Here is a 115,000-nt window from a genome sequence, read left to right on the forward strand (position 1 = left end):
CTACTACTACTAACTACTAACTAACTAACTAACTAACTAACTAACTAACTAACTAACTACCTACTAACTAACTACTAACTAAACTAACTAACTAACTACTAACTAACTAACTAACTAACTAACTAACTAACTAACTACTAACTAACTAACTAACTAAACTAACTAACTAACTAACTAACTAACTAAACTAACTACTAACTAACTAACTAACTAAACTAACTAACTACTAACTAACTACTAACTAACTACTAACTAACTACTACTAACTAACTACTAACTAACTAACTAACTACTAACTAACGAACTAACTAACTAACTAACTAACTAACTAACTAACTAACTAACTAACTAACTACTAACTAACTAACTAACTAACTAACTAACTAACTAACTAACTACTAACTAACTAACTAAACTAACTAACTAACTAACTAACTAACTAACTAACTAACTAACTACTAACTAACTAACTAACTAACTACTAACTAACTAACTAACTAACTAACTAACTAACTAACTCACTACAGTTTTCTTATAAACAAATTTCTGAAATAAAAAACGCCAAAATTCCTTCAAAATGATAAATCTGTCTTATCTGGCAGCTATGAAAACAACTACGCCGACCAACATTAACCATCTTTGACGGCTGTGGTTAATAAACATTGGGGCGGCTCGGCTTCGAAACTAAAGTAGGCTGGTTAAATTTACAAGAATCGTTTTCAAAATGTAATTTTTGTCAGATTTTTCTTATTATTATGATAATATATTTAAAAGTAAATAATGCAATAAATAGATAAATTAAATCGAAAAATATATTTAAAAAAATTTAAGTGATTAAACCCGTATAAAATATATATTGACAATTAAGTTTAAAAATATTAATTTTTATACATATATTTTTTATTTTTAGGTTTTCTAACAAAAATTTGCAGTTAAAAATGTAAGTACATATGTATAATATTTAAAAAAAAAATATTTTCTAGTTGTTTTTTTTTTTCTTATGAATAAGGAGATTTTATTATGGAAAAATTTCTGCTCTAGGTACTATTTTTCTAGAAAATTCGCCGATTTTCTTTACTTTCGATATGTCTTTAAAAATATTGATCACATTTTTGAGTTTGTTAGGGCAATCTACTTTTTTCTGGAAAATGTTGTATATTCGATTGTTCGAAAATCGACTTTTTAGCCCCAAGTTTTTAATATCACAAAAAAATTAGTTATTATGCGGCTGCAGAGCAATACAAAGTAATGTTATGTTACTAACATAACATTTTAATGCAATAACATTAAGTTTTAACAGTTTTAGAAGCTCTGCTTGCTTAACTTCCGCCTCTTGAGCGGAAGTTACATTTAGCTTCCGCTTTATTAGCGGAAGTTATAGTTAACAGTAAGTAATTCTAAACTGTTTTCATTACAGTTTTAGAGCCATTCATTTAAATAAATGTAAACATTAACAGTTTTAGAAGGCTTTAAGGAAAAAATGTAAACATTAACAGTTTGAAAAGCATTACATTATAAAACTGTAAATATTGACAGTTTGAGAGCATTTGCTTTAGTTTGCAAAGTTTTTTCATTACAAATGGCGGTATGTGCTAAGAAAAATAATTGTATTTGAAGAAAAAGTGGAAAAATTAAGTTATAAATTAAAAAATTAAGTGATTAAGGAAAAAATTTTATAAACTAATAACAAAGTTATAAAAAAATATATTTAGTTTGTTATTTTTAAAAAGATTTATGGGTTTTTGCAGCAAAGCTTTCAGAGCAAGTGTTGACACTTTACAAATAAGTTAAAAAAAAGTTGAAATAAAAGTTTAATTATTAAAAAAATTAGTGATAAATGAAAAAATATTTATGAGCAACAAGTTTTTGGAGTATTTTAAAAAAAATAATTGTAAAATTTTAAGGAAACTAATAAGCAAAGTAAAGTATTAGCCAGGCCTTCTAAATTTTTTACAAAAAATTTAATAAATGATTAAATAATAAACAATTTTGTAATAATAAAGTTAATCATGTAATAATTAATATCTTGAAAGTATTTCGTAAATAAATAACTTTTAAATACATTAAATCCGGACGCAATGTATGAACAAAGAAATGATTTGCTCTCCGGCCAAAGAATCTTGGAATTGTGTAATTAGAATATAAAGTTTTGGTGGAAATTATTAACAATTTGGTGATAATTCTATAAAAACAAGTTGTGTAAGTAATTTATTTTTAAAAAGTACTAATACAATGGCACGTTTTAGCCCGGGCTAATAGGTATATCGCATAAATCTTTAAATAAAAGTTAAAAAGTAAAAAAATAACTACAACCTATGGCAACAAATAAAGTTAATTGTGTAAATATGTAACAATAAAGTTATCTCAACTTTTTCAAACACGTTAAAAATGAATGAATATCTATTGAATTGAATAAAGGAAGCAAAAGATTTGACCCGACCGGAGCATTTTGGAAAGTGCAAACTTTTTGCTAAAGAAAAGTGTTTTGCCACGACTGCTTTTCATTAAGCCAAATGCTTTAAATTTTCTTTAAATAACTTTTATTTACAAAAATCTCCATAAATTATCATTTCTACGCATTATGAGGCTTAGCATAAGCGGGAAAATTGAGTTTTAAACCATCTTTAGCCTCAAAGAAAGTATACGACAACGTAATAGTGTCCACATTTTCCAGTTTAGGATCTTTAACATACTCGGGATCAATATAAAAGAAAACCGGCATGTCCACCTAATAGACAACAACAAAACAAACATTAAACAAGGTAAGTCTTTTTTAATAAATTTCTTGAACAAACCTCTTCATGGGGATTTAATTGTTGCTCCTCAAAACAAAAACATTGTATTTTATTAAAATAAGCTCCGGCCTCAAAAGGTATAACATTATAGGTACTAATACCTATTACAGGTAGATCTGTAGGATTTTTAGCGGTATAAAAAGCCAAAGCAGTCTCGCCGGGAGCCACTTTTATTTCATATTGTTGGGGTTTAAAATTCCAACGCATAGAGGCTGCTAAATCAGCATTAAATCTAACTCTAATAATGCGATCCTCCACCTTTAACATACTTTCCACCTTCTCGGCATCATGACCTTGACTAGTAGTGCCACCATAACTATAGGCCTGGGAAGTTATGAAAAATCAAATAAATTTATAGTAAAATTACTTTTATAACAAAAAATTGATCTTACCTGACAAAACATTCTATATAAAGGTACGGCAGCATAACTTAAACCCACTATTAATACTCCTCCGGCGGTTACATAGTACAAAGTAGATCTTAAATTTTCTTTTGTGCCGACTCCGTAAAAGGATTACCTCGCGGTGGTTGTGTTGAGTACAATTTTGGTTGTTTTAAAGTTTTCAAAGACCTTAAACCGGTTGCGGCCAATTGTCTATAGAACTTAAACATTTTCTAACAAATTTATTTAGTAATTTTTTCTTAATATTTATACAAAAAAAACCATGGAGTTTTGTAACTTTCTTTCGTACGAGGAAAAAAACAACAATGTTTATATTTTTTGCCCAACAGCTGATCAGCTGTGCGGTTAAATTGAGGTTAGAACAGCTGAAGCAAAACAGATATGTTATATTTGTATGGCAGCAAGGGCTCTCAAACTGTAAATATTTGTTTTAGAAAAATTTTCAAACTTTAAGTCATAAAGGGTTGCCAAGAAACGCAGGAAAAGTGTAAACAAAAGCTGTAATTGCAGTTGCATACGATTTTTAGGGTGTTTCAGGTGTTTTAATAAAATATTATTGTAATTTCAAAGAAGATAAAATTAAATTATTTAACAAATAAAAGAAATTAATAGAATAAATAAGAGTAATTTTGAAATAATACAAAAAATGAACTAAAAACGTAAAATAATATTTTTTTTAACAAATTGACAAACTTTTGGTAATAACAACACCATTTCCCATGAAGATATAAAATAATATTTTGTAAAAAGTGTCAATTATAAAAAAATTATTGAAATAATACAAAAAGTGACTTCCTTTTATAAAAAAGTGTTTTGCCGTGAACATTTTCTATAGAAAATCGATTTGCCGTGATTTTTTCTTTAAAAATGTATTGACGTGATTCCTTTCTTTAGAAAGATGTGTATTGTCCTTAATTTTCCTTTAAGAACGTGATTGGCGTGACACAATTCTATAAAAATATCTTGCCGCGACTTTTTTCTATGAAAACTGTCTTGTTATGATCCTTTCTTATAGAAAATTATCTTACCGTGAATCTATTTTAAGGAAAATTTTCTTGTCGAAACTTTTTTCTGCTAAAAAGTGTCTTGCCATGATTCTCTTTTAAGGAAAAATATCTTGCCGTGACTATTTTCTATGGATAAGTGTCTTGCCGTGACTATTTTCTATGGAGAGGTTTTTTACATTGATTCTTTTCTATAGAAAAGTGTTTTGACGCTATTTTGCAGAGGATAAGAGTCTTGCCGCGACTCTTATCTATGGAAAGTGTTTATCGTTACTATTTTCTATGAAAAAGTCTCTTCTTTTGACTCTTTTCTTTGAAAAAGTGTCTTCTCGTGGCCGTGACTACTTTATATGAACAAGTTTCTTGCCGTGACTCTTTTCCATGGAAAAGCGTTTAACATAACTATTTTCTATGAAAAATTATCTTTCCGTGACTCTTTTATGAAAAAGTGTCTTCTTGTGACTCTTTTGTATGAAGAAGTGTCTTGCCGTGACCCTTTTCTCTGAAAATGTGTCTCGTCGTGACTCTTTTCTATAAAAAAGAGTCTTCTCGTGACTCTTTTCTATGAAAAAGTATCTCGCCGTGACTATATTCTATGGTAAAGCCTCTTGCCGCGTCACATTTCTAAAAAAAAAAATTGTTTGCCGTGACTATTTTCTATATAAAATGTCACGTTATGGCTATTTGCTATAGAATAGTGCTCTGCCATGTCACTTTGTGTTGCATTGACTCTCTTCTATAAGAAAATGTCAGGAAAAGTATCCTGCTGGGAGTTTTTTCTCGAAAAAACGTATTTATCGTGACCTTTTTCTGTAGAAAATTTCTTTTCTTCACAACTTTCTATAGAGAAATGCTCTGACAATACTATTTTCTATAGGGAAGTGCTCTGTCATCCCTCATTTCTTTGGAAAATGTCATCCCTCTTTTCTAAAGAAAAGTGTTTTGCCTTGGAAGAGTCCATGAAAAACTTTTTCTATGGAAAAGTGGCTTTTCTATAGAAAAGTGTCTAGATGTAACACTTTTCCGATGAAATATCTATAATTTAGACCACTGTAGAAACTTAATTTGATAAAAAATAAAAGAAAAAAATTAAAAATTTAAAAAAAAAATGGATGACAATGGTGATGATTTCGATAGTTTTTTCAATACCAAAAAAACTAAATCTTCAACTCAAACAAAAACCTCTAAAATCTCCTCCGATCCCATGGAAGATCTTTTTGGATTAACAGAAAAAACATCGAACCAGAGAAAACCTACAGCCAGCTCAAAAGCCATACGCGAAGAACCCGAAGACGATGATGATGATTTAGGATTCGATCCTAAAAAACCTAAAGCTTTAACAAAATCACAAAATTTATTTGATGATATATTAGCGCCTTTAGAAACAAAAAGACCACAAACTTCGGCAGGACCAAGTACCAGCAACAAACCCTCAATTTCGAGACAATCTACTGAAACCACTACAGATACCTCAAATATTTTTCAAGCACAAGCAGCAAGACCAAAAACATCTCAGGGACGAAGAACTTCTAATATGTCGGCAACACAAAATCCTGATCCTTTAGGTTTATTCACTAAAGAAAAAGAAACTTCTAAACCTTCTTCGAGAATATCATCGCCGAAGACACAAAAAAGAAGCAACACAGCTGATTGGTTGGGTTTGGCTAAGGATCCGGAAATAGAAACTGTCAAAGTGGAACCTAGAGCAGAGACACCTAAAACCAGCAAGTTACAGAAGGCTTCTTCTAAAGAAACAACTGAAATTTTAAAACTGCCGGAACCCACTGATAACCAGGAGGATTTTCAAACTGAGGTACAGCCAGAGGATCATGAAGAAATTAAACAAATGCCTCCCCAAACCCAAGACCACTTAATGTTAGATTCCACCAGCCAAAATATCATGTTAATGAATACTTTAAATCTGGAAGCTAAACAAAGTTTTTCGGCCTTAAAATATCAAGAGCAGCAGTTAATAATGGCCTCTCAAATGAAGCAACAGGAAAGAGTTTTAATGGATATGCAGCACAAACAGGACTCTCTATTGCAACAACAGGAACGACAATTTCAGGCTCTTTTCCAGCAACAAATGCAAAGACATCAGCAATTAGAGGATTTAATTAAACACCAACAGCAGCGTATTAATTCACACATACAACTTTTGATGAGCCAACCTCCCATGACACAATCTATGGAAGACTTTGAATTATTGGATAATAAACCTGTTCACGCTAGAAAAACTTATAGAGAAGATGAAGAGGAAAATGAAACAGAAACTACTCGCAGAGATTTGGAAAAAGAAAAACAAATGTCCTTTGATTTTATTCAACTTGAGTCGGACAATAAACGTTTGGAATTGGAAAATCTGAGATTGGAAGAGTTAATAGCCAATACAAAAAGCAACTATGAAAGAGAAATTGAGCTGCTGGAGAGATCTTACAAGTAAGTAGAACATTAGATCATTAACAAAATCTTTAGAGGAAACTATTAATAGAAGAGTATAGTTTTCTATAGAAGAGTGTCTAGACAAGAGACTTTTCTATAGAGGAGTGTTTAAAGGATGCACTTTTCTATAGTGAAGTGTACAGGAGAAACTTTTATATAGAAAAGTGTCTAGAGAAGACAATTTTCTATAGAAGGCATTCTAGAGAAGAGACGTTTCTATATAAGACTGTCAAGAAAATATACTTTACTATAGAATAGTATTATGAGCATTCTTCTATAGAAAAGTGTACAGAAAATACACTTTTCTATAAAATAGTCATCAGAAAAGAATACTTTTCTATAAAAGATTGTCTAGAGATGACACTTTTCTATAGAAAAGTGTCAGGTAAAGTCACTTGATTACAGAAGAGTATCAAGAGAAGACATTTTTCTATAAAGAGTGTCTACAGAAAACATTTTACTATAGAATAGTGTCAAGAGAAGACACTTTACTATAGAAGAGTGTCCAGAAAACACATTAATTTATAGAATAGTGTACAGAAATTGCCATTTCCTATAGAAAAGTGTCTAGAAAAGACTGTTGAAGATTGTCCAGGAAATACACTTTTCTATATGAATATAAGCGCTTAGAAAAGACACTTTTCTACTGAAGGGTGTCCAGAAAATATAATTTTGTATAGAATAGTATATAGTAGACGCTTTTCTATAGAAGAGTTTCTGGAGAAGTTACATATCTATTGAAGAGTGTCTGGAGAAGACACGCTTGTTTAGAAGAGAGTCCAGAGTCAACACTCAATGTATTATTCACCTTCTCCTTGTTGTCTTAATTTCCCTAGAAAACAAATTGAAGTCCTGGAGCAGCATCTTTCCAGTGTGGAGAAACGTTTGAAATCCGAATTAGAAGAAGTGCAAACTTATTTTCAAACCAAAATCGATGTGCTCGAACAAGAGAAAATCACACTCAAGAAAAATTACGAAGAAGAACTCTCCAATCTAAAACAAGATCATGAAGATGATCTACGCAAATTGCGTAAAAATCAGGAAGAAGATTTAGAAATGCTTAAAGAAGAACACAGACGCATGTTGGACAACATAAGACAAGCGAAAATGTTGGAATTCGCCGCTGTACAAGAAAATGGCTCTTACCTTGATTGTCTCAAAGTAGCTTCCAGTAATCTCAGTGATTTAACCGGAGGTCTTAATGAGCTCAAAGAAAATATGCAAAACAAAATGGAAATATTACAACTGGAACGTGAGAAAGCTTTAGAACAGCGTGAAAAGAAAATAGAGGATAGTGAGAGAAGACTTAAAATTACAGAAGAATCTAATGATTTAGAGAAACAAAGACTCATGGATTTGGTTAGTACTTTGGAATTGCAAATGTCTAAAATTTCTAAAGATTCTGCCGAAGAAAATTGGCAACTAAGACAAAAACTTGCCAGTATAGATGCCGAGAAAATGGCTTTCAATAAAGAGAAAGAATTTTTCCGCGAACAAATGCTTAGAGATGAGGAGAGAATTAAAGACTTAAAAGAACAGCAATTACTGGAGACCCAAAAACTGCAAGTACAGTTACAAGAGGAAAGAGCTCAACTTCAGGTGGAGAAATCTAAATTTGAATTGGAAAAACGTTTGCAAAGCAATACCGATGTGCAAAAGGAACGTATGGAAGTAGAGGCGGCCATGCAGGTGACTCAAGATGCTGCCCGTAAAGCCGATTTGGAAAGAGAGCGTTTTTATAAAATGCAAAGACAACTGGAGCAACAAAAACGTGATCTCAGTGATAAAGAACATGCTCTTAATGTCAGAGAAGAGGAGTTGCATCAAGAGCTCTTATCCTATCGCATGGCAGAGAGAGTGGCTCAAGAGTCTCAACAAAAAGCCAAAATGGCTGAACAATTCTACCAGAACAAACTGCAGTTGCTACAGCAGAGATCTAATGAAATTGCGGAAAAAGAAACAAATTTATCACAAGAACGTTTACTGCTCGCTCAAGATCGTATTGCTCTGCATGCTTTGAAAACTAAACTCTCACAACAACCTAAATGTTCTCTTTGTCAGTTGTCACAAAAGAATCAAGAGATTACACAATCTTTACAGGGTTCTACGCCTAATTTACCTAACGTTCCTAAGGAATTTACTTTGGCAAATGCTACTCCCCGAGATAATTATGATTTTTTGCATCAGACAAATGTAGTTGAACGTTTGTTGGACGCAAATATTGCAGATTCTTTAAGGAAAATGCAGACCACTTCAAATTTCGGTTTAGAATGGGAAAATCTTTTGGATGATGATCACAAAAAGATGGTACAAAATGATGATTATCAAATTTCGTGCGGAGCTAATGTGCCCAAGACAGAATTGTAACGGGAAACAGTATTATTTAACATTTTGTAATACATTTTTTTTAAATAAAATATGAATTAAATCCAAATTAGTTTGTTTTTTTTTTAAAAGGAATCAGACATAAGTAATTGTTATCAAGACAGGGCTCTTAAAAAAAGTGTCAAGCCACTGTTCTTTAGGGAAGCGTTTTGTCTATACATTGCTCTATAGAAAGATGTCTTGTGTAGAGCCTAAACATCCTTCTCTAGATGTGAGTCTTGTCTAAACAGCCTCCTCTAGGTATGAGTCTTGCCTAGACACCGTTCTTTAGAATAGTTTCATGTATAGACTCCATTTTCAGGAAAACTGTCTTGTCTAGACACTGTTTTCTAGAAAACTATATTCTCTTGACAATGTTCTCCAGGAAAGTATATTGTCTAGGCATTGTTCTTTATAAAAGGGTTTTGTCTATAAACTGCTCTGTAGAAATATATCTTGTGTGGATCGTAAACACTATTCTCTAGGTATGTGTCTTGTCCCGTCTCCTCTAGAAATAAGTCTTTTTTCTAGAACACTGCCTTGTCTAGACACTGTTCTCTAGGAAATTATCTTCTCTAGACAATCTTCTCTATAAAAGGGTCTAGTTTAGCAACTGTTCTCTAGAAAACTGTTCTATAGAGGGATGCCTTGTCTAGAATATAAACCGTTCTTTAGATTTAAGTCTTATCTATAAGTCCGTTTTCTATGAAAGTCTCTAGAAAAATACTTGTTCTCTACCTACGTTTGGGTTAAGTGCGGATTTAGCAGGAAGACTGAGTGGTCATTTGGACCATAGTTTGTCTTTAGGATGTCTTTTAGCGTGCCTTGTTACTTGGGAAATTCACGATTTAACTGGGAAGTCCATTCGTTACTTCTAAGACATTTGATAAGATTTCTTAGTGTCCCATCCTTGAGAAAGTTAAGATCAGGAAACAGGCTGCGATATTGTCTAGCGGGTAAATCACAGTCCATTTCCGTGATGGACTGGATAAGAACATTGATTATAGTCGACCATTAAGATATGTGATTTTTAAGTCGCCCATTCTTTGATCGTTTTTGACGCCTCAGCAGGGGAATATGAAAGTGTTATGTCCCAGGACGATGCGTTAGTTGGGCATTCATTGGCATTTTTCGTTTCTCTCAAGGCCTTCTTGAATCCTAATTAATTTGACAGAATGTCGTGTAAGTTGGAATTGGCAGTGATTGCAATTGAGTAAGAATTTTGACCTTATAACAAACGATGTGTGATCGTTAAGAGATGCAAAACTGTCTATATATGTATATGTTAATGGTCAACATATCGCATCAGCCGTTTCTCGAAGATAGTTTTCGTATTGTCCATTTTGGGACTGAAAGTGAAAGTAATTGAGAAATCATTTTGAACTTATTTGGTATGAGACGGGATTCTTAAGCGGTGCAACACTGAGTACGTAAACGTTGATGGTCAACGTCTTGAAATGTAGTTCTCGGATGTTTCTAGCGGCCGCATCGATGGATCAGCCTGAAAAAGAGTGCAGACATTAGGTAATCTGCTGTAGTTCAAGATGTTAAGCTCATGGGAGAAAACTCCCGAGCTAGTACCTGAAACTGAAGTTTAACCGTCCATGTAAACTGTCGTTTCCAGGGACAGTGTTTATAGTCCAGTTTTATCTTGTTGGCATTCCGATTCAAAAGGTCCTATAACTTGGTGTGTTGAAATTGGTCTTCTTCCTTTTTTCTCTACCTTTAATTTAAGTTAATTTAAAATAAAGTTTTTCTTTTTCTTTCATTTAGAAGTTTTTCCAATTTCCCTCAAGTCCTTTACAACCCTTATTTGCCGCACAACTTCTAAATGTCCTTTTAAATACTTTATTTATATTCTAATACCAACAAAAAAAGAAACAAACACAAACCTGAAATAGAAAATTGATGTATTACTCACTTTGTTATGCATAAATTTTATGGATTACAATCCAAAAAGAAGCCTGTTATGGAAAAAGTTTTCTCAAAACAGGAAAATATGATTGATAAGCCAAACCACATTTCTGTATATAAAATTTCTATTGAAACTACTATATTTAAAAACCGATTAAGCCTTATGCAGCGAGGGAAATACTGGGTGGAAAATTATTAAAAAAACACAATAGATTATTGATTTTATGATAATTGCAAAATAATGAAAATAACAGATGAGAAAATGATGAGAACAAGAAAATATAGGAATATTGAAAAATTAATTTAAAACTGGGTGTTACACCCGTATGATGAATGGATTTTTATAGAAAGGGAACATGTGCAGCTAGGAGTTTTTAATTAATTTTCAAGGATTTGTATAAATTTAAAGACATAGGGGCCCTAATGACTTTAGATTTCTTTTAACTTTTTAGCTTTATGTACAGTTATTTCCCTTTCCTCAAAAGGTTCTGTTTTATTTCCCTCTTGTTTTCTTTTTTTGAGGTTACCCATTGTTATTTTAATTTAAAGTCATTATTATTTACCTTTCCCCTTCCCGCGATTTGTTCTTAAAATCTCAAAAAACAATTAACCGCCAAACAAATAATGGTTTTAAATACAAATTAAAATAAATAATTAAAAAAATTAATTCAAAGAAATGCGACAAAATTTTATTTAATTTTGTTGCCTTGTTGACTTTTTCTTGTGTTTAATATGTATGTTGCCGTTCGTTTTCCTAAGAACCTAGTGTAAACAGTGTGTTGGCAGTTGTTACAATAAAACCGGCAGCAGCAGTCAGCTTCTGTTAATGTTTGAAAATTTCTTACTGCTGATTATTTTGTTAGTTTTGGTTGGGTTGTATGCCCAACTTATTGAGAGAGTTACATGCAAGATAAATATTTATTTAGATTTTGTTATGACAGGAACTGAAATTAGTATGTTTCTTGAATTTTCCGAATAAAATTGTAATAATAGAAAATTTACTTGGAAATTAAAAAATTAAATTAAATAATGTTTACTAAAACCATCCTGGATTATGTAAAGAAAAGGCCAAAAGAAACTGGTTGAAGATTAAAATATTAGGAATAGAAATAGTAAGGAAGATTCCACTTATTTATTACGTTCAGCAATATGAACGTTTCTAGTTTTGTATTTATTATTAGTTGATCGCTATTGTCTCATGATTGGTTAAAAATATAACTCGCGAACTTTGCTTGTGAGAAGGTTGTTCAGTGGAGAGAAGTTTCAAGTCTCTCAAATTGTTTCCTATGTACTTTTGTTGTCGAACAGAGGTCTCTTAAAAGTTGATCTCTTACATCCTTAACATTTAGGACTCGTCCCAACAACAAAATTACAATGGTAAAACCCGAAGTTGTATGTTTGGGGTAAAAAGGACTCTACTCACGAAAATATCTCTTCGATTCTTTTTGCTTACGATACAGTTTTTATATGAAGACATAGTTTTACATCTCTTGAAGTGTAGACGTTTGATGTCTAGAAGAGGTCTCTTTGAGCCAAAAGATTATATCTTATATATTTTTCTCTTACTAATCTTTTCTCAACACAAAATCCATCTAGTAAACCCGAAATTTCTTCAAACCAACCGCGTACTTTCGGTTGGTAGAGGTAGTATAGAAATAGGTCCAAATCAGAAGTACAGCTTTATATAACGGGATTCATCATAGGTGGCGTATATTTTTAACGTAGTTTTTTCTTTGTTGGAGTCACTACTCCATGAAGATTGTTGTCAAACTCAACAAAATCTTGTGAAACCACTTAAGCAGCAATGTCGTAACGATGGAGAGCAACATATTCATATAAATGCTGGAAAATTTGTAATGATCTTCATTTGATAGGGTCCAAAATGAGCCTGCTGAAATCCGATTAAAACATTGCTGAGAACCCGTATCGCATGCAACTGATTCATTTGAAGGGAGCTTAGTCGAAAGACTCCCATATTTGAAGGCGTATTATTCCATCATGACAAAGGTCGATCACATATTTTAATATCTGTTAAAAACTATTTAGAAAGAAGTGTTTAGGAAGTTTTGTTTTACCCTTAGGTCCAGAATTTATCACAGAAAAATCTTTCTGGGATACGCTTCACATTAGAATAGGATATACGAAATTTTCTTAATTCATTATTGGCCTCAAAAGATTGCCGCGGAATTCATATGTGGGAAAGTGGGGACAAGGTTGCGTGTGTTTCTTGTACACCCAATAATAAAATTTTTTTCCTCGATATGTTACAGATTATGTTACAAGGTCTCAAACTTGCAGCATTGGTCGTCTTATATATAACACCACGATTTTGATTTGTAGGAAGTATGGGTAAAACCTATACTATATCAAAAAAAGGACTTTGAAAAGAATGAGAAAAGATCTGAAAAGTTTGTTATTAATAAGAACTTCAAACTTTCTAGAATCCCCTAACCAGAATTCTTCTGGCACGTTTTTCATTTGTTGAGATCTGGTTATATGAAGGTTCTGGAGAAATCCTGGAATATTCATAGAATATTCAAGTCTATAATTTTGATCTTCCGTACGAAAGCCTTTAACTTTTAAAATAAGTTTGTATTTTATTAAGGGAATTATTAAGTTCATGGTCTTCGTGCTTAAAACTTTGTCCAAGCTTTAAAAGGTGAGTTTTGTAATTCCCAATCAGTTTAAAGAAATTCCAAACAAAATGCCGCAATTGCAAATGTCTTTGTGTGTATATGTTCAACTTTTTTCCTTTGTTCATATTTGTATGGTGTATATGTAAAACAGACGAATATTCCAAATGTGGGCTATACGAATGCTTCTAATAGAAAAGGGTTTTAATGGTTTGTCTGTTTATTATTATGTCGTATTTACTTAATGATTTCCTCAACCACAATACTCTTAATGAAAATGAAAAGTTATTTGTTGATATAGTAAAGTAATCCAAAAACTTTAACAAATATTATTTTTAATGTTTCATTATATACATAACTATTGTTTACTATAAATACGTGAAATCCTAATGTATGAGAGGGGAGAGCAGGGGTAGATAATAAAAGACATTAATAGAAAAACGTAAGTACACTTAAAGTACAAAAGGGGTACAGTAAGGAAGAAGACATTCCAAAAAGCCTACAAGGTAATGTTGAACAGGATCATAATGTAAAATATGTTTAAATATTAGTTGGATCTATGCTGCTCTAAAGCATCTAGTGAAGAGTTTGAAGAACCAATTGAAATATGTATAAAATCTTGTTAATGTTAAAGGATGAGTAAGTGTTTCGGACACTTGTTACTCACAGTCAGTCGAAATCTTGATTCATTTTAATGTATACAATGTCTAGTATATCTTTTTATGTTACCAAAGCTTCAACAAGCCCAAAACTACTCACTATTCTTTCTCCTGCAGTAAACATAATCCCAAAATTCATAAGAAACTAACCTTAAGTAAATAATCAATTTGGTTTTCAGGATTTCATAATCCTCAAAATGAATAAAAACAAAATATAAGTAACAAAACAAAGAGACCAGATGAAAAAACAATAAAAATAATAATAAAGAAAAGGCAACATTTTAATGAATGAGTATGGGGAATAAAGGAGGAAAAAAATCAAGGAAACAACAATAAAACAAACATTAAAACACTACACAGGTGTAAAACTAATGTTTATACATATAAGTTTGCTGCTACTGACTGATGCTGTAAACAAATAGTGAGTGAGAAGGATTCAAATCAAAAAAAGGATATGTATACACATATATAGATTAAAATGAATATACCCTAACGGTAGCTGAAAAAATGGGAACAAAGAACCCATATGAATTAAATCCCTTTAAAAAGAACATTTTTTTCGGCTTTCAGAAGGTGTAAGAAAGAAATGTGTGGGAAGTATGGGATTTAAAATTTTTTGTTATGCACAATTTTATTTAAATATTTTGGAATATTTTTTGTTGTTGTTTCAGTTTGTATAGATTTGTGTATATGAATGTGTGTTTGATTATTTGGTTTTTGCTTTTATTTAATTTTCCTGGTAATCCCTTGTCAGAAACATTGTCGTTTGACACCTTGTCAATTGTTTAGATTAAATCCATCATCAACAAGTAAGAATAAAAAGATTTTCACAGGATTATTACAAATTTAATTAAAATATAACAAATATATCTATGAATGTTGTTAAGGATTAAAAGGAAGAAAGAGTGCCAGTAGTTATTAAAACTAACTACTACGTAATAAAAATTAATATAAAGAAAGAATAGAGGAATTATATAGACCAATTTTTTTATTTTTTAATTTTTATACTAGCGAAACTTGTAGTCCTCATTAAACTAAGTACCTTTATTTAAATTTATTTATAAACAATTTGCTTTAACATCTATTTTAAGTTTAGTTTTAATTCTAAGCTATTTATTATAGTTGTTTTTTTCGTAACAATAAGTTTTTACCTCATATCTCTACTTTTTTAACTCTTTACTGTGTTACCCTTGAGTTTACTTCAGTTTTCCTTGTGTATATGTGTTTTTTTTTTGTCATTTAACAGAAAAACTTTCTTTTACCAGTGCATTTACACCTTATAATAAATCAACTTACAATAAATTTTTAGTGCTTTATTTTAAACAAAAACATCATACAAAGTTATGAATATTTAATAATACAAAATAAAATTATATAAACAGGAACAAGCAGAAATGAAAGTTTTCTATAAACAAAACCGAATATGATATGCCCTACATCACCAGCACCACAATGGTGCAGTAAAATGAAATAAAAAGAAAAAAGTAATGAAAGATTTCAATACATAATAGCTGAGTATATTTGTAAAAGAATAAACACTATTTGTTAGGACGATTTACAAAACAAGATTATTTGCTGGGCTCAGAAGTGTCTGTCTGTATGTTTATGGTTCATTCATTTAAACAAATTTGACAACTAAACCATATACGATTGTTGTTTTCTTTGTTTCTAAAGAAAGTTTGCTCAAAAAAGTTGTCATCCTATACGCTTGAGTTAATGCTGACCATGTTAGGTTAGTCCTATATAGAATACTCTGTAGCATGACCTTTATGTTGATGGCTGAAAGATAGTTTCAGCAGAAATTTGTGCACTGTTAAGTCAACTTAAAAGCTTTAAGACATTAACTTCGAGAGTCCACAGTCACTCCTCTGCGGGGTATATGTTGTCTCGACAAGAACACTGAACTTATCCCGAAATATAGATTTCACTATGCATCAGTCTTTTAACCAACATTCTCTCACATAGCCATCCGAAACTCTGCCCTTTGGGCTCCCTGGTTTGACCCTAGGTCAAATTCCAAGGAAAGCCTGAATATCTGCCCTGTGGGCTACCGGTTCCAATGGTAGCAGATTATATGGCTCCCTGGTTAGACCCAAGGTCAAATTCCAAGGAAAGGTCGAGGAAACATTTGTCACCACTTGTTTATAATCCCGATAGACTAAAGGTACTAGTAGCACATCTTTTCCCTCAGATTGCCATCACACCAAGATGATGGCAGATTATCAAGGTATCATGCCCTTGAAGGAGGTCTAATAAGACTATCTTGGCTATGGCCTAATTTTCTTTTTGCATTGAGAGAATGATTCTGTTGAGAAGAATTCAAGTCCATTGATTGCGTTCAAGTATATTGCCCCTCTTTTTGATATTTAATTGATGAAAAACTTGTCTGAGATATTGCTCATGATATCTGAACAGAGTATTGATATAGGTCTACGTTTTTTGCAAGACTATCGAGTGACAACGTGCTCTATGGCTATACTAGCCAGCCTAGATTATATGCCATCTTACTCTCAATGAAGAACTCTAGTTGGCCTTCATAAGTAGGGCCAGATCTTCAATTTTGCTGTAGATAGTCTATGTAGATCTATTGTACGGTTCAAACTTTATATGAGTGTGTATTTGTGTTTTTGTTAGCATTTGAATATTTTAAATAAAACAACTTAATTTATAACAAAAGTTTTACCTGAGAACAATCTATCTCATTTTCATTTATTATACGACAATTTTTATTTAAACTTAAACACACACACACTCTCTCATACATCCTTGAGTAAGTAGAAAATTTAACACATATACATATGGAAAAACTATTGCATAACATTGATAACACTTCTGGTTTGTCTAAAAGTCCTTATTTTATCTCACCCTTTGGGCTTGCTATTCCACCCCTTTTGTTTCTAGCATAAGTTGTAGACCAAGTTTATATTGTAAGGAGTGTATAATATTTACACAATCTTTATATTACACCAAAAAATTATTACAAAAAAAAAAGAAAAATTTACTTAAATAAAAATTTGTGCCAGACATTATTTAACATGTGTAGGAATAAGAAAAAGTTATGATTTTTCAAGTTATAACACTGAACATTTGGTGGGCTGGAGAATAGGGGACATGTTTTCCACTAGGTTTGAAAGAGTAAGGTGTGCTCAAATATTAAGCCTGCTACTTGTTTATATACTTCAGAATTTCAAGTTAAATATTACTTTTAGTTTTGTATTTTAGTGTTGAAATTTCTCACATAAATCATAAGTTCCTTCTTCAGGCTGTTGGTAGTCTTGTCATTGGTATTACTGGCAGGGGTTGTGTTTTGTATAAGGCTTTTGAAAAGCTTAAGATTCTTTTTTTATTTTTTAGACACTTTAAAGCTTTTTTGGAGGCGAAGATTTTGTTATAAAAGATTTTTTAATTTAAATAAAAATATTTTTACTTAAATTTAGTTCAGCTTGTCAATTCTTATGTTTTTCATAATCTTTTATTAATGCATAATAAAACTAATAACAATGGAAAACATTAACAATGTAATTTTCTACTCAATTGACAAAAATAGCCCTTCACGCCAGCAAATATAAAAAACGTTTCCTTTTAAAAAAAAATTTCAAAAATTGACAAGTTAAAAACCTGTCAACAGCACCACTAAACATTAATCAAATTTAACGCTTAAATGTTTTTACAGTTTTAAACATTATTGTTGAAAAAAATTAAACAATAAATAATACCAAGAACAAAAAATTAAAATCACAATATCTCTCGTCCCTATATAACAGTATTTTCCCCAATTGCGGCGGGAGGAAGCCAAGGGCTTTAATTTGCCAAAAACAGATTTATTTATTTTCATATAGTTTTTTGTTTACCAGAGACGAAAAATATTGTAAGTGTAACCAACAGATACGGGTGACGGCGATGATGATAAACAATATTAGTGACAATTGGCTTGATGAAAGGCTAAACACTCATTCAGTCAAAAAACAAAATTTTCATCAATCACTGTCACCTCGCGAAGAGTTAGACAGATGGATGGAATTAAACTTTTAAATTATTTATGGGGTGATGCTTATCTATTTAAAAATAAAACAAGTAAGAAAGTATAGTCGGGCGAGGCCGACCATATGATACCCTACACCAGTTATGAATATTAAATGTGATTTATTTTTCATAATAAAGCATTTATCTTCAATATTCCCTTGTTCCGATACATTTAAGCAATTTATGGATGAAAAACTAATTTTCTAAAAGAGGCTTTATATGGGGGCTAGGGGCAAATATGGACCAAGCCCGATAAAATTTTGTGAATATATTTATATTTACATAATATTTTATTGTGCTGAATTTCATCGCGATATTTGTGTTTATAAGTTAATTTGGGACATTCAAGTAATTTTCTGAAGGGGACTTTGTATGGGAGCTAGGGTCAAATGGGGCCCGATCTTTATGAAATTTGGCAGGGTCATCAAGACTTCTATAAAACTTAGTTGTGCCGTATATTATCGATATATCTGTATATTTAACATAATTATGAGCTCAGAAGCCCTTTTCGGGGGGTTCTGTTCTATGGGGGCTAGGTGAAATAATGGACCGATTTTAACCATTTTCAATAGGCTTCGTCCTTGGGTCAAACAAAATGTGCATGCCAAATTTCATCCAATTATCTTGAAAATTGCGACCTGTAGCTTGCGCACAAGGTTTACATGGACAGCCAGCCAGCCAGCCAGCCAGACGGACGGACGGACGGACATAGCTTAATCGACTCAGAAAACGATTCTAAGCCGATTGGTATACTTTAAGGTGGGTCTAGGACGAATATTTTTGTATGTTACAAACATCAGCACAAATCCAATATACCCTCCCCACTAAAGTGGTGTAGGGTATAAAAACAGCAACATAAATTTTATATAGATTTAAATAAAAATTTCTGTTTAATTTTAATTTATTAAACAATTAAGGAACTATAGTGCAGCAGATGGAAGTGATTACTGATCACAGTTTAGTTTCCTTTTCTCCATTTGATACTAAAACCGGTTTTAGTTTTTTTTTGAAAAATTGAAGAATTCAGATGATCGTAGGTTCTTATAGCTTTCTTGATTTAATAAAAAAACTTGACTATAGACTAGTCTATAGACTAGATTATAGACTAGACTATAGACTAGACTATAGACTAGATTATAGACTAGACTATAGACTAGACTATAGACTACACTATAGACTAGACTATAGACTATACTATAGACAAGACTGTAGACTAGACTATAGACTAGACTATAGACAAGACTATAGACTAGACTACAGACTAGACTATAGACTAGACAATAGACTAGACTATAGACTATACTATAGACTAGACTATGGAATAGACTTTAGAATAGACTATAGACTATACTATAGACTAGACTATGGAATAGACTTTAGAATAGACTATAGACTAGACTATAGACTAGACTATAGACTAGACTATAGACTAGACTATAGACTAGACTATAGACTAGACTATAGACTAGACTATAGACTAGACTATAGACTAGACTATAGACTAGACTATAGACTAGACTATAGACTAGACTATAGACTAGACTATAGACTAGACTATAGACTAGACTATAGACTAGACTATAGACGAGACTATAGACTAGATTATAGACTAGACTATAGACTAGACTATAGACTAGACTATAGACTAGACTATAGACTACACTATAGACTAGACTATAGACTAAACTATAAACTGGACTATAGACTAGACTATAGACTACACTATAGTCTATACTATAGATAAGACTATAGACTACACTATAGACTAGACTATAGACTAAACTATAAACTGGACTATAGACTAGACTATAGACAAGACTTTAGACTACACTAAAGTCTAGACTTAAGACTACACTAACGTCTAGACTATAGACTCCACTATAGTCTAGACTATAGACTACACTATAGTATAGACTGTAGACAACACTAAAGTCTAGACTGTAGACAACACTATAGTCTAGACTATAGACTACACTATAGTCTAGACTATAGACTACACTATAGTCTACACTATAGATAAGACTATAGACTAGACTATAGATTAGACTATAGATTAGACTATAGACTAGACTATAGACCAGACTATAGATTAGACTATATACTAGACTATAGACTTGACTATAGACTATAGACTAGACTTTAGACTACACTAAAGTCTAGACTTAAGACTACACTAACGTCTAGACTATAGACTACACTATAGTCTACACTATAGACTACACTATAGTCTAGACTATAGACTAGACTATAGTGTAGACTGTAGACTACACTATAGTGTAGACTGTAGACTACACTATAGTCTAGACCAGCGGTTCCCACAGATTTTTACTTCGCGGACCCCTTGAAGAACTTATTTAATTTCGAGGACCCCCATACATATTTTTTTTCCCGTACATTGAGAATATATAATATTTCAGATAGGTTTTCAATTGCATGTTTTGAAGATAGAATGACTTCTTTGTTGATATGTTAACATGATGTTTAATTTTATGATCGTGAGATCTTTCATGTTCATTTTTCTTCAAGGTAGCAAAAAGGTTTCTTTATCAAATATTGTCACATGTGCTTAAGGAGTCACGTTTCAAAAATTTGTTGCGATTGCAAAGGGTGAACTGAGTAAGTGAGTAAGTTTTCGGGAAAATAATATAAGAAAGTTGGACTTCTTCTATGTTGTTGCGGAATGCGTTATCCGCATAATATATGATTTGAACTCTTTGTTAAAGTACTGTGAATTTGGAACTTAAATTTGAATTTTAAAATACCAACGAATGATTTTACTTCATGGCTTTTGGCTACATATTTACGCGAAACGCTATGGATTTTCTGATGTTAATTTAATAATATGTATTGGTCGACAAAATCAAGTTAAAATCTGTGTATCACGTCGGATTGGAATATTTATAAAGAGATGGATAAAGAGTCACCTCTATTTTGGAAATATATAATTTTAGTCCTTTCAAACGAGAACACTTTTGCTTACAATTTGATAAACTTAAATCTGTAATAAGCTTGTCTTTGAATTGAACTTCATACTCCGGAATACCAGTTTTTTATTCATGTTTATTCATGGTTTTTTTCGTTCGTCTTCGCGGACCCCCTAGGATTTTACTACGGACCACTAGGGGTCCGCGGACCCCCATTTGGGAACCGTTGGTCTAGACTATAGTCTGGATTAGAGGCTACACTATAGTCTACACTATAGACTAGACCATAGACTTATCTGGATTTTGGCGTTAGTCAAGAACTAAGACGATTTTAGGGTTTTCATTTCAAAATAAACTTTTGGATGTAAAATTTTTTTCAGTGTAGGTCATTTATCTTTTCACTAGTGCGTATAATTTTTTTTTATTGAAACTTTAGTAAAGAAGTCAATAGTAACAAAAGTCTTTAGTTGGCAAAAATATGAGTTACATTTGTGGAGTATATTTTCATTAACATTTGGTTAAACAATGTCATAATAAAAATGCTGACGTATAGAAATATTTTTTTAATTAAAACCAGAATAGATTTATTATATAAGTTTCATATAAAGCTTAATTCTCAAGTAGTTTTTCAACATCACACTAAGCAACAGTACAATGGAAAAAACAGCAGTTTTTTATATAATATTAGGTAAGAATTAGTTTCCTTTTCCTGCGATTACAACTCACCTAAGATGGTTTTATTTTTTGCTCCCAGCTTCCTGTTTAATTTCCTTAATTGCGGCCGCTCCTAAACCTCAAACGGACAACGATGACACTAATTTCGAAGTTTTACCCAATGTTATGAATCAAAATGTTGACTATAATGCCGTGATGGGACATTTTAAGGATTTCTTTATGTATTTACCGGTTATGTTTACCACATTCCGTGAGACTATGTCGGGTTTTCCCAAATTAGCTGAGGGTTTGAGAATTTTAACTAATCCTTCATTTGATAAGATCTATGATGATGAGGATGACTGCAAGTGTAAAACAAAATCACGACTAAATAGTAATGAAATTGATAAATCGGGTAATTTGTTTAGTTAGATAGAGGATTTAAGTTTCTTTTTTCGGGAATTCTGGTCATTTGCTGTAAATATATATGATGCGTTTGTAAATAAAGATTTATTAGAATTGTTTGTTATTTTGTTAAAAAAGTTTAAAGATGTTTGTACATAAATGTTGTTAGAGATTATATGGAATGAACCATACTGTAAACTTTTCTATAGAGTGAACTACAGAGCTGTATATAGAGAGGGATATGAACTATACTATAGACTAGAATATACTTATCTTTGTATAGATAACTATAGACTAAACTGTAGACAAGGATATGGGTCCGATCGTATAGTAGGCCAGACTAGGTCCCGACTATAGTCAAGCCTGTAGACTGAACTATACACCAAACTATATAAGGCCAGAGTATAGATTAGACTATAAACGAGACTAGACTGTAGACCAGACTAATGACAGGAATATAGATTGGACTATAGACAGGACTATAGACCATAATATAATAATAAGACCATAGATTGAACTATACTACATACCAGACTATATTCTGGACTATATACTATACACCACCACTGAACTATGCACCAAACAATATAAGATCAGACTAGATTAGATTAGAGACTAGACTGGACTATAGACTAGACTATAGACTAGATTATAGACCAGACTGGACTATAATCTGGACTTTAGACCAGACTGTACTATAGAGCAGACTATAGACTGTATTATAGAACAGGCTATAGATTGTATTTTAGACAAAACTATAGACTACACTACAGACCAGACTATAGACTGTGCCAGAATATAGGCTGGATTATACACCTGTATAATCTGGATTGTACACTGTAGCTTGGTATATAATCCAGCCTATATTGATAGATAGGACCATAGACTGGAGTACAGACTAAAATAAAAGAGACTATAGACAAAACTATAGACTAAACTATAGAGCAGACTATCAGTAGGTTGTTATATTGGACTATAGACCAGACTATAGTATGTACTATAACCAGGCTACAGTATGGATTATATACCAGACTATAGACTGGATTATAGACTAGGCTATAAACCAAATTATAAACTGTACTATAGATCAGACCATAAACTGTACTATGGATCAGATTTTAGACTAGACTGTAAATAGGACCACAGACTGGACTATATACCAGAATAGAATAGACTGTAGACCAAACCTTAGATTGGAGTATAGACCACACTTTAGAATGGACTATAGGCCGGATTTAAGACTTGATTATGGTCCGCTATAGTCTAGATTACAAATCATTTAAATTTACTTTCTATATGAAACAAAAACAACATTTCTTGTTAATTGAATAATGTTGCTTTTGACAATCTATTCTTTTGATTTGAAAATCTCAATTTTATGTTAATTTTCTTTTGAAATCCTTTCAAAATTGTCTGCAATTTAGTTAACATTTTTTTTTTTTTTTTGCTAAAAACCCAGAAAACCAAATAAAAGCTACAAAATCAAAATCATTTAATTATTGTTTTAAAATAAATGTTGCAAAGTTTTTGCTGTTGTTGATTTTGTTGCAGCAGTTGTGTGTTGTCCACACAAAAACAACATCATGTCGTTTATCTTAACAAATTCATCTCCTAAATCGTGCTTTAAACACAAAACTTAAGCTTTCAATTTTATTTGTAACGAAAACTACTGCAGCAACTACTAGTAGTAGTAGTAGTTTTGGTTTTAGTTTTTTGTGCTTTATATTTTAGCAGTTTTGTTGTTGTTGCTGTTCATTTAAAAGATAAGCGTCTTTTTTAACTAAAATGTCTCTGGTATGGATTTTAGTTGTCGTCGTCGTTTCGTGTATATTTTTTCTGTGTTGCAACTCCCACTGAGTGTAGCATTAAGGTTAAGTTTTATCCATTTAGTTTATATTGTGTCAGGATTTTCATTTCAAGTAGGTTTTTTTTCTTGGTTTGAAGTAGAAAATCGACTGGAGTTTTATTTAGTTTATTATGATGATGTGTCTTAAAGTTTTATCTTCGGTTTTTTTTTTTGGTGGTTGGTTTCATAGAGCGTGTGTGTCTGTCTGTCTTTTGGATATGATTTAGTTTATTTTTCATTTCGTGTCATTTATCAATTCATTTTGATCTCTGGCACCTTTTTCTGTGTATGTAGTTGTAACTTTTTTTGGGTTTAACCTGTAAGATTTTGTATGTTTTTTTTTATACACTGAACAGGAACATGTTAAGAGAATCATGATTTAAAGGAAAGGAAAAACATATTGATTTGTAGAATAGTTAAGGTGTTTAACACAAAACGACACAAAATGACACAAAATTTTTATATTTAGAAGAAACCAGAGGTATACCAAATTCAGAAATTTCAAGAAGTCTTTAAGATAAGCTAATGAAATCCTAGATTAATAATCTATATTAGCATAACATGTCTAGTCTATTGTTACCCTATAGTTTAGTCTATAGTCTAGTCTATAGTGTAGTCTATAGACTAGTCTATAGTATAGTCTATATCTAGTCTATAGTCTAGTCTATAGTTTAGTCTATAGTCTAGTCTATAGTCTAGTCTAAAGCCTAGTCTATAGTATAGTCTATATTCTAGTCTATAGTCTAGTCTATAGTTTAGGCTATAGTCTAGTCTATAGTCTAGTCTAAAACCTAGTCTATAGTCTCGTCTATAGTCTAGTCTATAATCTAGTCTATAGTCTAATTTATAGTCTAGACTATAGTCTATTCTATAATTTAGTCTATAGTCTAGTCTATAGTCTAGTCCATAGACGCCCATAGTCTGGTCCATAGTCTAGTCTATAATCTATTCTATAGTCTAGTCTATAGTCTAGTCTATAGTCTAGTCTATAGTCTAGTCTATAGTCTAGTCTATAGTCTAGTCTATAGTCTAGTCTATAGCCTAGTCTATAGTCTAGTCTATAGTCTAGTCTATAGTCTAGTCTATAGTCTAGTCTATAGTCTAGTCTATAGTCTAGTCTATAGTATAGTCTATAGTCTAGTCTATAGTCTAGTCTATAGTCTAGTCTATAGTCTAGTCTATAGTCTAGTCTATAGTCTAGTGTATAGTCTAGTCTATAGTCTGGTCTATAGTCTGGTCTATAGTCTGTCTTTAGTGAAGTCTATATAGTTTATTCTATAGTCTAGTCTTTAGTTTTGCTTTCTGGAGATTTTTTTAAAATTTATTAAACTTTGTCCCCCCTTTATCAACAATTTAAACAATTTGTTTTTTTATTATTTTTTTATACTTTATTGAAACTTTCTTGTATTCATGTTGGTTGTCATTACATGTCATTTCATTTCATTTTGCATTTGTTTGTTTGGTTTTTTGTTTTTATTTATTAAATAATTTTTTATTTGTTATAAATATTTATTTGATTTTTTTTTGTTTTTTGCATTTTTGTCACCGTTAAATGGTTTAATTTAAAGGTTTTTGTTTTGTTGTTTGTTTTGTTTATTCATTAATTTATTATTATTATTTAAATATTTATATTATTGTTTTATTGTATTGCTATTTTTTTGTATTTTTTTATATAATTTTTTTTATTTCTTACTTTTTTTCACAATAAAAATGGTGTAAAATATGTTTATTAATGTGTGTGTTAATTTGTTTGTTGTCTGTGCAATTGTTGCTTAATTTATTATGTTTATTATTAATTTGTTGTTTGTTGTAATTTTCAATTTTCATTTAAAATTTTTCTTTTGTGTTAAATAGCTGTAGAGTTTTACTTTTGATTTAGGGTTTTTATTTGTTTTTGTGGAAATAAATAAATATTTTCTTTAAATCTTTTACTTAAATTTTACTTTTTTTTGGTTTTTCTTTAAAGTTAATTTGTTTTGTTTTTTTATATTTATTGGTTTATTTAATAAAAAATATTTTTTTTTTATAATAAAAAGATTTGAAATCATATAGTTAAAAACATAATTCACAAAAATACAATTCACAACTAACTTACGTTCACACTTGCTTCGGTTTTAACTTCTGTTTAATCCTTTCTTTTTTTATTATAAACATTTCGTTTTTAGTTTTTTTAATACTAATGTTTAAATTTGTGTTTTTTTTGTGGTATTTCGCTAATTTTTAAAAATTTTATTTTCGCCAAAATATATTTTAAAAAAATTATTTAAAAATATCGTATACATTGTTGTGTGTGGGGCAAGAAAAATTTAAATTAATTGAATATTTCCTTTTTTAAAAATTTTAATAAAATTAAAAACAAATTTTGAAGAGTTATTCAGACTCTATGGTCAGACCATACACCAGACCATAGACCAGACCGTAGAACAGACCAGACCATAGATCAGGCCATGTACCAGACCATAGATCAGACCATAGATCAGACCATAGACCATACCAAAGACCAGACCATAGACCAGATCATAGACCAGACCATAGACTAGACCATAGATCAGACCATAGAACAGACCATAGACCAGACCATAGACCAGACCATAGATTAGACCATAGATCAGACCATAGATCAGACCATAGATCAGACCATAGACCAGACCAAAGACCAGACCATAGACCAGATCATAGACCAGACCATAGACTAGACCATATAGCAGATCATAGTCCAGACTATAGACCAGACTAAAGACGAGATCATAGATCAGACCATAGACCAGACAAAAACAAATTTTGAAGAGTTATTCAGACTCTATGGTCAGACCATACACCAGACCATAGACCAGACCGTAGAACAGACCAGACCATAGATCAGGCCATGTACCAGACCATAGATCAGACCATAGACCATACCAAAGACCAGACCATAGACCAGATCATAGACCAGACCATAGACTAGACCATAGATCAGACCATAGAACAGACCATAGACCAGACCATAGACCAGACCATAGATTAGACCATAGATCAGACCATAGATCAGACCATAGATCAGACCATAGACCAGACCAAAGACCAGACCATAGACCAGATCATAGACCAGACCATAGACTAGACCATAGATCAGACCATAGATCAGACCATAGACCAGACCAAAGACGAAACCATAGACCAGACCAAAGACGAGATCATAGATCAGACCATAGACCAGACCATATAGCAGATCATAGTCCAGACTATAGACCAGACTAAAGACGAGATCATAGATCAGACCATAGACCAGACAAAAGACTAGACCATAGGCCATATCATAGACCTGACCATATACCAGACCATAGACCAGGCAATAGGCCAGGCCATAGACTAGACCATAGACCAAACCTTAGAGTATATCATAAAATAAACTAGATCATAGACCTAGCTTTGACATAAATTCTTATTAAAATTTCCTCTCAAAAAATTTTGTTTTCAATTTTAATAAAATTATAATTTTCTTTTTAATTTTTTGTTGCAATTTTCCTTTTCTCTTCTTTTTTTTTGTAAATATTTCCTTCTTTACCAAATTTTAAATTTCAATTCAAATATTTTTTCCCAATTTACTAACACATTTCTTTTAAGACCAACAAATTCTACTTTAATTTGCTTTTACTTTTGGTTTCACTTTCTGTTTTTTTTTTTGTAATATTAATCTTAAAACTTAATATTTATATAAACATTTATAAATTTATTTTCTTATATAATTATTTTTTTTTTAGAAAAAAAAGTTGTTTGTCTTTTCAAATTACGTATATTCGTTACAAATTTTCTTTTCAAGCTTTTTTGTTTATAGAAAAAAAAGGATTTTAAGCTTTTTTCTGTTTATGTTTTATCTATATTAATAAAATATTATTTATATTAAATATAATACATACATTAAGCCTAAGGTACACTGAGAAAAGAAAAATTTTTGTTTATAATTTATAAATACAACTAAAAATTAATTAACAATTAAGTTAATTTATTTTTATTTAGGGACGTAAGTAGAAAAAGAAATTTAGGGTTTTTTAGGATTTTCATCATATTTGTGTAATAGCTGGGCTTATAATACAGATTTTTTAGGATTAGGTTTTCTTTGTCTAGTTAATAATTTAGCTATAAAGTTGAGAATTGTTTTTGCCTTATCAATGTGGTTTTTAAAAGGAGCACAGCTCTTTGAGTTTTGGGATTTTTTTCGGTTTTAATTTTTTTCTATATTTTTAACAATTTTCAACTTTATAACTAATTTATTAAAATTTTTAATTTGCTAAATGATTAATTAAAGAAAATTAATGAAATTATTATAAAATGAAATTAAATACAATTTTGAAATGTAAAATGGACCATAGAGCAGATCAGATCATAGTCCAGACAATAGATAAGACCAGACAATAGACAAGACCATAGACAAGAACAAAGACCAGATCAAAGATCAGACCATAGACCAGACCATAGATCAGACCATAGACCAGATAATAGACCAGACAGTAGACCAGACAATAGACTAGAGCATAGATCAGACTATAGACCAAACTATAGACCTGACAATAGACCAAATCAAAGACTAGACCATAGACAAGACTATAGACTAGGTCATAAATCAGACCATAGATCTGCCATAGACCAAACCATAGATTAGACCATAGAGCAAATCAAGGACTCGACCATAGACAAGTCTATTAAGCAGACCAGACTATAGATCAGACCACATACAATAGATCAGACAATAGACTAGATAATAGATCAAATTATAGACTAGACCATAGACCAGACCATATACCAGACTAAAGACTAGACAATAGACCAGACCTTAGACCAGACCATAGACCAGACCATAGACCAGACCATAGACCAGACCATAGACCAGACCATAGACCAGACCATAGACCAGACCATAGACCAGACCATAGACCAGACCATAGACCAGACCATAGTCCAGACCATAGACCAGACCATAGACCAGACCATAGACCAGACCCTAGACCAGACCATAGACCAGACCATAGACCAGACCAAGACCATAGACCAGACCATAGACCAGACCATAGACCAGACCATAGACCAGACCATAGACCAGATCATAGACCACACCATAGACCAGACCATAAACCAGATCAAAGATCAGACCATAGATCAGACAATAGACCAGGCCATAGACCAAACCATAGACCAGACATTAGAACAGGCCATAGACCAAACCATAGACCAGACATTAAACCAGACTAGACCATAGACAAGACTATAGACCAAGCCATAGAGCAGATCAGAGACCGAACTATAGATCATACCATATACAAGACCATAGACTAGACCATAGACTAGACCAAAGACCAGACTGTCGACTAGAACAAACCATAGGTCAAGCCACAGACTAGACCATAAATAAGGCCATAGCTCCAACAATAGACTAGACTATGGATCAGATTTTATACTGGACCACAGATAAGATAATACACAGATAAAAATAAAACAGACCTTATCAGTACTATAGACTCAAGACTTGACTATAGACTATAAAAATAAAACAGACCCTATCAGACTATTAATCGGGCTATATGTTGGATTAAATACTAGTCTACACAACAGACTGCAAATTTAGCTATAGACAGTCAAATATCAGACTATAAACTAGGACATAGATTGGATCACAGATGAGATCATAGATCATTATAGACTAGGCCATAGGCTTTATTATAGACTGAAATCATAGAACATAGTATTATATATGGAAGAGATCATAGGACGAATCTTAAGACAGATCATAGGCTTAACTAAAGGTTAGGCCATATATTAGACCATAGACTAGATCATACAGCGGACCATAGTCTTGAATACTGACTTGATTATAGAGTTGGTCATAAACTAGATGTAAAATCTGATTGGTTCATTGATGAGATCATAGACTAGGATATAGGCTAGAGCATAGAACGAAATACAGTCCATAGTATTCTATGTCAATGAATATAGATTATAGATCTCATTATAGACTAGAAATTAGGCTTTATACTTTATCTTAAGACAGATCAGATAGTCTAGGCCATAGATTATATCATAGTAGTATCATTGACTAAAATATTGAATTGATTATAGAGTTGGTCTTGAACTAGATCATCGATATGACTATATAGGAGATCATATACATTTTATACTATGGATAAGACTATAAATTAGGACATTAATTAACTCTAATAAGCGACAATATATGAGCTCAGGATATATACCAGACTATAAACTATAGATTATGATCCTGAGCAAAATCTAACACCAAACTAAGTCATAGACTAATTAGCACATAGAGTTGGTTATGAACTAGAACTTCGATCTGACTATATACGAGATCATATACATTTTATATTATGGATCAGACCATAAATTAGTCCATTATTTAGCTTTAATAAGTGATCATATAAGTATGAGCTCAGGCTATACACCAGACTATAAACTATAGGTTACGATCCTGAGCAAAATCTATCACCAAACTAAGTCATAGACTAATTAGCACATAGAGTCGGTCATGAACTAGATCTAGATTCTAGAACAATCATTGACTAGAATATTGATTATAGAGTTGGTCATGAACTAGATCTTCGATCTGACTATATACGAGATCATATACATTTTATATTATGGATCGGACTATAAATTAGGTCATTAACTAGTTCTAGCAAGTGATCATAGATTGTGATCCTGAGCAAAATATATCTTCAAACTAGACTAATTAGCACATAGAACTAAAGTATATTTTAGATCTTAGGCCAGATTCTAGTCTGATCTAAAGTAGATAACATGACAGATCGCAGACTAGTCAAAAGATCGGAACATAAATTAAATTTGAAAATTAAAATTTAACTTAAAATTTTAAAAATATAGAAAAAAAACTAAAAAAAGAATTTTCTAAAAAACTTAAAGAAATAATAAAAAACTCAAAATATTTTTAATGTTTTTTTTTTTTAATAAAAAAAATCAAAAATTTATTGCAATTTTTTGTTTTTCGTTTTTAGGATTATAAATTCATGGTTGATTTTAAAATATTTTTATGTTTTTCGTATTACTATAGCAATTAATAAGGATTTTGTTTTAGGTATATAAGTTATATTTATAAATATTTTTTTTCTATATATTAATTATAATTAAATACTAAATTTATAAAACTTTATACAGATTTTGTTTATAGTTAATATATATTTTGTTTTGTTAATTTTTTTTTTCTTACTTTTTGTAACATTTTACTTTTGTTATATGAAAGTTTTAGTTTTTGTTTAAAAAAATTGGCTTTTTTTCAATTAAAATTCTATAAAAGAATGTTTTATTTTTTTGTTTTTATTATAAAATAAGTTGAGCTTAAATGCTGTTATTTTGCAGTTAAATTTCTTTAAAATTGTTTATTAAACCAATTTTTTTTGTTTTAATTTAAAAATGCATTTCAAGACTTTTTGGATTTAATACAGTTTTTTTATGTTTACTTTTTTTTTAAATATTAAATTAAATATTTACAAGTTTTAGGGTTAATGCTAGAGTTTTTTTTTAATATTAAAATTAAATTATTATGTATTTTTTTTATGTTATGGCTAAATTCTGTTTTTTTGTTTTTATTTTTAAAAATATGAAATATTTTACAAATGTTGTTGTTATTACTGATATTTTATTCGATTTGTTTTTCTTTATTAATTTGCGGTTTTTTTACATTATGGCTTGGCTTTTGGCAGTGGCAGTATATGGTTTCCTGTTTTCTTTCTGTTCCTTAAACATTTACTCCCATTTTCTGTGTTTTATGTTTATTTTAACACTGTTTCCATTTTGTAGTTTATATATTTTTTTTGTAAGATTTTCTTATTTTGTTATTTATAAAGTCAGTCTATTTAAGAAAATTATTAAAAATTATTATAAAAATTAACACAAAAAAGTAGTTTAGCTTTGTAGTTTATTTTAAATAAACTTTTTTTTCTTTTTTAATTATTATAGATATTGTGCTTTTCGTTTTATGTTCTTTATATCTTTTCAGTAGTTTTTCTTAAATTTTATTATGGAAAAATGTGGACTAGATTTTTATTTTATATATATTTTTTTTATGTTTTTAATATATTATTAGTTAAATAGCTTTGTTTTCTATAGTATTTAAATGAAAAAGAATGAAAAATAATAATTAAAAATTACTTTACTAGATTTTTAATATGGCCGCTGTTTCAAAATTCCTGTTATTTTTTTGTTTTTATTTAAATTTTTAAGGAGTTAAGAAAACAGCAAGAAATTGTTTTTGTTTTTTTTTTTTACATAAGTCATTACCTCAAATATTTATAGGCAAAAGTAAAAGAGTTCTTGGTCTCACTAAGGTTCTCTTTCTCAATTTCACTCTAAGAGTAGAGTTTAAATGAAAAAAACTATTAAAAACTTTTTAAAACTTCTAAAATATATAAAAAATTTAACCCTTAAACGAACCCTAGTTTAATCTCTATTCCCCCCTTTATTTCCTTGCAAAAGTGGGAAATAAACTCTTTACAATTGACTAAAACTACTTGTGGATACCCAATGATTTGTATCAGGTCGTACCATTAACTATATAGGACCATAATCACTTAATGCCTGACCCGGATGCTGGGCACCAGGCCCGCCCGGCAGTGAAACTACTACTGAAACAGCGCGTGAGTCTACCATAGAACCGGGGGCCACTTGATTGCCACCATTACCCCCACCACCGCCACCACCTCCATTACCATAAACATTACCAGGAGTATTCATGCCACCATTACCGCCACCACCACTAACACCACCGCCGCCACCATGCATTATACTGCCAGGAGGAGCCCCAACACCGTGCATACCACTGCCGCCAACCGTACTATTGCCTGCTGTGCTCATGAGAGTACCATGACCACCTAGCACACTGCCACCGCCAATTGTACTGCCGCCGCCGCCACCACCGCCCATCGTTGAAGCTCCGCCTGACTCTCCATGTCATACATGACTGGCAGCAGGCTGTTTCAAAACATGATGATGCAAATGGTGGTGGCTAGTGGAAGCCACCGAAGCTCCTCCCGCTTGGGTATAGGGGGTAGCCAGTAGAGATCCGGCAGCGGAACCTACCGGCATGCCCATGCCAGAGCCGGCATATGGATGTGGTATGGGTGGCCTTTGTTTGATGAGCGCCTGATTGGCCCCGGTACGATCGGGCTGGCCAAAGAGACGTCGCCAAAAGCGGCGCCAACTTTCTAAAGTTTTACCCGACCATATCCATACGCCGGATGTTATGCCCACCGCCAAAGCCATAAAGTATTTTAACATTAAAACTGAATACAACGGTTTTTTGCCGGGACCCTTGATTTGAGCACAAGGACAGGCCAAGGCTTTGATCCAATCCTCGAAATAGGCCGCCTCGTAAAGATAACAGCCAATGACTATGGTAGCCGGGACGGTATATAGCACCGAGAAGATGCCTATGCGTATCATTAGCTTTTCCAGTTTGTCCGCCTTAACGCCAGCACCCACGCCGCCTTGTTGCTTAATTACCGAACGTATGCGGAAGAGGGAGACAAAACCGGCCATTAGGAAGGTAGTGCCTATGACCAGGTACACAAACAAAGGAGCCAAAACAAAAGTTTTCAAATGGTCAGGGTTCAAATTGCCCACATAGCAAATGCCCAATATGGGATCACCATCTACGGCAGAGAGTAGTAGAACAGCTACAGATTGTACAGTGGGTATCAGCCAGGCTGCCAAATGGAAATATTGTGAATGTTTGGTGATGGCCTCATTGCCCCATTTCAAACCAGCCGCCAAAAACCAGGTGAACGATAAGATAACCCACCATATCGAAGAAGCCATGCCAAAGAAATAAGTCATCAGGAAAACCAAGGTACAAGAATGTGGTCCCGTTGAACTTTCCTTCAGCAAACGACCATCACAGGCAATTTCCTCATTTTGCAAGAAATTCTTGGATAAATAACCCACAGCCACCATAAAATAACAGGCTGACAGGAAAACGATAGGCCTCTCGGGATACTTAAACCTTTCGGTGTCGATGATGAACGTGGTGAGTGTCATTAGAGTGCTGCAAAAGCATAGGCCCGACCACAGTGTTATCCATATGCCGGCGAATTCCTTTTCTTCGTTTGTGAAGAACGGGCCCTTGCACGGTATTGCGCAATTTTGAACGCCGGCGATTCTTGACACAGTCGAGTTCATGTACCATGGATAGTGCAGTGGCGGCTGCATCAGTTGAGCTTCCTTCCCCAGGAGTATGAGAGGTGGGCGACACGAGCATGTGCATTCCTTTGCGTTTGTTTTTTCTCCTAGGGAGCTTTGGCAGTTTTTTGAATTCTTGCCTTTACATTTTTGGGAGCCAGATGATGAACCCGAACCGGATTGTTTGCGTTTACCGCCACCTGAGGATGAGCCACTGCCAGAAGAATCACCACGGCCGGAGCCACTGCCACCACTGGAGGAGGAACCGCCAGACGAAGAAGAATCGGTATAAGAAGGTTGTTCCATACAGAGATTATCGGGATCACCGTGGAAGGGTAAATTTTCACAAGCCATTCTTTCGGGCCACTCAAAACTATACTGCTGCATAATGGGTGCGCAGCCAGCTCGAGCTCTTTCACATACCGAACGGCAGACGGGTAAAGGTTTGTGATAATCTTCCAAGCAAATGGGAGTATACATGGAGCATAAGAAGAATTTAAGATCAGGTGAGCATTTTATTTCCACCAAAGGCCAAAATTGATGCACTTCCAAACCAGCTTCATCTTGTGTTTCATGATTCATTTCATTGGGAAATGAGGTCATGTTATAGCCTATGCCACGACACATGGGTATCGTAATTTCTTCACATCTTGAGTTGGGATCTTTGGGTATGGCGGGCAAACCATAACCGGGAGCCGGACTAACTTCCATTGAATGCATGCCCAGGCCCATATTGCCACCCATACCAACACCCGCTACTCCACCACCATTATCAGACATATGCTGCAGGCCATCAGCTCGACAGCCCCGATGATGAAAACTTATTAGCAGTAGTAACGAGATGATAGCATAAAGACATCTCTCTCTTGTAGGTGATGTTGTGTGATATTTTAAATGAAACGACATCTTTAAGCAGAGTGAGTCCAAGAGAGAGAAATTTAGAGGGAGAGTTGAGGACAGCTTAAAAAAGCCGACTATTCCTCTAATAATTGTAGAGATTTATTTTGTTGCAATATCTTTTATATAAGATAATTTTCAGGTTATATTTTGTTGAGAGTAAAGTTGAAATTTTCCACTTTTATTTTAGATTTAAGCAGCTAAGCGTGTGTGAGTTTAAAGTTCAACATGAAATAAACTTAAAAAGACACCAGCGTCAAATATAGAGATTTCGAAATTTAAAAAACATCTGTAAAGAGAAAGAAATTAAGAATGCTATGAATTAGTATAATAAAAACATTTTAAGATTTCTAAAGCTATTGTTTAAAACTAACTGCTCATTTGGCTGTAAAATGTCAAATGTTGTTGTTGTTTTATTTTGCATTACCCTTTAACCACAATTCTAGTTCAATGCTAAATACAACCCTTTTTCTCTAAACGAAAAAAAATATGGCGGCTTATATTACAATGTCACCAATATGTTACGCTCCCTACTTTACTCACCAACATTTACACATACACTAAACTAATGTTTACTTTATCATTAATTCTTCATCTCCTTTCACACCGTTATTTTTTTTTTCTGCTTTTTTGAGCTCCCTTTATGAATAACAGCCACAGCTATATGAAAAGAAAAAATCAACTCTAATAATTGTGTATGTCAAACAGTTATTCCGTGGTGCCATGTTGAAAATATTTTGTATGTCTAAGAGTTTGCTATATGTGTTCGTGTGTCATACTTATTGTGAGAGCATCAGGCTCAATAAAACAACATCAATCAAAATCAGTGATTTTTATTAAATTTGACAGACATAAACGGCTGCTGCTGGGCTGTTTTGGTCTTTAATATGAAAGATAATAAACCTTAAGTTATTTTATATTATTTTTATATATTTTTCTAAATGGGGAAAATAATTTTGTAGTGTTAAAGTTAAAGGAGAGGAGGGAGGGTCTCGTTGTTTATTAGGGGTTGTTGCTTAAGTTGGAGACAATAGTTATTTTGTTGCTTGTAAGGCAAACAAATCATTTATGGTTTATTTAGGTTTGTTGAAGAGCAAAAAAAAAAGAAAAGTGTTGAAACATTACACTAAAAAATTAATTAAATTCAATTGATTGAATGCTCTTTTTCTGTTTGCTACTTTTTCTTGGATGTTGCAACTTTTCTAGGTTGAATTAATAGATATTTTTTTTTGTGTGAAAAATAAAAGGGGGAATTGTAAAGTAATTAAAAGGGGGGAATAAGCAAGTTTCTACAAAAATTTTGTGAAATTGTGAATAATATATAATATCAGAGAAGCAATATTTTGCTCAAAGTTTTCCCAAGGAAAAGCTGCTGTAAGTGCAGCTAGTTTTCCTGTAGAAATGTTCCTGCTATTGCAGTCAGAAAATTTTGATAAATTCCTGCCAGATTTCTTAGTCAGTTTTGCTATAGAAATTTGCTGGTTTTGTTTGCAGATTTCCCAAAGTAACGTAGCTGGAATTCTAGCATGTGTCAATACTTCCTCTGTTATTCTTTTTCGAAAACGTTTTAAATTTCTTAACAAAATTCTAGTGTAACAAGAAACACCCTTCATTCACACTGCCATTCATTAGAAAAAAAAAACAATAAACTTTATAATAAAAGAAAAAACTACCCAAGTAAATCTAGACTTTATTAATAACTAAGTACACAACTTGTCTAAACAAACACATTAGTAGAGTATGAAAATGTTACAGCTTCTAAATAAAATATTAAATTACAAAGAAAACTCCAAAAATAAATTACATATTTGTTAAAGCAAACAATTTTTTGCAAAAATTATAAAAATAGCTTTAATACTTAATTAATTTTATTTAGTTATTTCACAGATTTTACAGATTTCTTTAAGTGCATTTTAACTGTCAAGATGTAATCGAAACCACAACACTTGTTGTTCTTAACTAGAAAAGCTTTTGAGATAGTTTAAAAAATTACTTGTTTTTTTCATAATATATTTAGTTTATATATATAAATTACACATATTAAATTACTTGTTGTAAATGTCATTACAAATATTTTTTTTAATGCATAAACTTTCATAACGCTGTTTAGAGACCACATGACAGTTGAGTGTATATGATAGTTTTTAGATTAAGTTTATATGTATATATATTTTTCCATTTAGTTTTTATATAAAAAACCACAACATCTCATAATGAAACACAGTAGCCCAGAAAACTAATAACCACAACTTGGTTGTCTGTTAAAATATTAAAAAAAAATGTTATGGAATGACATTGATATGAAAAAGTTATTTAGTGAAATAGTGGAAAAAACAGGTGATTTTTTTTTGGTTTAAACTGAAATTTTGATTTAAAGTAAAATATAATAATATGTGTTTAAAAGTTATATCAATTAAGCAAAAGAGAGAGAGAGTGAGTTTACATAACTGTTAATACAGAGAGTGAGTGAGTGTCTAACTATTTGCCCTAAGACTTCTATAAATTACTCAAATTGTATACCAAATGAAAGATAATTGTGTATGTTTTTTAAAATATAAATCAAAATTTAAATTGTATATCAAGGGAAAAGATACAGTGTTGGCTTTTCACAAAATGTATTCAAATATTATCAAAAAGCCAGTAAAATGAAATAAAAAGAAAAAAGGTTTTGTTGACAAATGCTACAAAAAGACCAATTATATGGATCCGGAAAGGCAACTGTGTGGGCTTTTCACAAAATGTATTCAAATATTATCAAAAAGCCAGTAAAATGAAATAAAAAGAAATAAGGTTTTAAAGTCAAATGCTACAAAAAGACCAACTATATGGATCCGGAAAGGCAACTGTGTGGGCTTTTCACAAAATAGTATGAAAATATTATTAAAAGCCAGTAAAATGAAATAAAAAGAAAAAAGGTTTTGTTAACAAATGCTACAAAAAGACCAATTATATGGATCCGGAAAGGCAACTGTGTTGGCTTTTCACAAAATAATATGAAAATATTATTAAAAGCCAGTAAAATGAAATAAAAAGAAAAAAGGTTTTAAAGTCAAATACTAGAAAAAGACCAGCTATATGGATCCAGAAAGGCAACTTTGTGGGCTTTTCACAAAATAGTATGGAAATATTATTAAAAGCCAGTAAAATGAAATAAAAAGAAAAAAGGTTTTGTTGTCAAATGCTAGAAAAAGACAAACTATATGGACCCGCAAATAAAACTGTGTTGGCTTTTCACAAAATAGTATGGAAATATTATTAAATTATTATTAAAGTGAAATAAAAAGAAAAAAGGTTTTAAAGTCAACTACAAGAAATAGTTAAAATGGATATCATTGGAAAGGCTATAGTATTAACTTTACTTCTCTGCTCTGCTTGTTTCAATTCTGAAACAATTGCTCTTATATTTATTTAACTCTTAAACTTATAACTCCCCATTAAAAAAGTCAATGCTAAAGATTTATTTTTCAATATCCACTAAGAAACTAAGAAAAAAATATATTTTTCTATTTATTTTAAACTCTTAACATGACTTGCATATGTCAATTTTATATTTATTTAACAAGCGAATGCTTCTTTAACAGAAAAATACGAAACGTATTTTCAAGGAAATTTACACTTAAACTCATAAAATAAACATGATTAGCGTTGCACTACTAAATACTTCTAGTTTTTTTTACCCTGCTTACAACTAAATCATTCTTCAGCACTTGAAGTTTTTTTTTTTCTTATTATTTTTTCTGCCTTTTTAAGGTAAATAGAGTCACTGTTTAAGAAAAAAGAGCAATAATAAATAGTAAACTGTAGAAAACTAACAAATCACTAAATAAACACTTGATAGTAAAGGAAAACAAAAACAAAAGTCATGAATTTATTCCTTTTTTTTTGTTGCTCTCTTAGATTTCTATAAAAAAAATTTCCTATAAACATGAATATTAAAGTTTTGTTTTCTTAAGATTTATGTTAATTAAATGTAAACAATTGAAGAATTTCTATAGAAAAATAAAAAGATAAATAAATTCAAAAGTTAAAAAAAGGAGTTTAAGAAATCAAGTGACATAGAATCTTCTTTCAAAAAGTTAAAAAAGCAGAAATTTTATAGGAAGAAACGTTGGCTGAAGTTTGAAGATTTTTATTAATATTTTAAAATTTCGACTTCTCAAGGAAAAGGTAACGATTTGCTTTTTCACTTCATGGCAAATTTCTCATTAAAAAAATCTCATTTCCCATTTTTTTGAGTTAAATTTTTATAGTTTTTAACACACCCTGTAAATTTAGCTGGTTGTAGCCTTTAAAACTTATAATTTATGATTATTTTCAAATTTTTATTGATTTTGTTTTTGTGTTGTGTCTTTCTGTTTCTGTCATTATTGATTTTTTTCCTTCTTATGACTGTAACAAAAAATAGATTCTTATTACAATAGGAGCCAGACGCCTAAATAAATAGTGAGAGAAGCTGTAGATCATAATGACTACTGGTTGGTGCTTAAATCGGTTTCTATGAAGAACGACAATCTCTCTATTAACAAAACTACAACAAACTATTTGTGTTATTTCTTTGTGAAAACGATTTTTTTTTTTGAAAAGTCTATTACAACAAATAGTCTCAAGTATATTTAAACAAGTAGAAAAGAGGAAAGAAAAACACTGACAAACAAATCTTTTAAACAAGATCATTAAGCACGATCGGTAGAGCAAAAAAAAAAAAACAACAACAACATCAAACCAGTCAACTAACTTCAGCAAAAGTCTAGTCAGGCATATAGTTCTTTAACATTTTATAGCCTTAAACTATAAAAACATGACTTAAAACGGACCAAGTTACTTTGTTTTTTTTTTCAATGTTGTCATTCCCTTCTTGTCAACAACTTGGTCATCATCATGATGATCATGTGATCATCAGTTTTCTTTCAACTATTTGTTTAAGGCTTGATGTTGGAAAATAAATTCTAAATGTTGTTAGAGATTTTCTAGGAAAACACTGCCACCAATAAGTAGTTGCTGTTTGCAGTGCCACATGAATTATGTATATTTTGTCGGCCCATATGGTGGCAGTGGCAGGTTGTTTGTTGCTGTTTGCTTGGTTGCCTGAATAAATTATAATCGAAAAAAAAAAAAAAAAAATTATTTCTTTTAAGGAAAAGTTTTTTTTCTAGCAATTGCAAAGGAATTTTGTTTTGAATTCAGAAAAATATTTATGAAAGTTTTAAAATTTTTAACAAAATCTTTTGTATAGAAAAAAGTCCCTCAAAATCATAATAACAGTTATACAAAAGCTTAATTTTATATTTGAAAAAAAAAAAACTTTAAACTTTTTTAAATTAACTGAAAAAAATACTACAAAATTTTTACAACTCTGGCAAAATAAAAGCAAATACAACAACAAAGTTAAATTACAGAAACAGAGCAGAGCAACAAGAAGAAAAAAAACTATTAAAAAGGTAAAAACTCAAGTGAAGAGTTGTTGTTGTTGCTGCTGTAGCAGTTGTCGATTTCTGTAACACAAACAACTTGCCGCCAAGTTCCATGACCTTACAATCAAATGAAACACAAACAGTGAACACTGCAACAACAACAACAAAAGCTTCTCTAGTATGTAATTGCAAGTATGTTTTGCACAAAAAAAAACATTAAGTTTTAAAAAACAAAATAAAAATTAAAATAAGGATAAAGATAAAGAGAGCAGAGCTGCTGAGAGAAGCAGAACAGAGGATGTTGTAAAACAAGGAAAATTTGTTTGAAAATTAACACACTGAAAGAAATTAAAAGTGAAAATTTTAGTTAATAATGAACCTTTGAAGGTTTTTGAAGAAAATTGTGTGGGCTTTTCACAAACAAATTTGAATATTTGATCCAAAAGCCAGTAAAATGAAATAAAAAGAAAAAAGGTTTTGATGTGGATTACAAGAAATGTATATCTCTGGAAAGGGGAATGTGTTGGCTTTTCACAACAAATATATATTAAAAGCCAGTAAAATTAAATAAAAAGAAAAAAGGTTTTGATGTCAAGTACTGGAAGAAGTCATGATGTAAAATATATATCTTAGAAAAGGATATTTTGTCTAGTTTTCTAATTTTAACTCAAAAATTTTCTTCTTCACTTCCTTCCTCCTTCTTATTTAAAATAATTTATGTTTTAAGGTTTTGAAGTTTTGATTCTTTAAATCTCGACCTTTTTAAGGTGTAGCAAATTCTCTTTTTATATCCTTGGCAAAGGAAAAGTCTTTTTAAATGACATGAATGAAAATTTTGCAAGTGTTTTACTGTTTTTCTACTTGTTTCATTTTTAATGTTATCCTTTTGAAGTTTTTTTTTTCAAATGTTGTTATTTTTTTTTAAAGCAAAACCAAATAAACCAACAACATTTATTATTTTTGCATAATTTTCTTGTAAAGCCCAGCAATTTTTAGCAAATAGACAAAGTAATTATGTTGTTTGTTGTTTTTTGCAGAAAAAATAAAACTGTTTTATCAAGTGTTTGTTTTCAATTACAAACAACTGTAAAAAAAAGTACTAAAAAGTGACTACTTGTTTAGGCAGCTGTGTTTTATTTTTTTTTCTCTTTTTTTTAGTAACTTAACCTAGCAGTTCATTAATTAAACATTATTCTTGTAATTATTGTTTTGTTTTAAACAATTCATTGTTAAGTTAAATTTTTTGGTTTCTTTTTTCATAATTCAATTTTAATAATTTCTTTTGTTTCATTAAAAAGGCTTAAAGAGCAAAACAAAACGAAAATAGAGAGCAACAAAACTAACGTATACACAGCAAAATTTGTGTGTTTCCAGGAGTAGAAAGGGGTTTGAGGGTAAGCATAAATGAACGGTATTTTTGTTGTTTTATTGTTTCTGTTTATAACAAATCCTTTGATTAGTGAGTAATTTCTTAAAGATGGCGTTCAACCTAAGGGAATTTTCTTCTATTTTTTTGTTTAGGTTGAAGTTAATAAATTATGGCGAAATGTGAGGGGAAGAATAACGTTTTGTTTACATCAATAACATGCAGTAATTACAGAGATTATTTGCAAATGACATGAATAATTGAAAAAGGTGGCCAGATTTTTAACTGAGTTAACTAGAGCTGAACTAGAACAGAACTAGAACAGAACTAGAATAGAACTAGAACAGAACTAGAACAGAACTGGAATAGAACTAGAACAGAACTAGAACAGAACAGAACTAGAACAGAACTAGAACAGAACTAGAACAGAACTAGAACAGAACTAGAACAGAACAGAACAAGAACAGAACAGAACTAGAACAGAACTAGAACAGAACTAGAACAGAACTAGAACAGAACTAGAACAGAACTAGAACAGAACTAGAACAGAACTAGAACAGAACTAGAACAGAACTAGAACAGAACTAGAACAGAACTAGAACAGAACTAGAACAGAACTAGAACAGAACTGGAACAGAACTAGAACAGAACTAGAACAGAACTGGAACAGAACTAGAACAGAACTAGAACAGAACTAGAACAGAACTAGAACAGAACTAGAACAGAACTAGAACAGAACTAGAACAGAACTAGAACAGAACTAGAACAGAACTAGAACAGAACTAGAACAACTAGAACAGAACTAGAACAGAACTAGAACAGAACTAGAACAGAACTAGAACAGAACTTGAACAGAACTAGAACAGAACTAGAACAGAACTAGACCAGAACTAGAACTGAACTGGAACTTAACTGGAACTGAACTGGAACTGAACTACAACTGAATTAGAACTAAACTAGAACAGAACTAGAACAGAACTAGAACTAGAACAGAACTAGAACAGAACTAGAACAGAACTAGAACAGAACTAGAACAGAACTAGAACAGAACTAGAACAGAACTAGAACAGAACTAGAACAGAACTAGAACAGAACTAGAACAGAACTAGAACAGAACTAGAACAGAACTAGAACATAATTAGAACAGAACTAGAACAGAACTAGAACAGAACTGGAACAGAACTAGTACAGAACTAGAACAGAACTAGAACTGATCTAGAACTGAACTAGAACTGAACTAAAACTGAACAGAACTGAACTAAAACTGAACAGAACTAGAACAGAACTAGAACTGAACTAGAACTGAACTAGAACTGAACTAGAACTGAACTAGAACTGAGCTAGAACTGAACTAGAACTGAACTAGAACTGAACTAGAACTGAACTAGAACTGAACTAGAACTGAACTAGAACTGAACTAGAACTGAACTAGAACAGAACTAGAACAGAACTAGATCTCAACTAGAACTGAACTAGAACTAAACTAGAACTGAACTAGAACTGAACTAGAACTGAACTAGAACTGAACTAGAACTGAACTAGAACTGAACTAGAACTGAACTAGAACTGAACTAGAACTGAACTAGAACTGAACTAGAACTGAACTAGAACTGAACTAGAACTGAACTAGAACTGAACTGAACTAGAATTGAATTAGAACTGAACAACACCTTGTTTTTTTTCCCACTTTCCTTTGTTATTGTTTTTGTATTTCTTTTCTTTTTTTTGCTAAAATTTGTTTCCCATATCCTGAGTTTTCTCTTTATTTCCCTACAAACTATTTTGTGTTTTTTTTCGTTTTTGGCTGAAAAAAAAAAAACTTCATTTTAAGACTCATTAATTAAAGACAATGTCAACAACATTATACACACATAAATTTTCATGTTGACATTAATTAATACGCGTGTGTACATTACAATATTATTTATAACAGAGAGAAAAAAAGAAAAATAATAAATTTGTAATAAAAACTGCAACAATTTAAGGGGAACGTAAGACTTTAATATGTGAAAAAAATGAAATGCCTTTAGATATCCCCTTTAATTAGGGGAATTTTTTTTAAAACATGTGTTAACTATTTAATAAAACATAAAATTTTATTAATAAAGTTTATGATGGCAAAGATTTAAAATGAAAGAAATGTTAAAAAACTATTCAAAAGTTTTAAAAAAGTATGGCAACCAAGGCTAGCTATTGAACTGCTAGCTTTAATTATTAACGCCGTTGCTTGTCTAGTAGGCCGCCGTCTTACAATTTTTAACGCCTATTGGGTATTGCTGTTTTATGACATTACAAATTTGTTAAATCTTCTTGTTAGTTTAACATTTAAAAACCATAAAATTTGTTTAATTTTATGTAATTTTTCCCAAAAAAACACTTTACCCTTGCTGGTTTTGCCATATTAAACAAATTATGTTTTTATAGTATTTTTTGTCTAATATTTTTTTTTTAAGTTACATAAATTAGTTGTTTATTTTTATGGCCCCCACGACATAAAAATGTTTAACACACAGTCAAACACTATAAAATGGTCCCTCTTTTTCCAACATAAAACCGAAACGAAAAAAAAAAAAAAAACACATTAATGTCATTATGACAATAGTTGATTTATATTTTTAAACTAAAAAAAAACTATCTATTTATGAAATAGTAATTTTGTGTCTAATATTAAAGCCGACCACACACCATATAACACAATACTAATCATATTACCTTTAAGTAATAAAGAATTTTAATGGCTTTTTAATAGTTAAAGAGGTTGTTTGACACTCTTCCTTTTAATATCCCTTTGAGCTTGTCATAATGAATTTATAAATTTATTATAAAATTATCTTAATAAAAAGGAATTTTATGTTAAAAATCTTTTTCTCCTTGTTAAAACATGTGTTTGTTTTCCAAAAAAAAGGGGTGTTTTTTTCAGAAGGATTAAATTTGGAAAAAACCACTTGTCATTTTGAAATTTTTGCACACATGCTGCTCACTCTATGTAGTAACAAACAAAACTTTATTTTAAAATTAAATTTTCTTTTCACAAAATTTGACAATTGTAATCTTTTGCTGTTTTGTTTGCTCCCTGAAAAAGGACAATTGGTGGTTAAACTATATAAAAGCAAAGCTATAGTGGTTGCTTTTATCGCCCCTCAGGGTGGTTATTTAAGGGATTTTGATGAATGACAGCAAGGACATTTATTTCAAATGAAAACAGTTTTTGTTTTTCTTAGTTTTCTATAAGAGAAAATATTGTCATTTTGGTTGCAAAAAACTAAAGTAATAGAAATTTTTAGGTATTTCAAAAAATTTTGAAAAATTTAAGAGAAAATGTTGAAAGATTTTATATTATTAAAAAGCTTTAAACATAAGCTTTTAAATAAGGCAACAAGTTTTCTAATCGGTTAATATGTGTTTTTCTAATTTATCTTTAAAGTTTGACAACAAAAGATTTTGGCAAATATTTTTAGTTTTCTCAATTTTTTACATAAAATTTATAAAAATTAAAAAAGCCATGAAAATTTTATGGTATTTAAAAGTTTAGACCAAAAGCTTTTAATTAAAGCTAGAATCTCTAAAATCGCTTAATATGTATATTTGTAATTTACAACCAAACTTCGTTGAAAGAAAAATATCAAATTTTTTGGGATATTTTTCATAATTTTTGCCTAAAATTTGTTTTAATCAAAAAATCATTAAAATTTCTTTGGTATTTGAAAGTTTAGACCAAAAGCTTTTAATTAAAGTTAGAATCTCTTAAATCGCTTAATATGTATTTTTAAAATTGTCCATCAAACTTCATTGTAAGACAAATATCAGATTTTTTGGGTCAGTTTTCATAATTTTTGCCTAAAATTTGTTTTAATCAAAAAAGCATAAAAATTTCTTTGGTATTTGAAAGTTTAGGACATAAGCTTTTAAATAAAGTACGAAACTCTCAAATCGCTTAATATATATTTTATAAATTTTTCATCAAACTTCGTTGTAAGAAAAATATCAGATTTTTTTGGGGTATTTTTCATATTTTTGCCTAAAATTTATTTTAATCAAAAAATCATTAAAATTTCTTTGGTATTTGAAAGTTTAGGCCGTAAGCTTTTAAATAAAGTACGAAACTCTCAAATCGCTTAATATGTATTTTATAAATTTTCCATCAAACATTGTTGTAAGAAAATTATCTGATTTTTTGGGATATTTTTCATAATTTTTGCCTAAAATTTGTTTTAATCAAAAAAGCATTCAAATTTCTTTAATATTTGAAAGTTTAGACCATAAGCTTTCAAATAAAGCTTGAATCTCTCTAATCGTTTAATGGGCATTTTAAAAATTTTCCATCAAATGTCGTTGTAAAAAAAATATTCGATTTCTTGGGTATTTTTCATAATTTTTGCCTAAAATTAGTTTTAATCAAAAAAACATTAAAATTTCTTTGGTATTTAAAAGCTTAGGACATAAGCTTTTACATAAAGCACGAAACTCTCAAATCGCTTAATATGTATTTTTAAAATCATCCACAAAACTTCGTTGTTAGAAAAATATTCGATTTCTTGGGTATTTTTCATAATTTTTGCATAAAATTTGTTTAAATCAAAAAAGCAATAAAATTTCTTTGGTATTTGAAAGTTAAGACCATAAGCTTTTAATTAAAGTTAAAATCTCTAAAATCGCTTAATATGTATTTTATAAATTTTTCATTAAACTTCGTTGTAAGAAAAATATCAGATTTTTTGGTGTATTTTTCATAATTTTTGCCTAAAATTTGTTGTAAGCAAAAAAATCAAGAAATTTTTTTAGTATTTGAAAGTTTAGACTAAAAGCTTTTATATAAAGCTAAAATCTCTCAAATCGCTTAATATATATTTTATAAATTTTTCATCAAACTTCGTTGTAAAAGAAATATCAGATTTCTTGGGTATTTTTCATAATTTTTACATAAAATTTGTTGTAAGCAAAAAAGCATGAAGTTTAGATCAAAAGCTTTTATATAAAGCTAAAATCTCTCCAATCGTTTAATAAGTATTTTTTTAATTTCCCACCAAACTTTGTTCTCAGAAAAATATGCGATTTCATAATTTTTACATAAAATTTGTTATACAAATTTTGTATTATTTTTCTTATAAAAAAAGGAAACACCTCCACTCTATAATCTATTTTTTAACCAAAAACTCCCCAAAAGTTATAAATATTGAAAAAACAATAAAATGTTTTTTTTTATAGTTTTTAATCACACTCCCAAAAAAAAACATTTCTTTCTAATAATAATTCTTATCACTGTTGAAAAGAATCTACATGTTTAAGTCATAAAAATTTTTGTTTTTTTCTTTTTTTAAATGACCTTTTGAAAATCAATAAAGAAAATATTTGATTTTATGAAACATTAAAAAATTTATTTATATACAGTTGCAGGCAGGCAGGCGGCTTTAGTCTTTTTATCAATCAGAATTGTATGTATTGACCACGATAAGAAAACGATTTATTTATGTTTATAGAGGATTTTTATTAGGAGTATGTTTTTTCATAAATTTTTATTTTATATTTCCCTTTATAAATTTAATATAAATTTAAATATAAAAAAAATTTAACATAAGATAAGATTTGCTTGGTTTTTAATAATAAAAATTAAAGTGTATTGGCAACATTGTTTTTTAATTACCATTATTTTTTTAACAAAAAGTGCTAAGAGTGAGAGAGTGCTTTAAAAAAGAGAGAGAGAGAGAGCGTGAAAGGAATTTTAGTAATGCCACTGCATTTTAGAGATTTTTTTTAGGTCAATTGGTTTATTTTAAAGTATTTTTTTTTCTAAATTTTATTATTTTTTAATTAAGCAAAACATTTGATTTTTCTCTAAATTTCTAATATTTTTAGTAATTTTTATAAAAAAAGAACTCCAAATGGTTTAATTGACCTTTTTGATAAAAAAGTTATGTATATAACCAATAAAGTAATATTATTTTTTTAAACAACAGTGTCTAACAAAACAAATATAGCAAAGTTTTTTTATTTATCATAAAGCTTTTAATATAAGCTTTTCAAATGTGTAAGATTTGTTAAAATTGTTTAATTTTAAATATCTTTAAATTGCTTTTAAATTGAAGGCGATTTTTGAGGTTTATAAAGAAATTACTTGTTTCTTATTTTTATTACAAAATTTGTTATAATCAAAAAAGGTTAAGTTTTTCTTTTGTATTCAATAGCTTATAACTTAAGCTTTCAAAATATGAAATTTTTTTCCAAATCGCTTGATATGTTATTTTGTAATTTTACCACAAACTTTCGACGATTTTGAGGTTAATAACATTTTGAAAATTTTTGTTATTTTTAGCACAAAATCTGTTATAATCAAAGAAGGCTAAGCTTTTCTTTTGTATTCAATAGCTTATAACTTAAGCTTTAAAAATATGAAATTTTTTTTCAAATTGCTTAAATTTCATTATAAACTTTCAACGATTTTGAGGGCAATAAAATTTTGAAAAATTTTCTTACATTTAGCACAAAATCTTTTATAATCAAAACAGGTCAAGTTTTTTTTGGGGGTTTAATAGCTTATTACTTAAGCTTTCAAAATATGAAATTTTTTCCAAATCGCTTGATATGTTATTGTTTAATTTCAATACAAACTTTAAACAAATTATTGTTAATAACCTAAAACTAGTAATTCGACCATTTCTTAAACAAAATCTGTTATAATCAAAAAAGGCTAAGTTTTTCTTTTGGGTTAAATAGCTTATTACTTAAGCTTTCAATATATGAAATTTCTTTCCAAATCGATTGATATGTTATTGTTTAATATCAACACAAACTTTGAACAAATTTTTGTTAATAACCTAAAACTAGTCATTCCACAAGTTCTTACACAAAATCTGTTATAACCAAAAAAGGCTAAGTTTTTCTTTTGCTTTTAATAGCTTATAACTTAAGCTTTCAAAGTAAGAAATTTTTTTCCAAATCGCTTGATATGTTATTGTTTAATATCAACACAAACTTTCAACGATTTTGAGAGTAATAAAATTTGACCATTTTTGTTATTTTTAGCACTAAATCTGTTATAATCAAAAAAGGCTAAGTTTTTCTTTTGGGTTTAATAGTTTTCAACTTAAGCTTTTAAAATATGAAATTTTTTTCCAGATCGCTTGATATATTATTGTTTAATTTCACCACAAACTTTCAGTGATTTTGAATATTTTCGTTATTTTTAGCACAAAATCTGTTATAATCAAAAAAGGCTAAGTTTTTCTTTTAGGTTTCAAAGCTAATAACTTAAGCTTTCAAAATATAAAATTTTTATTAAAATTCCTTAATATGTATTTTTTTTAAATTGAATTTAAAATTCAAAAAAATTTTCATATTTTGCTCTACACTGTTTCTAAATATTTTTATTTCCCTTAAAAGCGTTTATTGTTGTTGTTGTTTGTATACTTATTTTTTTTTTTTTTTTGTTTTGGGATAAAATAAATATCAATATTTATTTTAACAGAAATGAAATAGCAAAAACAAAAAAAAAAAAAAAACAAAAACACTGATTTCCTTTTCATGGACTAGAAAAATGAACACATGAACATAAGTGGCCTGATATAGCAACGCACATATGCAGACTTTTCATATAACAAATATATGGGGAAAAACTGAAAATGCCATTAAAAGCCATTAACTTACAAAACGAAAATGAACAGACGGACCTAAACTATACAGCAGCAGCACATGAACAAACAATAATAATAAAAGCAATATTCGAAAAAAACACTAGATAAAAAAGTTATTTAGAAAAAAAAAAACTAAATAAATATTTTCCAAATATGTTAAGTTTTTTTACTTGTTTAAGAATAATATATTTAAAATTTTTTCAACATAATGAAGAAATATTCAAAATTTTCTCCCCCACTAGGTGGCCTTTTCTGCTTTACTTTACAAAAATTCAAAAACTAATTACTATTAGTTTGAATATTCATTTCCCTCCATCAATGTCAATCATTTTACACTGTTTATAAATATTTATTATAATAATTTTGTTCACTAATAAGTTTTTCAATACAGATAGTTGTTTATGTTAAATAATAAACTAATAAATTTATTTATTTCCTTAAATCAAACTTTATTACATTCATTTAGCTTTTTTCCCTCTAGTAAATTTAAAACAGAAACTATAGACAATAATTGCTACAAATGATGATGATGTTGTTATATTGATGTTATTGATGATTAACAAATAATGTGTGAAAATTTCTAAATATTATAAACTAAATAAATCAATAAACTACGATTTCCTTTTGCCGACAGTGGTCGGCGAACCATTCATTATTGTATTGAAAATAAAATTAATGTTGATATTTTATTAACAATTAAAACAATTTGAATATAAGTGAGATTGATCTGATCTGTAGTCAAGACTATACACTAATCTATAGTCAAGACTATAGAACGATCTATGTATAGCCAAGACTATACACTGATCTGTAGTCAAGACTATAGACCGATCTATAGTCAAGACTATAGACTAATCTATAGTAAAGACTACATACTGATCATTAGTAAAAACTATAGACTGATCTATGGTCAAGACTATGGACTGATCTATAGTCAGGAACTAAACACTGATCTAAAGTCAGGAACTATACACTGATCTATCGTCAAGACTATAGACTGACCTATAGTCAAGACTATAGACTGATCTATAGTCAAGACTATAGACTGATCTATAGTCAAGACTATAGACTGATCTATAGTCAAGACTATAGACTGATCTATAGTCAAGACTATAGACTGATCTATAGTCAAGACTATAGACTGATCTATAGTCAAGACTATAGACTGATCTATAGCCAAGACTATAGACAGATCTATAGTCAAGACTATAGACAGATCTATAGTCAAGACTAAAGACTGGTTTATAGTCAAGACTATAGACTGATCTATAGTCAATACTATAGACTGATCTATAGTCAAGACTGATCTATAGTCAAGACTATAGACTGATCTATAGTCAAGACTATAGACTGATCTATAGTCAAGACTATAGACTGATCTATAGTCAAGACTATAGACTGATCTATAGTCAAGACTATAGACTGATCTATAGTCAAGACTATAGACTGATCTATAGTCAAGACTATAGACAGATCTATAGTCAAGACTAAAGACTGGTTTATAGTCAAGACCATAGACTGATCTTTAGTTAAGACTAAAGACTGATCTACAGTCCAGACTATAGACTGATCTATAGTCAAGGCTATAGACTGATCCAGATTATAGACTGATCTATAGTCCAGACTATAGACTGATCTATAATCCAGACTATAGACTGATCTATAGTCAAGACTTTAGCAGATCTATAGTCAAGACTATAGACAGATCTATAGTCAAGACTATAGACTGATCTATAGTCAAGACTATAGACTGATCTATAGTCAAGACTATAGACTGATCTATAGTCCAGACTATAGACTGATCTATAGTCAAGACTATAGACTGATCTATAGTCAAGACTATAGACTGATCTATAGTCAAGACAATAGACAGATCTATAGTCAAGACTAAAGACTGGTTTATAGTCAAGACCATAGACTGATCTTTAGTTAAGACTATAGACTGATCTACAGTCCAGACTATAGACTGATCTATAGTCAAGGCTATAGACTGATCCAGATTATAGACTGATCTATAGTCCAGACTATAGACTGATCTATAGTCCAGACTATAGACTGATCTATAGTCAAGACTATAGACTGATCTATAGTCAAGACTATAGACTGATCTATAGTCAAGACTATAGACTGATATATAGTCAAGACTATAGACTGATCTATAGTCAAGATTATAGACTGATCTATAGTCAAGACTATATACTGATCTATAGTCAAGATTATAAACTGATCTATAGTCAAGTCTATAGACAGATCTATAGTCAAGACTATAGACTGATTTATAGTCAAGATTATAAACTGATCTATAGTCAAGACTATAGACTGATCTATAGTCAAGACTATAGACTGATCTATAGTCAAGACTATAGACTGATCTATAGTCAAGACTATAGACCGATCTATAGTCGATACTACAGACTAATCTATAGTCAATACGACAGACTAATCTATAGTCAAGACCATAGACTATTTTATTAAAATTAACTAAAAGTTTATTTTAAAAACTTAAGTTTATTTCTTAAAACCCCCATATGTTTTTCTTAATTAACATATTTATTTTTTGTTTTCCTAGTCTTAGCGGATGTTTCCTTTTTTTCCTGTTCTTTTAAAAATTAACATTTAACAAAACCTTTAGCTTTTAAACATTAACTAGTGGGTTTTTCTTTATATGAATTTTTAGTTATTATTAGTATTTTTTTTTTTTGCCATGATAGACATGTGTCATTTTTGTGTTAGTTTAAGGGACAACATAAGTTATTATTGTATTGTCTAGTTATCAGACTTTATATGTAAAACATATGTGTATGTTTAAGGTTGTTTCTAAGCAGTTTTAGCTTAACATGCAACTGGAAATGTTATTAGAATTACAAATTTTTCTTTACGCGATAGGGTCTTTAACAAGGAAGTTATAGGGATTGTAGAAATTTACATAAATAAGAAACAAACAAAGCTAGAAATTAAAGACTTTTTTTAAAGAAAACAGGGGAATTAAGAGGGCAAAGGAGAGGGAAGAAACCACAAATTTTGCTAAACTTTTTCTTCACTATTAGATAGTTTACAGCATAAGCTTTCATATAAAAGAAATTTTAATAAAATTGCTTTATATCACCGTGTCCGTCCCCGTCTCATTTAAATTACTGTCATTTTAAAGTTATTTGGGACTGTCTGTCTGTCTTTCTTAACATTATTATTACTATAAAATTATTTTAAAAGCTCTGTAATAGTTTGTTGTTTTTATTTAATGTTTATGTTTCTTTGGACTTGTTGTTGTTATGGCTGTTTTATAACCTGACATTTTTTTACGATTGTTTTTAATGTTATTAACAACTAACATGTCACTTTAACAAGCCAAAGTGAGAAAGTATAAAACAACAATAAAAAAAAACGCACTTGTAAAAAAAGTGTGTATTTTTATGGGTTGTACAAAAAAAGTACTAAACATTTTGCTACATTTTTCTTTAATAGGCCTAAAAAAATGGCTTTAAAGTAGTAAAAATGTAATTATTTGTCTGCTAGAGTTTTAAAGCACAATTTTGAAAAGAAGAACAAGGAATAGAAAAGAAAAATTTATAAAAAATTTTTAAAATAAACATTTTAAAACAAGTTCATTGATTTGTTGTTGGCAGGTCTTAATTTTTTTCAACAATTTTCTAGACTCTACAATTATTATGTTTATATGTTTTTGTGTAATAAAATAACAACTTTAAACTACCACAACTAGAACTAAAACTCCTGTACTTCCCTTTTAAACAACTCTGATTTGTAAAATGTTTAAAATTACTCTGTACAGTAAATAAACTGTGAACTAAAATAAAAAAAAATAAAAAAAAAACAAAAAAACTTCACTCTCTATAAATATTTCCTCACTATGACCTGATGCTGGTTTTCAGTTGGCAGAGATCTTGTGATGCCTGGAAGCTAAAAATCATATCAAAACTACAACTAAAATGCATACAAAACACATGCTGCTATACTAAAATAACAACATTATTTTGTTGTTTTTGTTATTGTTGTTGTTTTTTTACAAATCACAAAATTACATACTAAACGAAAAAAATATAAAGTCTTATTTGCCATCATGTGGCTGTTGAAAAGTACTAACTACTAGCCGGGCAATTATAGGGTAAGGGAAAAAGTTTAATGTCTATAGTCTGGCCCATATATTAACTATAGATTGACTATTGGCTAGCCAATAATCTGGACTATAGGCTGAATATGGTCTAGTTTATAGATTGATTATAAATTGGACTATAAACTGAATATAGTCGACCTATAGATCAGACTATAGTCAGTCTATACTTTAGGCTACATTCATGCTAGAGTAGAGAATATGATCAATCTATAGTCCAGACTATAGTCTGCTTATAGACCAGGCTATAGTCGAAACCATAGATAGTCTATAGTCCGAACTAAAGTCAATATTTAATCATGACTAAAGTCAGTCTACAGTAATCCTATAGTCCGGACTATATACAGTCTATAGTCCAGACAATAAGCAGTCTGTAGTCAAGACGCCAGACACTCTTTAATATATACTATAGTTCATCTATAAACTAGACTATAATCAGGCTAGACTTTAGTCAATCTATAGGCCAGACTGTAATCAATCTATAGTCCAGACTATAGTCAGTCTATTATAAAGACTATTGCCAGTCTAACGTCCAGTCTATAGTTAGTCTATAGCCAAGACTATTGTCAGTCTATAGTCCAAACTTTAGCTAACTATTACTATATAAATAATGTCAATATTTAATCATGACTATAGTCTGGACTGTATACAGTCTACAGTCAAGACGACAGACGGTCTCTACTATAAACTATTGGCTAGACTATAGACAATCTAAAGGCCAGATTATAGTCAATCTATAGCCCAGACTATAGTCTATCTATAGGCCATACTGTAATCAATCTATAGTCCTGATTATAGTCAGTCTTATAAAGAATATTGTTAGTCTAATGTCCAGCCTATAGTCAGTCTAAAGTCCAGTCTATAGTCACTCCATAGCCGAGACTATAGTCAGATTATAGACCAGACCATAGTCAAAATAATGTCAATATTTAATCATGACTATAGCCAGCCTATTAATCCCATAGTCCGGACTATATACAGTTTATAGCCCAGACTATACGCATTCTATAGTTAAGACGACAGACAGTCTATAATATAAACTATAGTCAATCTATACACTAGACTATAATCAGTCTATAGGCTAGACTATAGTCAATCTATAGGACATACTATTGTTAAACTATAGGCCAGACTATAGTCAAACTATAGGCCAGACTATAGTCAGATTGTAATCAATCTATAGTCCAGATTATATGCAATCTATTGTAAAGACTATTGTCAGTTTAAAGCCCAGTCTATAGTCAGTGTATTGCCCCTGTAATAGCCAGTGTATAGTCCAAAGTAATCCTATAATAATCCGTCTATAGTAATCCTATAGTCCGGACGACAGACTGTCTATAATATAAACTATAGTACATCTATAAATTAAACTGTAATCAGTCTATAGGCTAGACTATAGTCAATCTATAGGACAGTCTATAGTGAAACTATAGGCCAGACTATAGTGAAACTATAGCCCAGACTATAGTGAAACTATAGGCCAGTCTATAGCTAGACTATAGTATGTCTATAGGCCAGACTGTAATCAATCTATAGTCCGGATTATAGTCAGTTTATTATAAAGACTATTGTCAGTATAATATCCAGACTATAGTCAGTCTAAAGTGCAGCCTATAGCCGGTCTATAGCCCAGACTATAGTCATTCTATAGTCCAAACTGTAGCCAGTCTATAGTCCAAACCAATGTCGTTGTCCGACCATAGTAATCCTATAGTTCGGTCTATATACACTCTATAGTCCAGACTATAGACAGTCTATAGTCAAGACGTCAAAGAGTTTTTGAATTTTTTCCCTTAACCAATATTTTATGCGTTTTTGTACAAGAATTTCATTAAAAAGAATATGTATATAAAACAGATAGAACGATAAAGTATCGAAGAAAATGCAGCAGTTAAAAGTATCTTTCAAGAAAATTATAGACTTTTTGATTTGCTGTTAAAACGCCCCTTTTTTCCCTAGGTTCCTTTAAACGAATTTTGTTTAGCCGTTTTTCAAATCAATATTTTTTTTGGTTTTATTACATTTAACCATAATTCTAATGTTATTTTAAATACTTGTTTTTGTCTATATTAAAACCCCACCTTTTTTAGTTAAAGAGGGTTTTTGGCCGGCAGACAGAAAAATTAATATTTCATACACATATTTTTATTAACAAGTGTCAACACGTTTAACTTAAATCGGTTTTACAAAATAAATATTAATGTTTTTGACCATAAAAGTAATAAGTTTTTTTTTCATGAAATTTAATATTTACAAAATTAATTAAAAATTCCAAGCATAATTTTATTAAGTTTAAGCAATTGCTTTATATTTTAGGTTAAGAAACATTTGTTTTTAAATTAAACTTAATTTTTTTGATTTCTAGGAATTGTTTTTTTTTTTTTTTTTTTTGGAAAATAACTGAATTTTTGTTTTTTTTTTTTTAATTTACAAAGGCGCCATTTGACCGTTTTAATTGGTCTATAAATTATGACATATAAGTTTGAAATCAAAAACCTTAAAGTTATTTGAAAGTTCATTGAGCATAAATTTAAAATTTTATAAATATTTTTAAAAATATTTTTATATTTTTCAATTCTTACCATTTTTTCCATTTTTTATTATTGCTGTATAATTTTATAATTTTCAATTATAGTTGTTGTTGTTGTTATTCCCCAGCAATTTACTTCATTAAATATTTGCAAATTTCAATCATATAAAAAAAAGAGCTGTAAAGATAAAAATTATAAAAAATTTTTTAGATTAAAATAAATATTTGCACAATAAAAATAAACACAAACAATATAAAATGGAAAATAAAATTAATTAATATTTAATCTACAAAAAATAAATATTTAAATTTAATTTAAACAATAATTTCCTTAAGGAAATATTGAATATAAGATTTGTATTTTTAGTTCAGTTCTAGCTCAGTTGTAGTTTAGTTGTAGTTTAGTTGTAGTTCAGTTGTAATTCAATTGTAATTATGTTGTAATTCAGAAGTAATTCAGTTGCAGTTCAGTTGTTGTTCAGATCTAGTTCTGTTCTAGTTCTATTTTAGTTCTGTTCTAGTTCTTTTCTAGTTCCGTTGTAGTTCTGTTCTAGTTCTGTTCTAGTTGTGTTCTAGATCTGTTCTAGTTGTGTTCTGGTTGTGTTCTAGTTCTGTTCTAGTTATGTTCTAGTTATGTTCTAGTTCTGTTCTAGTTCTGTTCTAGTTCTGTTCTAGTTCTGTTCTAGTTCTGTTCTAGTTCTGTTCTAGTTCTGTTCTAGTTCTGTTCTAGTTCTGTTCTAGTTCTGTTCTAGTTCTGTTCTAGTTCTGTTCTAGTTTTGTTCTAGTTCTGTTATAGTTCTGTTCTAGTTCTGTTCTAGTTCTGTTCTAGTTCTGTTCTAGTTCTGTTCTAGTTCTGTTCTAGTTCCGTTCTAGTTCTGTTCTAGTTCTGTTCTAGTTCTGTTCTAGTTCTGTTCTAGTTCTGTTCTAGTTCTGTTCTAGTTCTGTTCTAGTTCTGTTCTAGTTCTGTTCTAGTTCTGTTCTAGTTCTGTTTAGTTCTGTTTTAGTTCTGTTCTAGTTCTGTTCTAGTTCTGTTCTAGTTCTGTTCTAGTTCTGTTCTAGTTCTGTTCTAGATGTGTTCTAGTTCTGTTCTAGTTGTGTTCTAGTTGTGTTCTAGTTGTGTTCTAGTTCTGTTCTAGTTCTGTTCTAGTTCTGTTCGAGTTCTGTTCTAGTTCTGTTCTAGTTCTGTTCTAGTTCTGTTCTAGTTCTGTTCTAGTCCTGTTTTAGTTCTTTTTAACAACTTTGAATAGCATGCTTTATAAATCTGTATGCTTTGTCTAATTTCCAAACAGCAACCATATAGAGCTGTTGACTTTAAGGCAAATGATGTAAATAAAGTTAAAGCCATTTTGTTGTTGGTGAAATACATTGTTTACATTTGTTTATAAAAAAATCAAGATCCAACATGGCGTTGTAGTGAAAGAGATTTAACTTCTTACGGGTGAGAAAAGATTACCTGCTAAAGTAAATTAAACAGATTCTTTAGCATTTGCCTAATAAAGGAAATTAATTTATTAAATAATTACTTAGTGTTAAAAGAAAAGGGCAAGATTTAAGTTTATATTTAGTAGTTGGGAGTATTAGTTAATAAATAAAAAAATTGGAGACTAAAAATCAAAGATGAACTTTTTTTAAATTTAGTTTTTATTAAAAGTATGTAACTTTAAATTAGCTTTAGTTTGCTGTAACAAATTTTATAATATTCCTCAATTGCTAACAAAAATTGCCTAATTTTAGGCTTTTTCTTAACACAACTATTAATTACATGTCCCCTTCCTTGAAAACAATTAAATAAATAGCCTCATTTTTCCCAAAAAAAAAAACAACAATAAAAACTATATTCTCCGCTTATTTAATTACTTTTCCTGCCAATAAATCATTCTTGGTCCAAATACAAAGCAAAAAAATATGGCAGGACATTAATTACCAACAGTAAAAAAAAAAAAAAAAAAAAATCTGGCAGCTTCAATCTCTATCTCTCCCTTAAACAAAAGCTAAATAACGGTTAATCATAGATTTTTTGCTTTGTTCTATCCTTCTCTCTTTCCTTATTACACTCCCTCCCTCACCAAATAAAGCTCTAGTTTTTGCTACACATTAGTCGCAACAGGCATGGAAAACTTAGTACTTTAGTTCTAGTCTATAGTCTAGTCTAAAGTCTAGTCTATAGTCTAGTCTATAGTCTAGTCTATAGTCTAGTCTATAGTCTAGTCTATAGTCTAGTCTATAGTCTAGTCTATAGTCTAGTCTATAGTCTAGTCTATAGTCTAGTCTATAGTCTAGTCTATAGTCTAGTCTATAGTCTAGTCTATAGTCTAGTCTAGTCTATAGTCTAGTAGTCTAGTCTAGTCTATAGTCTAGTCTATAGTCTAGTCTAGTCTATAGTCTAGTCTAGTCTAGTCTATAGTCTAGTCTAGTCTATAGTCTAGTCTATAGTCTAGTCTATAGTCTAGTCTATAGTCTAGTCTATAGTCTAGTCTATAGTCTAGTCTATAGTCTAGTCTATAGTCTAGTCTATAGTCTAGTCTATAGTCTAGTCTATAGTCTAGCCAATAGTCTAGTCTATAGTCTAGTCTATAGTCTAGTCTATAGTCTAGCCTATAGTCTAGTCTATAGTCTAGTCTATAGTCTAGTCTATAGTCTAGTCTATAGTCTAGTCTATAGTCTAGTCTATAGTCTAGTCTATAGTCTAGTCTATAGTCTAGTCTATAGTCTAATCTATAGTCTAGTCTATAGCCTAGTCTATAGTGTAGTCTTTAGTCTTGTCTATAGTTTAGTCTATAGTCTAGTCTATAGTTTAGTCTATAGTCTATTATATAGTTTAGTCTATAGTCTAGTCTATAGTCTAGTCTATAGTCTATTTTAGTTTAGTCTATTGTCTAGTCTATACCGTAGTATATAGTCTACATTCTACTTTAAAGTCTAGTCTATACTGTAGTCTATAGTCTACAGTCTAGTATATAGTCTAGTCTATAGTGTAGTCTATAGTCTAGTCCATAGTCTAGTCTATAGTCTAGTCTGTAGTCTAGTTTATAGTCTAATTTATAGTCTAGTCAATATTCTAGTTTAGTTACTCCAGTTAATACTAATTTAAGTTTTCCATGCCTGAGTCACCGGTTAAGTCATGTAAATGTAAAAGGAAATGGAGGAAAAAAATCATGTTGGTGGTTTGAGTGGGTGGTATAAATTGTTTACATTACACTCTCTCTCTAACTCTCTTTTTCACTCTCGCTCTAAACTAACGGTTTAATTTAACCCTAAAAAAGAGCTCTTAGAAGCGGGTTAAAGAGTAGGATGGTGTCAATGTTAGTCAAACTTAACTAATAAAGAGATAAGAAATAAACAAAAACAAAGAAATATAACTGTTTGCTGCTGTTTTTAGTTGTTGTTATAATATTTCTTTTGATTTCTTGTTGTTGTCTCGTTATATTCATTATGTTTTTTGTTTTGTTTTATTTTACTGCTGCTGTCGTTGTTGTATTTAAGTATTTAAAGGCGGCATTTTTACTTTTGATTTATTTCTTTATGTATAGTGTTATTGTTGTTGGTGTTGTTGTTTTATTTTCTTCTATCATTTCAATTTTATAGACCGTGTAACGTTCGTTTTACGCTGTTAGAATTTAATAAAGAAAAAACAAGTACAAATAATATGTGGGGGTAGTAATGAAAAAATATTGTTTATGACAAAAAAAAAAAAAAAAAACAAGAAAAAAAAACATCTAGTGAAATATACAGATAGTAAATGCAATACATATTTTTTAATTTGCGATTAATTAAAACAAAAGTAGAAACAACAAACATCTAAAAAAAAAATACAAATTGCTTTAAAAAGTGATGGAAAAAAGGAAGTAAGAGTTAATTTTCTAAAAATAAACCTTAAAGATTTGAATGTGATTTAATTTTGCTTAAAATTTAATACAGTTGATGGAATTTAGTCAAATTCAGCTAGCTGAATAGAGCTAATATTAAGAAATCTTAAGAAATAGCTTGTTTTAAACACTTCTACTTTAAAATTTATAAGTAGAAGTGTTTTAAAACATAAAATAGCTGAATTAAGTCATATTCAGCTAGCTGAATAAGGCTAAAATTATTAAATTTATAATGAAAACTATAAAAAGGTTAATTACATAAATTCAGCTAGCTGAATTAGTTTAAAAAGCTATATAAAGCAAGAAAATTAGCTTAAATTTCTATTTTAAGAATTTTTTTTTTACTTCAGCTAGCTGAATTGAGCTAAAATTAAAAATTATATTAGAAAAATTGTTTTAAATGATAATTGTAACAATTTTCTTCAATTCAGCTAGCTGAATAAGGCATAATTTTTAAAATTTATAAGAAAAAATGTTTTAAAATATAAAATAGCTTAAATAAGTCATATTCAGCTAGCTTAATAAGGTTAAAATGGCAAAATTTTAAAAAAACTTTGGTTTAATTTATAAAAAAGAGTTATTTACACAAATTTAGCTAGCTGAATTAGTTTAAGAAGCTTTATAAAGTCAGAAAATTTGCTTAAATTTATATTTTAAGAAATTTCTTTTAATTCAGCTAGCTGAATTGAGTTAAAATTGAAAATTTTATAAGAAAAAATGCTTTAAATGATAATTATAGCAGTTTTCTTTAATTCAGCTAGATAAGTGGCCAGATATTTGAAAAGTTATAAAGTTTTTTAACAACTTTCTAAACATTATAAATCATAAACTAATCTTTTCTATTTAATAATTTTAAAAGTCAATTGAAAGCTTATAGTATCGAAATGCAAATAAACAATTGACCAATAGCAATAATTTATAGATTTTCTATCCAAACTTTGAAAACTTTTACTTTATAAAAGCTGCTGATTTAGTTACATTATCTGTTTGTTAAAGAAATATATGTATTTATTAAATGTTGTTTTCTTTTTTTTATCTAAAAATGATGGATGTTGCAAATACTCATTAATATTAATTAAAACACCACATGTGTTAAATCATAATTCCCTGAATTATTACTTTAAACATAAAAAAGACTTTTTAAACTTTAGCCTTCTCCAACAGAATCTTTTTTTTTGTAATAACAAAACAATAAATTGTCAACCTTTTTTATTCTTTAACAAAAAATCATCTAAAATTAATGAGTTTATTTTGAAAATACCTTTTTTGTTGTCTGGTAAATAAAACAAAATTTTAAAAATATTTAACATAATTTTCCTCGAAAAAAAAAACAAAAATTTAAAGAATTTCAAACACCCCAGCAGACAAAAAAGAAACAAACCTTTTTAATTTGCTTTAAACAATAATTTATTTCTTGTCTACTAAAATTTTTTTTCAAATGTGTCTCTTTTTTTCTTCTTATAAACAACAACCTGTTTAAACTCTTGTTTTGTTGTTGTTGTTGCTTCTATAGCGTTTGACAGCAAATAATATTAAGTCAACCCGAAATGTTGGGGAACAAAAAAATTATAAAATAAATATTTTAACAAACATAAATGACTAATTAAGCACCCGCAGATGGTTTTCAAATTAATTTACACATAATTTATGGCTTTTTTGTTGTTTAAACAGGCACTACAACAACTACAATAAAAACAATACATTTTAAGCCATAAATAACAAAAAATTGACAAAATTCTTAAGAAATCAAAAGCAAAACATTTGAAATGTTAAGTGAATTTTATTTAAATTTTAACTACTTTTGGCATAAAAAATTTTAGTTAAAAAAATTTCTTTAATAAATTGTGAATTCAGCTAGCTGAATAAGGGTAAAAAGTTATATTTTACAGTTTAAACAAGTTTTCTAAAAAAAATTTTGAAAATTAGATCAATTCAGCTAGCTGAATAAGGGTTTTAATGATATTTCTTGGTAAAATTTTGCAATTTAACTCAATTCAGCTAGCTGAATAAGAGTAAGAAGACTTATTTTGCAGTTTAAAGAAGTTTTCTAAGAAAAATTTTGTAATTTAACTCAATTCAGCTAGCTGAATAGAAGTAAAAAGAACTATTTTATAGTTAAATCAAGTTTTCTAGATAACATTTTGAAGATTAGCTCAATTCAGCTAGCTGAATAAGGGTAAATAGAACTATTTTATAGTTTTAACAAGGTTTATACATAAAATTTAGCAATTTAACACAATTCAGCTGGCAGAATAAGAGAAAAAACAACTATTTTACAGTTTTAATGAAGTTTCTTAATAAAATTTAGCAATTTTGCTCAATTCAGCTAGCTGAATAAGAGTAAGGAGATTTACTTTAAAGTTTAAACAAGTTTTCTAGTTAAAATTTTGCAACTTAACTCAATTCAGCTAGCTGAATTAGTAGTAAAAGCATAATAAGTAAATTTTAACTGCTCTTTTAGGTTGTTATCGTATTCAGACCCAATTCAGCTAGCTGAATTACATACAATTTATATTATATATAATTTAAAGTACTTTTTTTAAGAAAATTTTAATTTTTAGCTTAATTCAGCTAGCTGAATTTGCAGTAAATGAAAAATATATTCTAAAATTTATTGCTTTAACGAAAATTTTTGGAAAAAAAATTTGTTTCTTTTTTAAAAAAGTATTAATTATTTCTGTTTTTTAACATTTGCAAGCAAGAAAAAAATATGTTTTATTTATGAGTTTTTGACAACATGAAAATTTATTGTTTCCTTGCAAACTTTTTTCTCTCTCTCCCCTCCACCTCCACTACAAATTCCCCATAACTCCCTTTTTTTTTTTTAAACACACAAGAAATGAATATTGCAAAATCAACACAAATCAAACTTGCATGTTGTTCCTTGATTTCCCCAAAAAATTAAAAAAAAATGTACAGAAAAAAACCAGCTCGAGAACACCAATATTGAGGAGCAAAAACAACAACAAATTAAAAAACATTATAAAACATTTTTGTATACATGATCAAGGCATTATTGCCTGCCGCCACGTTTAAAAAACAAACAGAAATTAATTATGTTTCGATACTCTCAACGTCTACGTTTTGCGTAGTGTTTATACAATATTGGCTGTTTGATTTTCTAACACCTAGGACTTGAAAAACGCTATTAAGGCCAACGAATTTTACTTCTTGTTTCGTCTGAATTTTAAAAATTTTTTAAATTGATTTCAAAACTTAAGTAAGTTACTCAGATTTTTCTTAACGCCGTCAATTTAGTCTCAACTGTAAATTTTCTTAATAAAATATCTGCTGTGTGTTTGTTTAAGTATCTTTAAAATACTCATTGTATCTTATAGGTTGGTATTTTCTTGCCTCGTCTTCTTCTTTTAACAATAATATTTGTTTTTTTTTTTAACGCTGTGTACTGTTGTTCTTTCTGTTCTTCGCTATAGGGTGTTGCTTTGGTTGCAACAGCAGCAACAATATGTTTCTTTTTCGGTTCTATGTATTTTTTCACTTTTAAATAAATGTTCCTTGTTAAGCAAGAGCAGCAACAACAGCAGCACCATCCATAAACGGAGTATTTCAACAGCAATCAGTAGACATACAGTTCAACAAGATGTGGAACAACAACAACAACATTAACTCTACAGATATATATCTTTTAATTTACGTTCTTATTTCATATGAAATGTAATATAACACAGCAAGAGGCGAAGCAGGCAGACACCACCAACCAGAACCATGAAAACAACAGCAACCAGCAACTAACAGAAGACCATCAACTAAAAGTTAAATTTTTTAAGATGGTATAATGAAAACGCAACAAATATGTATAACAGAAAATGCACAACTTGAGTAAATTTTTGGTAACAGTGGAGGGCAATTATATAGTACTATAAAGAAACTAGTAGACAAATTTGAAAATATTTAAGAAATTGAGTTAGATTTACGTCAATATTTGGCTAAAAAGCTCAAAATAATATCGATCGACAACACTATAGACTAGACTATAGAATAACGACTAGACCGTAGACTAGACTATAGACTAGGCTATAGACTAGACTATAGACTAGACTAGACTAGACTAGACTAGACTATAGACTAGACTATAGACTAGACTATAGACTAGACTATAGACTAGACTATAGACTAGACTACAGACTAGACTATAGAATAGACTATAGACTAGACTTTAGACTAGACTATAGACTAGACTATAGACTAGACTATAGACTAGATTATAGACTAGACTATAGACTAGACTATAGACTAGACTATAGACTAGACTATAGACTAGACTATAGACTAGACTATAGACTAGACTATAGACAAGACTGTAGACTAGACTATAGACTAGATTATAGACTAGACTATAGACTAGACTATAGACTAGACTATAGACTAGACTATAGACTAGATTATAGACTAGACTATAGACTAGACTATAGACTAGACTATAGACTAGGCTATAGACTAGACTATAGACTAGACTATAGACTAGACTATAGACTAGACTATAGACTAGACTATAGACTAGACTATAGACTAGACTATAGACTAGACTACAGACTAGACTATAGAATAGACTATAGACTAGACTTTAGACTAGACTATAGACTAGACTATAGACCAGACTATAGACTAGATTATAGACTAGACTATAGACTAGACTATAGACTAGACTATAGACTAGACTTTAGACTAGACTATAGAGTAGACTATAGACTAGACTATAGACTAGATTATAGACTAGACTATAGACTAGACTATAGACTAGACTATAGACTAGACTATAGACTAGACTATAGACTAGACTATAGACTAGACTATAGACTAGACTACAGACTAGACTATAGAATAGACTATAGACTAGACTTTAGACTAGACTATAGACTAGACTATAGACTAGACTATAGACTAGATTATAGACTAGACTATAGACTAGACTATAGACTAGACTATAGACTAGACTATAGACTAGACTATAGACTAGACTATAGACAAGACTGTAGACTAGACTATAGACTAGACTATAGACTAGACTATAGACTAGACTATAGACTAGACTATAGACTAGACTATAGACTAGACTATAGACTAGACTATAGATTAGACTATAGACTAGACTATAGACTAGACTATAGACTAAACTATAGACTAGACTATAAACTAGACTATAGACTAGACTATAGACTAGACTATAGACTAGACCATAGACTAGACCATAGACTAAACTATAGACTAGACTATAGACTAGACCATAGACTAGACCATAGACTAGACCATAGACTAGACCATAGACTAGAACAGAACTAGAACAGAACTAGAACAGAACTAGAACTGAACTAGAACAGAACTAGAACAGAACTAGAACAGAACTAGAACTAGAACAGAACTAGAACAGAACTAGAACAGAACTAGAACAGAACTAGAACAGAACTAGAACAGAACTAGAACAGAACCAGAACAGAACTAGAACAGAACTAGAACAGAACTAGAATGGAACTAGAACATAACTAGAACAGAACTAGAAGAGAACTAGAACAGAACTAGAACAGAACTAGAACTAGAACAGAACTAGAACTAGAACAGAACTAGAACAGAACTAGAACAGAACTAGAACAGAACTAGAACAGAACTAGAACAGAACTAGAACAGAACTAGAACAGAACTAGAACAGAACTAGAACAGAACCAGAACAGAACCAGAACAGAACTAGAACAGAACTAGAACAGAACTAGAATGGAACTAGAACATAACTAGAACAGAACTAGAACAGAACTAGAACAGAACTAGAACAGAACTAGAACAGAACTAGAACAGAACTAGAACAGAACTAGAACAGAACTAGAACAGAACTAGAACAGAACTAGAACAGAACTAGAACAGAACTAGAACAGAACTAGAACAGAACTAGAACAGAACTGAACAATAATTAAACTAGAACTGAACTAGAATTTATATTTTTAATTAAAATTTTTGATTTTTTGAATTTTTTATTAATTTTTGATACTTATGTTTCGTTTTCTTCTCTTTTCAGCTTTTGCAGTAATGTTTCAAAATCCAGCACAGTAAGTTTAATTTCAAAATTCTTTAAATTATTTTAAAATATTTTAATTTCTTAAGATTTTTTAAGCGAAATTGAATTTAGATTTTAATTTCTTTGGTTGCCAATTTCCAAATCTAAAAATCTTTTGTTTATTTTTAAAGAAATTAAATGTTTCTTTTTCTTGCGTTTTTGTTTATTTTAAAGATATTGTATCTTTATTTGCCCTTTTTTACTTTACTTTTTGCTTAATTTAAATTAATGTTTATTATGTTGTTGCTGTTGCTAGAGTTTTCTTGAAAGATTTTTTGATTTTGATATTTGCTGTTCTTTTGAGCCTACAGAATCGTTTTAATTAGCCTGACAATTTTATTTTATTTTATGTTTAAAAATAAAATAATTTTTTTTTGTTTTAAATTTAAAAATAAGAATTACCAAGGAGTTTTGCCAGAGAAATTGTCTTGGAATGGAATTATATGGTATGTTGGGTTTTTTTTATTGTGGTTTTTATTTGTTCCAAGGGGTTAAATACTTTTAGATTGATATCTTTCAAGTTCATTAGTTAAACATGTTACGACTTGGCATGATATATTGGTTGTGTTGTTTTTGAGAAAAAGAAACATTAAATCATTAATTGATTTGAGTTTCCTAAAGAATTTAAGAAAAATATACAAAAATAAAACCTTGAATTTAAAAAAAAAATGGAAATTTGTTATAGAAAATTTTGCTTTAAGTTTAAAATTTTAAAAAATGACATCATAGTTTTACTTACGAGATTAAACACTTATAAATTAACTAACGCCCACTAACACCACAATTACTTTATAAAACTTAAACAATTAAAAATTTTACAAAAATCTTTTTTTTTTACTTTTTAATAACTAGATTTGACTAAAAATAAAATTACTACTATTTAGTTGTTCAACCTACTACCATTTTTCTCTTTACATTTCTTAATATTTCTATCTTCAAATGCATTTATTTAATTGCTTTTAATGTTATTTGTCGTTTTATATCTTATTTATTAACTATCTATACACCGTTTATAACTAAAAGCTCAATCACATTTCCACACACTTTGCTGACTTGTCTAGATAAATAATATTTTTTATTTATTATAAAAAAATATACATAGAAAAAAACTATGAACACCATACACATAAAACTATAACTACCTAAACATCATATATTTTTTTATTATCTATCTATTGATACAAATAGACAACAACAACAGCAGAAACCACAAAAATAATTAAGTAAACGATTAAATGATTTATGGCCGTTTATTAGAAAGAATATAAATTTTGTAAATAATAAAGGAAAAAAAAAAAAACAAATTTTGAACAGATTGTTACACGAAAACAAATTAAAACAAGCTTTAAAAATCAAAAGCATTTGAAAGAAATGGTTTTTAACAAGAAAATTTTGTAATAAAATTTTTATTTTTAGAGAAAATCAAAATTTTGAATTAGAAAAGCGCTAAAACAGATCTACAACAGAACTAGAACTAGAACAGAACTAGAACAGAACTTCAACAGAACTTGAACAAAACTAGAACAGAACTAGAACAGAACTAGAACAGAACTAGAACAGAACTAGAACAGAACTAGAACAGAACTAGAACAGAACTAGAACAGAACTAGAACAGAACTAGAACAGAACTAGAACAGAACTAGAACAGAACTAGAACAGAACTAGAACAGAACTAGAACAGAACTAGAACAGAACTAGAACAGAACTAGAACAGAACTAGAACAGAACTAGAACAGAACTAGAACAGAACTAGAACAGAACTAGAACAGAACTAGAACAGAACTAGAACAGAACTAGAACAGAACTAGAACAGAACTAGAACAGAACTAGAACAGAACTAGAACAGAACTAGAACAGAACTAGAACAGAACTAGAACAGAACTAGAACAGAACTAGAACTGAACTAGAACAGAACTAGAACAGAACTGAACTAGAACAGAACTGAACTAGAACACAACTGAACTAGAACATAACTAGAACAGAACTAGAACAGAACTAGAACAGAACTAGAACAGAACTAGAACAGAACTAGAACAGAACTAGAACAGAACTAGAACAGAACTAGAACAGAACTAGAACAGAACTAGAACAGAACTAGAACAAAACTAGAACAAAACTAGAACAGAACTAGAACAGAACTAGAACAGAACTAGAACACTACTAGAACAGAACTAGAACAGAACTAGAACAGAACTAGAACAGAACTAGAACAGAACTAGAACAGAACTAGAACAGAAATAGAACAGAAATAGAACAGAACTAGAACAGAACTAGAACAGAACTAGAACAGAACTAGAACAGATCTAGAACAGAACTAGAACAGAACTAGAACAGAACTAGAACAGAACTAGAACAGAACTAGAACAGAACTAGAACAGAACTAGAACTGAACTATAACAGAACTAGAACTGAACTAGAACTGAACTAGAACTGAACTAGAACTGAACTAGAAGAACTAGAACAGAACTAGAACAGAACTAGAACAGAACTAGAACAGAACTAGAACAGAACTAGAACAGAACTAGAACAGAACTAGAACAGAACTAGAACAGAACTAGAACAGAACTAGAACAGAACTAGAACAGAACTAGAACAGAACTAGAACAGAACTAGAACAGAACTAGAACAGAACTAGAACAGAACTAGAACAGAACTAGAACAGAACTAGAACAGAACTAGAACAGAACTAGAACAGAACTAGAACAGAACTAGAACAGAACTAGAACAGAACTAGAACAGAACTAGAACAGAACTAGAACAGAACTAGAACAGAACTAGAACAGAACTAGAACAGAACTAGAACAGAACTAGAACAGAACTAGAACAGAACTAGAACAGAACTAGAACAGAACTAGAACAGAACTAGAACAGAACTAGAACAGAACTAGAACAGAACTAGAACAGAACTAGAACAGAACTAGAACAGAACTAGAACAGAACTAGAACAGAACTAGAACAGAACTAGAACAGAACTAGAACAGAACTAGAACAGAACTAGAACAGAACTAGAACAGAACTAGAACAACAGAACAGAACTAGAACAGAACTAGAATAGAACTGAACATAACTAGAACTTTAGGAACGATTTTTCCAATAAAAATTTGTATAAAACTTTGTGTTATAAACCTTTGATAAATTTAATTTTTAAGTTTGGTTTAATGTTTTGCTTATGGAGGTAATTTTTTAAGCTTTACTTAGTTATTTGTTTATGTGTTGAGTGTCATTATTTAAATCAACTTAAAACCATTAACACGGTTATTTGGTAATAAAAACAAACATTTAAAAAAAAAACAAATCTATATAATTAATAGGCAAGACGATTTTTTGTGACCCCTTTTACTCTTACAGTATACATCTGATCTTGGCAAAAATTATATCATTTTAAAGGTATTTGTTCGCAGATGTGCACAATATATATATTAATGAGATCGGTTCAGAATTTTAGGAGCTATAAGAGTTTAAAGTTGTTACTAATACATAGAAACAATAGTCACACGTACGTATTCTTGAAATTAAAAACAAACAAAGCAAGAAACAAAACAAAAAAAGTAAACAACACGGCTTTTTGAAAAAAGAGAGGAGAGTGCAGAAACGTTTAACTTCTCTGTTGCTGTTTGATTTTTGTATTTTGCATGATATTTGTTTTTGTTGTTGTTTTTAATAAGGCTTAGGCAATGCGAAAATAGGATTTTATTGTTTTATATTTTTGTGTAAAGTGCTAAATTGTGAATGAGATAATGATCTATTTTGTTATAATATCGTTACGTTTGTTACCAAATCGAAAGGAATATTTTTATAAGAAGTAGAACTTCAGTTTTATATTCAGAGTTTTCGATTGGAAGTTTTTCGTTATTTAAACTTTTCAAAATAGTTAAATTGAAGGACATTCCCGAGGAAACAACGAACTGGGAATATAAAAACATGCGTAAATAATGCTTGGGGACACCTAAAGAAATGCCAAACAATGTACTGATATTGGTGTTTGAACTGGAAAATTATTGGTAGGACATCAGTACCGGAATTCAGTAATTTTTTTTTTTAATTTTAAGTATTGATATCTAAAAGTAATGACAAATATCAGTTACATTAACGAATTTCCCTAACTTTTTAACAACCGTAGAATATTTTAAAGACAAATGTCGGAAAAATATAAGAATGTCAAAAGTTATGTATTGAAATATTTTTAAAATATAAAATTATGAACGTGAACTTTTAATTTATTTTTTACTTTTTCGATTATATTTAACGAAAAAAATCAGTGAAATGAAGTTCAGAATACATACCACATAACGACAAAATGTTGTAGTTAAAAAAAATACTGAATTGCGGTACATAATTATTAGTTTTGATTGATTTGGAAGATTTAAATGATGGATTAACGAATTGATTCAGTGTCAGGAAGAAATAAAAATAGCCTGTAAAAAAATAAGTAAAGTTTAGTTGGACATGCCGGTATATGATACACCGCAATAAATGGATATGTATATCGCTTATATGCAGGTTTAGCACAGCGAGGACTTGATAATATTCTTCTTTTTTTGGGCTATTCTAACCAATTAGGAAATAGTAGTGTAAAGTGAAAACTGTAAGTTGAATATGTGATGGTTATTTGTTATATAAAAATAGATACAAGTTGAAACTGCTAAATATAAATCATGTCTTTTGGGATGAAGAGTGTTTAACCGTACTTAGCAATTTATCGTTTATTATTCATTTATTTGCTATTAAACTTGCATATATTAACAAAAGACTGAAATTTATAGTTTATTAATGTTTTCTTTCAAACAGTACTAAAAACAGTACTTGAGAAATTAAGGTCTTATTATGCATATACAAAATCAGTGTGTAATTGGAAGCCAATGCATATCGTTGTGCGGTTCTATATGAAGGCTAATAAAAGGCCCATTAGAAGGCCTCATAGAATATCTACTATTAAATTCTATTAGAAGACATTAAAATTGAATAAATGTATGTCTGCTGAAGTCTTTGTCGAGTGTTATAAGGGAAAATTTATACAGCATATACCTGTTGGATGGACTACTAATGACGTCCAAATAAAATTTATTTATAATTAGATAAGACATTATTTATTTTAAATATTTTTACTGTTTTCACAAATTATTTAGAACATTCCAACTCTGTATTTTGAACAGCTAACATTTCTTTACTGGTGTGTACACTGTACAGTAGAGTACTCCAACATTGTGAACGATGCGTAAATATGTAGGGGATAATAAGTCGATAGAAGAAATGTTCGTTATTTTTTATTATTTTTAAAATAGTTGAAATACTTTTGTAAAACAAGTTGTATAACTAATTTTGACAATTGAGGTTTTAAACTTCTGATGGAAGTTTTACTAAAACCCATCACATTTTCTAAAAGAAAACATTATTCAAAGCAAATTATACACTTTGATAATATCAATAAAGTTAATTTTTTACCACAGATTTGAACTACAAAAATAGGGTTTTATTTTAGCTTATTTATGCAATTTTTCCAGCATTGGTTCTGGTCGAATTTCGACCGCTTGGCGAACTCTAGTTTCTATAAATAACCATTAATAATTTTAACAAATTATTCATTTGATCATTAAACCATGTTAAAAATAAAAAATTTTTTTTAGATAAATAAATATAACTTAAAAAACCCACTGACAATTAATGATTTGTAGATATTTACTTTCAAGTTTTGCGTTTTTTTTTGTTCGTATGTAAAGATAAACAGCTAATTACTAAAAACATTTTTTTGAATTATGATTTCTTTTTAACTTATAACAAATGAGCCGTAATAAAATAGGCAGCTCTTTTACAATTTGAGATAAATTTCTATCAAAATATTTGTTTAACGGTTTGACAAATCAAATAGTTAAAGAGAAAATTTTTAATGTGGTTTTTCCTTAATGTTTTTTTAATATTTGTTCTTAAACATAAACATGGCTACTTGATTTTTTTCATAAACAACCAAAAGAATTTTAGTTAAAAAAAAACGCCCAGAAATAAATCATTTATAACTGCTTAAGAGATCCCTGGTGATGATTGATGAATTACAATAAGGTTTTTTCGTCTTTGGTCTTTTAATTTCTCAATGTTTAAACAAGCTATATTTCTTTAAGAAAACATAAAACCAAACATCAACAAAAAATAATCAAAATTCATAAAAGTGTGTTTTGAAAAACGTTAAAAAATACCACAAAAAATATGTTTAAACGTAGTAGTTAAACATGGCTCGTTATCATGTGTTTAAACACAGACACATGCAGCAGAACAAGGCTTAAAAAAATACGTCTAAACAAGCAGTTAATATAAAAATACTGAAACCTTAACTTAAAGGGAAAAACATAAACTGGTTTTTTGGAATAAATTAAAAAAAAAAAAAAAACAATTGGTTCTTAACAAAATAAATTTTAAATAAGAAAAATAACAAACTATGATTTAAAATGTGTTTTAACACTAATTTTTTGATAATAAATAAAATAAATCAGTGAAAAAAACTAGATTTTAAGAAATATTTTTAATGAAATTTTATTAAAAATATTTTAAAACTCTGAAAAACTCACCTTCTTCAGCTCTAGTTCTTTCTACTTCGGTTCTAGTTCTGTTCTAGTTCTGTTCTAGTTCTGTTCTGGTTCTGTTCTAGTTCTGTTCTAGTTCTGTTCTAGTTCTGTTCTAGTTCTGTTCTAGTTCAGTTCTAGTTCTGTTCTAGTTCTGTTCTAGTTCTGTTCTAGTTCTGTTCTAGTTCTGTTCTAGTTCTGTTCTAGTTCTGTTCTAGTTCAGTTCTAGTTCTGTTCTAGTTCTGTTCTAGTTCTGTTCTAGTTCTGTTCTAGTTCTGTTCTAGTTCTGTTCTAGTTCAGTTCTAGTTCTGTTCTAGTTCTGTTCTAGTTCTGTTCTAGTTCTGTTCTAGTTCTGTTCTAGTTCTGTTCTAGTTCTGTTCTAGTTCTGTTCTAGTTCTGTTCTAGTTCTGTTCTAGTTCTATTCTATTCTAGTTCTATTCTATTCTAGTTCTGTTCTAGATTTTAAGAAATATTTTTAATGAAATTTTATTAAAAATATTTTAAAACTCTGAAAAACTCACCTTCTTCAGCTCTAGTTCTTTCTACTTCGGTTCTAGTTCTGTTCTAGTTCTGTTCTAGTTCTGATCTAGTTCCGTTCTGGTTCTATTCTAGTTCTGTTCTAGTTCTATTCTAGTTCTGTTCTAGTTCTGTTCCAATTCTGTTCTAGTTCTGTTCTAGTTCTGTTCTAGTTCTGTTCTAGTTCTGTTCTAGTTCTGTTCTAGTTCTGTTCTAGTTCTGTTCTAGTTCTGTTCTAGTTCTGTTCTAGTTCTGTTCTAGTTCTGTTCTAGTTCTGTTCTAGTTCTGTTCTAGTTCTGTTCTAGTTCTGTTCTAGTTCTGTTCTAGTTCTGTTCTAGTTCTGTTCTAGTTCTGTTCTAGTTCTGTTCTAGTTCTGTTCTAGTTCTGTTCTAGTTCTGTTCTAGTTCTGTTCTAGTTCTGTTCTAGTTCTGTTCTAGTTCTGTTCTATTTCTGTTCTAGTTCTGTTCTAGTTCTGTTCTAGTTCTGTTCTAGTTCTGTTCTAGTTCTGTTCTAGTTCTGTTCTAGTTCTGTTCTAGTTCTGTTCTAGTTCTATTCTAGTTCTGTTCTAGTTCTGTTCTAGTTCTGTTCTAGTTGTGTTCTAGTTCTGTTCTAGTTCTGTTCCGATTCTGTTCTGTTCTAGTTCTAGTTCTGTTCTAGTTCTGTTCTAGTTCTGTTCCAATTCTGTTCTAGTTCTAGTTCTGTTCTAGTTCTGTTCTAGTTCTGTTCTAGTTCTGTTCTAGTTCTGTTCTAGTTCTGTTCTAGTTCTGTTCTAGTTCTGTTCTAGTTCTGTTCTAGTTCTGTTCTAGTTCTGTTCTAGTTCTGTTCTAGTTCTATTCTAGTTCTGTTCTAGTTCTGTTCTAGTTCTGTTCTAGTTGTGTTCTAGTTCTGTTCTAGTTCTAGTTCTGTTCTAGTTCTGTTCTAGTTCTGTTCTAGTTCTGTTCTAGTTCTGGTTCTATTTCTGTTCTAGTTCTGTTCTAGTTCTGTTCTAAGTTCTGTTCTAGTTCTGTTCTAGTTCTGTTCTAGTTCTGTTCTAGTTCTATTCTAGTTCTGTTCTAGTGTGTTCTAGTTCTGTTCTAGTTGTGTTCTAGTTCTGTTCTAGTTCTGTTCCGATTCTGTTCTAGTTCTGTTCTAGTTCTAGTTCTGTTCTAGTTCTGTTCTAGTTCCGTTCTAGTTCTGTTCTAGTTCTGTTCTAGTTCTATTCTAGTTCTGTTCTAGTTCTGTTCCAATTCTGTTCAGTTCTGTTCTAGTTCTGTTCTAGTTCTGTTCTAGTTCTGTTCTAGTTCTGTTCTAGTTTCTGTTCTAGTTCTGTTCTAGTTCTGTTCTAGTTCTGTTCTAGTTCTGTTCTAGTTCTGTTCTAGTTCTGTTCTAGTTCTGTTCTATTCTGTTCTAGTTCTGTTCGCAGTTCTGTTCTAGTTCTGTTCTAGTTCTGTTCTAGTTCTGTTCTAGTTCTGTTCTAGTTCTGTTCTAGTTCTATTCTAGTTCTGTTCTAGTTCTGTTCTAGTTCTGTTCTAGTTCTGTTCTAGTTGTGTTCTAGTTCTGTTCTAGTTCTGTTCCGATTCTGTTCTAGTTCTGTTCTAGTTCTAGTTCTGTTCTAGTTCTGTTCTAGTGCAGTTCTAGTTCTATTCTAGTTGTTTTATAGTTTTGTTCTATTTCAAGCTTAATTTAAAAAAAAAATATGTTTTTTAATTTCCTTTTTTAAACATTTTATTAATCCTGGATAAAGATGATCACTTTTAGCTTGATTTAATTTTTTCCTCCAATTCTTCTAACTTTTCTTCCTTTTCTTTATTAAAAAAGTATCAATTTACATGCAAATTCTTTATTTTTGTTAAGTTTTGACTTTTTAAGTTTTAATGTTTGCAAATCCTTTAGTTTCTGATATTTTGAACACATGCTGCTTTTTGTAAAACAGAAAAAAATCAACTTTTCAAAACTTCAGTCAAGCAAAAAAGAGAAAAAATACAAAAAAAAAAAAAAAACACTGATGCTGAACAAAAGAGAAAACACAGAATATGTTGAAAAATATAAGAGTTAAAGGAGTGTATTTTAAAATTTTATTCAAAGTGTGATTTAAATAAAAATTTCTGAAGTAAAATCATTCTTTAAAGCAAGAAGGAGACAATAGCATTACCAACAGCGACTAAGCAAAAGGGAGTTGTTGACATTTTAAGTTTAGCAACATTATGGCTTGGCCTTCTGCTCAAGCGTCTTTAATTATAAATAACATGTATATATTTAGCTTTAATTGCTATTAAATTTCTATTTTAAAGATTTTGTTTAAAAAATCTTTATATTTTCAAACATTTTATTCTTTTAATTTCATGTTATTGTTATTCCTTACAGGTTTTGTTGAGTTTTTTCGTTATTTTTACCTTTTTCTGTGACTCCCGCTGTTTTCTGGGGTTTCTCTTGTATTTCTTAAATTTTGTCCTGCTTTTAATTTAATGTCATGTTGGAGTTGTTGTTTTTATTTCTCTGCACGTCTCTGTCTCAAATTCCTTTATTACTAACAGGTGATCTGTGTTTATACCTGGTTTGTGTAGACCTTTTTTGTTTAAAAAAAAGGTATTTTCATAAAGTGTTTGTGTTACTTGACTTTGTTTTTCTCTCTTTCATATCTTAACTTTAAGATCTGTTTTGTGTCTGTAAATCAAACCATAAATTAAATTTATACAAAAAGAAAAAAAGGTGACAATACGCCTTTTTACAATTAATTTTTAAAGATTTTTTTAAAACCATTTTTTTTTTAGGTTTAATTTTTATAGAAAATTTCTTTTGAAATTAAAATATTTGTTTTAAAAATTTGTAAATTTTAATGTTTTTGGTAAATTTTAATTGATTTTCGTGGAATTGTTAAATAAATAGCAAATTTTATTTGTTGTTTTAAAGTCTCACTTTGTTTATTTTTTAGCTTGAATATTTAGTTTAGTTTGTTTTTGTTAATGTTTATTTAACAACAAATTGTTTTAACAGCTTAAAAATCCATTAAAGGTATTTTTTAACAATTTGGCATCAAATTTAAATAAATAACAAAATAACTTCGAAAATGAATTCAAAACTGAGAGCGAGTTCTGAAAAAATTCTCTTCATTTACTTTAAAATAGCTTGAAAATAGAAGCGAAAACTTTAGCAACATTGTTGCGAAACAAAAATGTTTTCAAATACAAACAATTTAGTCTCTAGAAACATGGCGTCAAGAGAAAAGTTTAGAACAAAGTCGTTACAAAGCTACACCTTTAGCAACATTGTTGCGATAAGCAACAATGAGCACGAACTGTAAACAACTATTTTTAGTTATTTTCCCGAAGAAAGACTTCGATATAAGTAGAGAATAAAAGCGAAATGAAATGTCACAGTTTTGGCAACATTGTTGCGAAACAAAAAAGTCTTCAAATACCAACAATTTTGGCTAATTTAATCTCTAGAAACATGGCGTCAAGAGAAAAGTTTAAAACAAAGTCTTTAGTAAGGCTACAGCTTTAGCAACATTGTTGCAAAGAGCAAAACTTAGCATGAAATGTAAACAACTCTTATCAGTTACTTCCCAGAAGAAAGGCTTTAAAATTAGTTGAAAACAAAAGTGAAATTAAGGCAACACTTCTAGCAACATAGTTGCGAAACATGAAAGTAATGTTAAGACATAGAAAAATCTCTTGTAATTGCCTTCTTCTCAAGAAAAGTTTAAGAGAAAAGCTATAGAAAACACTAGCTCTAGCAATATTGTTGCTAAGAGTAAATGTAAACTTAAAATGTAAACAACTCTCTTTTTCTTACACTATTGATAAACGAATCACTTTGTAAAGTGCACTGAAAGGAATTTTAAAGAAAAATTTAAAGTTTCGGAACATGACAGCTCTAGCAACATTGTTGCCAAGAGAACATTTTAGCTCAAAATGTAAACAACTTAAATTTTCTTGCCCTATGGCTGATTTAATCACTAAGAAAAGTTTGCTTAAGGGATTTTTAGGAAAATTTTAATTTGCGAACCTTAACAGCTCTAGAAACATTGTTGCCAAGAGCAAAATTGAACTTAAAATGTAAACAACTTCCTTTTTACTTACTCTATGTCTGAATTAAACACTGAAAAAGGTTGCTTGAGGGAATCCGAAGAAAATTTTAAGCTGCGAACATTGGCAGCTCTATCAACATTGTTGCAAAGAGTATTGCAAAGCATTAAATGTAAACAACATAAATTTGCTTACTCTATGGGAGATTAAACACTTAGAAATGGATACTAAAGAGAATTTTTATAGAAAATACTAAGTTTAGAACCTTTAAAGCTCCAGCAACATTGTTGCCAAGAGCAAAATTCAACTTAAAATGTAAACAACTTCCTTTTTACTTATTCTATGTCTGAATTAAGCACTGGAAAAGGTTGCTTGAGGGAATTCAGAGAAAATTTAAAGCTCTGAACATTGACAGCTCTATCAACATTGTTGCAAAGAGTATAGCAAAGTATAAAATGTAAACAACATCCATTTTCTTACTCTATGGGAGATTTAATCACATAGAAATGGATACTAAAGTGAATTTTTATAGATAATAGTTTAGTTTAGAACCTTGGAAGCTATAGCAACATTATTGCCAAGAGCAAAATTCAACTTAAAATGTAAACAACTTCCTTTTTATTTATTCTATGTCTAAATTAGTCAATGGAAAAGGTTGCTTGAGGGAATTCGGAGAAAATTTAAAGCTCTGAACATTGACAGCTTAGGAATATTGTTGCAAACATTAAATGTAAACAACATCCATTGTTGCAAACATTAAATGTAAACAACATCCATTATCTTACTCTAAGGGAGATTTAATCACTAAGAAATGGATACTAAAGTGAATTTTTGTAGATAATATTAAGTTTCGAACCTTTCCTGATCTAGCAACATTGTTTCCAAGATTAAATAAAAGATTAAAATGTAAACAACCTCATTTTTACTTGCTCTATGAATGAATTAATCAATTGCAAGAGGTTGCTTAAGCGAATTCGAAGAAAATTTTAAACTCCGAACCTTAGCAGCTCTAGCAACATTGTTGCCAAGAGCAAAACTGAACTTAAAATGTAAACAACATACATTTTCTTAATCTATTGGCGAATTAATCTCTTAAAAATGGGTAATAAAGGAAATGTTTATAGAAAATTTCAAGATCCAAACACTGGCAGCTCTAGCAACATTGTTGCAAAGAATAAATCAAAGCTTGAAATGTAAACAACTTACTCTATAGATGTATTAAGCACTTTTTAAAAAGATTTTTATGAAAATTCTCTTTACATATTTATTTGTCAACCAAAAATTTCGGTTAAATAAACAATAACTTTGAGTAAAAACTAATAAAACCAAATCAGAAAATAACTAAATTCTATTGATAACAAAAATTTACTACAAACACGTTTAATATGAAAGTAATCATATATATATATATATTTACCACCACCTCAAACAAACAGTAGGTAAGGTTGACAGGTAGGGTATGAAACACAGAATTGATAGAGAAATTATTGAACAAAAAAATTTCTGTACAAATGTCAAAAGATAAGAAATTATTTTGTTTATAGATAGACTACCACAGATTCTTTATATTTGAAAAAAAGTTTGTTAAAAAAAAAAAACATTAAACAAGTAATGAATTTTTTATAATTTTGGTGAAAAAAACATTAAATTTTTTCAAAAGATTTAGGTTAATTTGATATGAAATGTTGTGTTTTTTATAAAACATGACAAATTTAATTGAAGAGAAAAGAAAACAAAATCCCGACAAATTAAATTTTTGTTTTATTTTTAAGACAACTAGACAACAATGTTTAAATTAATTATTAAACCACATAATTTAATTAAAGTTTAGATGTTTCAAAACAAAACATTTTGCATAGAAAGCAATTTTGAGTTTGCAACAAAGTTGCTAAACAAAATGCTCTCCTTAGCAACATTTCTCGTGAATTTCCTTATAAGAAAGTTGCAAAAGATTAGTAAAACAGCAATTTCAACTTTTTTAAGTTTGTGTTTAATCTTAGCAACAATGTTGCTGAACAAAATTTTCTATAAACATTCTCTTGCAACATTTTTTTGGAAGTAATTTGTTTAAAAACCTAGTTTAAGTTAAGTTCAATCTAAAATATAAACAGTTTTGAACAGAGCAAGGAAACTGAAGTTAAATTATTTAAGAAAAGTTAAAAACTTTATCAAGTTTACTTAAACCTGGTTTAGTTAAACTAGCTAACGTTAAGTTCAAGCCATAATATAAACAGTTTTGTAGAGAGCATGAAAACTGAAATAGAATTGATGAAAAAGTTGAAAATTTTGTCAAGTTTAGTAAAACTTAGTTTAGTTAAACTAGCTAAAGTGAAGTTTAAGCAAAAATATGAAAAGTTTTGTAGAGAGCAAGAAAATTTAGATAGAATTGATAAAAAAAGGTAGGAAAATGTGTAAAGTTTAATAAAACCTAGTTTAGTTAACCTAGCTAAAGTTAAGATTAAGCAAAAATATGAACTGCATTGAATAGAGTATAAAAAGGAGTAACAGAATTTGGCTAAAAAAGATGGGAACATTTGTTAAGTTTACTAAAACCTGGTTTAGCTAAACTAGCTAAAGTTAAGTTTAAGCTAAAGTTTGAACAGTTTTCAATAGAGTGTGAAAATAGTAATAAAATTTAAGTAGAAAAGTTGTAAAATTTGTCAAGTTTACTGAAACCTAGTTTAGTTAAACTCGCTAAAGTTAAGAGCAAGAGTAATACAATAAAATAGGGGAACAAAAATTTAAAAATTTGTCAAGTTTACTAAAACTTAGTTTAGTTAAACTAGCTAAAGTAAAGTTTAAGCCAAAATATGAACAGTTTTAAAGAGAACAGGACATCTTGAAAGAATTTTAAATACAAATAAGTGTTAAGCTTACAAAAACCTAGTTTACTTAAACCAGTTTAACTTAAACCTATTTAAGTTAAGTTTAAACTGATTTTAATGGTTTTAGGAATTAATTTTTAATACTGGCAATAATTTTGGAAACAAAACATTTTCTTAAGTAGGCGTTTAAGAAAATATGGATGTTTTTAAAAAAATGTATGTTATTTTTAACTAAAATACAAAATTTTTGCATAAATAAGCAATTATTTTAATTAAAACTCTCTCGCCATTACCAAAAAATCAATCTATCTTTTTCGTAAATAAGCTTTAGACTAGAAACTTGATCTATTTTAAATACAAATATGTAAATAAATTTAAATTTTTATAATAAAATTAGTTTTAAACATATTTTATAGAAAATTTATTTTATGATTATTTCTTTTCAAACAAAAACAAAACAAAATTGTTTAGAAAACAAAAACCTGTTAAAGCCACAAAAACTAAAAAAAAACTATTTAACAACATGTCTAAACAAGAAAAAGGTGTCACGTTACGCATAATTTATGGGAGCAACAAATAAAGCTAAAAATAACTATAAGTTTTTGAGACTCAAATCTTTAACAATATTACTTTTTCAAGAGATTTCTTAAGTCTCTTTTAGACCATTTACACAAGCTACAAGTAAACCTTTTTTTGTCTTTTCTTAAGCATAAAACATGTAATTAAAACCTTGTTGTTGTTCTATAATTTCTTATAATTTATAGACCAAAAACTTATAGAAGAGAGTCTCAACATATGTTCTTAGATCTTAGAATTATGATAATGATCTTAGAAGTAACAAGATCTTTAAACAAGATAAATTATAGAAACAACATTTGTTTTAGAACACAGAAAAAAACCCAAATGACAATTTTCTTTTTTCATCTCCTAACGAGAGACATAAATTTTGTCTGTGTGACAAACATGTGGTTAAGGAAAATTATGCAGGTAGAGAGGAGTTAAGGTCTACATGGAGTTTCCAATAGACATTTTTCAAAAGAAATTAAAAAATTAAGAGTTTTTCTTTGAAAAAAAAATGTTTCTAAATATTAGTTATAAAATATAAATCAACGGTTTATAGAGTTTTAATAAGAATTAATACCTTTTTGCTTCTTTAATCTATAAAATCTTGTGTCAAGATTCTTTCGGCCAAAAATCAGCTTAAACGGTTCATAAATATCAAAGTTATAAACGAAAAAGCACAAATATCCCTTAAAATCTGCTCTTTTAGCAGAAAATCCTTAATGTTGCTAAATCTTCAAGATTGTTTTTAATGTAGAGAGAAAGATTTTGTTCAAAATCTCCCATTTCTAACAAGAAGACTCTGTTCGTAATTTTTATGCCAAAAATCAGTGAAATCTCTTCAAAAATATAGAAGTTATTAACGAAATAGCAGTAATACCTGCTTAATTTAGGGCTTTTTACAAATTTCGACATTTAAAAGCTTGCTGTTAACCACTGGCGTTCTTAATTTATACACTTTTCTATTAAGAAGACTCTGTACAGAATGCGTGTACCAAAAATCAGAGAAACCACTTCAAAAATCTAGAAGTTATCAACGAAATAGCAGTAATACCTGCTTAATTTAGGTCTTTTTACAAATATCTACATTTAAAAGCTTGCTATATACCACTGGGGTCTTAATTTATAAATTTTTCTATCAAGAAGACTCTGTACAGAATTTGTGTACCAAAAATTAGAGAAATCACTTCAAAAATGTAGAAGTTATCAACGAAATAGCAGTAATACCTGCTTAATTTATAAATATATACATTTGAAAGCTTGTTATTTACCACTGGAGTTCTTAATTTATAAATTTTTCTATCAAGAAGACTCTGTACAGAATTTGGGTACCAAAAATTAGAGAAATCACTTCAAAAATGTGGAAGTTATCAACGAAATAGCAGTAATACCTGCTTAATTTAGGTCTTTTTACAAATTTCGACATTTAAAAGTTTTCTATTTACCACTGGCGTTCTTAATTTATACATTTTTCTATCAAGAAGACTCTGTACAGAATTTGTGTACCAAAAATTAGAGAAATCACTTCAAAAATGTAGAAGTTATCAACGAAATAGCAGTAATACCTGCTTAATTTAGGTCTTTTTACAAATATCTACTTTTAAAAGCTTGCTATATACCACTTGGGTTCTTAATTTATACATTTTTCTATCAAGAAGACTCTGTGCAGAATTCGTGTACCAAATATCAGAGAAATCACTTCAAAAATGTAGAAGTTATCAACGAAATAGCAGTAATACCTGCTTAATTTAGGTCTTTTTACAAATATCTACTTTTAAAAGCTTGCTATATACCACTTGGGTTCTTAATTTATACATTTTTCTATTAAGAAGACTCTGTACAGAATTTGTGTACCAAAAATCAGTGAAATCACTTCAAAAATATAGAAGTTATCAACGAAATAGCAATAATACCTGCTTAATTTAGGTCTTTTTACAAATTTCGACATTTAAAAGCTTGCTGTTAACCACTGGGGTTCTTAATTTATACATTTTTCTATCAAGAAGACTCTGTACAGAATTTGTGTACCAAATAACAGAGAAATCACTTCAAAAATGTGGAAGTTATCAACGAAATAGCAATAATACCTGCTTAATTTAGATCTTTTTACAAATGTCTACTTTTAAAAGCTTGCTATATACAACTGGGGTCTTTATTTATACATTTTTTTAAATTTCTATATAAAATACTTTAAGAAGAATTTGTGTATAAAAAATCAAGAATATCGGTTCTAAAATATCGGAGTTATAAACTTAAAAGCAGCGAAACCCCTTTTTATATCGCACACTTTTATAAAATGTTTTTTTGCTTAATTTCTACCAACATACCTTTTCTTAGTTTTTTTTTAAAGTTAATCCAATTGTATGAGTAAATCCCAGTATTTATGTCTTTTTTGTAAAAAGATAATCCAATTTTTTTTTGAAAATTTCTTTTTTGATGTTTTATAAGAAATTTCAAATATTTTCTTTAAATTTTTGTTATTTCAGCTAAAATTTTGGCACTCGTACACTATATAAAACATTCTTAAGATGTTTGTTTAAGTTGAAAAATGAAAAACAAATCTAAGAAGTTGTAGTTTAAGTAGAAAATTCGTGGGTTTTTTTTGTAGGAAACTATTTTTTCTTTAAGAAAAATTATTTCAAATTGAATTATAATTTTTATTATTATTTTTTTTAACTAATTGGTTTTTTATTATTTTAATAAAATATTTTAAAGGTTTTTAACACAAACTTGTTTTCGTTTTTTTGTTTTATTATGTTACTGTTGTTGTTATTTTGGTAACATTAAGTTTTATATGTATAATTTTACTCCACCATTATTTGTGTGTGTGTGTTGGAGGAGACAAAAATCGTGTCACACTTTTTTGCTTGTGGGTTTTGTTTTCAAAAAAAAAGCCACCACCAAAAAATTTCGAGTATTATTAGAAATTAAAAAAAGGAACTATTTGTTTTAACTAAAATTTTGTTTTTTTTGCAAATTTTGTTTTGTTATTAAATCACATTTTTGTGGCTTTTATTTAGTTACAATTCATAAAACACAAAAGTATTTTTTTTAATTTTTTTCTTTTCTTAAAATTCCATAGTTTTTAAAAAACGTTTTCTAGACATTGCCGTTAAACACCACCAGGCGACACGATCGCTCGTTTAAAACTGAACTAAACTAAATTATAGTGCCGTGTATAATTTTCATATCGAAAAATCATATATTCACGCTCTCTCTATCTCTCGGAAAAGATTTTTTTGTATGTACTCCCAGAGCATAAATAGCTAGCACCACCACCACCTTAACATACACATTATTCTGAAGAAGACAAAACAACAACAACAACAAAAAACCTGATATACAAAAAAATAAAAGCAATGAATTTTTGTTGGTATCTCTAAAAAGAAACTACAAAACATTACAAATATAACAACCATTGTTGCCAATTTGACGTTTTTCCCGTCAAATCTGACGTTTTTGAAATGGCAATGGCGGGAAAAAAATGCGTTTTAGCGGGAAATTTGGCGGTTTTTAACGTTTTTTCACGTATAAAATGGAATAACTACAAATGTCTATAGTCTATTCTTTAGTCCAATCTTAATTCTAGTGTGTAGTATAGTATATAGTCTAGTCTATAGTCTAGTCTAAAGTCTAGTCTATAGTCTAGTCTATAGTCTAGTCTATAGTCTAGTCTATAGTCTTGTCTATAGTCTTGTCTATAGTCTAGTTTATAGTCTAGTTTATAGTCTAGTCTATAGTCTAGTCTATAGTCTAGTCTATAGTCTAGTCTATAGTCTAGTCTATAGTCTAGTCTATAGTCTAGTCTATAGTCTAGTCTATAGTCTAGTCTATAGTCTAGTCTATAGTCTAGTCTATAGTCTAGTCTATAGTCTAGTCTATAGTCTAGTCAATAGTCTAGTCTATAGTCTAGTCTATAGTCTAGTCTATAGTCCAGTCTATAGTCTAGTCTATAGTCTAGTCTATAGTCTAGTCTATAGTCTAGTCTATAGTCTAGTCTATAGTCTAGTCTATAGTCTAGTCTATAGTCTAGTCTATAGTCTAGTCTATAGTCTAGTCTATAGTCTAGTCTATAGTCTAGTCTATAGTCTAGTCTATAGTCTAGTCTATAGTCTAGTCTAGTCTAGTCTATAGTCTAGTCTATAGTCTAGTCTATAGTCTAGTCTATAGTCTATTCTAAAGTCTATAGTCTAGTCTAGTCTATAGTCTAGTCTATAGTCTAGTCTATAGTCTAGTCTATAGTCTAGTCTATAGTCTAGTCTATAGTCTAGTCTATAGTCTAGTCTATAGTCTAGTCTATAGTCTAGTCTATAGTCTAGTCTATAGTCTAGTCTATAGTCTAGTCTATAGTCTAGTCTATAGTCTAGTCTATAGTCTAGTCTATAGTCTAGTCTATAGTCTAGTCTATAGTCTAGTCTATAGTCTAGTCTATAGTCTAGTCTATAGTCTAGTCTATAGTCTAGTCTATAGTCTAGTCTATAGTCTAATCTATAGTCTAGTCTATAGTCTAGTCTAGTCTATAGTCTATTCTAAAGTCTAGTCTATAGTCTTGTCTATAGTCTAGTCTATAGTCTAGTCTATAATCTAGTCTATAGTCTAGTCTATAGTCTAGTCTATAGTCTAGTCTATAGTCTAGTCTATAGTCTAGTCTATAGTCTAGTCTATAGTCTAGTCTATAGTCTAGTCTATAGTCTAGTCTATAGTCTAGTCTATACTCTAGTCTATAGTCTGGTCTATAGTCTAGTCTATAGTCTAGTCTATAGTCTAGTCTATAGTCTAGTCTATAGTCTAGTCTATAGTCTAGTCTATAGTCTAGTCTATACTCTAGTCTATAGTCTAGTCTATAGTCTAGTCTATAGTCTAGTCTATAGTCTAATCTATAGTCTAGTCTATAGGCTAGTCTATAGTCTAGTCTATAGTCTAGTCTATAGTCTAGTCTATAGTCTAGTCTATAGTCTAGTCTATAGTCTAGTCTATAATCTAGTCTATAGTCTAGTCTATAGTCTAGTCTATAGTCTAGTCTATAATCTAGTCTATAGTCTAGTCTATAGTCTAGTCTATAGTCTAGTCTATAGTCAAGTTTTATATAAAAACCCTTAATATTCTTATTTTTTTTAATTTATTGAAATTTTGTATTTTTTGGTAAAACATCCAGTTTAAATTAGCGACTTTTGCAAAGACCTAAATCTGGCGGTTTTTTGACATGATTTAACGGGAAATGATGGAAAAATATTGGCAACACTGCTACAAAACATTACAAATTTAACAACTTACATAGATACACACAGGAGCACACGATGTAAACACACAGATACAATTGTACACAAACACACGCAACCCATTTACGCTCTTATGGGGTGGGTTGTTGTTGTTGCTGCTGTTATTGGAAAAAAAGCATGTGTTTTGTGTTGCTTGTTTAAATTAAACTACTACAGATTTATTACAAAAACAATAACAAACAAAAGGAAGAAAAGAGCATAAACTCTCAAAATTCTAAAAATCAAGAGAGTATTTCCATTACAATTTACCAAAAGAGACTTTATTTCACTCTCTAACACCAAACTCTTTGTTTGTAAACAAAATTTTCTCTAGCATGCTATAAATTTTGTTGTAAAACAAACAACTTACCTTTTGTTTTAATGGTTTGTTACAATTTTACCAAGATCACCTGCAAATACATATAAAAAAGAGAACATAATCAGTAATAATCATATTTCAAAAATCTTGATAGGATTTATAAGCAAAATAGGTTTTCTCAGCAGTAAATGGAAATTGAGAAAAAAAAGGTTTCAAATTTATTAAAAAGTAAATTTTCAAACTAAAAATTGCCATACCATCTCGTTTAAGATCTCTATCTCTTAAATCTAGCTCTAAAATTACCTAAACGTTAAGCAATAAGTTTAAAAATATGAAATTTAATATTCTCCTTTAATAAATAATTCTAAACCTTGAAAAAACCTAGTTAAACGGGGTTTAACTAAACTGACTTAAGTTAAGTTTAAGGGAAAATAAGTCAAATTTCGCATAACTCAAGCAATTCTTAGCAAAATGCATATAATTTTATATAACTAAAGTTTAAACTAATGGCTAAAACTGAAGTTTAAAAGGTTTAAAATAGAGAGAAAACCAAAATTACATGAAATTTTTTATTCTCTTGAAAAATATAAACCAAAACCGCGAAAAAATCTAGTTAAACCGGGTTTAACTAAACTGGCTTAAAGCAAGTTTAAGGGAAATTAAGTGAAAATTCTGATTGTTCATGAAATTCTAAGTAAAATCCTTATAAGTTTTGTTAATTAAAGTTTTATCTAACGGCTAACACTCAAGTTTAAATGAGAAAAAATCTCTAGAAAACAAAAATTGTGTGAAAGTTTGAATTCTTCTCCAATGTATAATCCAAAACCACGAAATATAGAGGATAGGATCAACAAGGCACATCGGTGCTGGGCGATATGTAGGAGAACTATAGACATGAAATAGGGTCTTAGTACTACTATGACAAATTGGCTTTATAAAAGTGTAATTAGACCAATTCTAGCTTATGCTTCAATAATCTGGTGGACTGCTTTAGACAAAAAGTGCAATATAAAACTACTACAGGGAGTTCAGCGTACATGCTGCTTGGGTATAAGTGGTGCCATGTGTACTACTACAACCAAGGCTCTGGAAACGTTGCTAAATATTCCACCCATTGAAACATATTTAAGATATGAGGCGGCGCTTACAGACGAACGGCTCTTTAATTTAGGCGAACTGTCCAAAAGCGGTTATAGGATACGTCATCAATGTATACTGGACACATTGGAAGGTTATACACAATCATCGGACGTGCCTGATCGTATACCAGACACAAAATATGTCGGAAACTTTGAAACGCTGATCCCAGATAGAATGTCTTCGTCAACCGGAACATTAGAGCAAATATCAGTTGGAATCCGAAACCCAGAAACAGAAATATACCACCGTTTACCAAATCATGACACAAGCTTCCAGGCAGTAGTACGAGCAGTAACGGAATGCGTAAATTGGATTAGAATAAATATGGCGCCCACAGCGCTTAATATATTTACCGATAGCCAGAAGGCAATTAGGGCGATATCAGGCGATAGAACTAAATCTAAGACCGTATTGGATTGTAAGAAAGCTTTAAATGAATACTCTCCCAGAGGTAAGGTTCACATCATATGGGTACCAGCCCACTCGGGAGTAGTCGGTAACGAAATGGCGAATGTAATAGCTTTAAAAGGTAGGGAGCTCGAGGCAGTTAACCTGACAAACATGAAAAGCTAAAAATATGGGTGAGAGAATCCCATAAGGCCTCTTGGAATAATGTAACAGTGGGTAGAACCACGAAGATCCTATGGGGTGACCCTGATGAGAGCAAGACTAAAAATCTCCTCAAAATGAGCAAGTCTGAAGTTAGTATGATGGTACGTATTCTGAGTGGACACACAGGATTACGAGCACATCTATGCAAAATTGGACGTGTGGATTCAGACGAATGTAGAGCATGTGGAGAGGACAGTGAAACTCTGGAGCACTTTCTTTGCCACTGCCAGGCATTCGTCGAAGTTAGATCCAAGTATCTTGGAAATGATTGAAATAACATTCCTGACTAACACTGATTGGAAGATTCTTAGGAATTACGTTCAGTTTATGAACACTGAAAAATAGTTCCCTTTTTTTCATGATAAGGAGCGCACAACAGTCCCGATAGTGGCTTGCTTTATGATTAGAGGTTTTTAGAAGGAAATTTTAACAAAATTGTGAGTTGTGTTCTACAAATTTCAAAAATTATATATTGATTGATAATTAGAAGCAAAAATGAAGCAGAAAATGTAATAAAAACACGTTAAACTCGGTTTAACTAAACTAGGTTTTTAGAAGTTTAACTCCCAAAAAGTAAACATTTAGAAAGTTTATTAAAAATAAAATACAATGTTAATATTTTCAGTTAACTAAAGTTTAACTAAACCTGATTTAAACAAAGTTTAAGTACAGAAAATAAAGTTTATTTGGAAAAACTTGTAGTTTACTTACAAATTAAAAAGAAATAAATTAGATAATAAAAAAATGATTCAAATTAAACCTAGTTTAGGTAACTACACAGTTAGCTAAACTTGATTAACTTAAATTTAAGGATTAAAATTGAAAATATTAACCAGCTTGTTGGCAATTTATTATATATTTGTTAATGTTTATGGCTAACCTTCCCTTTTCTTTAGCTCTCGCTTGTCAAAATTAATAATACCCGGTATCTGTTACAATTAAATTATGTATGGAAAAAAAAAGTAAACTAAACAAGCGCCTAGTTTTCAGTTTTATTTAGTTTTTAGTATGTGTGTGTGTTGTAGTTGTTTCTGTTGGATGTTACTTTTTCTGCCATTGTTTAGTTCATTAGCGCAGTGCCGCACGATTTCATCGTTTTTACTATAACTAAACAAAAAAAAAAAAACAAGTAAGAAATTTTAGTCGGGCGAGGCCGACCATATAATACCCTACACCTGTTACAAAAATAAAATGTGATTTAGTTTTCATAATGAAACATTTAAGTCAAAATTGCGACCTGTAGTTGTATTACAAGGTTTACAAGCCCTATTCCGGGGTTCAGTTGTATGGGGGCTAGGTGAAATAATGGACCAATGATTACCATTTTCAATAGGTTTTGTTTCCGGTGCCATAGAAGATCATGTACCAAATTTCATTGAATTATCATCAAAATTGCGACCTGTAGTTTGATTACAAGGTTTACAAGCCCTATTCCGGGGTTCAGTTGTATGGGGGCTTGGTGAAATAATGAACCGATGTTAACCATTTTCAATAGGCTTTATCTCCGCTACCATAGAGGATCATGTGCCAAATTTCATTGAATTATCATCAAAATTGCGAACTGTAGTTTGATTACAAGGTTTACAAGCCCTATTCAGGGGTTCAGTTGTATGGGGGCTAGGTGAAATAATGGACAGATCTTAACCATTTTCAATAGGCTTTGTCCCTGGGACAATAGAAGATCATGTGCAAAATTTCATTGAATTATCGTTAAAATTGCGACCTGTAGTTTGATTACAAAGTTTACAAGCCCTATTCCGGGGTTCAGTTGTATGCGGGCTAGGTGAAATAATGAACCGATGTTAAGCATTTTCAATAGGCTTTATCTCCGGTACCATAGAATATCATGTACCAAATTTCATTGAATTATCTTCAAAATTGCGATCTGTAGTATTATTACAAGGTTTACAAGCCCTATTCCGGGGTTCAGTTGTATGAGGGCTAGGTGAAATAATGGATCGATCTAAACCATTTTCGACTCAGAAAATGATTCTAAGCCGATTGGTATACTTTAAGGTGGGTATAGGACCAATATTATTGTGCATTACAAACATCAGCACAAACCCAATATACCCTCCCCACTAAAGTGGTGTAGGGTATAACAACTAAATACATGGAGCAGCAAATAGTAGCAACAACAACAGCAAACGACTACTACAACAAAGAGTTAAACAATGCATGTTGCATATGAACATTTTTATACAGCGTGTAAGTTTTCGTTTTACAAAATAACAAAAAAAATAGACAAAAAAATTTTCATTTTTTCAATTGTTTGCCCGGCTAAAGGGAGCTAAAGCTGCTCTAAGACAACACGTGTGGAGGAAGCTATAAGAACAAGCAGAAAATAAAAAATTTAAATGATTTTTATGTGAAAAAAGAATGTGTATAAACAAACTGCAAAAGAGTAGAAGAAGTTAACTCAAGGAGTTGTTGCAGCACCCTGTTGAGTTTTATATGATTTGGAAATTTTTTTGATTCTGGCAGTTGAAAAGAAAAATCTCAAATGAAGTGTAATGAACCTGAACATTTCGTTAAAGGAATAAATTTTATATTAAAAAGAGTTTCTAATAAAAGAGCAGCCAAAGAGTTAAACGAGAGCTGAACAAAGAAAGAGAGTTTTTATGCAATTTTATGCTCAAAACAAGTATTTATTTAATGACTGGTAAGGGCTCTCTTGCAAGCCTGTTTCTGAGAGTAGCTTGATGTTGTGTAAAGAGGGTCTGTCTCAGTGGCTGTCTGTGTATATGTTGCCTTACTTAACAAGCCTTGTTTAGCCAACCTTAGCCAGGCGGTTATTATCTGGTAACAACGTGTTACGAATTACTTTTAACAAGACCCTTAAAAAGATAAAAACCTATAGACAAGAAAAATGTTGAAATAACAACAACTACGACTACAATAAAAACAAAACGGACTTCAGAAAAAAAAAAATAAACAAAACAAAAAAAATAATAATAAAAATAAAAACAAATGTGTGGTGCCTAAAAACTGGTATCCATTTAAGAACATTTTTAACATCAGGCAATGATCCAGTAGAAGTTGTTAAGAAATTAAGGTAACAAGGGAGGCAACAACAAACTAACTAGGCAAGTAACTGGTTAAGTCTTTTTTTTAACATGATTAACTTGGTCATGATTTTGGTAGGATTTTTTTCACTTGTTTGTTAGTTTGATTTTACAAAATTGTTTAAATTTTGGGCGGACGTGTGCGCAAAAATCATCAACATTTTAATGATCAGTTATAATTAAAAATTAAAAGTGAAATTGAACAAAACAAAACGGGACATTTATTTCATAAATATAGTTTATTAAAAAATTTTAACACAAAATTTTCTGCTCAGCTATATGGTATACGCACATGGGACGAACGACGACGAATTTCGTATAGCACGACGAACTAGTCGACAAAAATTCGTCGAATGGAACACAATCAAATTATTCGTACTGCGAACTCGTTTCAAAATTTGTTTGTTCGAAATTGGAAAGAAAAAGAAAAGATTTTGAGATAATTTTAACAGCTTTAACATTTATTCGAACATTATTTCGAAATTAGAAAATGTAAGAAATTGACCTCGAAAAGAACTAAAATTATAATTTTGTGAATATCCCCAATTTTGAGATTATTTTAACAGCTTCAAAATTTTTTCGAACATTATTTCGAATTTTCGAACTTAATTTTAAATATTCCAACATAGCCTGCCAAATTTCAGACAATTCGGGCCACGAGAACTGGTTTTAATCGCTTTAAAAATTTTTCGAACTTAAGTTCGAATTTTCGAAAATTTTATTTTTAGTTTTTATGATCCAGAGATTATTTTAAGAACATAAAAAATTTTTCGAACATAGCTTCGAATTTTCGAATATAATTTCGAACATAATATTGTATTGTCATTAGCTGGAACACAATCAAATTATTCGTACTGCGAATTCGTTTCAAAATTTGTTTGTTCGAACTTGGAAAAAGAAAGAAAAAGGAACAAAAATTATATTTAAAATTTATTCGAACATTATTTCGAAATTAGAAAATGTAAGAAATTGACTTCGAAAAGAACTTAAATTATAATTTTGTGAATATCCCCAATTTTGAGATTATTTTAACACCTTCAAAATTTTTTCGCACATTACTTCGAATTTTCGAACTTAATTTTAAATATTCCAACATAGCATCAACATAGTGTCATCAAGTGTTCTCCAGACTAACAAATTTCAGACAATTCGGGCCACGAGAACTGGTTTTAATCGCTTTAAAAATTTTTCGAATTTAAGTTCGAATTTTCGAAAATTTTATTTTTTGTTTTTGACCCAGAGATTATTTTAAGAGCATAACAAATTTTTCGTACTTAGCTTCGAATTTTCGAATATTCGAACATAATATTGTATTGTGATTAGCTGTACTCACAACCGCCAAATTTCAGCAAATTCGGGCTACCGGAATTGGTTTTAAAACAATTTTTCCCAATTAATTAGTCGTTCGTCTGCTTAAGAAATATAAATAAACCTCTCGCATAGTTCGTTACGTACGACGAATTTCGTCATACGCAATGATTGTGTACATTTTCATATATCCAAGTGTGTTCTATTTCTGACGACGAATATTCGTTCCGAAAAATTCGTCGTTCGTCCCAATTGTGCGTATACTATAAGTCTTACACCCTCAAAAAACCTAGTTAAACGGAGTTTAGTTAAACTTGCTTATTAAGAGTTTAAGGAAAATTAAGTTTAAATTAATTAACTTAAGAAAATTTTGAAACCTTAGATTAATAATACAAAAATTTCTGAACCTTGCTTCCTAGGCAAGAAGATACCAGTGACAGACAAAGTTAAGTACTTAGGTGTAATCCTCGACCGGAAATTAAAATGGAGACACCACATAGAGGATAGGATCAACAAGGCACATCGGTACTGGGCGATATGTAGGAGAACTATAGGCATGAAATGGGGTCTTAGTCCTACTATGACAAATTGGCTTTATAAAAGTGTAATTAGACCAATTCTAGCTTATGCTTCAATAATCTGGTGGACTGCTTTAGACAAAAAGTGCAATATCAAACTACTGCAGGGAGTTCAGCGTACATGCTGCTTGGGTATAAGTGGTGCCATGTGTACTACTACAACCAAGGCTCTGGAAACGTTGCTAGATATTCCACCCATTGAAACATATTTAAGATATGAGGCGAACTGGCCAAAAGCGGTTATAGGACACGTCATCAATGTATACTGGACACATTGGAAGGTTATACACAATCATCGGACGTGCCTGATCGTATACCAGACACAGAATATGTCGGAAACTTTGAAACGCTGATCCCAGATAGAATGTCTTGGTCAAGCGGAACATTAGAGCAAATAGCAGTAGGAATCCGTTGTTACACGGATGGCTCAAAATTGGGGGACAAAGTGGGATTGGGGTTCTATATTGAAGACCCAGAAACAGAAATATACCACCGTTTACCAAATCATAACACAAGCTTCCAGGTAGAAGTACGAGCAATAACGGAATGCGTAAATTGGATTAGAATAAATATGGCGCCCACAGCGCTTAATATATTTACCGATAGCCAGAAAGCAATTAGGGCGATATCAGACGATAGAACTAAATCTAAGACCGTATTGGATTGTAAGAAAGCTTTAAATGAATACTCTCCCAGAGGTAAGGTTCACACTCGGGAGTAGTCGGTAACGATAGGGCGAATGTAATAGGTTTAAAGGGTAGGGATCTCGAGGCGGTTAAACTGACAAACGCGAAACCATTTGACGCAACAAAAGCTGAACTAAAAAATGGGTGAGAGAATCCCATAAGGCCTCTTGGAATAATGAAACAGTGGGTAGATGCACGAAGACTCTATGGAGTGATCCTTATGAGAGAAAGACGAAAAATCTTCTCAAAATGAGCAAGTCTGAAGTTAGTATGATGGTACGTATTCTGAGTGGACACACAGGATTACGAGCACATCTATGCAAAATTGGATATGCGGATTCAGACGAATGTGGAGCATGTGGAGAGGACAGTGAAACTCTTGAGCACTTTCTTTGCCACTGCCAGGCCACTTCGACGAAGTTAGATCCTTGGATCTTGGAAGTGATGTTATTCCGGAAATAACATTCCTGACTAACACTGATTGGAAGATTCTTAGGAATTACGTTCAGGAAACTGAGTTTATGAACACTGAAAAATAATTCATTCAGTTCCCTTTTTTTCATGATAAGGAGCGCACAACAGGCCCGATAGTGGCCTAGGTGTATTTCTTCGGATTTGATGTAGTATACATCCTCCTATCAACCTACCTACCTAATTTAAACTTTCTTTAAGCCAGGTTTTAACAAAATTCATCGAAATTTTGGGTTTGTTGTTATGAAATCTTTAAAATTAGTTGTGTTATGTTATAAAGAAATAAAAATAATTTCAAAAATGTCAAAAAACTGTCTTAACTGGAGTTTAGTTAAACTCGATTAAATTGAGTTTAAGTAAAAATTGTTGCAAAATATATTAAAACAATGAATTTAAAGTAAAATAAAAATAATAGCAGTTAACTAAAGTTTAGTTAAACGTAGATATTGCGAGTTTAAGTTACAAAAATGTAAGTTTAAGTTAAATTATTCAAGGGAAAAGATAAAGGCAAAGAAAATTTTCAAAAAATGTAAAGAAATTTACTAAAGTTTAGTTAATCTTAATTATAGAAAGTTTAAGTCATAAAAAGGGGAAAATATAAAAATTGGAGAAATATAAAGCGAATTAAAAGTTTATTTGAGTGACAAAACATTAAATTTGAGAAATTTTGATAAAATTAATGAAATTTATTAAAAACAAATAAATTTCTATTAATTTGAAATTATTTACACTTAAAGAAATTTCAGTTTTTGTCCAAGTTCTCACACATTTTTTTTTTTCATTTTAATAGCAAACATTACCTTTAAATTCTCTCTACCAAACAAAAAAAGCTTGTCATTGACCGTTAAACAATTAATATCTAATCTTCTAGCAATTTATCTTAATAAAGCAATTTCCCACTTGTGTTTAGAAAAACCTCGAGCAAAAGGGATATTTCTGCGGGTTGCCATCATAATTTATGATGGTGATAAATGTTCTTTTCTCAAATTTTTTAATTTGTTTAAATTTAATTTTAAAATTCTTTTAATTGTTGAACAGAAAAAAAACACACACACACAAACACACGGTAAATTTATAAATTAAATAGACAACAAAACTTTAAATGAACTTTTGTAAATGTTTTGTTATTGTATTTTGAAAATAGAACTAAACTAGACGGAAAGACCAAAAAAAAAAAAAAGAAAAAAGATTTAAATATTTCAACGTTTCCACAAAATGTTTCGTATTGTTGTTGTTTATTTGTTCAAGGTTCACAATTGACACCCCGAGTAGAGAACACCCAGCATCATTTAACGCGCTGAACTCTCTCTCTGTTACCAATACCAACCAACTAACCCATCATCTTCATCATCATCATCAGATGGTTGGTTGCATGGGCATTAAACATTTAACATATTGCTTGTATACAAATTCATACCCCGGGTTATAGTATTGATTCCTTATATACTCGTAAATATGTTGTTCACTCTATAGCTTTGTGCAGTTTTTTTTTTTCTTTACAGGGCATGTTTAATTTCTTGTTTTATTTTTCCTCGTTTATGTTCTGTTTTTGGTGGCAAAGGAATGAGTTTTGGCTGTTGTGCTTCATTTGAAGAGCCACAATAATAAGCAGCAGCAGCAGCAGGGTGCTGCCATAAATTACGCACGTTTTATAACAAGCAACCCGTAAACTGAGGCGTTGTTGTTGTTGTGTACCAAAACCCAGAACTCTTCTCTAGTCAGTCAGTGCTAATACGTGCGTAATGCATTTTTGTATGTTTTAGTAGTTGTAGTATGAAGAAAATATATTTTATTTTTTCTTATACGTATTCGTTTGTATGCAATTCACATAATTTGTTGAATTTCAATTGAATTGTGTGGATTTTTTAAAAGTGACCAGGTAAAAAAATGGGTTTTAAAGGGGAACTAAGGCAAGTTCAGTTTTGAAATGTAATGTAAATCTTTAAAAAGCATGGAAATTTGAAGAAAATATAAAAACCAGAACCAGAACAGAACAAAACAGAACTAGAACAGGACTAGAACAGGACTAGAACAGAACTAAAACAGAACTAGAACAGAACTAGAACAGAACTAGAACAGAACTAGAACAGAACTAGAACAGAACTAGAACAGAACTAGACAGAACTAGAACAGAACTAGAACAGAACTAGAACAGAACTAGAACAGAACTAGAACAGAACTAGAACAGAACTAGAACAGAACTAGAACAGAACTAGAACAGAACTAGAACAGAACTAGAACAGAACTAGAACAGAACTAGAACAGAACTAGAACAGAACTAGAACAGAACTAGAACAGAACTAGAACAGAACTAGAACAGAATAGAACAGAACTAGAACAGAGCTAGAACAGAACTTAGAACAGAACTAGAACAGAACTAGAACAGAACTAGAACAGAACTAGAACAGAACTAGAACAGAACTAGAACAGAACTAGAACAGAACTAGAACAGAACTAGAACAGAACTAGAACAGAACTAGAACAAACTAGAACAGACTAGAACAGAACTAGAACAGAACTAGAACAGAACTAGAACAGAACTAGAACAGAACTAGCAACAGAACTAGAACAGAAACTAGAACAGAACTAGAACAGAACTAGAACAGAACTAGAACAGAACTAGACAGACACTAGAACAGAACTAGAACAGAACTAGAACAGAACTAGAACAGAACTAGAACAGAACTAGAACAGAACTAGAACAGAACTAGACCAGAACTTAGAACAGAACTAGAACAGAACTGATAACCGAACTAGAACAGAACTAGAACAGACTCGAAACTAGAACAAGTCGAACAGAACTAGAACAGAACTAGAACTAGACAGAACTAGAACAGAACTAGAACAGAACTAGAACAGAACTAGAACAAGAACTAGAACAAGAACTAGAAACAGAAACTAGAACAAGAAACTAGAACAGAACTAGACTCTGGTTCTAGAACAGAACTAGACACAGAACTAGAAGAGAACTAGAACAGCAACTAGAACAGAACTAGAAGAGAAACTAGAACCGAACAGAACAGAACTAGAACAGAACTAGAACAGAACTGAATAGAACTAGAATAGAACTAGAACAGAACTAGAAAGAACTAGAATAACTAGAACAGAACTAGAACAGAACTAGAACAGAATTAGAACAGAACTAGAACAGAACTAGAACAGAACTAGAACAGAACTAGAACAGAACTAGAACAGAACTAGAACAGAACTAGAACAGAACTAGAACAGAACTAGAACAGAACTAGAACAGAACTAGAACAGAACTAGAACAGAACTAGATCTGTTCTAGAACAGAACTAGAACAGAACTAGAAGAGAACTAGAACAGAACTAGAACAGAACTAGAACAGAACTAGAGAACTAGAACAGAACAGAACAGAACAGAACTAGAACAGAACTAGAACAGAACTAGAACAGAACTAGAATAGAACTAGAATAGAACTAGAACAGAACTAGAATAGAACTAGAATAGAACTAGAACAGAACTAGAACAGAACTAGAACAGAATTAGAACAGAACTAGAACAGAACTAGAACAGAACTAGAACAGAACTAGAACAGAACTAGAACAGAACTAGAACAGAACAGAAAAACAGAACTAGAAACAGAACTAGAACAGAACTAGAACAGAACTAGAATAGAACTAGAACAGAACTAGAACAGAACTAGAACAGAACTAGAACAGAATTAGAACAGAACTAGAACAGAACTAGAACAGAACTAGAACAGAACTAGAACAGAATTGAACAGAACTAGAACAGAACTAGAACAGAACTAGAACAGAACTAGAATAGAACTAGAATAGAACTAGAACAGAACTAGAATAGAACTAGAATAGAACTAGAACAGAACTAGAACAGAACTAGAACAGAACTAGAACAGAATTAGAACAGAACTAGAACAGAACTAGAACAGAACTAGAACAGAACTAGAACAGAACTAGAACAGAACTAGAACAGAACTAGAACAGAACTAGAACAGAACTAGAACAGAACTAGAACAGAACTAGAACTAGAACAGAACTAGAACAGAACTAGAACTAGAACTAGAACTAGAACAGAACTAGAACAAACTAGAACTAGAACAGAACTAGAACAGAACTAGAACAGAACTAGAACAGAACTAGAACAGAACTAGAACAGAACTAGAACAGAACTAGAACAGAACTAGAACAGAACTAGAACAGAACTAGAACTAGAACAGAACTAGAACAGAACTAGAACAGAACTAGAACAGAACTAGAACAGAACTAGAACAGAACTAGAACAGAACTAGAACAGAACTAGAACAGAACTAGAACAGAACTAGAACAGAACTAGAACGGAACTGGAAGTAAAATAGTTAGTTTTTTTGTATGTAACTAGAATTTTTTCAGATTATTTTGGAATGTGGTCACCTTTTTTCTTCCACAAAATCTTAACGAAATCTTTATTACACTGTTTTTTTTTCATTCTTTATGATAAATTCTCTTTTCTCCCAGACCTTACCCTGCCTCGTACATATCCAACTCTTCCCGCTGTTTTAAGTATTGTGCGATTTAATTTATATGTTTGCCATGAAAAATTTGTTTTCTTACATTTGAACATAGAGTTGTTGCTGTTTTTTTTCCTGTGTATTACTATTTCTAAAACTGTCAAAATGACATTATTTGCGTAGTTGTCAGATTTATGTGACATTGTCATAGGATCTGTACAGGATTTGTTATATGTACAATGTAAAAAGATTTTTCTTTCTTGCTTTACATAATTTTTAGAAAGAAAAAAAAAAAATGCTTTAATATTTTTTTTAATTTAAAAAAGAAAAATATTACAATTTACAAATGTTTTTTTTTTTATTTGGGTATTAAAGAGTATTGTGGTGTTTTCTGCTTGAGTTGCCAAGTGAAATAAAATGTATTTTTAGTGGATTTTAAATGTCAAGTTTAACATGTTGAGGTAATAACTTTATTTATTATTTATTTGCCAAGACTTAAGGCGTTTATGTGAAATTTTTAGATTAATTGTAGAATTACATTTTCCTCTCATTTTGTAATATAGTTTTTGTTTTTTCTTCTTTAAAATCTTTGCAATTAATTTTGACTTTCGTGCTGTTTATGCAGTTTTTTTGAAATACTTCTCAATTTCTGCATTATTGTTTTGTAAAGTTAAAATGTAACTTGATATGTCTCATAATATTAAACGGAATGTTTTTGCATTTTTTTTTGCTATAAAAATACTGTTTGTAGTAACTAAGCAGCAGAAAAGAGGTGACGAGTAACTTGTAATCCCAAGAAAAACAAAACCAAAACCAGACATCGGAGTATAAAAAAATAAAAACACAATTATGTAGAAACCACCCATCAAGTGACGAATAAGTACATAGATCGTTTTTCTCAATACAACAGAATACAAAAAGACTGAAATCTTTTACAGGAATTCCATCTCTAAACTTAATTAATTTTAAAATTAACTACTACACATGTTAGGAAATGTAATAATTTGCAAGAAACTAACAAAAAACCTAGTTAACCAGAGTTTAGTTAAACTCGATTATTTCAAGTTTAGCTAAAATGAAGAACATTTTTGAAATGATTGAACCAAGTTTTATATAATTATATAAACAAACTTTAATTTCACTTTATTTAAACTGAGTTTAAGAGCAAAATTTCTAAAAAAAAACTTCAATAAAGTAATTAAACTTCTTTAATTGTAAGGAAATTTAAAAATTTTTAAGAAAATGTGAAAAAACTTAGTTAACTGGAGTTTAGTTAAACTCGGTTAAACAAAGTTTAGCTAAAATTGGTAACAAATTTAAAAAGCTAGAGCAAAACTCTATAGAATTTTGTAAATCGAATTGCTAAAAAATTACTTAAACTTAGTTTAAGAACATAATTTTTTAAGAATATTTAATCGAAATTAAAAAATAATAATTAATTTTTTTGAAAATTAATTAATTTTATTAAAATTTAATATTTTTAACTCGTATATTTCACAATTTTGTGGTTTGTAGTTTCCCATCTTTTTCATTCCAAGAATTCATTCCTTTACACCTGCAAAATTTCAAAAATTACAAAAAAATTAAAAAAAAAAAAATTATTTAAACCCTGAGGTTTACAAAAGGTGAGAGATTCATAGTTGCGGTGTACAAAACCATTGAAAATTATAAACAAAACAATTAACAGTGGTTTGGGTGAGAATAAAAGAAAAATATTTAAAACTTACAAAAAAAGTTTTTCTTTAGAAAACTTTCAGTTTCACAGTTTTTCTAGAGAAAAATTATTAGTATAAAAGATTTTTATAGAAAAAATTTCAGTATAAGAGTTTTTGTATAGAAAAATTTTAAGTATAAGAGTTGCTACATAAAAAAGTTTCAGTGTAAGAGCTTTTCCAAAAAAATAACAGATTTCTCATAGAAATGTTTAGTGTAAGAGTTTTTCTATAGAAAAATTTTCTGTGTAACAGTTTTTATATAGAAAATATCCAAAATAACAGTATTTTTTAGATAAGTTTTAGTATAAGAGTTTTTCTATAGAAAATTTACCGTATTACAGTTTATTTATAAGAAAAATCACAGTATAACAGTTTTTATTTAGAAAAAAATTCAGTATAACAGATTTTCTATAAAAAATTGTCAGTATAACAGTTTTTCTACAGAAAAATTGTCAATATAATAGTTTTATATAGATAAATTTTCAATATAACAGTTTTTGTATAGAAAATATTGCAGTATAACAGTTTTTCTATAAAACAAATTTCAATATAACAGTTCTTATATTGAAAAAATTTCAGTATAACAGTTTTTCTATAGAAAAAATGTTAGCATAAGAGTTTTCTATACAACAAATTTCAGTTTTTCTATAAAAAATTTAGTATAACAGTTTTGCAACAGATTAAATTACAGTATAACAGTTTATCTATAGGAAAAATTTCAGTATAACAGTTTTTCTATAGAAACATTTTCAATATAAAAGTTTTTCTATATAAAGATTTTCAGTATAACAGTTTTTCTATAGAAAAATTGTCAGTATAACAGATTAGCTAGAGAAAAACTGTAAGTATAACAGTTTTCCAATAGAAAAATTTCAGTATACCAGTTTTTCTAAAGAAAAAAGGTTTATATAACAGTTTTCTATAGAGAAATCTTAAGTATAACAGTTTTTCTATAGAAAAGATTTCAGTATAACAGTTTGTCTTTGGAAAAAATTTCAATATAACAGTTTTTCTATAAAAAAATGTCAGTATAACAGTTTTGATACAGATTAAATGACAGTATAACAGTTTTTCTATAGAAACATTTTCAGTATACAAATTTTTCTATAGAAAACATTTCAGTATAACAGTTTTCTATAGAAAAAATTTCAGTATAAAAGATCCGCTATAGAGAAAATATTTTCCAATAGAAAAACAGGTGTGTATAACAGTTTTTCTCTAGAAAAATTGTCTGTCTAATTTTTCTAAAGAAACAATTTCAGTATGACAGTTTTTCTATTGAAAAATTTCAGTATAACAGTTTTTCTATAGATAAGTGGTCAGTACAACAGTTTTTCTACAGAAAATTTTTCAATATAACGGCTTTTCTATAGGAAAATTGTCAGCAAAAACAGTGTTTATATAGAAAAGTTTATGTTTTTCTTTCACAAAATATTCCCTCTTGCTCCACTGTTAAATAATTTTCATTTAAACAAGAATCCCTAACGACATGGGGTAACACCTCTTGTTAGTTTTACTGATCTTGGCATTTTCCATTCTTTTTTTTTTTTTGTGGTTGTTGTTTTTCTTGTTGCATGCACAATGTGACTATTTATTGCTGTTTGTGGTGTTGTTCTTCCTGCCACGACGACCACTACACCTCTCTTTAGCCACTCAGCCAGCTTGTTTAGCTTCAACTTGCACTTCAACTTAATCATACCTCTTCCTTTTTTGTTTCCCTACCAATGTATTTATGTTTAAGCTTTTTGTCCAGCTAGCCAACCAACCATCATCCTCTAACAAGAAGACAAGAGGCAAAAGGAACAAAAAAAAAAAATGCTGAAACAACAAACCCTCCAGTAACGAACAACGACGAACGAATTGTTATGTGGCATTTAACAAAAAAAAAAAAAAAAAAAAAATAGTGATTTTGTTGTTTTGTTAAAGTTTTGTGCAATTTCATGTTTTCGACAAAACTTAAAGATCATATGAATGACTGCTGGAGTGCAAAACTGAGAAAAAATACAACAAAAAACTGAAACATCACGACTTATGGTTTGGAAGTACAACGACAACAGCATATGACCATTTAGGTTTTTTGTTTTGTTGGTTCTTTTGATGATGTGGTTTATTTTTGGCATCACCATGATGCTGGTGGGGGACTTGTGCGAATCTATTTAACTGATCCTTTCATTGGAGACACTAAAGCTTTTGTTGAAAGAGCAGTATTATACGGAAACTGTAAAACTCTTATACTATAGCAGTTGGTAAACAAAAACAGTTAAACAGTTATACTGTTAATTTTCAATAGAAAAACTCGTATACTAACAAATTTTCTGTAGAAAAACAATTATACTAACAATATGTCTATAGAAAAACTGTTATACTGAAATTTTTTCTGTCGAAAAACTGTTAAACTGATAAGTTTTCTATAGAAAAACTGTTATACTGATAAGTTTTCTTTTCTTCAATACAAAGCTATTATACTGACAATTAATGTATAAAAAACTGTTATATTGATAAGTTTTCTATAGAGAAACTGTTATACTGATAATTTTTCTATAGAAAACTGTTATACTGATAATTTTCCTATAGAAAAACTGTTATACTGATAATTTTTTTTACAGAAAAACTGTTGTACCGATCATTTTTCTACAGAAAAGTTGTTATAAGGATAATTTTTCGATAGAAGAACTATTATACTGACAAATTTTCTATGGAAAAACTGTTATACTTGAAATTTTCTGTAGAAAAACTTTTAAACTTATAAGTTTTCTATAGAACAACAGACAATTTCTCTATAGAAAAACTGTTATACTGGAAATTTTTTTTATAGAAAAACTGTTATACTGCTAATTTTTTATAGAAAAACTGTTATACTGACAAGTTTTCTATGGAAAAACTGTTATACAGACAATACAAAGCTATTATACTGACAATTAATGTATAAAAAACTGTTATATTGATAAATTTTCTACAGAAAAACTGTTATACTAAAAATTTTTCTATAGAAAAACTGTTATGATGATTTATTTTCTTTAGGAAAACTGTTATACAGACCATTTCTCTATAGAGAAACTGTTATACTGACAAGTTTTCTATAGAAAAACTGTTATACAGACAATACAAAGCTATTATACTGACAAATACTGTATAACAAACTGTTATATTGATAAGTTTTCTACGGAAAAGCTGTTATACTGATAAGTTTTCTATAGAAAAACTGTTATACTGACAATTTCTCTATAGAAATACTGTTATACTGACAAGTTTTCTATAGAAAAACTGTTATACTGATAATTTTTTATAGAAAAACTGTTATACTGATAATTTTTCTATAGAAAAGCTGTTATACGGATAATTTTTCGATAGAAGAACAGTTATACTTACAAATTTTCTATGGAAAAGCTGTTATACCGATAATACAAAGCTTTTGTACTGAATATTTTTGTATGGAAACTGTTATACTGATATGTATTCTATAGAAAAACTGTTATACTTACAATTATTCGATATTAAAACTATAATACTGACAATTTATCTATAGAAAAACTCTTATACTGAGAACTTTTCTATATAAAAACTGTTATACTGATATTTCTGTAGTGCATTCCTTATTCGTTTTAATCTCTTAATTCTGTTTTTAGTTTTAACTCGTGCATTTGTTAGTGTTTTCTTTTTTTTTTTTTGTCTCATTTTAATTCCACATTCACATCATTCACAATATTTGCTTAGAGTTGCACTTAATCATGTCGTTTTGTTGTCCAAAGTCTCACTTTAAGTTGACATTGATGTTGGTGTTGGTCTCGCAACATGGCTGTTTGTAGATGATGTGTAGTTTGTTGGAAAAACTTGCATCTCAGTATATTTGTAGTTATTTTCATACTCATTGCAGAATTATTATTATTATATTAAACATTGGGGAATTCTAAATGAGTTATTTTTAAAGATATTTATTTACATTTGTCCGTTTGTCATTTTGAAGCTCAGAAACAGGCGTGGGTTTTATGTGGTCTCCAATTATGAATCTGGTATTTTGTGTGCCGTTGATTCTACATACATATATGAGTATGTTTTATTCTTTGGTGTGAGCATCATAATCATGATCATTTTTGAACATTTTGTTTTGGGAGTGAGTTTTTAGTGTAAACAATTATATTAAGTCATGATTAATGACTTTAGTTTTGTTTTTGTTTGCTTATCAAATTTATAGAAAATTTGTAACTGATTTTGTTTTTCGTTTTATTCGATTTTATATTACTTTTGTTTATTACATGTTTAATTTTCAAGATCATAAAATAATTGTTTAAATGGTTTTTTAAACACATAATAAATCTTAAAAGAGTTTATTGCTTGTACTGATCATAAAATCGAATTTGTTTGGATGTCATTCTATTGCTGAGAAAGAGTTGATTCTGTTATTGTTGCCAAAGGGTTGTGGGGATTTTGTTAATAAAGTGTTAAGGGATTTAAAGTTATGTAACTGATAAAGAGAGTTTTAATCTGTAGGGATTTTGGAGCAGATATATGTATAATGATTAAGATAAAACAGCTGTTTTCTTTACAAACTGCAGCTGTTTCCCAAGAACTGTTATACAGAATACTTTTCTATAAGAAATCTGCTAAACTGTAAATGTTTTTGCAGAAAAACTGTTATATTTCCAAGTAGATTTAGAGAAACTGTATATAGTTTTTTCATAGAAAAACTGTTATACTAACAATTTTCTTATAGAAAAACTGTTATACTAAAAATTTTGTTATACATATACATTTAAAGTAACTGTTATACTAACATTTTTTTATTGAAAACTGACAATTTTTCTGTAGAAAACCCGTTATTCTATAAATGTTTCTATAGCAAAACTGTTATACTCAGCAATTTTTATAGAAAACTGTTTTAATGACGATTTAAAAAAAACTCTTATATTGATCGTTTTTCTATAGAAAAACTATTATATTGATAACTTGTTTATAGAAGAATTGTTATGCTAAAAAGTTTTCTATAAACAACTGTTACACTGTAAATTTTTCTATAGAAAAACTGTTATACTGAGAAATTTTTGATAGTAAAACTGTCACACTGAGAAATTTTTGATACAAAAACTGTTATACTGATAATTTTTCTATAGAAAAACTGTTATACTGACAATTTTTGCTATAGAAAAACAGTTATACTCACAATTTTTCTATAGAAAAACTGTTATACTGACAATTTTTATATAGAAAACTGTTATACTAATAATATTTCTAAAGAAAAACTGCTATACTGACAGTTTTTCTATAAAAAACTGTTATACTGACAATTTGTCTATACAAACTGTTATATTGACAATTTTTCTATAGAAAAACTCTTATACTGACAATTTTTCTATAAAAAACTATTGTACTTACAATTTTTCAATAGGAAAACTGTTATAATGACAATTTTTTAATAGAAAAATTTTTATACTGAAAATTTTTCAATAGAAAAACTGTTATACTGTAAAATATTTTATAGAAAAACTGTTTTCTAGAACAACCGTTACAATATCGAAATATCCATAGAAAAACTGTTATACTGTAAACTTTCTATGGGGAGACTGTTATAATGACAATTTTTCTATGAAAAAACTGTTATGCTGACAATTTTTCTATAGAAAAACTGTTTTACTGTTATTTTTTCTATAGAAAAACTTTTATACTGACTATTTTCTATAGAAAAAATGTTATACTGACAATTTTTCTTTAGAGAAACTGTTATATTGACAATTTGTCTATAAAAAAATGTGTTATATTGGCAATTTTTCTATAGAAAACTGTTATACTCACAATTCTGCTATAGAAAAACAGTTATACTCACAATTTTTCTATAGAAAAACAGTTATACTCACAATTTTGCTATAGAAAAACTGTTATACTGACAATTTTTCTATAGAAAAACTCTTATACGGACAATTTTTCTATAGAAGAACAGTTATACTGACAATTTTTCTATAGAAAAACTTTTATACTAAACATTTTTCTTTAGAAAAACTGTTATACTGAAAAATATTCTATAGAAAAACTGTTATACTGAAAATTGTTTATAAAAAAAACTGTTATACTAAAATTTTTTCTATGAAAAACTGTTATACTGACAATTTATCTGTATAAAAACTAATATATTGCAAATTTTTGTATAAAAAACTGTTATACTGTCAAATAAACCCCAAAATTTTACTTCAATTTTGTTTTTCTTGCAATTCTGCTTTAATTGAAAAAAAAAAAAAACATACGTTTCCTGCTGTTTTAAATATATTTTAATGTGTCTTTGTTTCTGTGATTTTAATGACTCAAGCCTTTGATAATATTTATATTTATTTATATTTTTCAGACTATTTTTTTTTTGTAAGTAATTGATGATAACCTTGTTTCCCTGAGCTTTAAAGAATAAAACGAGCAGATAACCCGTATTGATAATTTAAATAATGTCGTTCTTTTTAGTGTTTAACAGAAAATAACAAAAACCAAAACAAATTTTATATAGCAATTCAATATTAAAATATTATTTTCCACACACACATATGTATATTGGGGAAGAAAGAAAAAAACACAAAATATTTAAATTTATTACCTCGTAAATTGACAGCAACATGTGAGACCAAACAAAAAAGTTGCTTTCTTCTTTTTCTTTTCAAAAAAAAAGGAATGTCATATACATTTTTCTTATTTGTCTTACTTTTAGGGGGTTGTCCCCTTATTTAGTATTTGTAATCGTTTGTTTAACATTTGAATTTATTTGAAGTCAATTTCCTTTATACACATATCTATTTTATTTGTTATAAATAACTTAAAGAAAACTTTTGTTTTTTCTCTCTCTCTAGAAATGAATTTTATTGGTTTATTGAAATGTTTAAAAGGGAAAATTTGCCTAAATTATAATTTGTGAGTTATTAGATATTTTAAATTGATAAATATGTTGTTGACATTGTTAAATTGCTAAAAAGTGTAGATAGTTTATCTTAATAAGTAGACAAAATGTTGAAAAGAAAGACAGACGGACGGAAGGATGGACGGACGGATGGCTGGTTAGACTGAGGAATGAATATAAAACAAAATATTAAAAACCATAAATATTTTAAATATTACAGAAATGTTGCAATTTATAAATATTGAAATTTAAATAAAACCTGTTTATATAAGAACATAAATTAGAAAAAAATCTATAAATTGTCAGCAAAGACCAATAATTGCAGCTAAAGTAAGAGTATAGAAGGACTTAATGGACTACATAAAGACGCACTACTGCAGCTGAATTAAGACTAAAATTGTTGCTGAAATAAGACCACAAATAGAGAAGAGACTGAACTATGAAAAAAACCTACTACTGGACTACAAATGGCAACTAAAGCAAGACTACAAAACTACTTACGATTGAACTACAAAAAGACTACAAAAAGGCCTACGACCGTATTGCAAATGCTGCAGCTGAATTAAGACTTAAATTGTCACTGAAATAAGACCACAAATAGAGCAGTGACTGAACTATAAAAAAACCTATTATTGTTGTTCAACAAAACGACTTATGATCGCAACTAAAGCAAGACTACATAACTGCTTACAACTGAACTACAAAACTACCTATGATCGCAACAAGAGTAAGACTACAAAAAGGCTTACGACCGGATTGCAAACTGACCTATGATAGCAGCTAGAGCAGGACAACGAATTGAACTACAAAACTACCTACGATTGCAGCTAGAGTAATACTACAACAAGACTTAAGATTGTCTCTAAAGCATGACTACAAATAGACTAACTACTAAACTACAAAAAGACCTAGAATAATCCTAAGTTTGACTACAAAGCAACTTATAATTGTCATACAATTTCAACTGATGATTTTTAACTAAAGTCACTGTTTATCTTCAAATCCTGTAATTTCATTTTTCACTTTCTTTCAAACTTTTCCTAAAACATGTTTTCCTTGAAAATGTCAAAAAACTAAATGTTTCACTTCTTCTATCACAAAAAAATTTAAAACTTTTTACTACGTTAGAAGAAAACTTTTGATTACTTAGTATTGTTATAAAATATTTTTGAAGCCAAAAGTAAAAAAAAACATACAAAATACTAACCAGAGTTATTTTGAATACTTTTACAAGTAACTCTTGATTATCATGTAAAACTGCTTGTAAATGACAAGTTTGTAGTTATTTTGTTAAATGTCGAAAAAAAGGGGCTGAAGAAAGAGGATGTTATAAAGATTGTACTGAAAATTATTTATCCAAAATAAGAAAAAACTAATAATTTTTATACCCTTCACCTTCGTGAGAAAAGTAGATATAATTTTCCTACCGTATAAAGTCTATATGTTCCGAGTCTTTATAGATAGCGGAGAGAATTAAGCTATGCCCGTCTGTCTATATGTTTGTTTTAATCAATTTTCTGTAGACCCCAGTTATCATTGGAACACAAATTTTCCATAATTCTGTCCCACATGCTTTCGAGAAGTTTTCTATTTAAAATCAATAAAATCGGTTCATAAATAAAGGAGATATGAACAAAAATCTAGGACAACCTCTGAAAATTTCATTAAAAACTGAGATTTTTGGTGCATGCTAGACAATAGACAACAACAACACACAGAATCATACGGTAAATTTTGTTATTGTACTTGCAGAACAAGAGCAACACCCAGCTCTGAGCCCTTTTTGGTACTTTTTAGTTCTTCAAAAGATACTTTTTTAACTTTCTATAATATTGAACATAGAAACATCAAACTTTTGGTACTTTTTAGGTCTTCAAAAGGTTCTTTTGGAATTTTCTATAATATTGAACCTAGAAACATTTAAATTAAGCCCGATGTATGTAAGTAAGAACCTTTAGAAGGGATCTCTTTGGTACTTTGTCGTTCTTCAAAAGGTACTTTTTGAGTTTACTATAACATTGAACTTAGAAACAAGAAACTAAATATATAGAACCCGGAGTAAGTGATAACTTATAACAGAGAACCTATAAAAAGGGACTTTTTTCGTTCTTCAAAAGGTACTTCTTTTTCTACTATATTGAACTTAGAAACAAGTAATTAAGTATGTAGAGTCCGAAGTAAGTGAGAAACTATAAATGAGGGACTTTTTCTTCAAAAGGTACTTTTTGAATTTGCTATGATATTAAACTTTGAAACATGAAATAAAGCAATTAGAGCCTCGAGTAAGTGAGAACCTATATAAGGGGACTTTTAGGTACTTTTTCGTTTTTCAAAAGGTACTTTTTTTAATTATGTATAATATTGATCCTAGAAACATGAAATTAAGCATGTAGAGCCTTAGAGGGACTTTTTTCGTTCTTCAAAAGGTACTTCTTTTTCTACTATATTGAACTTAGAAACAAGTAATTAAGTATGTAGAGTCCGAAGTAAGTGAGAAACTATAAATGAGGGACTTTTTCTTCAAAAGGTACTTTTTGAATTTGCTATGATATTAAACTTTGAAACATGAAATAAAGCAATTAGAGCCTCGAGTAAGTGAGAACCTATATAAGGGGACTTTTAGGTACTTTTTCGTTTTTCAAAAGGTACTTTTTTTAATTATGTATAATATTGATCCTAGAAACATGAAATTAAGCATGTAGAGCCCGGGTAAATAGGAACCTATAAAAGGGGACTTTTTAGTACTTTGTCGTTCTTCAAAGGGTACTTTTTGAATTTTTCAATACCATCCGTTGTCAAAGTATATACATACGTACGACAACACTATGTAATGTTGACAACATTGTAACAATTCGTTGTCGAAATCAAAACTTTATACACATCCGTTGTCTAAATGTTAACACTATAGGCAACGGATTGTTTGTTAATACTGAGCTTACCACGTTTGTTAACATTTTGACAACGGATGTGTATAAAATTTTGATTTCGACAACGAATTGTTGCAATGTTGTCAACATTACATAGTGTTGTCGTACGTATGTATATACAACGGATGGTATTGAAAAATTATAAACAGTTTGGTGTCAATTTGGTACCAGGCGTGTATATTTCTTTTTCCCTCTGTGTAGAAATATGAAATAAAGTATATAGAGACAGTAGTGAGAACCTATAAAAGGAGACTTTGTGGTTCTTTTTCGTTTTTTTGAATGGTACTTTTTGCATTTTCTATAATACTGAAAGTAAAACCATGAAATTAAACCTATAAAAAAGTACTTTTTGGTACTTTTTCGTTCTTCAAAAGGTACTTTTTGAATTTTCTATAATATTGAAACCAGGAACATGAAATTAAGCCGGAAGTGAGAATCTATAAAAGGTAACATTTTCGTTCTTTAAAAAAGTACTTTTTGAAATTTCTATAATATTGAACTTAGAAACATGTAGAGCCGGAGTAAAAGGAAACTTTTTGTTACATTTTCGTTCTTCATAAAGTACTTTTTGAATCTAGAAATATAAAACAAAACATTCAAAACTATAAAAGGGTACTTTTTCCTTTTCCAACTGGTACTTTTCTTAAAAAAAACTGCATTAATTTTAGAAAAAAATATTTTTTAGATATTTCATTACAGTTCTTAAACCATATTTTTTATATTAAGTAAAATTTTCCCTTAACTTCCACTTTTTTAAGTGCTTTTTAACATAAAAGTTCTATTGAAAACAACAAATTTTTCTAAATTTTTTCTATTTAGTTCAACCAAAACAACAAATAGTTTATTACAACTAACAACTGATTGTAAATACAGATTTTTTGTTACAATATTTTTGAGATTTTTTTTATTTTTCATACTTAAAATACTTCATCATATTTAGTTGAATAAAACGCATTGCTAAAAGTACCTAGAAAAAAAAAAAAACTCAACTCTTAGACCACTTATACCAGTCAAATAGAAATGTAACTGTTGTTGATAGTTTTTCCATTAGAAATGAGAGAGTGACAGAGAGAGAAAGAGAAAATCTAGAGTATAAGTAATGTATAATGGCGAAAAAAAGTAACGGAAACTATTGTTACTTCCGTTTGTTGTTTATAAAGCATTTTGATTTTTCATTTCCTCTATTACAAGCTGTTGCCCTTTGCCCTTACGTTACAATCTATTTTCCCCTCCCCTTACGTTTCAATCTTTTGCTGGCAGTTTTTTTTTTTTTGAAGTTTAACTTGTCTTGTTTTGATATTTTTTTGTTAAAAAATATATATATAGTTCTTTTTTCGATATTTAACAAAAGTGAAACTTTGGAAAATGTTTTCTTCCTTCCTCTGGGACTTTTTATTTAGTGTTTTGCTTCTTGCTCTTACTGCAACAAAAGTCCTTTTCTTACAATTCGTTAAATATAGTTTAACAATGCAATTGTTATAATAAAAGCAAAAAAAAAAAAAAAAAACATTTTCTGCACAATTTCATATTTTTGCTGACTGCAATAGGAGTAGTTTATAAAATCCAGTATTAAACAAAAAATATTTTTCTTTTTTTTCTAGAAAAAATTGTAGTGCATCAAGGCTTTAGTTGGTAAATGCCACAAACAAAAAAACTAATATTGAAAAAATGTAAAGTGAAAAAAAAAAAAATAATAATAAATGCTTTTTAGTTAATGAATTGGAAAAATGTTCTATTACAATTACATTATATACATATATTATAAAACAAAATTACGAGGGTTGGTTTAAAAATTGTCGAGTTTGTAATAACAAAAACTTCAATTCATAAATATCATTATAACAAATAGGAAAATTTAATGTAAAAAGCTTTAAATCTGACCTTTAAGAGTTTAATTTTATACATTGTTTGAAAGCTTCTAGAAAGCTTTCATTTAACTAAAATATACTTACACCAATTATTGATGAAAACTGCAAAGAGAAAAAGGAAAAGTGTTATTAATAAAATATTTCATGTAATAGTAAATAATTGCTTATAAAATTTCTTTAGCTATTTAATGAAAAAGAAACTAAAAAATTAAGTATTTTGTTTAATTATTACTTAAATACGACTTCCGAAAGTCCTTCGATATTTCTACAAAAAAGTACCTATACAACAAAAGAACTTTTTAACTAAAACTTTTTTCAGAAAGAAAAGCTTTCATAGTCATACATATCATCTATCTATCTATCTATCTATCTATCTATCTATCTATCTATCTATCTATCTATCTATCTATCTATCTATCTATCTATCTATCTATCTATCTATCTATCTATCTATCTATCTATCTATCTATCTATCTATCTATCTATCTATCTATCTATCTATCTATCTATCTATCTATCTATCTATCTATCTATCTATCTATCTATCTATCTACTACTATCTATCTATCTATCTATCTATCTATCTATCTATCTATCTATCTATCTATCTATCTATCTATCTATCTATCTATCTATCTATCTATCTATCCTATCTATCTATCTATCTATATCTATCTATCTATCTATCTATCTATCTATCTATCTATCTATCTATCTATCTATCTATCTATATCTATCTATCTATACATCTATCTATCTATCTATCTATCTATCTATCTATCTATCTCTATCTATCTATCTATCTATAGTAAAGCCCGGAGTAAGTGGGAACCAATAAAGGGAAACTTTTTAGTACCTTTTCGTTCTTCAAAAGGTACTTTTGCATTTTCTATAATATTGAAACTAGAAACATCAAATAAAGTATATAGAGCCCGTAGTGAGAACCTTTAAAAGGGAACTTTTAGGTACTTTTTCGTTCTTCAAAAGGTAATTTTTGAATTTTCTGTAGAGCTCGGAGTAATTGAGAACCTATAAAAGATGACTTTTGTTACTTCTTAGTTCTTCAAAGGTACTTTTTGAATTTTCTAGAATATTGAACGTAAAACCATGAAATTAAGCATGTAAGTGAGAAGTGAAGTGTAGAGGGTGTATAAGATTGGGCACAGCCGAATATAGAACTTTTATTTGTAAAACTGTTCTACTGATGATTTATCTCTAGAATAAAACTGATAAGAAACTGCTATAAAAGCATTTATATGAAGATTTTCCATAATTTCATTGCTTATTTATGTCATTCTTCCTTTCCTAACCCCCCTACCCCTTGCTCTTGCAAACTTCTTTTAATTCTCCTGTTGCTGGCTTTTAAGTCCTTTCATATAACATTTCCATTTGAATGCGTTGCGTATTTAACTTTGTTTTTTTTTTCTGTTGAGAGCTACAATTGAGATTTATTGCTTTACAATATTAAAACATCAAACTACTTATTTGTCCTTACAACTACAACAAAACCCTCTTTACCTTTTATCATATGATTTACTAAACCAGAATATATAAACTCTCTTTTTTATTATGCTAGAGTTCAGTTTCCAATTTTCATTATTTTTTTTTTTTGTATTTCTTTATTCTATTTCAAAGTCAAAAAGAAATAGTATCAGTAGTAGTGATTTTAAGCAAATGGCTTTGAATTGCAAAATGTTTACCATAGTAGCTGTAGTATATTATAGTATAGTTAGTATGACTTTGTGCATATAGATTGAAATTTATTACACCACATTGGAATTTAAACAGAATATAAAGAGAAACAGAAAATAGAACTTCATTTGACAAAGTAACTCCCAGAAGTTTTTAGCAAACACAACACAAACGTTATTTGTGCAGAGACAAATGGTAAAAAAAATGAAATAAAACTAAAGTAGTAAAGAAAAAAATTTATAAGGGAATAATTTTCAGTTTAAATTGAAAACCCATAAATCAATGACCTTAAACTCAAAAGAAATTGTTTTAAAAATAAAAATTAAAAGGAAAAAAATTTACACAGAAAACACATACAAACATGTAGAATAAACAGAATTGTAACTCTTTCATTGTTTAGGCTTTTAGCTGTTTATTATCCTTTATTGTTGTTCAAAATGAAGCCACATTTTTTGACAACAAAGTGTGAAATTGTTCATAATAATGTCAAAATAATTTAAAGGATAATTATGTTATGTCCTTGCTAAGCAAACGTTATTAACAAAAAGGTTTTAAACGTTTCTTAAAAACACAATTTGCTAATGAAAAGACAAGGTTAGACACTTCATAAAAACTTATAGATTTTTTAATTTAAATGTTTTCTTCAATTTATTTGAAAATATTTTAATCTATTTCAAAAATTTAAATTCTTTTTATTACAACACACCTATCTTTTTTTTCTCTAAATTTCATTTTACACAAACGGATACTGTAAATGCATTTCCGTTACTCTGAAAAACATGACATTTCCTGTTCATTTGCCAAACGTTTTTTTTTTTCATTCGAAAATTCTTTATTAGTTTTTGCCTTATTTTCTCGGGAGTATATTTGCTTAGAGTGCACAAGAAAATTACAAATAATCTTCATTTTAACACTTCTTAAAATTTACAAGTGCTAAAAAGATTTAAAAGAACTTATTTCTTTTTGCAGTTTTATATCAAGTGGAATTATTTGCTGCAGTACTTTCAATATTCACTCATCATTAGGCTTTAATGGGGAAGGAGAAATTTTGTTAAGGAATATTAAAGAAAAGTAAAGAAAAAACGTTTAGAATGTAAAATATCACATTTAAAATTATTAAAGTTTGGACTAAAGAAAGGCCTAAGACAAAACTATAAAAAGACTATAAAACAAACTTACAACCCTACTAATTATGATCGTACTATAAAAAAGAAGGTTGAAACTAAAGTAAGACTTCAAACAGAACTACCATAATACTATAAAAATACGTAAGCTTGAAGTATGACTACAAAAAGACTTATGTTTGAAGCTGGAGACTACAATAAATACTTCGAAAAAATGTACTTTTGAAGCCTCACTTAGACTACAAAAACACCTTTGAATAAACCACCAAAAGACTTATCTTTGAAGCTAAAGAAAATCTAC

General features: G+C 29.5%; 4 protein-coding genes across 4 annotated transcripts; 1 reads left to right on the top strand and 3 right to left on the bottom strand.

Moving 5' to 3' along the window:
- Nucleotides 1-2,521: 2,521 nt before the first annotated feature.
- Nucleotides 2,522-3,513, bottom strand: LOC119610580 (cytochrome c oxidase assembly protein COX11, mitochondrial-like). Its single transcript, XM_037965862.1, is given in 4 exon segments — nt 2,522-2,728; nt 2,796-3,119; nt 3,188-3,285; nt 3,288-3,513. Coding segments are annotated over 4 exon segments (699 nt in total). The 5' UTR covers nt 3,409-3,513; the 3' UTR covers nt 2,522-2,572.
- Nucleotides 3,514-5,292: 1,779 nt separating this feature from the next.
- On the top strand, nt 5,293-9,012 carry LOC119610579 (trichohyalin-like). Its single transcript, XM_037965861.1, has 2 exons — nt 5,293-6,642; nt 7,482-9,012. The coding sequence occupies exons 1-2, from the start codon at nt 5,312-5,314 to the stop codon at nt 9,010-9,012; spliced, it is 2,862 nt and encodes a 953-aa protein (XP_037821789.1). The 5' UTR covers nt 5,293-5,311.
- A 22,789-nt stretch (nt 9,013-31,801) lies between these two features.
- On the bottom strand, nt 31,802-33,723 carry LOC119610578 (glycine-rich protein 23-like). Its single transcript, XM_037965860.1, has one exon. The coding sequence runs from the start codon at nt 32,993-32,995 to the stop codon at nt 32,624-32,626; it is 372 nt and encodes a 123-aa protein (XP_037821788.1). The 5' UTR covers nt 32,996-33,723; the 3' UTR covers nt 31,802-32,623.
- LOC119610577 (frizzled-2) lies at nt 31,802-83,746 on the bottom strand. Its single transcript, XM_037965858.1, has 3 exons — nt 82,925-83,746; nt 56,260-56,385; nt 31,802-35,435 (listed from the first exon to the last, which is right to left on the bottom strand). The coding sequence occupies exon 3, from the start codon at nt 35,153-35,155 to the stop codon at nt 33,023-33,025; it is 2,133 nt and encodes a 710-aa protein (XP_037821786.1). The 5' UTR covers nt 35,156-35,435; nt 56,260-56,385; nt 82,925-83,746; the 3' UTR covers nt 31,802-33,022.
- Between the last annotated feature and the right edge of the window lie 31,254 nt (nt 83,747-115,000).

Source organism: Lucilia sericata, unplaced genomic scaffold (assembly GCF_015586225.1).
Source record: "Lucilia sericata isolate MDLA Ls3-8-SP2 unplaced genomic scaffold, ASM1558622v1 Contig001236F_arrow, whole genome shotgun sequence".
Taxonomy (NCBI): Eukaryota; Metazoa; Arthropoda; class Insecta; order Diptera; family Calliphoridae; genus Lucilia; species Lucilia sericata.

What these genes read in the sequence shown, in the direction of transcription:
- LOC119610579 (XM_037965861.1), top strand. Translation starts at nt 5,312, where the DNA reads ATGGATGACAATGGTGATGATTTCGATAGTTTTTTCAATACCAAAAAA. An exon ending in CTGCTGGAGAGATCTTACAA is followed by an intron (nt 6,643 to 7,481) that starts GTAAGTAGAACA and finishes TAATTTCCCTAG; the next exon opens with AAAACAAATTGAAGTCCTGG.
- LOC119610577 (XM_037965858.1), bottom strand. Translation starts at nt 35,155, where the DNA reads ATGTCGTTTCATTTAAAATATCACACAACATCACCTACAAGAGAGAGA.
- LOC119610578 (XM_037965860.1), bottom strand. Translation starts at nt 32,995, where the DNA reads ATGGGCGGTGGTGGCGGCGGCGGCAGTACAATTGGCGGTGGCAGTGTG.